Source organism: Salarias fasciatus, chromosome 22 (assembly GCF_902148845.1).
Source record: "Salarias fasciatus chromosome 22, fSalaFa1.1, whole genome shotgun sequence".
Classification (NCBI taxonomy): domain Eukaryota; kingdom Metazoa; phylum Chordata; class Actinopteri; order Blenniiformes; family Blenniidae; genus Salarias; species Salarias fasciatus.
Window position 1 is genome coordinate 21591911 of NC_043765.1, and position 123089 is coordinate 21714999.

The 123089-nt window shown below is 41.8% G+C and overlaps 3 protein-coding genes across 12 annotated transcripts; 1 reads left to right on the forward strand and 2 right to left on the reverse strand.

Moving 5' to 3' along the window:
• Positions 1-42926: 42926 nt before the first annotated feature.
• LOC115380925 (homocysteine-responsive endoplasmic reticulum-resident ubiquitin-like domain member 2 protein) lies at positions 42927-49317 on the forward strand. Of its 2 annotated transcripts, none has more exons than XM_030082232.1 (9): positions 42927-43007; positions 43431-43719; positions 45170-45247; positions 45473-45586; positions 45751-45875; positions 46695-46808; positions 46929-47216; positions 48047-48161; positions 48354-49317. In XM_030082232.1, exons 2-9 carry the CDS (start codon positions 43573-43575, stop codon positions 48519-48521), a joined length of 1149 nt encoding a protein of 382 aa, XP_029938092.1. In that variant the 5' UTR covers positions 42927-43007; positions 43431-43572; the 3' UTR covers positions 48522-49317. The 2 variants fall into 2 exon arrangements, with proteins under 2 accessions (XP_029938092.1, XP_029938094.1); XM_030082234.1 differs by having other exon boundaries at positions 45476-45586.
• A 1855-nt stretch (positions 49318-51172) lies between these two features.
• Positions 51173-84845, reverse strand: LOC115380924 (sodium bicarbonate cotransporter 3-like). 8 transcript variants are annotated; one of them, XM_030082226.1, is made up of 27 exons: positions 84711-84845; positions 72495-72576; positions 71396-71545; positions 69654-69792; positions 68810-68970; positions 68427-68615; positions 67028-67411; positions 62984-63060; positions 62066-62223; positions 61732-61819; positions 61050-61196; positions 60573-60679; positions 59264-59438; positions 58461-58594; positions 58132-58377; positions 57683-57788; positions 57339-57500; positions 56774-56887; positions 56509-56670; positions 56059-56310; positions 55823-55891; positions 55391-55564; positions 55076-55213; positions 54737-54840; positions 54366-54422; positions 53762-53878; positions 51173-52666 (listed from the first exon to the last, which is right to left on the reverse strand). In XM_030082226.1, the coding sequence occupies exons 1-27, from the start codon at positions 84750-84752 to the stop codon at positions 52585-52587; spliced, it is 3816 nt and encodes a 1271-aa protein (XP_029938086.1). In that variant the 5' UTR covers positions 84753-84845; the 3' UTR covers positions 51173-52584. The 8 variants fall into 8 exon arrangements, with proteins under 8 accessions (XP_029938086.1, XP_029938084.1, XP_029938085.1 ...); XM_030082224.1 differs by having other exon boundaries at positions 62948-63060; XM_030082225.1 differs by lacking the exon at positions 84711-84845 and adding an exon at positions 79952-80165 and having other exon boundaries at positions 62948-63060.
• Positions 84846-93393: 8548 nt separating this feature from the next.
• eomesa (eomesodermin homolog a) lies at positions 93394-97450 on the reverse strand. 2 transcript variants are annotated; one of them, XM_030120954.1, is made up of 7 exons: positions 96574-97450; positions 96055-96209; positions 95327-95448; positions 94950-95108; positions 94680-94741; positions 93845-94563; positions 93394-93720 (listed from the first exon to the last, which is right to left on the reverse strand). In XM_030120954.1, the coding sequence occupies exons 1-7, from the start codon at positions 97278-97280 to the stop codon at positions 93707-93709; spliced, it is 1938 nt and encodes a 645-aa protein (XP_029976814.1). In that variant the 5' UTR covers positions 97281-97450; the 3' UTR covers positions 93394-93706. The 2 variants fall into 2 exon arrangements, with proteins under 2 accessions (XP_029976814.1, XP_029976813.1); XM_030120953.1 differs by having other exon boundaries at positions 93394-94563.
• Positions 97451-123089: the final 25639 nt, after the last annotated feature.

Below are 123089 nucleotides of genomic sequence, written 5' to 3' on the forward strand. Positions count from 1 at the left end.
AGTAACTGCATCATATATTTAGGCTTAATGGAATAAATATGATGGACTTATTTTATTACAGACTGACGGGCGCCACACTTTTTGTGACTTTTTTGACAGAAACTTGAGGAAACTACTGAAGCCACTGTCTGAATTGTATTTCTATGACTAAACAGTGTAGATGTCCTGTAGTAACCTCACAGGCAGCACTTTCCTCCTCATCTGGCTCAGCGGCATCTCCAGCTCTCTTCCGCCCCTCTCAGGCTCAAATGAGAATAGCAGCACTTCCGGTTGTGGTCTTTTGTATTCCTCTTGTGCTGCAGACCTCCTCCCTTTCTCAGTTTTTCTGATTTATATTGAAGAGACATGTGTGAGCATGTGTGTGTGTGTGTGTGTGTGTGTGTGTGTGTGTGTGTGTGTGTGTGTGTGTGTGTGTGTGTGTGTGTGCGTGCACCGGAAAACAGCTATACTTTTTGTATTAGTTTACATTTTAAACACCTGGAGGATTCCTTTGGGAAACGTTCTTGCTTTCCAAGAGTGATCGTACGAGTGAAAGAAGATGACTGAAGGGGTGTTTGGTAACATCACTCCTTCAGGAGGAACTCTCCAGCTGGCAGATGAGAGAGGAAGTGAAAAGGTCAATGCTGGAGCTGCTCACACTCCGAGCGAGTGAATTAAAGTAATGTGATGTGAACTGCTGCTGCAGGATAAGTTAAAGAGGATTAACAGCGGCACCCGAACGAGAGCTATTCTCATTTAATGTGACAAATGGTCCAGTTTTATTACCTGGATTCAATACTGGAGATTTACATCAGTACAAATGAAAGAGACCCTAGAATGAAACGGCGTGAAGTGTCTCTGATTCAGGGCGTTGAAATGTGCTCCTGTTAACATGCAAATGTGCAGCTGTACAGTCAAACTGCAGATGTTTGATAACTGAGCCAGTCAAACACAAAGCGTGTAATGCACAGCCTCACATATGGCTCCATAGTGTTTCTCAATCATGCTCCTTCATACACTGCAGCTGCTCCCCATAATCTCCAAGTTGAGAATGTCCATGCAGGAAGTGTTGTACTTTTCGTCTGCACTAATTAACACTTGAAGCACACTGTCGTATTGTGGCTTGAAACTTGCGAAACAGAGTCTGGTGATAATCCATCTCTGCTCCTGGCTGCCACAGAGAGCTGAAGTAGTTTTCTTAGATTGAGTTTACTTTCATTCACATCCTCCCCTTAGTGCACTCAAAGATTCCAGACGAAACACAGCCACAGAGCAGCCTCCCTCCCTCCCTCCCTCCCTCACGGACTCTCCTGCTGCATTTCAAGCGGACTCCACCAGATACAATTGACACCGGAGCTCAGCACCTTGATGTGTTTGTGTTGAACAAGAAAACTTCTTCCTGCACCTGCCTGTGCTCCTGTCTGGTGTGCTGCTTACGTCTGTGCATCCCCGGGTGCCCACACTGTCACTCTTGCATCATTTCTACACCGATCAGCCAAAGAATTATGAGTACTGATAGCCATCATTTCACTGGGTAAAGGATGGGAAAAGTAGTGAACAACTGGCATGATCGAGGGTGACCAAGGCTCCCTGGTGCAAGGAGGAAACCAACAGACAAATTACTGTAGTTTAGACTTCTGCTGCAGGTAAGAAGGTTTCTGAATGCACAGAAATGTTTATGCCATTGCATAGCTGCAGATCAGTCACCATGTCACTGAAAGCCTCATCACTGGGCATGTGAGCAACAGAATCTTGTCACAGAATCTTAAAGGAAAATGCCATAGTCCAATCAATCACGTTTTGCTTTAAATCCTGTTGAATAAAAAGTGATTCATTCAGACACCTACAGTGGAAACATAAAGAACAAGGCTGCACCATGAGACAAATCCGAGCCTGCAGAGGCAGTTTTATACTGTCTATAATGTTCGGCTGGAAAAACTGTGATCCATAAAAATGTGACTCTGATATGACTCAGCTGCTTTCTTACATTCACACGTCTTGTGACGTTCACAACTTGGCAGGTCCGGGCAGGAAGGGGAGTCTACAAAATATGAGGCAGGCGGTCTTAATGTTATGGCTGTTTGTTGTGTCTGCAGGCGTCAGTGCTGTGTTTGGATGCCACAGCCAATTCGTTTGGTTTTTCTCTTACTCAGCTGCACGTGACTTTGCAGCACATGCTGAAGCAATTCGTGAGACGACAGCGTACTTCCGGATATTGCCTTTAATAGGTATACTTTATTTTTTCTGGACAGTGAGAAGGGTGAGAGTGGTGGGAGGAAGGTGTTGGCATCTTAGAGGGAAGAACAGCATGTGAAGTAGCATGGTAGCGAGACTCACAGAGACATAGGCATTTAACAGACATCATCAAATATGAAACACAGACACTGCTATAAACTCAGTTTAATTTTCAATGCTGATTCTTTTACATTGGATTTACTGTTTAAAAAGTCATATCTGAGGACATTACGTACATTACATTAAGGTGTAATTGATTGTCTTAATATGAAGGTAGTGGAAACTTTTCCAACTGATTGAAGGTTAAATCATTAACTGAAGCCATGAAAGCCTTATGTGTCATTACAATAGCAGAAAAAAACTCTATTTGAGAACAATTACATTTAAAATGACACACGAATTACCATTTAAAGTATGACAATACCGGATACATAATAATAACAATAATCGGATACATTTCTCATTGGATTGCTTGTTTTTTGAATTTCAGTCTAATTTTGAAGTTGCATGCATCGCTCGAGTGCAGCTGCTTGCAGGATGTTGGACTGGACCGAAAGTAAAGGGGTCAAACAAAACAGCAGCAGCTCGTCAGACAGTCAGCATGAATATTTAATCCTGTTTTCTTTGAATGTCAAGACATTAATACATGACTGAATAGGGAAGGCTATCAGTTTCCCTCTATCTTCCATGCTTTACTGTGGGAAGGGTTGCAGGGGTTTATAACAGCAAACACATTGAGAAAACAGATTGCCCGTCCATTACAGGACTAACACAGTCATTAAAGGCAGTTTAGAGTCACCAATTACTCTTGCAAGCATCCCCTTGAAGTCCCAACATGCCAACTCAACATACCTCCCTCAGAATAAATGATCTGTCCAGGCTTATGTTGAACTCTGATATGCAGATTCAGCTCAGAAAAATGTGGAAAAGGAACACAGTCGGTGTTTATCAGTAATCCTGAAAACCAATAAACGATATTAGCGGCAATTTCTGTTTGCAGGGAGGAAACTCTTCTCTAATTGCTTCTTTGATTAAGAGAAAATGATTGCATGTCAACATAACAGACATTCACAGGAAAAGTCAAAGGCAACAGCTGAGTGCAGGCTAAATAGGTGGCACGCCAAGAAATTATGTGCGTTTATGTTTTCCGCTTTTTTTCCTTTATCTCCTGTATTCATGCTTGACACAAAGACAACAAAACCTCAATAGACACTCCAGTCAAAATGTTTGTAATAAAAAGTCCGCGCCCTGCCGATTTGAGGGAAGGCTGTGTGAGGCGACGGCTTCTCTCGCTGCTGAGCAGAGATGGCTGAATTCACCACGGCGACAATGCTCCACGCTTTCACAGAGGAACAAAAAGAAGCAGAAATCTGAAGAAACAGCTGCCGAGTAATTCTTCTCAATGCTCCCTTCTTTTTTTTTGTGACTTACTGGCTTACCGGCTGCACACTCGATCCTCAGAGTAAATCCTGTCGTCGCTTCAAAGACGACATTTGTACCTTCTTTTTTTTCATTTGCCCTTGTTGATGAGCAGCCCTTTGGCTATGATGCACAAACAGCTTGTTATTGGTTTTAGTTGTATCCAATAAACAGGCAGTGAGTGGCGGTTTACTACAGACAGAAGATTAGACTTTATTTCCATGGTTGTCAAGAGACAAACATCACAGGCTGAACACCAAACGCTTCCGCTGAGTGGGTCATCGGAGAAAGAGGTCTCCCGTGATTGATAATTTCTCTAAATGATTTATGACTCAACAAAATTCTTCACACAAGAATGTCTTGGAAGATAAAATACTCTCGGACTGACGGGCTCTAAAAAATTAATCAGCTCGTCCTCGTGACTTATTTGTGCGTCATTCGGTTCATTTAAGTTTTATAAGCCGAATTATTCCCAAACACATTGTGAAAAGATTTGAATGATAATTGTCCTGTGATTGTCTTTTTTAACTGTGCTGACTGTCATCCGATAAAAAGGCCAACTCTCTGTCGCAGCATGTGTTTACAACAGATCCTGACTTCCATAACATCCTTCAGCTTCCTGCCCTCAGGATGAATCAGTTTCTCATCCCGAGCACTAAAAGCTGCAGACGCTGTGAGTCTGAAGCTTTTGTCTTTTCTACTTCTACGTACATTCTGCACAAAGGCATTTCTTTCCAAATTAAATTTGAAGTTGCAACAGCTTGGCAATTCTTGGTTTGAGTCTGTACGGCTTTCATCTGTTTCTCATTCATATCTAACTTTAGTGTTTAAAAAACACCAAACCAACAACAACAACAACAAAAAATAGTACTTCATTTTTCCGATAATAGCAGGTAAAGACTTCAGCTCTCTGAGACTCAGGCTTTGATAAAACAGGTGCGGAAAAAAAATATGGAATCTGAGTTTTCTTCATCTGTTTGTCAGTTGTGATTTGTATCAAGCAACTGACTCATTTATGGCTCCAGAAGCAACCACAAACCCAGATACTGAAAAGTACATGCTCAAACGTAACAGCAAATAGAGTAACGCTCTGCTTTAATGCCATTGCAAAGATGGCATACGGTATAAGGCTAATCTGTACAAGTTCACCGTTGATTTGCAAACCAGCAAAGTAGGATGAATACTCAAGAATATGGAGTGAATATGATTGGAAAATAGAACAGTGTTCATTGAGTGATGGACGATAGAGAACACAAATGTGGCAACTCCCTGAAGAAATCTCTCTGTCAGTACAAATAAGTACAGATACATTGTGAAAAACTTCACGTTTAAGAAAACAATCATTTTACAAAACCTGCACCACCTAAAAGTGAAGAGAAAGACCATAATTTCAGCCTCATTATAATCTTCTCCGCCGTCGTGTTTATCTCCTCATTAACGTGGGCGGAAGCCTGTCGCTTCTCAGGAGACATGGTTTATGCAGCATTAACCATGCATGTTTTTGAGAAATCCACTCTCACAGCTTTGAGGTTCACAGTAGATTGCTCGTAAGAGGGGAGATAGCATGCACTGCTACGTCAATGAACCCTCACCCACTGGCCATTGGGCCATCTGCTGCCCAGTTCCGGGTCTGAGTCTTGCGTCAAATCCACTGCTTTTAGTAACATTGTGAAAACGTTAATGAACAAACTTGCAAGAGGACTTCCATTTTTTAAAAACATTTCTTATAAATGTCTCCCTGCCGGCCGGATTAGCCCCATTTGGTGAGCCACTTTTAGCCTGAGGGCCATGCGTTTGGCACCAGAGGTCAATGACGCAGATGATGGCAGGAATGGATTTCATGGGTGGCTCGATGTCAGTGGCGGTGGAGCAGAGTGATGGCAGACAGCAGTGACAATGATACTGATTGTCAATTGATTTTAACTGTGTGGGAAAATAAGTGATGGTTAAAAAAAAGCAGTGCAAATATGCATATTTATAAGAATGCCTCTGTTTCGCTCAACGATATAAACGTCAAGTGGAGAAAAGGGCATTGCTGAAATGAGTATTTCTCTCTATGTGGCCAACAGTGAGAGGAGTTTTTGCCTAAATATATAGGTCAAGGGAACAAAGATGGTGCCTTTTTACTTACTTACTGAAAATAGATCGACGATTTTGCTGGCAACATGCTGTTAATGAAATTAATTGTATTCCCTGTACGCGTCTGCTAATGTGACTCCACATTAAAATGATGGCATGAGATGCTGCTTCCTCTGAGACTCAAATTTTTCCATCGGATGATAAATGTGTACACTTAATGTAATGCCGTCACCATTTTTTTCTAAAAAGCTCAGAAAATATGGGCCCATTCAGCATCTCTTCCTACATGGACAGCCGACATTTTAATACAAATAATGCATCTTGCTCCAGTCAGTGCCTGCTCTGGCAGTGCTTTTACTCCCAGCTCCAACAAACTAGCCAACATAAAAGATTCACAAGAGTCCAGAGACTCTGCTACATGAACGCAGCGCAGTGCAGAGTTATTACTTTGGATTCAGGGTGATATTTTCACCCCTCCGCTATACTGAAAAAGGCATAAGGCGTTCTTAGAATCACAGCAATGGCTGTAGATGCAGCATGACAACAGTCCTTCAGTCCCAGTCTGCTCTAACTCTGAATCGAGAACATCAGTATGCTGCAGCAATCAGTCAAGAAAAGATTACGACTGCCGGGTTTTATTCCACAGCTGTGAAGATGTTATGAAATGAGCGCCCTGTGAATGGCTGGGCTGTTCTGCTCCTCCGGTGAGGATACATTGCTGTCCCTGTGTGGGGAAAACCTGTAATTAGGGTCAACAGGTGCATTTTTTTCAGCTGAAACCATAATTCACTGCCTGATTAGGGTTATTGAGTTCTGTGGTTCGTCTGTTTCATGAGGGAGGTTCAGCTTATTTGGATGCTGCTGCCGTGTTCAAATCTTCTCTTTTTTTTTCTAACACTGATACCGTTAGCTTATAAACCTTAATTTGCTTCATTATGTTGGAGTTTTACTCAACTGGATTTCTCAGAATGACCGAGTTTCTCCCCTGTATTTGCGTATTGGTTTAACTGTAATAAAGAAAAAAAGGCGCTACTAAAAACAAAAACCCACGGTGTGTCATATATATTTACATTATTTATCCGTTTGCTGCAATGTTCCAGACTATAGAAGTTGTACTGTGAGGTGAGAAAAATGTTTTCGTAGGTATTGCGTGTGAGGCTGTCATTGATTTTCCATATTTCATTGTAACGACTGAAGCCGGGACGTGTTTGACGTCCCGTTTCATCCCGGGCGCCAGAGGAGCGTCATCGCCAGAATCTCATGGGACAAGAAGAGGATTGCAGTGAAAGTTAATGAGCTCAGAGGAGCTGTCATATGATTGGTGGAGGAGAAACAATTACAGAAAGTTATGTTGGGATGAGGCATCATTAGAACAGCATAAATACCAGAAATCGTTTAATTTTGAGTGTTTTTACATAATTATTTGGACTGTTGTCGTTTGCCGTTTTGATTCATTGCATGGCATTTTATACTGACCCATATATTTTTGTGCAACAGTGACGCTGCCTCACGAAAGAGGGAAAAAAAGGTGTTTTTGTCATATTTTTTACTACGCCGCAAAATAGATTACAGGTCAGGTCACTGTGTGTATTCCCCTGAGCCTGGACGCCATGGCAACAGCGTTTTGCTTCGCTCATCGAGGTGGTTTCAACAGATGATATCCCTCCAGCATTTTCCTCGGATGGTGACACTATCCCAAAATGAAGATCTGCTCAAGCTACGTCTGTAATATTATAATCTGATATATGACGTCCCTCTGACTGCAGACTGCTGGTTTATGGTGGATTCATTTCTGTTGTGCCGGTTTTGTAGTTAGTTCGTTGGGAACTTTCCCACCCCGATGCACCAATGATGACAGTGGCATCGAAGACCAATTGATGATCGCATCTGAATCAGATGTGTGTGTGTCTGGTTTAGTTGTCCCGAGGAGCCCGGGTGAGCGGAATGAGAAAAACCTGAATCAGATCAATATTGATGCGCTGAGAGAATCATCAACATCAAAACAGTCATTTCAGCTAAAGACTCAAGGTACAGGACTGAATGTAGAGAAAATCATTCTTGTCTGCTGCCGTCAGACTGGAAAATGCTGATATTTGTTTTATTAATGTGCGGCATTTCACACTCTCTTGCACATAAACACTTCAGCATGTACCACTTTTAGCTAATGATATTTATTTTCCAATTTTTTCTTTTTTCTTTTTTTGATTGTGTTCCACTTCCTTGTTTGTTTGTTCTGCTGCTGCAGCCAGTGAGATATCTATATATTATGTATCATCTATCAGTCTATCGTCTATCTTGCTTACATGACTCATTCATTGCAGATGCTTTGCTATTATCTTGAATCTGGCCTCTTTATTTTTCTTTCAGTCACGTACGTACCTTCCCCGTGTCGGCTAACTGTCCCTATGCCCCAATAAACATGGTCGTGTCTTCATAAAATAGGATGGGTCTCGGTAGGCTGTGGAGTTTTAGCAGAGCTGAGTGGAGCCTGTTACTAAACCTGAGCAACTCTCTGCTTTTTTATAAAGATATAACAATTATTGTAAGCTTATGTAATTTCAATTACGGCTCGGTTATCCAGAAAAATCTTAGTTTGGCCACTTGGGAAAAGTATTATCCCACGCTTGATCAAAATTCACTTAAGACACTGCTTCCTTAATACTCACATTGATGTGAGTTGGTTTAAAAGCATATTAATCCCATTAAAATAAAAACAAATAAAAAAAAAATACAGAAAATATTTGTGTCTGATGCTGGACTGTGAGCCGTTCTGTTATCTAATGCCAGCTTCTTTAATTTAGAGACAGCGTTCACAGAAAATGAATGGGTGTATTTTGTGTGCAGTGCTGTAAATTTAGGCCACAACTCCTCTCTTTTGCCATTGTTTCTGTGTATTGTGTTTTATTTAGACATATGAAGCTTGATAAACTTGGAACGAGATGAAGGCACTAACTTAATAATATCCCATCAGAGCCTACGTTCCCAGTTGTGACATCTTCATGTTTACTGCTGTCATCATGTCAGTCATCGAGACGGTGACACAATCCAGGATGTCTCCACTGAATGAACCGTGATTCACAGAACAGCTATTTAAAGACTGTGGAGGAGGAAATGCTCCCCTTGTCGCAATTCTGTGGGCTAAGGGAAGATTTTTATTAATGGATAGTTAACCAGTACTCTATTTATACAAAGTACAACGTGACTGAATGATTCACAACATTAAGTTCTACTTCAAAAAACTTTCCGTGTGACGTTTATTATGTTTCCAGAGTGTTGATCTGGAATTTTCTTGATGTGAACATGATGTGGCCTCATCAGGATTAAAGTAAAAATGAATGTGTGAATTGTTCTTTTTACAGCACGTCATTGTAAAACAGCATAACAACAATAACAACTCCTCATCCATGCAACTTGAAGGTATTCATTTAGGTTTGAAAAAAAGAGATTTGTAGTATAGCGCAGCAAGCATTGGACAAAAGAAGAGAGACACTCATGTTTACTAATACAATAACGCTAAAGGCTCAGTGTGTGAAGTGTGTCATCTCTCAATCTGATGGTTAGGGTGAGAAAGATTGTAAAAATAAATAAATAACTAAAACTTTTGCAATTATATTAGTGAGAAAGTGCTCCACAGATAACACTGCTAGGGGGAAAAATCATGCTAAAATGGTGGGGGCATAAAAGATATCTTCTGACTGTGCTGTGACTGAAATATGAATAATTGATTTTTAGCTAAAAAAAAAAAAGTCTCACTGTGTCACAAGTAGGTTAAATGACATTTGACTGGAAGGTTGCAAAGCGTTCGGACGCTTTCAAAGATGTTTTCTGAAAAAAGAAAAAAAAAAGAAAAAAGGAAGACTCGGCCTTCGGAACATAATGGAATCAACAGGGAGAAAATGATTCACTGGGCCAAAACAAAGGAGATACGTGACACGGGATAAAAAGCAAGCGAGATGACTGGAAGACATCAACAACCTCAAAGGCTGACACAGTCAACTACGTAATGTCCCAAAGATTGTATTTTTGAAGGTGGGGCGCCGAGTTTGGTCTGAGGTGCGGACCTGATTTGGGTTTAATTGTATGGATGAGAATAAACTCTATGGCTTTCAACTCAGCCGATCTCAATGCAAACAGGAAACAATATGATTTCTATACAAAATCAGAAAACTCAGGGGTCAAGACATTAGTCATGTTTGACAGTTTGCAAAATCAGTTTAACCTGCTTTCAAACGCAGGACGCTAATTAAACCAATTTTTTTATGATTGTGCATAATAGGAATACGCTCCCTAAACAGAATCCACCATCTTACACCCAAAACCCATTTAACAAAACGCTTTAAAAACTTCATAATGACAAGGACAGGATGTCCAAACACAGTTCCCTCGGTGTTTCATCTGCCCATTAAAACTGTCCAAACGCAGCCAGTGTGATCAGATTGTATTGTGTGTGTGTGTGTGTGTGTGTGTGTGTGAGTGTGTTGGATACATTTGCTACTGCCACTGTGAGAAATATGACGGTGAATTCTCTCTGAAACGCCACAGTCAACCTCAGCGCACGTCGTTCACAGCATCCAAACAGCTGTCAGACCGCCTCAGCCGGAGTGTTACTGATACGGCCTCACTGCTGCTACTTCACACTGCAGAAGTGTTATTGGGTTACTCTGCTCAGAGAGACCTTCACTGCAATTCCATGCATTTAAATGTCAGCTTTACTTCCTGCAGGATCTCTGCAAGCTTGTGCTTCCACAGTAACGCTGGTTACTTCTGTTGAGACTTTGGGAGTAGTTAACGGTTTGAATATACATTGTGTCAGAAACTGCTCCCTTCTGCCTGAACAAAATATTGTGCTGCTGTGTCTTATACGCCCCTGCCTATAAAGACGAAATCTGCTGAGTGGCAGTCAAGTCTGTCCTGTCAGAGTGAAGGCTCTGACATTATCCCGCAATCACACATTCACTTTTAACATAATTTGTTTTGCAGAGATGACTCCTCTTTTATGTCTTTGACGTATCCTTTGTGTTGAGCTTGACAGCTGCTCTCATCCTTGTCAAATATATTGATTTTAACATTATAAATAAAGTATTCAGGCGGTAAATGGCCTCTAGAATCTAGATGAACAATCATGACAGGTCGATTTCCTGAGCTTTCTCATTGAAATGGCAGCCGTGCTTCCCCCAGGTGAAGGCTGCACTGTGTAATTGTTCTCTCTTTCACTGGCAGCTTAACACTCACTCAGCTCCTCTATGTGAAAAATGAGCACTTTTACAATTATTTGTGCTTAATTTCTTGTCCTGTCACTGTGTCCTTAATCAAAATGTTTGAGTTCGTCCAGTTGTATGTGCTTCATGCGGTAATACGGAAAAACTTTTGAAACATGTTTGTCCGCATCAGAAAGCACAATAAACTTCTCGTGCGTTCAATTTCGAGCGACGCCTCTTGACAGCAACGATGAGGTGATTGTCATCTCTCTATCGTGCCTCTGATTCACTGTGAGTTATTCACGCTAGTAGAGGAAGTGACACATCAAATGACCTTAACACTCCTCCACAGACTTCTTCAGAAACCTCACTCGCTTTGTGGATGAACAAACATTCGACGACCAGATCTTCTTGAACCTTTACGTCCGCGAGACTTTGTAACTGTGACGGTGACGTAGCTGCAGCCGGGGAACAAATCCCTTCGATGAAAGCATCCCAGTGGCTCCACGCCTGCTTCACGTTGCGTCAAGCAGACCTGAAGCAAATTCCAGCTGAGGCTGAGCAGAGGGTGGAGAGCATACTGAACAGGTTATCCATCCATCACAGGAGTAGCACAGACACTATGTTCACACCGGAAGCAAATGTGGCCCAATGTTCATGCATATCGGTTTTTTAGGACACAGCACAGATCTGATTTTTCTTTTAGCAAATCTTTAATAATTTTCTGATGTGATGTTTTTAAAAGTGACTCAATTCCAAGCAGTCACGTTTCATCCGACAATCCCTCACCAGAGGAAATAAGCAGGAAGACTTTAGAAGGAAAGACAGTGAGATTTAGCACTTGAACAATGAATCCATGCTAATTAATGATCTGTTTGAGACACACTGGAGTGTTTATATCACTGAGACTGTATTTGAAAGCATCACTTCACAACTGGCCAAGCAGGGGAGCAGGCGAATGTGGCTACAGTGTGAGAGGAAATGTGCAAAAACCTCTGAGCAACGTCGTCAAGGTTGAGTCACCGGTTTTATGACATGCGTCAGAAATCTTTGTTGACAATCCACATTTGAAGTGGAGTTCAAAGTAAAGTACGGCTCCTCAGGTCACAATCCCGCCACACATACTGTACCTCCTGTACAGAGCCAGCGGCCGCCGCTCCACAAAAGGCACCATTGATATTTGTTCTGCAGTGTGAACATGGACTGACACACAAGAGTGAAGAGATAAATACAGGAAAAAAGTGTTTGGATTGCTGGATGAAGCTGAACATGTCAAAAAAAAAAAAAAAAAGAACAGGTATAAGTTATCAATCCGGACTCAGAAAACTGGTTGTCCAGTTTATCTGTTTCCATATTTCGACCTGCACAGCATTCATAGTCGATGCTTCTCACACTACATATGTCCTTTTCTAAAGCCTCTTCACTTCCTGTGCCTTCTATTGTAATTCTGTCCTGTTAGATCAACACAAATCTCCCCAGAAGCTTCAACTGATCTGGTATTCCCCTGCTGGCGTCTTCACCAAAACCCCTTCATTAAAGCTGTGTCCCTTCAGTCTGACAGCAGGTTTAAGTCAGGATCATACACTTGACATTGATTTTTTTTTTGTTATTATCATTATTATCTTTTTAATGCATTCATGGCCTTCCACAGTCTTTCATATTCTCTTCCTCTTTCACCTCACTGTGTCCTCAGCACCAGGGGAGGCCGAGAGGCTGAGAGCACCTTCCCTCCCACCGGACATCCGCAACTTCAACTCTCTTCTCCTGTTCAAATCCACACTCCAGACTGCTTTCTCTGTTATTACACTAATGATGAAGTAGTACATATGTGGGTTTTTGTTTTTTTTTTTTGAACCGTGAAAGTTGGTGAGCTGCAGAGAAACTTTGTGATCTTTTGCTCATTTTCCAGCCTGCCTCCGGTCTGATCTCACTGTTGTGCTGCTGGCTTCAATTTCTCAGCCTGTGACATTTAACTTAGTTTATTTCTTTTTCATTATGAAAGTGTTACTCTTGGCGTGGGTTCGGTAAATGTTTCAGGTTGACCCGCAGGCAGAGCGGTTAGAGATAAATGGATGGTGTCGTTCACAGGAAAGGCTCCGCGTAGGAAGAATCTCCTGACCCGAGTTTGTCCAAAGAGCAAAATCTCATCAGAGTGTTGTGAGATGCTAACTTCGCAGTTTGATTCAGTCTTTTCCAGGGGAACATTTCCCCCAGTTCATTCCACACTTATGATGTGAAGGACACACTGGATTTTTTTTTTTCTAACCTTGTGAAGAATGAAGATGTGCTGCAGGAAAATCCAGGATTAGAGTTGCTCGTGAGCATTTCCATATTTAGATAATCAAAGAGACGCACTTTAGAAGAGGAAATGAAAAAAAAAAAACACTTGGCTCGGCATGCCGTTTACGTATGCAATGATGCAAATGCATACATACTGAACAGTTCCACTATATTAACCACAAATGGCTCATGTGCCACTTGCTCGCCCACGCTGTGGAGCCTGGGTTTGAAAGCACAGAAAGAAAACCCCTTCCAAGAAGTCGGCCTCCCGACGCGCACGATTAAAACACCATTCGGCTAACACCTGCTCTCAGAGACAGATGGGCACCGACTTGCAGAGGGATATCTACGCACAGATATAAACACATTTTCCATCCTACGCCAGCATGAACTCACTGCTGTGCTGCAGGGTTCGGTTTCTCGGCGTGTGACGTACTCGCGGAGTGTTTCACTGGAGGCCGCCGGCACAGGAGCTTTCTCCTGTCGCAGAAGGAGATCAAGGGTGACCGTGAGTCACTGCCTTCCTCACTGGTTTGTCATTACTGGCCGCGGATTTGAAAGGAGTGGAGGGGAAGTGGATAATCACTTTTTATCCCCTAGCAACCATTAAGGTTAGATCAGTTAGGTTCATTTCCTCTCGCGACTCGCAGCGATTCCCCGAATGTCAGAAATACACTGAACTGACGTTTTTTCTTTTTTTTTTTTATTGCAAGTCTTATGAAATGTACAAACCTGCTTCAAGTGATGTCATGTTGGGTAGAGGAAAGATCAAATTAAGTGATTTCAAGCTATAAATACTCCCCTGAATTAAAGAGTCTGGGGAAATTCTTAAATGCCATCAACTCAATTTATTGAAGTGCCTTCAAAAAACATTTTCAATGTGGAAAAAAATCGACGGCTTCGCTCTGTATTTAATAAGCTGCGTCTCTCACTGTACACACACTATGCTTTTTGCTGTATGGCTGAAAAATAAAAGCCACAAGTTGGTATTTTTAGAGATGCTACCACTGATCTGATGTAAAAGATCTGAGGAGTAATCACATCCATCTCCACAGAGGAGGCGAGAAGGGAAAATAATCTAACGACGTAACATTTGCATAAGAATCAATCTGAGATGAAGGCAGAACTACACAGGCAACAGAAACAACAGGATTACACAAACACCATATTCGATCACGTGGAATTAAAAAACAAGCTCTATGTAGTAATTAAAAGATATTAACACGCTGTTAATGCTGTAGGCTAGAGGTAAACAAGGAGTGTCTATTAAGTAAAGTTCATGTGCAACATCCTTAATCATTTCTTTATTTAGCGATCTGGCTGACATTTGAGCGTTCTGGCAATGTATTTGGCTGAAAAACTTAGTAATTATATAAATTAAACTGGGGTTTTCAAAATATTTGTACCAAAAGCCCTTTTCCTTTCAAGAAAACACACTCTTTCTATTTTGTTGCGTATCTATATTACAGCTTTCTGTTTACAGCCTCACGCTCAGCTACGGTCATGAACCTTGGATCATGACCGGTAGAATGAGATCGTCGTTACAAGAGGCTGAAATAAATGAACAATAACAACAATGAAAGGGAGTCAATATGATGGATCAATCCCCCCACCCCACCATCCAGCCGAGTCACCACTTCAACCCATCCAACCTGGACTCAGCAGATTTTTTTGGATTGCATTTCAAATGAATTTCTGTTCAAATTCAATCACTGCTTCCAAGGAAATATTAGCCTTGGATAAATCTGCACTGACATGTCCGTGTGTAATCACAAATGTCAGAGCCACTGGAAAAAAAAGACAAATCCAGCAAACCATTACGTAGTGATGTTAAAATCATGTGACTGAATGTTCTTGGAATGGCTTCCGATTAGGTTCTCATGCTAAAATAGAAGTTTGGTTAAATATTGTTTGGATGATTTGTGTAGGATGATTTCGGCTTCCCTTTGACATCCCATATGCAACCAGTTCTTATGGCCTGTGCAATCTGACACATGTCAGATCCAGCATTCTTTTCTGCAGTAATTTACAGCACAGCAGCGTATCTGGTGAATCAGACCACATGAGTCACGAGTCACGCACCCACATGCATCAAGCGGGCCGATGAACCCCGTGCACTTTCGAATTCCTTTTTCTCCTCGAGCCGCTTCTGATCGACAGCGATCGCTGCAGATCAAGAAGATTCCACAAGAGCTGCTCTTAAGAGACATCCTGATCCAGCTGCCTCAAAGTGTTTCATCTCAAACTCATTTAATTCCTTAAGCTTGCCTCGAACACGTCCGTTTAAGGAAAATACGATAGGCATGTATGACTTCTCTATGATATGAATCGTGAAAAAAAACAAAGCAAATCAAATAATTCATCAAATGATTTATTCAGCTAAACCACTGAATGAGGTACTGTTTGAGCTTTTCATGCTTTATCATCAACATGAAGGTGTTCAGGTGTCTAACTTAACTCCTAAATTGCAGCGTCAATAGCTCCAGATGATATTTGAGAGCAGTGAGTTATTTATTTTATTTGCTAATTAGACGAAGAGATGATGGACTGGGTGGATCAAAAGGTTTAACAGTTTCAGAATCTTTTTTAAGACCTGAAGAATAAGTCTGAAAGAACCATAAAAGTTATTCTACAGCGTCTGCAGCCTTCACAATGCAATATTGCAGTTTTAGAAAGGAAAATTAGATGTAAACAAATCCAACTCGTTGGAAATTGATCCTGAGGGAAACTGCAAGGGCCGATCCGGGATGTCAATATCAAAACTTACTTTCAGGTCACATTAATAAAATGATTCCACGTGAGCTGTCTCGGTGAGTTGTTTTCAAAACAAAAAAGAAAGTTTGCCAACAAACACAATCATCCAGAAGCAATAAAATAAAATAAAAAGCTGTGCCCTTATCATTTTTCATAATGCTGGATCTGAATGAGCAAAAGTAGAAATTATTCAAATGTACTCAATATATTTTCCACGTTTCAAAAAAGAAGCTGTCTGGTAACTTTTGCTTGTAACATTAAACAAATTAAATGTCTCTCTTGATTAAAATACATTATGTAATATCAGGCTTTTCTACAGTTTACGCCACAGAGCTTGGAAGTGACTTCAAATAATGTCCAGATTGAGAATTCAAGCTGTTTTTCTAAAGATGTGATTTTGTCTTTGCCTAATGAGCAGCACAATTAACAGAATAATACAGCAATGTTTCTTAAACAAGCATTCACACCTTAACTGTTCTAAACCTGTATTAAAAAAAACAAAAAAAAAACAAGGAGCTGTCTTATGACTACACTGAAGAGAAGAGAGTTTGTTTCGCTGTAAGAGAAAATTAATTGTATTACAGCCAGAGACACACATGATCACAAACTGTACCCAGAACGCGAATCTGAATGATTGTTTTTCGGAAAAGGAGACTCTGTCTATAAAGATGCGCTGTGTGCTTATGTAAATTGCACAGTTTAAATCAATAACAAACACATTTAGCTAAATGTGACCTTTGAGGAATTCATCATATTTTAACTGGATGGTGATTGCTTTGGCAAAACAACCAAAGGTATACATATGCTGCTGCTGAAATGCCACAAACATCAGTTATCCAACAAATCTTGCGCCGCAGGATGTGGGGGTGATTATGGTTTCTGTACAGACATGCTAACAGTGAGTAACCCGCTGGTTTGTTCTTGCATGCACTCAAGGGAAGAAGGTTGCTGCTGCAGCCCACATCAGCTGAGGTGTGAGACTCTGCATACGTATGTGTTGTTTCATGCATCAAAAGCATCTCAACATCAATTCTGTAGCACACAGAAAGCATCACTACATTATTTTTGGATGCAGATAGTCTCTGTAAATAAATATTCTTGTTCTTTTTTGCTCAATACATCAAGATGTACACGGCAGTCTCTCAAACTGAATTGAGATTTTTGACAGTTTTTTTTTTTCACGATTTATAAAAAGATTGGTGACGCATTCAGAGGATTATAGCATGTCTTTTTCCTCATTATCTTCTTCAAACCGTCATGTTTTGTGACTTGGGGCTTCCCCCCCCTGCTGTTAAACCAATCAGAAATCAGCAGGACCCCCTGCTTGTGAGATGTCACGTCTCATGATTGCTCCAGTGAACTCATCAGTGGTGTTGGTGCTCCTGGACAGGTTATATTTCCATCGCTTAAAATGATGATCAGCAAATTGATTTAATTACCCTTTCAGCTCATTTCTCTAATTTGAATTCCAGCTGATTGGATAGAGTAAGAAGCTGGGATGTGTGTGAAGCTGTACAAATGAGGTGCTGCATAACTCCACTCTTCATGGTCATATGGATTATTTTGCAAGTCAGGGAGTCATTTTAGTCCGGCTTTGGCTCTAGATTAGCAAACCACGTTTATTTTGTAGAAAGTTAGGGGGGGACAAGCATAAATATATTATAGAGATAAAAAACTGGAATCTTCCAAAGACCCTAAAAAAGCAATAAAAGATGTATAAAATGATGCGTATGGTGGTGTGTAGGCCTCCTTGTCACACAGCAATAAAACCTGGTGCAGTTGGAACTGCCAAGTGGAGTTTCAACGTTCTCCCTGAACATGTTTTTTTTTTTTTTTTTTAATTCATAGACAGTGATTGACTCCAATTCCTATGGCTAATGCTGGATAAAGCCCCAATGGCTGGAACTTTAATCATTTAATTTTTCCATTGTGGCTTAATGCTACAAAGGAGAATCGACATCACAAGCTCTTTTTCTCCGTGCACCAACTGTAAACATTTAGCTAATGGTCGGTATGAGAAATAAAATAGGAACTGTATGGCAGTCTGACATTTCCGCTGCTTTTAACAAGGATGCAGAGATCACACAGCCATATCCTGCTAAATCATGAACATTGTCATACCCGCTAATGTCCTGTTCAGCAGTAAATTACAGTGGTGGCAGGAGAAATTGATGTAATTGTCTAGTCATTATTATTTCCCTTTGTTCATTATATAATCTATTACCAAGGTTTACCTCAGTCATTACTGGAATCAATTATGGTAATGCTGAGGTTTTATTTGCTGTTGCAACACGGAATCCTTTCCACAATGCTTCCATTGTTACACATTTTACCAACTTTCTTCAAAACTTTCCCTCAATATGTATTTTATCCTCTGCTAGAGCTTGATATTGCAAAGAGAAACATTCAGCATATTAGTCTTTTCAATTAAAATGCATATTTCAGGCACATCCAGTTTAATGGGCAATTTAAAAAAAACAAGTCTTCCATCAACACCGGATCCACATGTTGAAAGCACTTCTCGAACACTGAAGCAATTAGTGGAAGGTTTTGATGTCTAAAAGCCATTTTCTGTGTTTTATTAAAGAGGGCTTTCTATCTGTAGTCAAGCCTGTTTTCATTTGACACCAAGGGCGTTTAATGTACTTCAAGCATTAGGCTGGCAAATTGAACTTGGCCTGTCCCTAACACTGGTGCACAATGGGAGCTGTGTCAACCTGAGGTGCTCGACTACTAATATGTAGAGCCGGATGTTGGACCGGTGCTGTACTTCTACTCGATGTGACCTTAATTAATAACTGACAGCAGCTTCATTAAAGAAGCTCCACTGACATTTGGGGGGGGGGGGGGTTCAGGGATGCAGAGGGCTTCTGTGATGATCCACAAAACACTTTAATGTAAGTACAATGAACAATGAAGCCAGTGGCAAAGATGAGATGTGTGACTGCAGAGACTATAACTTACGTCAAGCAACCATAGTGGCAATAAATATCTGTACATTACTCATTTGTGTACAGGAAATTGCTCAATGTCTTTGTGAAGGACATGTCTACATTTATACAGGATAACTCCACAACATTTAACAAATAATTGGTTTACTTTTGATAACTTTTTCAAAATGACTGATATTTAACCACAATTGTGTTTGGCTCCTTGGTCATATTGTAGGTCGCATTAGTTTATGATGCTTAATCCTTAAATATGATGCTGTGGTGTCAGCAACATCACAAAAAGAGATTAAAAAAAATACAACAACAACAACGCAAACTTCCCACAATACCAATTTATCTGTAAGTCTAACATATGAAGGGACATTGAAAGAGGTAAACAGCTGCTCAAATTACAGGATTTTTTTAAATGTAGCTTTGGAATCTCATCATAAAAAAAACATTTTGGTGAATGTTGCAAAACCATTTTCCTGTAAACAACTTTTCATGATCCTAATTCTGATATTTAAATACAGTTTGTGGTTTGTTGGCGCCTTTGATCAGCTTCTTCTGGAGAGCAGTCATATTTTTCCAGGCAAAATATGAGTAGACAAAATGAGTAGTAATGAATTAATTTGAGAAAAATTACCTTGTTGCCACAGTGAGGCACTGACTAACCCTTCCTGTTAACAGTGAGCACCTCATTAGTGGACACATCCAGCGGAGCTCCCGAGCCTCACATGTCAACAGGATCAGCACCTTGGAGAGCTCCACGGCAAGCTCTACAATGTTCATATAATTAAATCAATCCCATCTTAATTCTTGTGTTTTTATTACCGATCTGGGGTGATTGCGTGTTACCTAAGATGTGTTTTGATATGCACAGGGTCTCTTTGCACCTCTGTGTGATTACACAGCAGTGTTTAAAGATTCCTGAATGACCTTCACTTCCTGTCGTTAAAAAGACTTTACAGAGTCTTGTGCAGTTAAGCTCATGTTGCATTTACTAACAACTGTTAATGTAAAGTGAGGATTGTAGAGCAAATCTACAACTCTGCATGCATTTTCCTGGGAATAGAATTTGTGAGACAGAACTGCTTTGAGAGCAGTTTTGTTGTCGCAGCCAGCAGCTGTAGCCAGCTGTTGCGGCTGTCCAGCGTGGAAGCCTTTCTGTGTCAGGTTTGCATGTTCTCCCTGTATGCGCATAAATAGGGCAACTGATGACACCAAATTACCTTAGCAGATGTGAATGTGAATGTGTATGTATGTATAGCTCACTGGGACAGGCTTCAGCCAGTAAAGACTTTGGATGTAGGTTTTACTCCCACTTCCAAATGACTAGAATCTTTTCAAAATGCAAGAATCTGCAATAATCACCATTTCCCTTCATTTGAGCGAGTGATTTTGTTGTTTCTGAGCTCTAAATGTGTTCCATAAACACCTGAAGAAATGAACACAGGGCATAATTTGGGTTTAAACTTAATGACTTGCACCGTATGAGACAGAGTGTCCTGTTCCATTTAACAGCAGTGAGCAGTGTTTCATCTCTAATTGATGTTTTTTTTCAAACTGTCAGAAAAACCGCCAGTGATGTAATTAGTTTTTTCCACTAGTACAGTCATCCACTTTCACTTGAAAAATTAGTCAGTATTCCCTGTTTTTGCGTAAAAAGCAGAGCTTTTGTGCGCGCAAGTGTGTGTGTGTGTGTGTGTTTGTGTGTGTGTAGGCAGCTATTGTAGAGCCATCAGGTGGGTGTGCTTGTGTCAGTGATTCAATCTGTACACAGCAAACAGTTGCAGCCTCACAGGTTCCCAATCTAACCCAAACAGAATGAGGAAGATAATGACGCACAGGCCTTCCCCAACACCGTCTCCTCCATATTCATTATGAAATCTAACGATGCATAATTATACTTGTAATGGATGCATGCAAGGAGATGGGGAGATACATATTACCATGCTAATATGAAACAATCACAAGAAAGAAATTATATTTCTTAGTCTCCTGAGAATTTTAAAGGAAACCTTGTTGAGAACCAACGTTATTTTTCACTGGGTTTCAAAAAAAAAACAAAAAAAAAAACCCACATATACATAAATATCTACACAACAATATATTTTCAGGAGTTCCTATTTTTCTAAATGAATTAAGATAGAATTGTTTGTCAGTTGTTGTTTTCTTCAGCGCTTAAGAGTCAGAGAGAAATTTAATAAGGGTGCTGACGTCAACATTCAAGATCAGACGGTAAGCTTTGAGTTGATCAATCAGGTCAGTTCAAAATTAATCAACACGATCTCTTTTCACTGTTCAGTGGAGTTAACTGGGCTGCCCTCAGGCTGTAAATCTGATGTCGAGTTTCTAAATGTATGATTTACATGCAGCAAGATGAGAGGCGAGTGTAAATTATTCCGGAGCTGATATCCTCATAACGTGATACTAATTCACGTTTTGGGGGTTAGCGCTTTACAAGAGATGTGCTGGCATTTATTGGACAGTTTGTGCAATCAAGCTTTAGCTGAAAGAATGACTGAACTTCATTGCAGTGTGACTCATTTGTCTTTTACTTGTCTTTGTTGCTTCCTGAGTCATTTGTCACAGCACAGCATCTGGTAGGATTGAGACATCTTGGTGCTTTCTGTTTCTTTTTTCAAGAAAAGAACAGAGTAGTTTACACCAGGTGACTGTTTTACCATTACACTCCATTCAAATGCTTTGTGCTGAAAACAAATGTGTCAAGGTAAGAAGGAATCTGAGAAAAGCTAGTTTGAATATTTACTTTCCTGTTGTTTTTATTTCTCTGTGAATATTATGGGATCATTGTTCAATCAATCTTTTCTTCTCTTATTTTTGTCAGTGGTAGAAAACAGAAATTCTCGCCTGAAGTTAGTTGTGATTGGCTGAAGTGCCCCGACACCCTGAATATTAACTGAATTTAATTTCAGGGTACAATCGTTAATTCAGCATAAATTAAACGTCTGAAGCTATTAGCTTGCACATGCTCTCTCATACTTGTACTCTGATTTTAATTCACATACAATCTTGTTTAACATTATCAGGTTTGCTGTGAATTTAAAGAGCCAGCGATTCAGTGCAACTGTCAAAGGGTGTAAAATATAACTAAAATGTTGAAATAATAATAATGAAACCAAGTACACACATACACATTCCTATCATTGTACAATCCCTGTACTTCAGACCTCTGGTCATCTTTGGCTGTTTTTATTGCAGTGATTGCATTTGAATAAAAACCGTTTTTACATCCATCAGTTCTTGCTTTGATGTCTCGGTAGCGTCTGTCAGATGGCAGTAGCTCAAACGAGAGCGACCGGTGTGAGATATATCCTGTGGTTTTTAGAGAGCAGGGCAGGAAGCTCACCGAGCGGCTCTGTCATCTGTTCAGACACAGGCCTCGGTGTTGAGTTACGTCCCCACCGTTGTTTGACGCCACTGTACAGGAGCAAAGAATGTTTCAACAGAGAATAAAACGAAAGTTACGAAGGTAATAACTACAGTTCGACGAATCCCGGATGACCGGCCAAAAGCGGTGCTGAAAGCACTGAATGTTCCCTTCATGCATTCGCAGTTCAAGTATGTATACCAGTGTCACTTGTGAAGCTGTCCCTGTGAGATGATTATAAATGCTTGAAATTCCACAGGGCTACACTAAATGCACCAACAAGCAGGTTAATTTTACAGTTTCTGTTTCAAAGGATGTCCTGTTTGGCTGATTTTCCAAACAACCCGCATCATTGTGCTGTCACCTGCTGTTTGTGTAATCGACAGGAAGCGGCCGATACAGCCCATATGAGCTCTATTCAGCCTGTAATGACCACTTCCGCTGCTCAAAGCCTCTGCATGACTATCTGCACGTCTCATCCATTTCACCCTGCAGGATTCCTCTGACATCTGTGTCTGAAATCTATTAACAACATTTATTACTTCAAAGGTTGAGACTCCAGGTAGATTACACAAGGGGGGTAACAAAAGAGCTGAAGTGGCTTTGCTCTGATTTTGATTATATATGTATATATATAAAAAAATCCTTAAACTTGGACACAGTTGTTTTCTTTCAAAAGAAGGCCAAGGTTTGTGCTGTTCAGCCACAGTAGAACATTTTAGAATCGCTCTGGAAATAATGAGTAATGACACATATTGTGAAGGACAAATTCAATTCAAGGAATAGCTCTGCTGATGTACAAACTCCAGATGCTGAACATGAATGTAATATTATCAAAGCAATGAGGGAAGAGCGTTCATCTCCGCATACAGCAGTCTTGCGCTGCCACAAAAAAAAAAAAATGAAGGTCCATTTGTGCAAAAATATCACAATACATCCTGTTTCCTGGGTTTTCAGCCTTCCTCTTTGTGTATCAAAATTATTTTTCATCTACATTTGCTTCTAATCTTATCATCAGATCTTGATTGGTGAAATTCCAAAATAATGTCAGCTTCTTAGATATCCCAGTAACAAAATAGAAAGTAAAATGGCAAAAGTGCATCGACCACGTCTTCATTTCATTTATTCTCATCACTCAAATCCTTATTTTGATATCATTAATTGTTGATATTCTTTAGTAATTATCATGTGGAAAGTGTGAGGATAATTTTTTTACTCCATCTTCTTTACTCCGCGAATACTGTTCTGCAATTCAGCAGTTTGAATAAAGGCAGATGCAACAACAAACCACAACATTTATTTTTTGCATGTTTATGAAAGGAGAGGTCTTTTTTCTGAACATTTAGAGGAGATTATGGGAACTGGAAAAAGAGTAGGAGATTTAAGATAATGCTCTCCAAGATACATACGGTACTATTTCTCAGCAGCAAGGTGAATAACTTGAAATACATTTATTCAATGTTTGCAATTAAATCTAATACAATTGTTATTAAGGATCACATTGCCATTCCAGGACATTTGTCCATTTCTTGACAAAATTTTGAGGGAAAAAAAAAATGGAAAAAAATGTGCATTAAATCCAAGAAAACATGCGATTTGGCACTATTAAACCTCATATTGCTGGAGAAATGGAAATTATCGCATTACTGTAAACTTTAACTTCCTAAAGCGAGTGTATTTTAGCACATTATTAAAGATGTTGGGAAGCACAGCAGTCAGACATGATAGTTGTGGTGAAAGTTTCAGGTGTGCATTTGAATTTGCATTATTTTGTGCTTGGAAACCTGGATTTATCTCTTTAGAATAGTCAACTGTATACACAGTTAGTGAGTAGTTCCCTCCTAACAACCTGACATCATCTGATATCATTGTGGGAGCCATTAAAGTGACTAATGTATGAGCACAAACCTCCATTTCTCTTTTAGCTGGCAGTTTTAAATTAACTCCATATACATGGTTTATTACGTTGTTATCTCTGACAAACTGACTGCATATATTTGGTAAATAGAGTGTGACTTGTGCGTCCAGCAGTGTCTTTTTCATTCTCTAACAGGATTGATTCACAAGCAGTTTCTTATTAAATACACTGGACCATAGCTAACATGTATAATCATGCTTTCAAACAGTTTGGAGCCACGAGCGTAACTGCCGGCTTTTAGACAGGAAATCCTTTCACTGAGGGTTAGTGTCACCAGACGTGTTGGTGTCCGGAAAAGCCTTCTGACAATTACACTAAATGAAAAGAATAAAAAAAAACAAAAAAAACAATCTGCAGGTCTGTTCTCAGTTCTTGACACTTCATTCTAATTGCTTTGCTAAGCTGGTACTCCCAAGTGATTGCTGTAGGTGTTAATTTTCTGTTGCCGTCTCCCTTAAAATGTCATTGACGTCATTGAATTTGAAAAAAAAAAAAAAAAAAAAATGGGTAAAAAGTGAAAAAGCCTCAACATTTTCTCCCAGACCCTTTTCATTTCTATTCAGACACAAATGAACCATGTACACATCCATAATCACACGTATACGTATGGCACACGGAGAGAAAGCAAAGCGAGTGGGCTGATTGCAGTCATTGAACACAATGACAATATGAATGGCAGCACTTCAAAGCCTGAGCAGAAACAGACGTCATTGAGCAGCGATGGTGAAAAGACACGGAGGGCGAAGGACAAAGACGGTGAAAGGGTGAAAATGAAAAACCTTAGTCAATGCTCCCCGGGAGGAGAGTGAGATCTTACATTAGACCATTAAATTTTCCATCCAAGAGCGAATCAACAGATCTTGACATATCAACATAAATGTCCCTGCCCATGGAGCAGCGAGTCAATGCATTTTCCACACACCTTTAATTCTGTTCTATTGTATTTTTTTTATTTGTGCTGCTAGAATTTAACCAGTGAAATGTATTACCGACTGTAAAGATGGATGTGCAATATGACCCCAGAGCGTGCAGCACTAAGAAATCTTTGAATTGTCATCCTGAATACAGTCACACAAAAGAAATGGGTCAGTGAAGGAACAATAGAAATTCTGAGTATAAACACTTTCTTTCTGCAAAGCTTTTGTTGGCACAACTTTGGGGCTGGTCCTCTTGGAAAATACTCAGAAAATGTAACTGTGTGCAGTGTTTCTGTTTCACAGCTTCACTGAGTTTCACTAGCTTTTAAAGATCAAACAAAAACAGCCAAAGAAATCCAGACAGAGTCTGGCCAAATGATGGAAAAAGTCTCCACGGGGCAGGGAGGTGTAGGGGCGCACGGGTTACGTAACGATCACATGCTTCAAGCCACGGATGGATTTTCAGTTTTCAGTTAATGACACCGTTCTTCTGCACCCTGAAACAACAGGCAGGTGAGAATCAAGCAACTCAATCATCTCGGCCTCATCATCGCAGCCATCCACTTGACTTCAAAGCAGGGGATTTACTTCTACTTCAACCTGCAGACGAGTTCTCATTATTCAACAAAACAGCACAGCTGCTCAGGCTGCATAAGACCAAGGAGACAGTTGTATATAATCTGGATAGAATGAAGCAGTAAAGTTAATAACTGTATTTGTGAAAGTTACTTCCAGGGAGTGGCTGACACGTGGATGACCATGGCCGCATACCGACGGGCCCGGGAGCTTCTTGGTCCTCTCGGATGAATGTAGGTCACACCACTGTTTTGCTCATTCCGGTGAAGCACTTTGAGTTTTACTTCATTGCCTGAGGGGTGCCACTTGAAGATGATTCCCAATTATTTTCCCCGTAATGAGTGTGAAAGGTTTGCAAGCTTACAAAAGAGCAGAGGTGGGCACTCCTGGTCCTGGAGGACCGCAGTCCTGCATAATTTCAATATATCCCCCAACGATTGTATAATCATGCAGCTCGACAGAGCGCACGATGATGTGCCACACATTAAGATTCTTTAACCACAGAGGAAACCATAAAGGACTGTGACAACGGTTTAAGAGTGACCGCCTCCAGCATGGACTGCTGATTCTGACTTGTTTGAATTCAGTAGTAATTCTTCAACTTCGTTCAAACATGTAATAGACACACAAACTTTGAAGTTCTTGACAGTCAGTACTGATTTTCTTCTCTCATTTTTGAGAAGCTTGATCTTCTCAGTGAGGAATTTCCTCTGTTTTTGATTAAATTTCGTAAAGGAGGGGATCATATCTTTCTTGATTAGAGTTGTATGTCTGACATTTCCCAATAAAGCAAAACTCGATTCAAATTTTTACCTGCTGAGTCGAAGATTATGATTACTCTTTAATTTTAACCCTGAAAACTACAAAAAGAGAACTGGGAAACTGATTGCCACCAGGTGTTAGATCACCACAGGCTCAACCATTGAGTCCCGTTTAATTAATTATCAGAGACACTTTTCATATTGGAGCGTACATCATCTTTAAATGGGAACAAAATTTACAACAAGCACTGAAATCTGAGCAGAGAACTGCACTTTAGCTGAACTTTAACTCAATTTAAAAAAAATGTAACCAATTAATCACAAATCTGACCACAGTTAATCGTGATTAACTGCATCATTTGTGAAGTTGTAACCGACACACAAAATCACCAATTTATGCAGGAAAATGGATTTATCTGAATCTTTTAACTTAAGTGGAGCAGTTTCACATCAGAAAACACTCACAAAAGTGGAATTTGAACCACCCAAAATTTTGAAGTTGAGATGCTCAAGGGAAGGCCAGTCCCATTCTCCCTTTTTGTGTTGGAACAGTGCAGAACATAGACAGCCACACTAGGATACTTGTAAGATTTTCAAGCTTCAAATGAAGAATCTAATTGTCATAATTCACCTGCACTGCACAGAGATGAAAAAAACACAATCTCAATGGCAGTAAAATGAGTTTTCTCTCCTGTTTATTTTCATTGAGCCAATTGCTAACCCTAACTCTAATTCTGCGATTAATCTCAACTAAAAAAAAAAAAAAAAACTTTGACAGCACTCTATGAATTAATTGCGAATAATGCAATTAAAACTGACAGCATTAATTGGAATATATTGTAATTATAAATATGTGTTGCAAAATAGCAAACAACCTGCAAAAAACTATGCATTTATCATCTTAAGATAGTGCGCTCTGTTCTTAGTTTTGTGCTTTGATCTGCTTTTATATTTTGTGATACTCATGTTTTCTGACATCTTGTTCAACCCTCCCTGTCAGTGTTGTGTGTTTTTGCTCCACCTGGAGTCCTCTGTGCTTCAGCCCCTCCCCATATTACCCCTGACTGCTGTCAGCTGTGTTTTGTTTCTGCGATTCCATAAAGACGTCTTCCGCAGGTTTATTCATTCTGTGCTGCTCCCTGGGCTGCTTTTGGGACCTCTGGCCAGACTATTTAAGTAATTTTATATGTAAAGCAACTCTGAACAAATCGTTTCAGAGGGGTTGATTCATTATAGACAAGATGTGGAAACATATTGATGCAGTTCTGGGGAAAGAAATAGGTTTGCAGTGTTTCTTGTAGACATACAATTTGGGGATGTTTGTGGAAATGAATAGATTAGGGAGTAAAAGCCATATTTTTTTTGGTTTTGATTGCTGTGAAATGCAGCAGCCCTCTCTCAGAGTATGTTTATGCTTTGAAGGGTCCACTTCAGCCATTGAAATGGATCTTTTGTGGTTGCTTTTCAAAGGATGTTGTCAAGCATGTGCGATGGCACAACTTAAGCATAAAGCACAAAAGCTTCTCACAACCCATAAAAAAATTTACATATAATCTCAGATCATTTTCCTTTCCATTCTTTGGAATTCACTTTCAGTCGGTCATGAGGACACTTCTCTCTCTTTCCTTGATTACAATTTGTGGATACGAGCAAAGGATCTTTAAATCAAAGCTTCAAGCTACTCTTATATGCAACTAGTATATCCTGTGAACCCGGTGACTCCACCTGACAGAGAGCTGAGATGAAGCTGCAGTGAGATTGGTCTCACACAGGTCTAATGACGCACATCAGCCGGAAAAGAAAAAAAAGAAAAGAAAAGGCAAGCTTGGTGAGGCAGAAACTCGGGTGAGCACAAGGAATGTGAAATTCACGCTCGATGTCTTGAGCTTTCTTCAGTTTTCATCCATACGGGAGGACAAAACCGTGCTCTGCATGCATTGTAGAAAGGACAGAAAGATTTTGAATTCCCTCCTTGCATTCTGCGACAATAATTCACTCCAGATGTGTTGAATTGCAAAGAGAAAAAAAATACCTGCAAAAGATAAAAAGCAAAACCAAAGCAACAAAAAGCTTGTTTATATGCACTAAGTGTCTCCTCAGAGGGACACAAATCCTTCATCATCCTCTGTTCAGGTCAGGGATAAACAAAAGCCGGCGTCGCGCTCCTGCGTCACCAAACAACTCTAATATTTTCAATGGCCGCACACGCCTCTGCAGACCCTCATGCATGTGCATATTAATGCACACTCTGCAGAGGGACACGTGTGCTGTGGTTGACACAGCAGATCAGTGCCGGAAGTTAACACCAAATTCGGAAAAGAAAAAGATTGTTTTTTTTGGCCAGACTGCCTTTTTTTCGATAAGAAATGTTTTTCATTGAGATGCAGGGAGCTCCTCTGTGCTGGAACTTCACAAAAAAAAAAAAAAAAAAGGTTGCCAAGGTAACCGAGGCTGGCATATGGAGAAACCCTGCGTCTGCGATAGCCTTGGTGCTGCTGTGATGTCTGCCCTGTGAATAAATTAATTTAATTTGGTGTGAGCAGTGTGAAAGCGGCAGGGTATTCAAATGAAAATCTATTAACACAGGGGATCATTTCCGGTCCAGCAATGCACGCGCTCGCTGTCACTCCACACAAAAGACGTGGTGCATGCATACATTACGACCTATATCATCGTGCAGCACTGGCCCTGCCAGTGCAGATTATTTGTGCTGTATCAGAGACGTGATGCCTGTGTTGGGGAAAAATAGGCACACATAGCCCAACTGCCTTTTGTGGTTTGTTTTCAAACCAAAAATTACGAATGATCTCTGTGACAAAGTCGGCAGGAGTCCATGCATGAAAAAGCACAATTAATGTCTGCATGTCGTCTCAAGGGAGAAGAGGGACAGGTGTGCCATCCTGACTCAAAAATTAGGATAAAATATTGAAAGAGATAGCATTATTTTGACAAAAAAAAAAAAAGCTGCATGGGTTTGAGAACCCAGACAAGCAGGACAGAGGGTCTCTGTGGTGTTGTAATTACAATGGCTTGCACTGGCCAGCGGTGCCTGGTGGAGACTCGGCTTCCGGAAGCTGCTCAATACGGCATACTAATGCTGCAATTAGTGTAACCCAGCAACAGGAAGTTGGCTGCCCTTGAGGGGAGACAAGAGAACGGAGCTGAATACATCGCTGTGATAGTGACAGGCTTCATTGGCTGCTGTCAGGTGGCCGTGCTCTCCGCCTCGCCCTGAGAGGAGGTCTGAGGGCGCGGTGCGCCGCAGACATCTGCCACAACTTACATGGCTGACGGGGACGGGGAGGTTGCAGGGATCATCCCAAGGTCAAGTGCTTCAGGATCAATACGGGTCGTCTTATCAACAATAAAGAGAAAAGGCGCTCCCTAATGCACCCTCTTCTGCAGAATGTTCTCCGAACAGTTTGATCTTGTCTTTTCATTCCGAACACTTGATCTGACAACAACTAAAGTTATGAAGATGAATCAAACTTTTGCAGACATCAGTCGTGGTGAGAGAATGACTTTCATGCACAAAACTATTGATCAGCTCCAGGCCAGCGTCTGTAGGTTTTTCTTTTTTTTTTGTAAGCCTTTCGCAATTAGCAGCTCCATCCAAGTTGACAGGTGGACGCAGCCGGTGCCTGCAAAGTGACTCTTGCAGCATGACAGAGTCAACAGATTTCCCCGTCGTAGGATGATTGCATATAACCTCCTGTTGAAAGTATGACGATGGATGACTCATTGCATAATTTTTTTTTCTTCAAAGTGCACAGATTGTCCGTACCAAGAAATTCCCTGTAGTGTAATCATTTTTACATAAAACATAATTTTTCTTTTTGCAAGGGATAATTTTTAATATGCATGTTTCAAACAAGTTGATTTAAAAAAAAGAAAAATGTTTCAAGCATTCAGAAGTGTGAAACCAGATCGCCTCTCAACTTTTGAACTACAAGCCTGTCTGCTAAAATGACATCTAGTTAACTTCCAATTAGAAAAAGGCATCCAGTGGTCCTCTATGGTGTGAAAGACCATTAGGAATAACTCTTCCCACATCATCCTGAACTTACTGCATGGATGCCTGCTGCATAATTGAACTTAATGGTACCATTTGTGACTCTGCAGAGTGCATCGCTTCAACCTGCCGGTCCCCTTTCTTACATTTCAAGCGAAGTTTTGCTATACGTGTCCTGCATTCTGATGAACCCGTAGCTATGGAAACTCATGCTCAAGTGCTAACTTGTTCAATACAACACACTTCTGGGCGCTGCACAGCACTTTCACTTAAGTGCAGTTTTCCGCTTGAATCGCTCGTTGCAGAGGCCTTGCACCCATTATCCCGCTGTTGATTGACAATAAAATGATAGACACCACGGCTGTTTTTTCAATACACAGCCGGGCTGTTTTTCCTGAATGAGTATTCAAGCCCATTGACTGCGCTGACATGTCTGAGTCTATACCTCCATTCAAGTTTTCTGTTCGCTTGTAGATTCGAGCCGCAGCGAGAAAAAAAAAATTCCCATCACTTGTCATGGTTTACTGATTATCAACACAATCAGAGCTTAAATCAAGATTTGTTTTTCTGTGTGACTGACAATAATAAATTATCAGCATATAATCAAATGCAACTGGGAGGACAATTGCATGAGTTACATTATTTAACCTAATGCAGCTAATGATTACTTCAAAACATGCACTATATGTCAAAATGTGCAATCACTAAAGATTTACTGTTTCTAAAACATGTAAATCCATTCCGAGCTTAGTTTTGATTTGAACATAAACAATAATAATATGATGACTCATGCAAGTTTCTCAGTGTCTGAATTTTTGCCACATTGTTTCTCATCACACATTCCCTGTGATCATGCATGTTGTTGCTCGCTGTCAAGACCACTGCATGAGCCTGAGGACAAAAGAAAATGGTAAGAAGAAATTATTTTTGGCCAACCATGCTAGCAGCCATGATTAAAGTCAAAGAGTCCGATTTGCCGAAATTGCATCACAAGAAGAAACATGTCTCCCTTCAAATCAGCCATGAAATAGTTGATTGACGCGGGCATGCAAATCAAACGAGAAATATCATTCCCAAAATAACCTGTACCACTCTGCTGCAAATGCTTTATTTGCTAGACTAACTCGCCCGCTGGAGCTTGTTAAGCAGGTGAATTTGCCCGAGGATAAATGAAAAATGCAGTGGCAGTCACTAAAGTGTGTCAATTTAGATACTTTATGAGATGCTCTGCATGAAAAGGTGAGCTCTTGTTATGTTCCATGCTCCTTTTCTTTTTTTTTACAGGAGAATTTCTCGTATTTTAGCTGGTTGAGCCATTGCGTATCTTAACACCACACCATCAGGAGGAAACCTAACTTTATTTAAATAGATACTACCTTTATTATGAGTCAATGAAACTCAATTTCCATATTGTGTTTCAAACCAAAACCTCAGTCGCAAGAAGTGAAGTTGGGATGATGAGCGTATGAATGGATATTCATGCGAAGGAGATGCAAAAGTTGTGACAGACTGAAGGACGTTTGTGTAAATCATTTCTGATCCTGAGGCAGGAAGCAAAGAGACTTTAGGCTTTAAATGGAGAATGTAGACCGTTCTTTCCACCGTGTTTCCTGTATTCGAGTACCGATATCTCCATTTTATTAACCACAACATTTCCCACTTTTATTTAAGACAAAAGCTCAACCAAAACAAATCATCAAATTCAAGACTTTGTCCTTTGATAATATGTTGACCTCAGAGCAGATTGATGAAACCCAACAATAAAGGTTAGACTTCCTCTAGGGATAAAAAAAAAAACTTTTTTTCCCTACCAGCAAGGCATCAGATGACGCTTGGTCAATGTGACCTATCTTCGCTTCTTCAGGTTTTATAAATAAGCAGCGATTATTCTTACTGGTTGCTAAATTAAAATTAGACACTGTGACTGTACTTTTCTGCTCACAAAACATCAAGTGCTGCAAGTAGTCCTTTTTTCGAATTGCTGATTTCCAAAAGCACAACTTCCAGCTGCAGCAGGATGCGTTTCAGATCACAGTGCCCTATAAATACGCGTCTAGAAAATGAGCCACTGGTTGCTCACTACCCGTGATTATCTTTAATGACTGGGAGTGAATCTTAGGAACTATTTTTAGTTGGTGCGGCTAATAATTTTCCCGCCTAGGGAACCATTTTTGTTCACAACGACTTTGGCAAGATGCTCTTAAGCGAACAGCGCCCGCCCTGTGTCTGCTGGGTAGGCTATTCATGGTTTGTATGGAACTATTAAGGGCTCGCCAAAAATATTCCAGACACAAGGTCCAATTGCACAGGCCCACAAGAGGAACACGCATCAATGATAAGCCATTTTTAAAGACATGACACAGGGTGGTCCTACCAATGATGCCACCTAACAACTCACCGCGGAGTCACTGGGTGGACAAATGCCTCCACTGTGGATGAAACTTCACGGGTAATTTACCCTCCCTCTTCTTCAGTTAGTTATCACAGTTGCTCTCAGCGCGAGTTGGCGGGATCCCTCCGGCCAAAAAGCACGCGCTTGGCCGTGTCTAATTTACGTCTACCCTTCCTGCAGGCAGAGAGCACCCTCACACTGAGGGAGACCTGAGTCATTTCTATTAGGGCTGCTTTCATCCCGTCTTCTGCATCTGGCTGGTGCACAAAGAAAACTTGAAACTAATGGCACGAACAGAAAATACCTGACTTGCGTCAGGTTAGCAGGTGAGTCACAAAGCATTTGCCGACACATGGCCAGGTGAAGTTAGAACAAAAGGCATCGCCTCTTGCTATGCATGAGATTTGCAGACTTTCTGGGTCTTCTCTCCCTTCTTTTTCCTCCTTTCACCGCCCCTCTCTGTCAGGAAATCTGTTTATGGAGCTCCTGCAGATAGGAAGCTTGTTTCCATGGGGACGGCTGTCTTTTAGACAGGATGGATGTGTGTGTGTGTGCGTAAGATACTCATGCAGCTCAAAAAGAAAAGTTTTCAGTTTGTTATACTCGGCTGTTGACGCAAGATGAATTGCTGAGCAATCTTTGAGTGCTTCTCCAATCAATCACAGCCCTACAACAGTGGAATACAGTAGCATCATTGCAGTGTTTGAACAATAAGACCAGTTTTGAAGGAAAAGGTCTCTGCAGACTAAGGCTGGGGCTTCAAGGTTAAATAACAGAGTTACGGTGCATGTAATAACTGCTACAGGGGTATTTATTCAAAACCAGTGTGCTTCCTTTGAAAAGAACAGTGGGTGCATTGACTATTAAAATGCTTCATGTCAGGTAAGACCTCATAAACTGTATAAATGAATGCAATTTTACTGCTGCTGCACAAATACATCCATGCATCCTCATATTTGCTTCAGTAGCTCTTTATCCAGATTTAGCTTCTTCGAGACCAGTCCCAGTTTAATGTTGGTGAATGCAGGGTACACAATGGTCAGGTCTCCAGACATAAATGCATTTGAGAACTGTGCACAATAGTAATAATAAAATAATAATATACTTTTGCTACTTCTGCAGCCAACTCAGTGAAAGTCACATTTTGTGCTGTTCTGTCCGTCAGTTCAGTTGGCATAAAAGTTGCAAGCTGTAAAACGCTGCTCACCGGAAATCATTTAACTTTGAATATACTGTGTTGATTTCCAAGGTTTAGGTGCAGGAAGCAGGTTGATTAGTATAAAAATGAATACACACTGCCACCCAGTGTAAGTGACAGGTTTGTGGAAAGGTGACATATTGGAAATGAGAACCAAACGTGAAACACTGGGTCCGGATCACAAATTGTTTGAGACATTTGGGGAATTTGATGGGATCGGAGGCTGCATTTTATCAGATTGTTTCTAAAGTTTCTAAATACTTCAACATGAAATCAGATGAGCTGTGTACAAGATGGATGGATATGTAAGAAAAATACCTGACTGCCACAGTGAATCACCAAGGATAAGCCCATTAATGGCCCCAAACAGTGAAGGAGTTGGAGTTATTAGTATGGGGCATAATTAACGGTTAAACGGACGTGACATGGTGTTTATCAAGTCGGAGCTCAGACATGCAGTTAAGTCCTCCAGCTCCCTCAGCCTCTGACTTTCCACATCAGTGAGTCACTAATTGCCGACGCCATGGTGAGTAACGCGGAGGGGGCACGAGGGCTCGAGGATCTATTCATCTCAATAAAATCAGAAACACAAACGGACAGCCATTGAGCAATAACTGCTTCCTTTCATTTCTTGTGACTGATGATATTCGAAAGGACAAATGTCAAGCAAAAAATAAGAAAGCTGAAGCGTTTGAGGGAAAACAGCACAAGTGAAATGTTTCATTGATTTCACTCTGGCTCCATTGTAGCTTTATAAAAGGTCAAAAGAAGATAAATGGCTAAACTATGTGAGATTAAATTAACTTTATGCCATAGCCTCACAGGATAATTGATCTCAGTCATTTGGATGAAATGCACATAATCAAATTAATTTAAACTCATCATCATCGGACACTCACACAGGTTACAGACGAGTTCAAGCTTCAGTGGCCAGTTTCATGGATATTATTACACTGTAATTGCATCATGAGTGTGACTCTGTGCATGGCTGCTTTCTAACCTGGAGCAGAGGTTAGATTTATAATGGAAGTCCCGCACAAGCAGATGTTGCTTTCAACTGAACCTGTGACGTAAATACGGAGAACCCAGAGCGTATCATTTCAGACTTTGTCAATATATAGATTTCTGTCATGCACTGGTAAGTGATACCTGTGTGTGAGGCTGGACTCACTCTGCAGGGATACATTTTAAGCAAACCTCCTGCGTAAGCAAACCTCACTTCTTTTCCTGTTGAATGTTTTATTACTTGACTGCAACGGCGTCAGAATAATTGAAGACGAGATGTTCTAGGACAAGTGGCGGGTTTTCCAACAATTTGGAGATTATTTTTTTGCAACGTGTACTATTCATAAGATAACATGCATGAGGTATCTTACCAATAGTAATTCTAGGTAAATTACCTCTAACCTTGACTGACTGTGACACACAGCGAAGTTATTTCTGTTCTTGAACATCAATCATTGCTTATTGCTGAATTTGAAGGGCCTGTTGCTTTTTTGTAATGGAACAGATGTGAAAATGGTTCTCCAACACAGATGTGATCAGCTATGCTCGCAGTTATTTGAGGATATGACCTGCTGTGGCCAGTTACGGCTCAGTTGGTGCAGTGAGTCATCTGCTGATTGGCAGTATGAGTTCCCATTTCAAGTCTCCTCAGGCCACAGTTATATTCCTCGTTCTCATTAGTTTATAGATCTGTTACTTTCAAAAACAGAGGTTATGTTTGCAGGACTGTAAAAGATTGAAGGAGTATGTGCAGTTGGGAATACTGAACATCAATAACAGTGGCCTCAAATAGACCACAATAATATGTGTGCACCAGCGTCTGGCTTCCAGCGAACTGATGGAACTTCAGTCGGACTTAATGAGCGAATCAGTGACCAGACTGACCCAAACAGAACTGAAAGCCCGGCCGATGTGTCACGGCAATATCACTAATATACAGCTGTGTGGCCATTAATAAGAATAAAATACAAATACATTATCAATCCCTCAGGGTAAATCCTAATTAAGCGAGACATTCTAAGATGAAACACATGTTAAGTTTCAAAATAACTATTTCAGAAAAGAAAATCAGCGCCACAACATTTTGAAGAATTAGTACTTGCAGTATCTTGAATTTCAAATAACTGCACAACACTACTCCGACCAATGATGGTTAAAAGACATTAATTTAAAACCAGGAAAAACTAAACCGTATTTATTCTTTTAAAAATGTACATTATTGACAATTTTTTTGTTTGATTTCATTAAAAGCCTCAAATCTCAGTGTCCATCAATACTAATTTTTCAGTGTAAGTAATAAATTAATTATAAACAGTTTTTCCAATAGAAATTAAATCTGTTTCTTTTTTTGTTCTCCAGAAACGCTCTGCAGTATACATGCAATCCAGTGCCGCCACTCCCTTCACACACATCACATCATGTACAATATCAAACAGCAAAAAGATTTAGTGGTACAGCAGCATTTATTTGGTTTTATAAAGACCTTTCTATTTCTCATCCCTACAATAAATCTGTTACAAATATTCAGTGATGTGTAGAATGTGCCCTGGCATATTCAGTGTAAGCACCGCTAACAGCGCTAAATTGTCACTTGAAAGTTGCAGTGCCAGTCCGGCAATTTGTATTTCTTGGGGAGAATCTGAGAGGATGTGACGTAATGCGCGCTCCCGCTGGCCTGATTTCCTTAGCTTTCATTTTGTCCACCATTACTCAGCCAGATGCTTAGCGAACAACAACTGAGCAGTATTGAGGATGGATCTTCCAGAAAGTAAGAAAAGACCGGCTTCTCGCACTGCCACAACTCCAGCACAGACCCCACCAGGCAGAAGAAACTTAAATTTTACTCGAGCGCTACTAAAAGAGCGAAGAAGGAGTTCCCCTCTTCCGTGCACGTACATGGACGCAAGCCACAGGAACGAGCGTTTCACTAACCTGCAGTTACGCCCAAGGCCTGCAGGGGGCGTTGTTTTGCATGAAACATGCAAACTTCTTAATGCACCTTCAAAGCACTGAATGTTCCCTTCACTCAAGCGCAAATCGAGTATGTATGCCAACATCACTTGTGACCCCTGGGTGACCCAAGGAAGGTAATATGTTTTGGTGTCAAACCATGTTTCAATTTCTCTTTTCTTCTTGAAGTTCGCATACAGCCCAGTCCAGCTGCGCTCAGCTGGGGGCAACTCGGAGATTACGGGACTAGCCTATCGGGCATCATACCGCGTCGCTGGTAGCCTTGCGACCATGTTGGTCAGAGCAGCGAAGGTTCGCCCTCCAAACGCTGCGATGGCACTTACCCGGAGCGGGTGGGGGTGTGCAAGGGCCGTCTTGTGTCTGTTTGCGTCCGTTCAGGGGGTGTGTGCACCCAGTGCATTGGAAACCATTTCACAGGCCAGATTGAACGCTTTAGCGGGTATTCGGCCCTCGGGACGCCATTTGACGATCACTGCTATAAACTTTTCAGCCCACCCTCATACACTACCTGCACTTTGATGGGGTTTTCTCCAGGAGCCCTAGTTTCCCCCACAACTATCAGACAATGTTTAATTTTTAAAATTTGTAAAGAAGTAAAAAATGGAAAGCTGCAACTGTAAGTAATCCTGTCCATTTGTCCAGCTGATTTCTGCAACCCCTCATCTGTCCCTGATGTCATGTCATATTATCTCATGATGATAAAATCATTAGTCTATCACTTACGTCAACATAGAAATCATTGGAAAATGTAAAGGTGGAAATGTGAACCACTTAACAATCAGACTTCCCCTTTGTGAAACTGTTGACGCTCGGGCTTTATTGAGACAGTCTGGAGGTGGATTGATTTATTTCCACAATAATTTGAGGGCACAGAGTGTAAAAACCATTACAGAGAAAGGTGTTTCGATAATACCATACCAACTGACATGTGAACAGAAAGGGCAGCTCAGCCCTTTTAATACAATGTCAGTGAGTGTACTGCCTCCCTCAGCGGCTTCCTTGTAATCCCAGAGAATGGGTATCCCAACAGTCATTAAAGCCTGTCTGATTGCTCCTGTTGCTGGGAGGGCTACGGCAGCATCTTTAAAAGAGCCAAGCTGGGAATCCATTTCAGCTGTTAGACGCAGTTGAGTGTGGTTGTTTGAATTAGAATGTGTTGTTGGATCTCGGAAATGTGCGTCAGAAGCTCCGACACATACCGTCATAGGCAGATTGGAGGAAGATAAGTGTAAAAAAAGAACAACAACAAAAAAACACTTGCGGTTATGAAGTACTTCATAGTCATGAGTTTTTCTTTCAAAATCATTCAAGAATATTTTGGCTTTTGAATTTTACTTATGTCTTATTGTCTTATTTATTAGTCCAACATATGAAACGTGAAGAATATTTCTTGTGAACCCATAAATTCATTAAATGGGCATCTGATACATCCTGAAACTGAAACATTCCAAGCCGCTCCTTTTTATTTCAGCACTATATTCACAAATGTGATCAAGCAAAATACAGGTTGTTTATCCTGATTGTTTTGATAATTTTTGATTTCTCCATGAAGCTTGAAATAGAAATAAGGACAACTACAGTGGGAAGCAGTTGTGCTCTGGGTGCCCAGATGACTTGCAGCAGCCCTGATGCAATCAAACATACAAAGAAATCCAAGCAGGACTTGGAACGCGTGGTTGCTACCTCCTAATTAAAACCTCCTTCAGCCAGTGACCTTTTCTCACACTGAGTCATAGATCCAAGCATTCATTATAGACAGAAGGGGGCACAGGAGCCGCTGCATCTGATTGGTTCAACAGAGAATGAAAACATGTCGGAAAAAAAACAACTGCGCTTTTTGTTTTCCAGAAGGGTTCGTGAAATGTTCAAATGTCTGAACACTGAGTCTGGGGAGGCACCTTTTCTTTTTCTTTTGTAATGATGAAGCTTTCGCTTCCATTGACAGCATCGAGTGTAGGGCTTGTTTGTGTTCTTAATGTCTTGATCAGCAACACTTCTGCTTGCATGTTTTGAAAAAATGTGAATTAAGTGAAAATATATCTAAAGTATTCCAATAAAAGTTGGCTATACATGTTTACGGCACAAACTGTCTCAATCTTATATAGTGGTTATACGAGTATTCGGTTTATTGAAACCTCATCAGTTTGGAAGATTACCAGCAAGTCTGGAATAGAATTTCTGCTACATTCCTAATTTTAACGACAGTGTGTTCCTCTCTCAAGTCAACCTGAAAAAACAGCCAAATGCAAAATGACAAGGATAATATACCTTTATATACCATTTATACTTCATTAAATGTTCACACTTGAAAAATATACCTGTAAAATTTTGGAATCATTCATTTTATTTGTATTTATTCTCAGAGTAAGGTTATTTTTCTCATTTTTTTTTTGTAATTTGTCAATGGAACCCACTTTGATTTGCATTGTTGGTGAAATGCGCTGCACAAACATGACTTCCTTTCATCACGATGTTTGACAGCTTCAGTGTAACTGAGGCTCCAAGTGCCTCCTGTCCCGAGCAAAGTTCAGTTTTCAGTGTGTGATTCAGTGATTACAGCTGGTTTACACAGTTGTTCATCCATTACCTCTTATTTACTACACCAGCCACAACACTTATCGCCTCTGCTGTTGAAACACATTTCAGAGGAGGCCGAGTCATAGCACCCCGCTGAGACCTTGGAGATTAATTAGAGTTTTAAGTTTTACTGGAGGAGTCAAAATTTTTCAGTTTTGACAAATAAATTCAAAGCACATTACAAACGTATAGCTAACCTGTGGTGTATTTTACATAGGCTGAGATCATTTATTTGAAGAATTGTCCATACGATATGAATCTGGGTCTCAGAAGTGGTTAAACCCTCATTGCAACAACATTCAAGTTACTTTAAAAAAACTATTTGCAGAACCTCTGTTGCTTTTATATGTGAAAATGTGGATGATCATTGATTACCTTCACCCATAGTCAGCTGGGATTAGTTGCAGCGATCTATAACTCTGAAGTGAACAAACAGAAACAAGGATTGATGACTACATGGATATTGATCACAAATATTTGTCAAAAAAAGGGCGTTGTCATTACGTCACTCAGAACAGACGACTCGGAAGCTAATCATTGATTCACAACAGAATTCATCACTTGATATCGATCAAAAGTGAGACATGAATGTCTGCTTCTTTAAGGTAATTCACAAACCAGTCAGATTTCATTAAAATGTGTTTGACGCACATCAGAAGCACTTTATGTTGAATGCAATAACAGTAACAGTAAAAACAACAGAAGAAAACAGTCATATTTAGAGAAACACCCCTGAAAAGACTCCGAACACCCACCAGTGTACCTAACAATGAAAGTTACCAAACTGAATATTTCAGACTACCATTGGGTGGAAAATAGATTAAAAAATTTAGGGATATTCTAATCTAATTCAGAAGCCTTTTAAATGAGAAAAAAAAATCATAAGAAGTGGCGACAGGTGTGTTGTGCCCCACATTACACCATCACGCAACGGCGAGCTGTGAAAAACAGGCTTTTGTGAAGCAGGTTGATAGGTCAGTTCAATCACAGGCGGTGAAACTGCCTGGAAGAATGACTCTCCCTAATTTGCTCCCATTAGCAGGGACTTGCAGTCTCCTGCTTTCTGCGCCTCATCTCGTCAACAAGTGAGCCTTAAAGGTGTGAGCTCGGTGAAACAAACATGACGGATGTCACAAGGAAGGCGCTTCATCTTTTTATCATTATTAAAGGAAGCCCTTGGTTGTGTAACTAATGAAGAAAGAGCTAACGGCACTCCAGCAGGAAGTGACTCATTCAGTGTTTACCTGGAAAATAATAGTTTTCTTTCAGAATTTTCCAAATAAAAATTCAAGAGACATTTAAATGAGGAGTTTTTATTTCTAAGATGAGCTAATTGTTTTCTATATTGTAATCCAAATCAAGAAAATCCTACCATCTGCTGCTCCAGACACAATCGCAGTGCATGATGGGTAAGGGCTGGTGCAAAAAGACAGATGACTGAAAACACATCTATACCTCGCCGGGATTTTTTCCAGGTCACCTACATATGAGTTGTTGTGCAAGAAGAAGAGGAAGAAAACTGGAGCAAGTGAGGTAGAACAAGTGAAGACGTCTTTAAAAAAGATACAGCAATTCCTTTGTTACAGATTAACTGTTGTTTGGCCCCAATGTGTTTGACATAAACTCAATCTCCCATTTCTGGTCAATACAAGACGCTGCGGTGGCAAGCAGCAGTCCTATTCGACTCTGGAAATAATTTAAACTTGTGCGCTGCAGGGGTGTGTGCAAGGTCTCCCGAGCTGAGTGACTCAATGGGAAGTAGGTTAGCACATTTCCAGAGTACATTTCTCCTCTGTCTGCAAACGAAGGTCACAGTCCGCCAGCTTAGGTTTTAAGGGTTTTAACACAAAGCTGTTTTCTGAGCACTTAAACCAGATTTTCATCTATATTTATTTTCTATTTCCGGTGACTCATCTCCCCAGATCTAGTGGCAGGTTTGTCAACATGGTCGATTTCTACATCCACGTGAACTTTGACCTGCTCTCACAGCAGCCACCCTTGCCCCTTTTTTTGGCCTGAAAGCCCATTTCTAAATAATCTCTGAATTATTCTATTTGAAGGGATAAGGTAATTTAAGCTATGTTTAATGCTGGTATCATTTGAAATGACTGGGGAATTATTGTTTTTTTTTTAATTATATCAATTAAAAAAATCATATTTGCATATAGGTTTATGTAATAAATCAAATAAATAAATTGTTAGTCACAAGTTAGTCCCCATATAATGAGGATGATTTTTTCTTTTTTTATGGCATCAAATCAATGAAATTTCCTTGTTGTATAGTTTAAAGGTTTGACATGCATAGTTGCAAAGTTGAAAAAAAAAATTAAAAACCCTTGATGCTTATGTTCATTTTGTGAAGCCAAAAAAGAAGCAGACAATAAGTGTGTTCTACTCTTCCATCAGCAGATGGCAGTCAAATTGAATCTCTTTGGCTGGCATAATAATTGCGCTGCTGATCGTTTGATCAATGAGTTTGGACAATTTACTGATTTCTGTGATTTCTAAGTAAGCCCTAAAGTTGAGTGTTCTTGATTTTCCTGTCTTGTTTCACACAGAAAGGACCGGATTGGACTCAAACTAGTGGTCTTCTTGCACTGGAATGAGAGTGCTTTATTCTAAATAGTCATATCCAGAATATTTTTTTTAAATTGGGCCCCAGCTGTAAAGCTAATCAAATTCATTTATATGGCACCATTCAGTTACAAGCCAATTCACAAGGAAATAGAGGAAATAGAAACAATTATAAATAAAGGGAAAAAAATTCATTAAAATAGGGTAATAAAATAAGTAACATTTATTGTTTAATGAAAACCCTGACCAGATGATAGACTTTCGAGGACCAATTTAAAGAAGTGGTTGTGTCAGCAGTCCTCAGGTGTTCAGGGAATTTGTTCCACAATTAAGTGTAGGAACACTAAACCTCTCCCTGGGGATCTCAGAGGTCTGAATGTTTTGTAATTTACAATCTGAGCTGTATTTAGCCCTGAGACCATACCAAGCTTTGTAGACAATAAATCCTTTGAACACACAGGCAGCCAGTGCAGACTGACTGACGCTCAGGTGTAACATGCTCCACTGCTCTGAGGACTCTGGATGAGCTGCGACTGTTTGACAGATTTACTGCGTTAATACACAGTTACAATAATCCAGCTTACTGAAAATAAATACTTGAATGCTCTCAATCTTGTTTGGTCAGAAATCCTTGAATTCTTGAAACATTCAGACTGCAGTTAAGCCGACTGTGGTGTTGTCTTAATGCGGTTGTAATGAACACATTTGTCCACTGGGTGGCGGTAATTAGCCGTGCTGTTTGTTGTCGACGGCCTGCTGTAAATCCAGCGAAGAACAGAGCAGCAGGTTAGCAGGGTTGGGAGTTTAGAGATAGACTCCGTCACTGTGGAGGGATAAGGTGGGTAAAACACTGCTTTCTTCGCTTAATTTAACACCGACACCTGTTCGTAGCGAGGTCGGTTTGGTTCTGCTTCCTAAACATGCGAGGCGACGCCTTGTTACGCGTGACTTGATCGTTATTGGGAGCAGAAAAGCCTCTGGAGCTAGCATTAGCCTAGCCAGTTAAATACCCCCGAGGACCAAGCCCAGTTTGTTTATAAGTGAATGTTATTTGATCTCTTGCGAGTCATTTAGCATCAGTTTTACCTGTCAGCAGGGATCGTTGTGATGTTATAACTGTGTAGTTATAATGAAAGCCCGAATACACACCGCATACGGATAGCAGTGTGTTGTTATAGTCTGTTTCCGTTGTGTGTCAGTGACAAGTTGACGTGTTCACTAAAAACCTCCTGTTTCCTCTTTTACGTCCTTTTTCTTCTAGCTGTGCTCAGCCTGGATGAACCTACAGGAAACTGTACAGAGTTCTCTAATGGCGACGATGGAAAAGTGTTAGGAGTGGAACCGGGACACCCGAGGCTGTCCGCATCTTTCTGTCTTCCAGTGAAGACAAATGGTTTTGGGTCATGGATCAGGCTGTTGTGGACGGTCCTGTCACCCTGGTCATCAGGGCTCCTAACCAGAAGTACGATGACCAGACAATCAACTGCTGCCAAAACTGGACTGTGGAGAAACTCAAAGCCCACCTGTCTGATGTGTATCCCAGTAAACCAGTGAGTATCTCACCCTGATCTGGCTAAAAACATATCTGAACACCTCTTTTGTATCCAAACCACCTTACCAGTAACGTTTAGTCACCAACAAGAGTTCCAGCTTGTTTTCGAACGAGCATTAAAGTGAGTTAGACAGTAAACACCATTTGAAATTGCAACTTAACTGTTCTATTAATGAAAAACTTTATTATAGGACAGTTATGATACTTTCATTGGTCCTAGCATCCTCCAGCCAAACAAATCCACATTTCAGAAAACAACTATTTCTACAGCAGCTGTCATTTATATTTATACACATAACTCTGTGTTTAGTAAAATACTTAGATCAACTAATTGAAAACTGTGTAGAATAGTAGTGTAGAATTTTCAAATTTTGGACATACAAAAGCATTTACATATGGGAGTAAATTATGAGGGAACAGTTTGCAACAGTAAAGTCCCTGAATACCAAAGTGATGGTAATAAGCCCATCTATTTAATACTCAGCTGAGCAGAATTACTCCCGAAGGTGATAATTTTAGATGTCGTTTGATTGGCTTCAAACTGAATAAATGAGGAATTTCGGCCTTGTTGGTTGTTGTCGTGTCAGATTCTCAGTTGCGCTCTCTACTAGTGGATAAGAAACGGATTTCACTGTGAACGCCACTGATGCATGAATATAATCAGACACAGCAAATGCGTTTCTGCCATAGTACTTCCTCTGTGAGGATTCTGCTGAATCCCCCTTGTGATGCGCATCGCTACTGAATGTCACGGACCATTAACCTTGATGTGCGCTGTGAAGTGAAAGAAGTGGAGTTCTCAGATTTGTTGTTGCTGAAAGGACCGTGAGGTCTGTAGATCTGACGTCACGGGGAAATGAAGGCATTAAGATTCTGGTTGTATTGTGTTGCTAATCTGACTTTCCTTTCTTCTCTCGTGCTCATTCTGATGCAATCTGTGTAAACACTGTGCATACTCGGGTACAAACCGCTCTCCCGTTAAGCTGTCACGCCACCTCGCTAAGATTGGCCGCTGCGGTGGTGAAACAGTGACACATTTACCAGAAAGGCAACTTGAGTTCAGCCAAAAAGGTTTTTGTGTTGCGGGCTAGTAGAGGTTTAAAAACAGTGCCTTAAAATCTTGAATGGCTGTACAGTGAATGTAAGAGGAGACACTCTGACCTTGTTTAGTTTAAGCTAAATCCACAGTTAAGACCTACTTATCCTGACTGAGGCTACTATGATCCCATCCTCATTACTTTCTCTTCTCACACAGGGAGTGTGCCTTTTGATGCAGTGCTCACATCCAACATTTACAGTTTAATGTTTTCATGGTTGGAAATATGGATACATTACTGTTCCAAATATTATAAACTTCAGTCCTAAAGTTAGAGACTGGCTTGTTGAATCAAGTATCCTACATTCTTGCCTTTGTTGACCTCATTATCATTATGCGATTATATTTTTAGAGCTCCAAAGACCAGAGGCTGGTATATTCTGGAAAGCTGCTTCTGGATCACTTCACCTTGAAAGACGTGCTCAGGAAGGTTTGTTTTCTCATCACTGATCTGAGTATTTATTGGATTGATTCTAAGTCTGATAGTAAACTTCATGTCCGCTGACATGCAGCATTTTAAAGCCTTTGAACGGTTTTAACAACGACATCCAGTAATTTAATTTGTTTTTATTATCATGAAAGTATTTTAAAGAGTTTCTGTGTTGGTCGTGTGGAACGTGCTGCATTTCCTAATGAGCTGTATCTTCTTCTACAGCAGGATGAGTACCATATGCTCCATCTGGTATGCGCCTCACGAACCCCTCCCAGCTCCCCAAAGCCCCCCCGCAGCCGCAGTAACAAGCCTCAGGAGAGCACAGCCAGTCCCACGGTGGGTCATCCGTGTCCTTTTCACACCTTGCTTTGTATTTCATCACCGCTGCATCTCTTTTCATCATCCGCCTGCTGTAATGTTCGCGTCCCGGAGGATGAAGCAGCATCACTTTGCTTCCTTTCTTCAGTCTTTCTCTTCACGACTTGTTTCTGTGATGACAGGCCGCTCAGAGCTCCAGCAGCCCCGGTCAGGACGGCCAGTCATCCAGAGTTGAGAGCGCTGATGGGCTTAGACAGCGAGCTGTTCCTTACCCGTACCACCAGATGTATCCACAAATGATCCACAGGTGAGCCGTTCCCGCAGCGAAGCTTTGAAAGAAAAAGTAAACCTTACCAAGTTTATATTGATCTTTTAGTTAATTTATGAAAATTGCCTGAAGCTCCCCAAAAAAACCGACGTCATTATGTTAATGTGGCAGCAGTGTAATACGTCAGTTTCCTGTTTGAGTCCGAGTCGAAGCTGTGATGGCAGTCAGGTTCAGACGTGCTCTCGCTTCCATCTCACCTTGTTACGCACGTACATGTGGAAACTGACGTCTGTCAGAGACCCACGGAGGCAGAGCGGGGCAAGATAAAACATGCTGACGAAGACATTTATCCTCTCTTTAAATTTAAAATCACCGTTTCACAATTCATATGATGAAAAGCCAGAGGGCTCCTGACGTTCTTTCCGCCGTTCAGTTTGACTTTACGCACATCTTGTAGGGAACAAGAGTTGCTGTGGCGTCATCTCAGGACGCTATTGCAGAAATGTCCTAACTTGCATGTCCTATAATAACTGTTTAGAGATCGTGATGATTCCAGGTGACATGTTGATATTTTAGGCAGGGCAGCTTTTATTTTGACAACACAGTTCAACAGCAGTGCAATTCAAAGTGCTTTACATCAACAAACATGTAGAGTAAAACTGGAAGATGAATGAAAGTGAACCCATCTAGGGTACATTTTAAATCTCTGTGGATGATATTGTTGCAGCCTTCAGGCAGACTCGGACTCAGACGGGGTATTTTTTTGCCGTGAGGCTATAGTGCTAACCTTTACACCTTCACTCGTGCGTCTGTTGCATCAGATGTCACAGTCTGGATAATGAAGTGTGTCTTTTCCAGCTGGAATCAATACTCTCCTCAGCCGACCCCCCCTGCAAACACGCCCGCATATTACAACCCCATGACGTTCATGTGGTGGCAGCAGCTGTACGCCAGGCAGTACTTCATGCATTAGTGAGTCAACCTGCGCCCTCCTCATCTCCACTGGCTGTGTTTGAAGTAGATCATGATCATGGCTGTCCCCCCCTCCCCCCCTCCCCCCCCCCCCTCCCCCCCCCCCCTCCCCCCCTCCAGTCAGCTACTGGCCGCCTCCGCTCAGCAGCTCCGGCCCGAACAGGCCTCGGCCCAGCCCGACCAGCCGGACCCCCTGAGCCAGCGGCCGCAGGTGGGTCGCCACGGCAACCCGGAGGTCCAGATGAACGCCCAGGGAGGGGAGATCCTGAACGAGGAGGAGCTGAACCGGGACTGGCTGGACTGGGTGTACACCTTCTCCCGCGCTGCTATCTTGCTCAGTATAGTCTACTTCTACTCGTCCTTCAGCCGCTTCGTCATGGTGATGATGGCCATGCTGGTGCTCTACCTGTGAGTCCTCCTCAGTCCCTTCCTGAGTCCAGTTCCTCCTCCACACACAGTACAGTCAAAGGTTTACACACAAGAGCAGGTTTCACTTAAATCTCCCACAATGAGAGTGACAACATTAAAAATGAAATTCTTATTTCCAGTGTTACTGAAGTCATGGTTCAAATCTCCATTGTAATTCTCCCCTGTCTGGATAGGTGTTTCACGTTTTCATCTTCAATGTTATTTCAGCTTCAATTTTCATCAACCAATATTAGAAATAGTCATATTTTATCTTAATGACTCTGCTGTAATGTAGTCGAGGCTTTAATGTCCGTCAGACAGATTTTTCCTTCAACAGGAGAGAATTGAGTTTTTATTATTAAAAACAAAATAATGCAGCCGAAGTTTCTTTCATTTCACATTTAAATTTTTAGCAATCGCCTCGAGAAACAATTTACTTCAGAAAATTGGATGCCATTAGAATCAATCATGTATTAAATGGAAGTCTCGCCGGTTGAATGCTTTTCTGATTGGGGGCTTTTTTTTTTTTTCTTTTCCACCGCTGGGGTTGTTCTGCACTGATGCAATCGTATAAACCAGTCAAAAGAAGATTATATACAGATATTTGCTCACTTGGTTTCTTCACTTCTTTTCTGAAAGAAATGGCTGAGTTTAGAGTGCATCACTGCCTCCTAGTGGCCAACATGGTGAAGTTCGTTTTAGTGTCACATCTCAGAAGAAATGACAAAACACGCATCATTACAGATAGTGAAAGTGGAGTAACGGGATTTGTTGTTGAAAGAGTGCAGACAGTTTTTAATGTGTGTGTTTTTTCGTCTCTGTGCATGCAGACACCAGGCCGGCTGGTTTCCCTTCAATCTGGAGAACGAGCTCCAGCTTCCAGGAGACAGAAACAATCAAGACGACCTGGAGGGAGAGCTGCCAAACCACGACTTACAAGAAATGGTAACTCTAAATATGCTGCCAGTGCGGCGGCGGCAAGGCGATCGCCGTCCACTCACTGGTTGTTCATGATATTTTCAAGAAAATAAACATTTCAGAAATTCTTAGAGCTGTGTCAAGATATAAAACGCACTTTAAGGTCATTTCGCAGTTGAGAGTTTAACCCTCTGCTCTCTCCGCGGCGTCGCCGTGCAGGAGGGAGCAATGGACGACGGCTCCGACGATGACGGGGAGAGCGGCGAGGAGGGAGCGGAGGATCCGAACAGCGGCCCCCACGCGGGCTTCCTGTCCTCCACCTGGTCCTTCATCATCACCTTCTTCATGTCGCTCATCCCGGAGGGGCCGCCCAACGCCGCCAACTGAGTCCCGCCCGCTCTGTTGCAATGCAGTGTTAATCGTTTCCTGGTTGTCGACTCCATTTAGCAAAAGTTTGAGCTGGAACACAAACGACTCATTTAAACCTGGAGAAAAAAAGAAATACAGGTTATTTTATATGGAGGCTTTTTTTTTTTCTTGAGAAAAATTCAGGCCATCATGTGATGAACCGCCATGTAAACACAGAGACGACAGTCAGATTTGACCCAAATTCATTATTTTCTCTGAAAGAGGCTGAAAGACTTGTTGAAATAGTTTTGCTTGAGTTGTAATTATTATTATTCTTATTTTTTAATTTGTATTTGTGGTTCATTTCAAAACAAAACACTTTTAAATGGCCACTTTAATCCAATTCAAAATAAGAAAATGCGAAACATGTAGCATTTAAATCAACTTGATGTGTGATTTTGCCCCTGAGAGCTGATCAAAAAGTGTAACGTGTGTACTGTGTTCAAGTGATGCTGGCTGCTGAGGTGTTTTTTGTTTTTCTTCTTCTTTCTTTTCAAAAGTGAATCGATGTACCACTAATCCTCGAGACAGTGTCTAAGAACTGACGGATGTAGAGTCACTGATCTTCGCCACCATTAACTGAATATTCCAGTCACTGGGACTGAAGCCGAGACATTAAGAGGTCAGAAAATAAATCTACTGTTCGATGAAGCGCTGAGATGCAGGGGTCAGGGAGGACCGACTGCACTCTGAAACCTCTGAAAAGGACTGCTGCTGTTACATCTAACATGTTGTGTACTAACAATGATGTTCAGATTAAAACCTTGTCCAGTTACACAGTTTGATGGTCACTTTTTCTCATTACCGAGTTTTACCGAATTGCTTTGCAATTTTGCCATTTGTGCAGAAAATGAAATCTGGATTGCACTCATGCAGGAACAAGTTTGACTAGTTTATAACTCATTCCACTTGCCCTCGCTCCTTGGTAAATAGCACCTCCACCATTTACAAGAACAAACATGTCAGGCACGAGTCAGTGCGAATTACTGCACTACTCAGTTTATTTTAGGACACTAAATTATTAAAACGACAGATTTTTTTCATGTGTTTTTTGCTTCATTTTTTTCATGAAAATGGTTTTAGTTTCCCGAAGTTCCCTGTGGTAGAAGTACTTGTAGATTCCCTCTGATATAGTTATTGATAATTCTTCAGTTGTTTTGGATGAAAAACTCCCCACTGGGTGAAATTTGGCAAATTGGGTGGATTTCTGTGTCCAGCCAGTATGAAACTGCTTCCTGTTGTGAATCAGAAATAAAAGAACCACACTGAGATCTCAGTGGGTCGCACAACTGTGGGTAAATCCTTTCATAAAGTGACGAGAAAGAAGAACTGCCTCATGCAAACAGTGAAACCTGCTACTCTACAGCTGCACGTCTGAGGCTGTTTTCTGCAGCAGACTGAGCCATAGATCTCTGCTGCCACCTCCAGGCTCTACTGTGTACTGCAACCACTGGCACAGAACATAATGTACACAAAATTTAGATCCTGACAGCAGAATTCTGCAGACAATCACCTGATTATCAAACTAGGGGAACGAAGAAAGCAGAGCTGAAAGCATCTGCAACAACTACAAGCAATTTGTAACATTTTAATAAAACTGCTCAATCTGTGTCAACGTGTTCAGTTACTTTCCCCGAACATCTTGTTTTTACAGAAGACAAACGCACAGGGGGAAAAAAAAAATGACAGCAGAAAATCACCATGTATTCACTTTTATTGCTTTGCAACAGTCGGTCATGACAGAGAAGTCATCGTTCAAAAAAAAAAAAAAAAACGACAGGATGCTGTGTGCTTCACTTTAAGTTATCTGTAGATCAGAATGAAGGCCGGAAACTGCTGATGAGTGGAGATGATAACAAGTCTTTTTTTTTTTAAAGACCAAAAATATCCCAATTATTTAATTTTTTTTGTGGGTGGTCGCTATAAAGAAATGATTTAAATCATAACTTAATGTCAATATTAATTGACCTCATGTGGGGAAAAATACAACTTTTTCTTGTTTTTTTTTTTAGAAGTTCTGGATGTTTACATCACAATGCTTCATTAAAAAAAATAAAAGAAACATCACCTCAATATTTCTTAGAGATTTCATGTTGAGGAGCAAATACTACAGCAGTGACAGCCACGCCCACGTATACACAACATCCAGGGTTAAACTGCAGATGGAAAATAAATTGTTCTGAGTGGGTGGCTCAGGCTACGACCGACACACACAGACGAGGGGTAACACTACGACAGAAATACGCCTCTGGAGGACAGAAACGAAACAATGATGGTCTGTCTTTGGCATTCGCGTGCCACCGTATGTGTGTGTGTGTGTGTGTGTGTGTGTGTGTGTGTGTGTGTGTGTGTACCTGTACATCTGGTCTGAACACATGAATCATCAGTACAAGACTTTTACACATGAAGAGCATCGACAAGGCACATTAAGCTATTGTTCCGTACAGTCACTGCAGCTACGCACAGACAGAACCCAAGAAACGAGACGCCCGGACGCCGTTACACTAATTACTCTTTGCCTGAATAATATTTAAGTTTCAGGTGTCCGTACCGTCGCACGGTGCAGGATACTTATTGCTAAAACAGGACTGCACTTAGCAAAATAAGAACAAAATCCTAGGATATAATAGTTTTTACATATACAGTAAAAATATTTTGCATAAAATGATTTGCAATGATATACACGGTAGATAAACATACCAAATTATCTTTTACAACACACACACACACACACACGCACGCACGCACGCGCACACACACACATACACGCTCTTATCAACAATAAACACACAGTATAAAATCCGGTGCAACTAACCAACAAATATTCTCTTTTCCATATTCTGCACCTTTTTTTTTTTTTTTTAACTATACTTTATGATTTACAGCATTTATTAAAATAGTTGTGATATCAGCGATGAGAGGAATACAGTGGACAGTTAATTATCGCTGCCTTGTGACAAAGTGACCACAGTCAGAAATCGTTTTAGACTCCTGAGATGTTAAACTTTCTTTTGAACAACAGCTCTCTAAATACTGTGGGAAGAGGGACGAAAAAAACAAACAAACAAAAAAAAAAACGACTTTATATTAACACACTATAATTTACTTTCAGTAAGAAACTATATCATGGCAAAGTGCTTACTGTACAGTACAGACTTCATATGGCCTCTAAAAGTAGGATTTCTGCTATATTGAAAATGGAAACAGCACGGTACACAGATGATGAATGCGTTTCCTCTACGACCACATTCACTACGAACAGTGACGTTTACAGTGAAAACAACTGACCAGCTTTCGAGCAGCAACATCAACACTGAGTGTTCTCCTGGAGGCGGGACAGACGGAGCAAATTCCACAAAGATGTCTGCAGCAGTAGTGTTGAAACGTACCTGTCTGTGTCGTTTTGCTGTGAGAGAGCCAATATAAAATATCTGACACCGGCGGTACCTGAATGGCTTTCATCAAATGAGTTTTGAAGCTGGTGTGTTTTAGTGAAAGGTCCTAATAGACCTGAAATACATGGAAAGAAAAGAAAAAAAACAAAACAAAACAATGCAGAAACACTCGAGAGTAAGAGTTAAAAAGCACAGTGGCCTGCAAAAATATCTATACTTTGAAACTGAAAACAAATCATACGAGGACATAAAGGAAACAATCCGCTCACGCAGTCTAAGATCCCCACCAGTGAGACCCCTTCCTTTGGCTTCCATGGTTCAAACAGGTAAGAAGAAATTGCCAGAATGAGAGAAGTCCTAAACTGAGTATCAGCGGGCAGTAAAAGCAGAATTCCGTCATTTCTTGGACATGTATGCTCTGAACTGTGCATCATTTGTACATGTGCTGCACACGTCGGACTTTCAAATCTTTTGAGTGATTGAGGACTTGCAGCGGCGGGAGGGAGGAGGTCGTCTGCCCCTGAAGGCGGGGACTGGCGTAGACGGGTTGTGCTGCTCCACTTCAGCGTCCTCGTTGTGAGGGAGGAGGAGGAGGAGGAGGAGGAGTCGGGGGGGGGAGGGAAGGAAGGCCTCCCGTCTCAGCGTGATCACAGGAAGGTCTCGGCGGTGGAGCTCTTTCCGGGCGTGTCCGGGCTGATGTCCACTCTAACGCACGCCACCTTCTCCTGGCTGTTGGGGGAAGAGGAGAGGAGAGACGAGGCGTGAGCGCTCGCTCCGGATCGCCACGGCGGTGAGGATGGAGAGTGAGTTTAAATGTGACGTGGAGAGATAGCGCTGCATTACTGCTACTGATAAACATGCTGGAGACAGAGCCGTGCTAAAAACCGTCAACAAACAGTACAGTGCAAAAGTTTCGTCATGTCTTTTTCCGTCCTTATCAAATAATCCCAGGAGGACGATTTAATCGGGGCTCTTTAGGAACCACGCAAACAATTCTCACACTTCTTGTTTTTCCCTCTATGTGTGTTGACTGTTGTGTTTTTTTTCCCTCCTAGTCTCGATGATCAGAGTGTAAGCAGGTGTGCTGATTCAGAGGCCGAGCATTCCAGCTGCTCCTCATTTGTCCAATCAAGCCATTGATCTGCCACAGCAGCCTGAACGCCCCGCAGCTCCTCCTGTTTCATCATCTTCCTGTGATTCCAATCAATTCCTCCCAGTTTTTGCTGGCACGCACCCGCCTGTGTGACTGCAGTTAAACTGTAGGCTATCTTTTTTTCCTTTAACTTTTCAGCTTTCATTTAGTGGTTATTTTTGTGGCAATCCTCCTAACTAACTAAAAAATAGGACTACGAAACAATAACTGTGGTTTGTCTTTTACATGTGATCTTAAGAATATATGAAAACCATAAACAAATGTTGTGTCATTTTCTGACAATTTCATTCAATTAAAAGGCTCTTTGCATGATGCAAGGTGGATTTTTGCACAGTACTGTGTGTTCAAAACTGAGTAGATTACAAACACCTCCCCCCCCAAAAAAATGATCCAATATTTTCAAATAAGGATGAACACTTCTCTCCTTTTTCCCCCCATCAACAATGAAGTGTGTATTATTCTCACTGGGCTTTTACAGAGCATTGTCCTGATTACAATTTAGTACTTCACGCCCTTGAAAGATGTTTCTCCCGAGCAGCTTGTTTACTACAGCATGGAAAGACTGTTGCAGAGTCATGAAACGGGCTCGGGATGCATCAAACATAAAATGGTATATTGTTGTGCGTTGGGATACGGGGGCTCTGGAGGACTCCAGGAGATGGCATAGCTACCTTCCACTACTCTTCACAGGTTGGACACAAGACTCTGCACTCGAGTTCACTGCTTTCCACACTGCGGTTTTGGCCATTTCATCAGAGATATTTACAACCAAGGGGTCAGACTCAGGACTACATGCCAAAATGCAAAACACACACGCACAAACATAAAGACAGAGAGAAGACAGGCATGTAGACGTCAAATCGTGGGAGAGGTTCGGTGCAGGACAGTTCAAACGAGCAGACACAAACATGCACATACATCAGAGATTAAAAAAAACAAATCAACAGCACGGAACAATTGACCAGACAGAAACAAAATATCCCGTGTTAATATGTGCTACGTTACTCTGGCGTTTTAGGCAAAAAGGCATTTGCTGAGTGGATTTGTGCTGACGTCGTTAGTTCGTAAAATGAGAACTCACTTATTTCAACAAGAACATCTCTATCACAGACTATTTAATATCCAGCATGAAGAAAACTTCATACAAAGCGGTGTGCTTTAGAAGCCAGTTATTTTAATGAGTTATTTTAATGGCCATGCGCTGACTGTGCGAGTGACAGTGAGTGGAGTTAATCTGCAGCCATGTGGGTCAGATGTTTGGCATCAGACACACACCCTGCTACCTCGTCTTCCACGGGGAGGCTGTGGGTCACTACTCCTATTCTGTATGATCTGTTCAAGACGGACATAATGACACAGAGCTGACCACCACTTCAAGTTGTACATGACAACAGGATGCATGAATATTTACTGTGAGGTGTGTCTACATTTGCTTTCAGCGCTCTGGACCTGCTGTCTGGAGCATTTCATCCACAGAAGCTTTAATAAGGGAAGTTTGGAATGTTTATATTTACATTCATGAGGGATTTTAGGGAGTCAAATTTTATTTTCTTCCACCAGACATAGACTTCACACCTCACTCAACGTTTAACATCAATTTCTGCATTTCATCACAGCGTTACTGCGAGACTGGCTGCACCACGTACCTCCCTGAGAGTGTTTTCACTGGGATGTCCAGACGGTTTGATGCTTCAAAGTCGACCTTCAGTCCCATTTCCTCCTCCTCCTCCTGAAGTCTGGACTCCTCCTCCTGGAGTGACGGAGGATTGAAATCATTCATCACGGAGCAGTTTGAACTGCACCGAGGACATTTGTGACTTATGGTTTTAGGAGAACTTTACTATATGAGATATTATAGTGGGTTAATTGTGACATTATGTTTATTGACGGTCATGATTCAAAATCATAGACACAGCTACTGCGAAATCTACAACAGTCAGAACAGGTTGAAATACAAAGTGTAAAAATTGAATGATTTCTTTTACCAGCTTTTCACGTGCTTTTATCTTGTTGTCGTCCTCCTTCTTCTTTTTGCTCTCTGGCATCAAGTCATCGAGCCAACTCAGCTCTCTCTTTGTAAAGATTAAGTCCAGAAGCTTTCGGACGAACACCAGCGCCAAGACCTGAAGACAGAGATAAACAAGTTGCTTCCACTTCACCACTGTGTGGCTTTTTCAGTCTTCATTTGACATATTATATACATACTTCTTTTTTTTTAAAACATTGTTACTCCTGCACCGTTTATTAACCCATTTTGCGTGGAAGCATTGAAACGATAAACCCAGTGAGAGAGTCATTACCATCATTGGGAACACGACGGCTGCGGCGGAGGCCTTGATGATCCAGAGCAGAACCAAGCAGGTGAGCTGCACCAAGGTGAAGATGTGAACCTTCCACAGCGGCACGTAGCGCAGGTAGATCAGGTCCGGCTGGTGCTTGGCAGGCATGCCAAACAGCTTGATTCTGTCAAAGAACTGAAGAGAAAAGGGAGAGTGAGAAATGCTTAAAAAAGTCCAGAGACATGAATAAAAAGCAGAGGCGGGATGAAGGGGGGGAAAGGAGAACATGTAATTCATTATTTAAAAAAGGAAAAGCTTGTAAAGATATTGAATTTCCATCAAAGGTCTGTAACGGCGGGAGGCAAACTGATCATCACTAACAGCTCATGGCCGCTGCTCTGCTTCGAATAAAAGGGATGATTATCTTCAAAGACGGGCAGACCAGAGACTTACTTGAATGCCTTTGAGGGATGAGACACCCATGTAGAGGAAGACTCCATACAGGACGGGCATGGGAATGAACTGTTGGGAGCAAATCAATTCAGGAAATAAGTGCACAAAAGCATTTGTTACAAGTTCCAGAATTATAAAACATCCAGACAGATATTGTCACTTCTTTTGTTTTCCTGGAATCAAAGTAATTGACTGCCTGGATATTTACATTACAGATTAACAATATGCCATCTCACCTTGAGCGCGGATGTCATGAAAACGGAACAACCCATGAGAACAAAGATCATGAATCCAGTGACGCGCTGCTCTCGGATGCCCAGAAACTTGGGCTGCTCTCCTGGCGCGGAGCAGCCGGACTCCACCTTCAGGCTGTTGACGTGGGAGATGGAGAGGACGGTAGCGGCCACGAACCACGGCAGGCCCATGATGGAGCACACCCCCAGCATGACGGACACGACCAGCAGGTCCAGGTGATAGCCGCAGCCTTTCTGTAAAGCAAGCAGGAAAACCAGTCCAGTCAGTCTGAACAGAAGCTCAAGTCTCTCTGGAGAAAATGTGGGGAAACAGTGTATAAAAAAAAAAACAAAAACAAAACAGAAATACCATGTTGAGGACCACAACAATCAAACAACACAATTATTCATAAGTTTTATCATCTTTGTCTAAAACAATAAGCGGGGTCTGACCTTAAGTTTGTGCTCTTTGCGGTTAATGATGACTGCAGTGATCTGCTGATCCATAAAGATCAGGATCGTGCAGAGCAGCGCAGGAAGTGCTGCCACCAGCAGCGTCCACCAGGGATTCTCCCCCAGCGGGTCGATCAGCCAGCCTCTGTGCTTTGAAGTCGGCTGCAAAATAACAGCTTTTGCACTTTACTGCGTAAAGCATCTGATGCATTGTTCCTTGAGATTTTCTTTCAATGTTAATGTAGTAAATGAACAAACACAGTACCTCGAAGCGATCAGGAACATTCAGTTTAGGGGAAGGGATCCCCATCAAGTAGTCAACCAACACCATGATCATGATGGTTATGAATACAGCAAAGTCACTGATAGTTGAGCGCACCTGGGCGACACACACACAAAACACACAGGGTCAAAGCAGGAAGCTGGACGTTGGTATTCGACAAGGGCAATCTGTTCCCACTTATAAATGTATTCCTACACCGGATCGCTCATAAAAGCTGCATCACCGCTACGACATTCTTACCGTTGGTCAAACAAGATACACCAAAGTCACATTACACTTTGGTCAACAGTACAATACAGCAACAATTTGCACAACACGAACACCTGCCTACACAAAGTGATAGCTGGCTAGCTGGTGCTGCGTGGGAGGATGCAAGAAGAGCTTTTCTTTCAGCAAATGGGTTCATTGCTGAATACTAATGACTGATGCAAGGTAAACATTTACACAGCATGACAAGCTTTTGGCTGGATCGCTCCACCACATCTGCAAGGTTTCGGGTGCCGTTTCTGCAGCCTTTTACCAGGAGGAGTAGCCGACGCAAACTTACCTTGGTGGGAAAATATCTTTCAGTCTTGAACTGCTTTAGGAATGAAGACAGAAAAAAGGTGGTGAAGAAGAGAATGATGGACCAGAAGAGAACGTCTGGGATGTAGGGCCCGTGATGACCGCAGGCTGAACCCACAAATTCCCCTTGGAGGACTTTACACATCTGTAGAATGAAGAGGATGTGGTTATATTTCAGTGATTTGGGTTTTATTTAGAAGAACTGTTGCTGCTGTCCCTGTTTGTCCAGCTGACTGGGTAATTTCACTGACCTGACATGTCCTGCAAATGTGACTGTGGCTGTAATTACTGTCTGCTACACTAGATGTCACTGTCTGCCAGCCTCACCGACACGTTGAGATCGCTCCATGGGATGGAGTCTTCGCTGTAGCCTGTTCGGTTCCAGTGCTGCAGGAGCTTCGTTGAAACGTTGGCTGGTGGGGAGCACTGACATCTGGGGACAAGAAAAACAAAGCAGCGTGCACAGAAAGGTTTGTTTTAGGTGAACTCAAAACACTGGTATGGTTGATCTTTTAGCACCGGTTTGCACTGCGGGGTATTGGAGCTGCTCGAAGGCAGAGGCAGGTTTTCAGTCCGTCGCAAAGCGAACGCACCAACATTCAGACTCGTTGGCAACTCAGAGTCGAAAATTAGGATCAAATGTAGGTTCCTGGACTGTGGGGGGGAAACTGGAGTCGGGTTAGTAGGTGGGTAACCCTAACCCTATTTCAAGCCTACGTGCAAACTATAAACAGAAAGGCACCCAAACCCTGTAACCCTGATGTGAGAGTACTCACGAATACAGGGTGAGGTTGTCCAAGTTGTTGTGCATATTGATGGGGTAGTGTTCTCCCAGGTGGAAGAGCTTCTCCAGGGCCTCGTAGATAAAGATGATACAGATGAGGGCTGCGAAGGCCTCCTCCGTGAAGCGGGTGATGTAGCAGACCAGCGAGCTGGCGTCTGTGGCCACCAGGACAAGACACAGGAAGGCCGTCCACAGACCGATGCTGGTCCGCAGAGACAGGTAGGAGAGGTGGTAGTCCCTGGGAAAGAAGAATCGAGGATCACATAGAGGAACAGGAGGAGTTAACACACGAATATCAGAGTCCATTTCAACTGAACTTACCTGCAAAACTTGAACAGGATCTTCTCAAACACTAATACAGGCCCCGTGCTGCCGAGTATAGTGAGGGGCTGGCCTGCAAAGAGTGAGTATGCCACTCCAGTCAGTGACGCTCCGAACAGAGACTCTATGGCACTCTATAGAGACAGAGGAGAGGGACGGAGAGAGGGAATAAAAACGGGTGGTCTGGGAAGGTGAAGCCACACAACGGAGGATAGAGAAGGAAAGGCTGAAGGAGGAACAGACAGAGGAGACCCTCGGCCAGGACACGGAGAGTTTTGATTAAACAGACATTCTGAGCTGCGGTTTGAGAGGCTAAATAAACATTCGAAATGTTTCCACTCAGCTAACTTTTCCCCGAGCATATCTGTGCGTAGCCTGTTGCCTGCTGAGTTTACTTAGTCACATCACACACACCAGGACACAGACTATGGCTGTGCCAACAGTTCCTGGCCTAGTAAGGACATCTGGATAGAAGGGAGAGAATACCAGAGAGAGAAAGGGAGCGATACAGAGAGATGCTACTGTGAACAGCCAGCAGTGGGCTCCATGTTAGCAATAAAGAGCGATGACACTAAAGAAATAATTTTGAAATGTTTTACATTGATCAGTTATAATCAAATGTATTTCTTCTTACAAAACACAGCATATTAAAAAAAAAAGGTTCTTCTCAATCCTTGTCATCAGTAACACAGAGTCAAAGTACAGCGACCGTCTTAATTTCTATTTGTTTTATCATAATACACAAAAAATACTGGAAGGCTGAGTTTTGCATTGAGTTTGAAGAGTTGAGCTTCAGGACTCACTATGTTGCCTTTTGTAGCTTCTCCCAGCAGACCTCCGAACGTGATGACAGGTGACATGCAGGCACAGTACAGGAAGAGGATCGAGGCGAGACACTGCAGACTGAGTGAGTCCCTAATGTCACTCCAGTAGAAGGGGGCCTTCCGCTTGATGTCCATGATCAGACCGCCAAAAATCCTGAAAGTAGAGAGAGGAAGATTCCATTATGCACAATGTGAAACTATTTACCAATCATGACTGAAATCATTTATTAAAGCCGATCTGCTGTTAAAACCCTAACCCCGAAAATTACCCTTTTTACATGTTATTTGTATGTGATTTTTTTGTTTGTTTTGTTTTTATGGTTGATATTATGGCCAAAAAACAAATTACTTTAAAGGAGGAAAAGCTGGTCCTCATTGAAATATCACTGAAAAATGGCGTTTGGCTCAGTCCGTCTCAGTGCGTCTGCGTCTCTCTCATTTCACTTTGCCTTTGAGGGATTCTATTTTTGAAATCCATTTCTCACCTAGTGTTTCTTTCCTCTTTTTACTGACACCTGCCTAACAGCAATGCTGGGAGAGCCGTTTCCTCTCCCCCCGCCTCAAGTGCTCACCTCCACTAGCCCTGCTGCATTTTTCATGGAGTCCATGTTCTTGGTGGCTTTCTTTACATTAGCTTTCCAAACTTCCACAGAACACAGGCCTTTCATGTTAGCTGTGAAAACGTGACTGAATCTGTAAATATTGCAGTGCCTTCTGATAGATGTGGTATGCGTGTGTGTGTGAGTGTGCGCGCGTCTGAGGTTTCAAATAAACACAGTCTCTTCAGTGTGTGGCCTGGGCTCCAGAGACACAGCATCACTTATCCATAAATGTCAACATCGAAGAGCAGAGCAGTGGTTAGCACTCAGAGCAAGACAGTTCCCAGTCTGATTCCAGGTTGAACTTAGCAAACCTGGGGCCTCTCTGTTTGCAATTTGCATGTTTTTCCTGTGCAATTCACTGTAGTTTTCAACGAAAATCCAAAACAAGGCAACCTGTTCAAGATGTACCCTGTCTTTACCCAGAGTCAGTCTGGGATGGGCTTCTGAATCTTGCAACTCAGGTTTATGTAATAGAGAAGATGGACGGTGAAGACAGACAGAAAGACATCCACTCAACCACGATTTCACCTTATGAAGTTTCGCAATTTAAAAATTTTCTCTCACTTTCTTTTTTGGTATGTGAAGCCCCTCAGAGAGATTGATTCAAAAGTCATGTCAATTACATCTAATATGTAATTTCCCCAAAAATATGCTGTAAAATGCCATAAAATGTTTTGAAACTCGACCTTCCAGTCCTCTGCAACTCGGGCCCAACATGATGGTCGTCCTCTTTTTCCAGCTCTCCAGCAGGAGATGTGGTGCCGTTGGGCTGGGATGGCCTCTTCCTCTTCATCTGCGGGTCAAGGGTATTCGGATGTGTTACTGCAGTGCAGTGTTCTGCATTTTAGTGTCTTTGTGGTCGTGAAGAATTAAATCCTTACAGATTTAAAGTGATTATAACTGCATAGATTAAAATGTATAATCAAGAATCTCACCCAGACAGAGGAAAGTCATGGAACTGGACCAGATTTCTATCCACCAAATAAACTCTGATAAAGTTACATTCTATAGTTTGTATTATCAGCTAATGTGACAGACAGACGTCTGCTTTAACTTACAGTATTTAATGGAACTCCATTACTTACTCAGCTTTAAACTCAAACTCAATGTCTTGCATACATTGTTGACTGTGGATTGTCTCCGAAAGGGGGACAAGCACTGACCTGTGAGGGGACATTCTTGGGGGGCTCAATCCGAATGGTAGGATCCCATTCCCCAGGGGGCAAGACAGTCACCTGATCCAGGAACTCGTCTATTCCAGAGAGTAGGTCGGTTCGATCTTTGGCCTTGTATGCCACATCATGGAAAATCTAGATCATAAATGGTGATAGGAGTTATTTCTTTAGCTATATACTAAGCTGTTCACTGCAATGTCCAAATTACTTTCACCTTCAAAAAGATGAGTCTGAATCAAAGAATTAATCATTCATTTTCAATTAACAACTGAAGAGCCTCTTTATATGGGCATGCAGTGCAGAAGTTAGCGCTCTTGCCTCGCGGCCAGAAAATCCCCAGTTTGGCGAAACGTGCATTGAATTTCTCTTGGTACTCCCACAGTCCCTAAAAACTTAATTACAATTTAATTGGTAATTCTAAATTGCTCGAAGGTATGAATGTTTGCTTTTGTTTGCCTTGTAATGAAAAAGACACCCTTAAAACATCACATCGAAAGAGACTTGCTACACTCCTGTCATTTGAAATAACTGTAATTGCTAAACTGTGAATGTGTAAACAGGTACTGATAAAGGTGAGGAACCCTGCATTTACCTATAGCCAATTGGAATTTACTCCAGCTTCTGCTCACGGTAAAATAAAGTTATAATAAGGTCAATTCGGTCATCTCACCTCATCCGTCATTAGCGTAGCCATGGATCGACCAATCTCATGGTACTGCGGCCCTTTACCATGAGGGCCCAGCAGCAGAAAAAGAAACCTTGGAAGATGACACACAATCAATAAATACACCAATGGCTTTTAGTTGGAAAATAAAGACAGACCTCCAGCATCACTGTAGATCCCCAAATAATATTAGTCTCACACAATTGATGCTTCTGCTCGTTACGTTCTCAGTTGCCTTTAAATTGCTACACGGGTGTAATAATTCGATCAAAGTGGGTAGCCTGTATTAAAAATGTAATTTCAGAAATGAATGTCTTAGTCAAGACATGATTGGTTGTACCTCGTGGGCACAGGCACCTCAGTGAGACCTGTGATGAGGACCGCAGGCGACAGTCGTACAAAAGCAATTATAGGCTTCTCCAGGAAGTCCACTTCTCCCACCAGCACATTGGAGGCCTCGGCACCGGGAGGAATCTTCTTCATGAAGTTCATGTCAACCTGAAATCAATAAAAAGGCCAAATCTCAAAATAGAACACTACTAATAGAGTAGACAAAGAGGATATGATTTTGTGGAAGTAAGACAGGACACGCAAGAAGACAGGAAGACGTGGAAATGCATGGCAGCAGGTCGTCAAGGAGTGGCAGGTGATAGCAGCATGAACAACTACAGAGTACTGAGCAAAGATTGTCTCTCGTTGTGCTCCATTTCTTAATTTATTTTCCTAAAATAGACACTGATCAGAGCAGAAAACCACTTTTCTTTATTCCACCAAAGAAAAGAGTGCTCCTCCAGTCCTCGTTTGTATGCTGTGACTCATATAAACACTGCACCTTGTTTTTTGGCATCCAGTAATGGATGGTTGTGTAATGGTAGCCACTTGTGGCGGCGTGCCATTTCATTTTAATGGATGAAGTCGAGTGGATGGAAGCCATGCAACAGAGGTTGATTTTAAAAACTAAACAGTTACATAATCATAAGTCTTTCTCTTTAATGATCGATTTTTGGTCCACAAATGGAGCAATGACTGAAGAATGTTTCTTACATGGGCCCCGAAGAAAGGGCTCATGTAGCACGTAATGTTTGCTCTCATTGTTTTCAGCACAAACCACTGAAATGTCTGCGACAGTCCAGAAACTGCAGAAAAGAACACTGAGAGACTTGGTCATGGGCGATTCCACCATGATGGACGTTTTCTGTGCTCAGTACTGTGATCGGGTTACCTTGCTGAAGTCGACACTGCTGCTTTCTCTACTGACCCCTACTTTGGACGGCCTCCTCTCTGCCTTGTTGCCATCCAGGTTGTTTGGGACAGAGTTTTGCGACACCAGTGGTCCTGGGAGAGAAAGGAGGAAGGAAGTAAGGGGGGAAAAAAAGCAGCGATGGGCAATATGGTAAGTACTTGAGAAGGCCTGACAGGCAAAGAACATACAAATGCATTTGTGAAGTGCCTCTATTTGTTTTTTCACTCTATTTGAAACTTTATCGAGAGAAGTGGGGCATATTCTAAACTACATCAAACTGTTTCAGCACTACTTAAAAATAAAACACACCTATATAATAGTGACACACTTGCAAGATGCATAGCTGAATACGAGGCTTGCAGTCATGAACATTTTGCAGAGTTTTCTCTGCCAACAGCGTTATTTGAGTATTAGTTTATTGAAGTCTTTAGAAAGGAGACTCTATATATATTTCATCTATAGATTTATGCAGTGTGATTGAATACTTTGGCTGGTATTTACTGTTGTAACAAATAAACTAGATACAAATGCTTAACATTCACTAGTAAACACATGCAGTTAAGATAATGACGATTTCACAAAGAGTTACCAATGCAAGCCGTGCAGAGATATTCTCTTTTCTTTGTGATTCCTTTGTCCCTGGTTATTTCTACAAAATTTAGATTTAGAGTAGAAAATCTATAGTAGAAATCATATCATATGTGTGTATACATTTGAAGCGTTTTCTCTCAAATTTGAACCAAATGAAAACTATCTTTGACTGAGGGTTGCTAGAAAACCTCTTTTCGGGATGTATCAAGGGCAAAATTATAATTATAAATAAATTATAAATAATATAATTCAACACAGTGATGACATTTCATTTTCAGCTGCAAGCGAAATGGCTTTTTCCACCAAAAAAAAAAAAAAAAAAACCTTACTTGCCAGATGATTTAATACAGAGCTGCAGTGCTGTGATAATACATTTCACACAGCACTGTTCCAGATCGCTCCCTGTCTGTCAAGCGTGTTGCTCGGCTGGTTAAATCAGTCCTGCTTAGCTTGAATTAATGTCAGCTTGAGCTAAAGGTGAGTGGATGTGTTTGGTATTCCTGACAGTTCACCGTTCTCAGACTTCAGCACCTTCAAGTGTTTAAAACTTCAGAGTTTCTGAGCAGAACTGGCTGCACGCTTCAACACCGTTTACGTGACTTGAGCCATACCAGATACAGGAAACGCTAGCACTCGCGCGGACATGAAAGGAGATGAAATGAGGGAGCAATGCGTTTGAATCAAAGGATAGCATTTGCACACTATCCTTGAAAATTCTGAAAGAACACTTCTTTTACCAGGTTTTTTTTCTCAATTTCTGATCAACCTACATTCACGTAATAAATAACAGACATATAAATAAATACTCAAAAGCATGGCGCTATTGGAAAACAACACCAAACCAAGCATGAGAATGCCACAGTTCTGCCAGAAAGAGAGTAGGCCACCGCTTCATACCCTTGAACTGCACCCCCGAGTGACCCCCAGTGAGCAGTGGGGAGCTGTGACTGCTGAACAGGAGCATGATTGCTCACATACCCGGAATATAGGAGGGATTATCTTAGGTCGTCTCTGCCAACACACTTCATTCAGGAAAGTTAAGCCCCGGAATGCTCCCCCATACCAGCCTTTCATACAGAGGCGTCACAGTACTACTGCATTCATATGCAAAAGAGTTGCATGAATAAATAAAATTAGACCTTTTTTTTTTGGCTCGTATGTAGGACTGATTCACCCAATAGAAAATGAGGCAGGATGACATGAATTTAACTGTGTTTAGATCATTGATAATATATGTGCATATAATTTTTTTATTGTCCTGTTCCCGTAATTAGTTACATAATGGGTTAACATGAATTTAAATGCAACTATTTTAAAAGAGCCTCAGTTTCACAAAACCAATCAATGACAGTCCTTATGATGGTAAATGATCCTCAAAGATAAACTATAATTCCTCAGCAACAGGTGAAACACTACTTTCATTTTCAGTCTACAACAATGATTGATGACACAGATCATTCAATTTTTTTATTTGGAAATAAACTCAGCAATGTGGAATAATTTGAACCAATATCTGATTGAAATATGCTTAAAATTATTTGAAAAGCAGTAACTCATTGATTCGCTCATGCTGGGGTCACATGTGGCCCCTGTCTGCTACAATTAAGAGTTTTTATACACAGTATTACAATCATGGCATGAATGAATGAAAAATAACTTATAAACTACTATGATCGTCATCACTATCATCTTTTTTATTATGTTCTTATGCGATTGCTTATTTGTGACACTAAATGCAGTTAAATACTACACTCCTGTATCCAGCTAGGTGATTAAATATTTTAGGCAACAGCAGAGGTTGGTTTAATTTTCTTCGAAACAAGCCTATGAGAACACCGATACCTGTAAAAAATCTGGTGTTTTAATCATTTAAAACCCTTCCCTGGAATTACACCATACATAACTCAGTATGCTTTCCTCTTTATGTTATGTATTTTCCTGGAAGAGGATGCAATTACAGAAGCTAAAATAAGACCACCCCAACCTTTCAACTTCAGCTCCCGCCAAGTGAGCTCTGATTCGAACAACCCCGGCTTTGAAATGGAGCCACTCCCCAAGTCAAACAAACGCAGACATACAGACACACGCGCACACACACACACACACACACACACACACACACACACACACACACACACACACACACACACACACACACACACACACACAGAGGGTCTAATAATAAACTCACATGGCTTGATTAGGAAGAACAAAAAGTCACTGTCGGGGGCAGTGTGACAGTACATATAGCACCGACACACCAAGCCCGGTCTCAGGATTATTTTTGGTCATGCTGCTGGTGCACATTGTCCTCACTACACTCTTAATCGGGTAAAAGAATGTTTTATTTTAAGAATTGATGATGGGGTAGAGAATGAGTGCCAAGTGATGCCATGGGAAAAGCACAAGTTGCATGACATTTACACAGGACGGTATCTGTGTGGGCTCCGAATGGAAGCGTCAGCTCGGGGCAAAATGTTATGCCTGAAAAAGGATAATGATTTACAGTACATCGTATGTCATACTGAAGATATTGATCGTAAGGAGTAGGGACGTCTCACAGGATTCTGGAAGATATGAATCTGACACCAGTAACTAAACTGAGCTCTAAATATACACATAAAAAAAGAAGTACCAAACACACCATGGCTGATTTGAATTACCAAGGGATAATAAACAGTAGACTAATGGGAAAAAAAATCCACAACAAGCTTTTGCATATAAAACTTTCCATATGAAAAATGACAAAATATAAACTACAGTTCAGGAGCATTAACAATATAGAGAGCACCACACTGAAATACTAAACTGAAAATCCTGTGATTCATGTTATGATTTGTCATTAAAGCTGTTAAACCCAAATTAATATGCTTTCATTTAAGATTGATGTAAAACAGTTACTCCATGTTGGGCAACTGCATTCAGTAACCATTGTATGTTGTTACCAAACTGGGGGGTTGATTCCAAAAGGTCAAATAAATACCTTAAGGACTTCAATTCTATCATGTTTTACATGATACAGCCGGGCAGATGTAAGCTGAATATCAAAATGAAACTTCTTCGGACAGGTGATACAGTGTGGAGGAAGAACGGAGCAGACGTGTTGGGAGTCGGCCATGCAACCACAGTGAAGTGTGCGAGGAAGGGGGAGGTGGCCAAGCAAGGCATTCGGGTTGAGAAATGGGTGGGGAGATGTGCGCAGAGGCTTTTGAGAGCTGAGAGAGTAACCAAAGCAAAGTCGGGGAACTCAGAAAGGAAAGAGGACAGAAGCAGCAATCATGAGGCGGAGAAGACAACAGCTTCAAAAACTGCATTTAAATACAGTGTCTTAGCGAGTGAGCCTTGCTGTGGGTTATTGATGAGATGGCTGCAGAGGTTGGGAGTTAACAGGGAGCAGAGATTTCATGCTAGTGCTAGTGTTCTCTGTTCAAGCTGTGACTCACACTGGCAGGCTACACAGATATTTGCCTTCTAAGGGCAGCAGCTCAATGTTCTGGGATGCCAAGGATGCTTGCTGGCCCCGCTGCGGTGATGCCGCCTCTTCTTCTGCAGAGTTGGATGGGTCGTCATCCTCGGGTGGCGAGACCACAACCTCGGGGATGCCTTGAGGGCCGGGGCCTGAGCCATGGCTTCGTGATGGGCTGTGTGAGGAACGGCGGAAAGACGACGGGGTGTTTTGAGGGGTGCTTAAAGGAGAGGAACCTGGGGCAAGCCCAGAGTTGGAGGAAGAGGAGGGTAGGAGCTGGTTGAGCAGGACGGAGACTCTGGATTCTTGTCTCTGGGGCAGGTTGGAGACAGTTGGGCCTGCCCCCGTCTTTTGGAGAGAGAGACGTGAAGAGGACAGCCCCTCTCCTAACAGTGGAGACAATAGCAAAAAAAAAAAAAAAAAGGAGAAGAAAAAAATAGAAAAGAGGGAAAGTAGGAGGAGGAAAAGGAATAAAAGATGGAGCAGAGAGGAAAAAACATATGAAGTAGAAGTACAGGAGTACATCACAGATGGCATTTGAAGGAGACATAAACGGAAAAGGTGAAAGAGTGGGCAGCCAGAGCGTGGCAGAGGTGTAGTTAGGGATTTGTGCGTGCATAAACAAGCGCAAAAAAAGCATGGGTGTATCCTAAAGACAACAAAAATGACTTGGTGCGGCTTGTAGAGAGGTCTGCCCAGGCCAAACCACATGGGACAGTCGAGTTCAAACAAACCAGTCACACTCTACGACTCGATATAGGTAGAACTGCGTTCAGAAGGCTTTGCATGCAGGACCATAGGAGTTAGTAGGAGGTGCGCTGTAAGCAAACGAGTGCTTCACTGCAAACAGACCATTCTTAAATCCTAATCATCAAGACACACATCTTTCACACTGCAATCTCACAACCATCAGCCTTCAGTGAGGCATATAACATTTTGACCCTTCACAAGAACCACAGGCAGAGAAGTGGAGAACGTGATATTTCATTCGTTACTGAAACCTCGGGCTGCACGCCCGAGATCGAGGAAATGCACGCCATATGCCAACACCACTGTGGCCATGCCCAGTCAAAAATAAAGAAGAAAATGCAATGCTGATACTAATTGCAGGTGAAGCAATATTTCCTGAATGTCATCCTGAGGAGTGAAAACGATCAATCATCAATTCAAACCCCAAAGCCAGGCCAGCCATACGGGTTAGCACATATATTCGCACCCAAATTTCTCTTTCAGTAAAGGGGACCGAGTGCTTCAACAGATCACTCACTAAATTTTACTCACTTTTACCATCCACCTTCTACGCTGGCATTGAGGGATTTGAACATCGGATTTTTAATAACAGTTCCCCAGTGGTGGATAATATGGAGGAAAAAGAAATGTGAGTGCACCAAAGGATCTCACCGTTTCTTTCAAGCAAGAGTGGGTCAGAATGTTTCTTGCCTATGTCAGCAATGGAGCGCACCAGAGGGATGCGATTGCTAAGCTTTCGCTCATTCTGATGGTGGTGTTTCTTCAGCATCGCTTCCCGAACCTTGTTACGCAGATCCTCCTTGAGCTGGCCTGACGCCACCATGCTGTCTATCACCATGTCTGAGCCACAGGGGGACAGAGGCACGCACAGAAACACACACGTTTAGAAATGACAATGAAAAAAAAAGACACATTTTGAATTCAATTCATACATTTTAGAAAAACTGACAAGATCACAGGAAACAGAGTAAAATGACATTAACATTGAAGGTATCTTACAAAATTGTTTCAGTAAAATTAATGAGAAGATTTACCTGCAATCTCTTCGATGCTATTGGCTCTCATATCCAGCATGACAGTGCCATTAAGTATGCAGCTACGCAGTTCGAACAAGCTGTGTAGTGACAGTGTGGCCACGTAGGGTTTACTCCACCTCTCCCCTCCATCCTCCACATCCTCTTCAAATTTCAGCCATCTGATAGGCAAGGCCGCACAAACACACAAACACACATGCGGACAAAAAAATGGATTTATTCGAACAATATAAAAAAACAAACAAAAAAACACACACACACACACACACACACACACACACACACACACACACACACACACACACACACACACTACAGAGCTGATGCAATTTATTTAGACGACTTGCATCCTCAGTTAATTTTAAATCATCTGTTTTTCGAGTGCGCGGTGTAACTGAAGATGAGTGAATCATGCTCCAAATGTGTCCCTTAATTGAACACGGGTTCTGCCAGTCAGAGAACGCTCTCCACCATGCCTGACGAGTTCAGTCACAGTCACAAGTTCAGAGCTGTCAGCCCTGAAACAGAATAATCTTGCTAAAGTTTTGTGACGTGCAGCTACATATGTGACACATCTCTGAGGAAGATGCTCTGTAGTGAGAGAATTATGCAAATGTGGGCAGACTATTCTGAAAGAAAGTACTTCAGTGACAAATAACTGTTTTAAAAGAGTGAAAAAACATAGCATCAGTAACTCTTATGATATCCAGAGAGACAAGATCTCTCTTCTGCTAACATACGATATCACACACTCACACACACAGATTCAAATATTGCACAAATATTGATAGAATAGTTGTAGAATGGACTAAAAGATCATTCACTAGAGTTTTTGCTCACTAACCTGGCAGTCTCTCTCCACTCAGTGGCGCTGCCGTCTCTGAAGGAAAGCTCGTCCAGCTCGGTGAAGAGGTCGTGAGGGACGTGCTCCAGGTCATCATCCTCAGTGCCCAGGATGAACTGGACCCTCTGGGATGGTGTGTCTGCACTCAGAGGACACATTCACAAAAATGATGATAACAGCAACAACAACAACAGTAACATTCTGCTTTTGTGTGTGATGTCTGCAATTCAAGGAAAACCATCTTAAACTGCTATGTGATCCAATTGAAAGATGGCAGTTTAGTGGTTAGAGAAAACATCATGCTGCCAGTGTATGTAGAGAAAGAGACAGGGAGGTCAAACTCATCTGCGATATTATACATTCTTCAAATTTCTGTTTCTGCAAAATAAATCTCCAAGTGACATGTTTGAGGGAGCAATACGTCTGTACATGCGTGGTTGTGAGTGTGTGGGAGTGGAACTACTTTAATCCCTTTTAAAGCCCGGGGAATCTTTTTTTTTTCGGAGCAGGGTACACAGGAACCGTCACAGAAGCGGATTTTCCTCCCACAACATAACGGCATACATTCATAGCCTGTATGTTGAGATATCTCTGCTGTGCAAGAGAGAATAGCTGAATCTGAGGTTTATCCACTCATTTTCCTCATCAGACTGGTTTTAGTACAAATACTGGAGACATCCAGAACCAGCGACAAACTGAAATAAATGTGGGGGATTAGAAGCAGAAACATTAGGCAGAAGTAGGAAAAAAAAATAATCTTTCAGCAGACTGCATTTCGGTGTATATTATTCATATATGAGTAAATGGTACGATGACCGAGTGCATCTTTGGCGCCGGTATAAAATGTGAATGTGCAGAGGAGAAAAGTGCTGTTTCGGATTATTTGGCTCATAAATCATGATCTCAAGTGCTAAGAATGATGAAACTGTGCTCCGCAGCCAACAGTATTAGTTGCTGGTGGTGTCACGAAGGAGAGCTTAATCATTTGAAACAGCTCCAAGTATTGTTTTGCTGCTTTTTACTTTTGCATTTGAGGTGATGCAGCAACTTTCACACAAAACACACACACACACACACACACACACACACACACACACACACACACACACACACACACACACACACACACACACACACACACACTCACGTCACTTAAAATGCCAAGGCCTTCAATCTGTCAAATGCTGGTTCACAGTGGCCTTTAATGCCTTTTAGAGACGAATGTTTTATTCACAACTGTGTGAAGGAAAGAGCGAGAGAGAGGGAGCTTAAGCGACTTGGCACTCTTAGACTGTAAATCTGTGCATTGCTAAAGGAGGTTAAGATACTAAAATCACCCCATAATATCACAAATGTCTTTCTGTGACAGCAGATAATTACTGAAGTCCACCTGGAAAAGGCATTCAGAAACCCTTAAAATATTGCTCTTTCTTTACAAGCTGTTTAAACAGTCTCAAACCGGAAGTGGCATTAGGGACATGAGTAGTTTGTATTATTCAAAATACTGCAATGCACCAAATTAAAGACAAACTGAGGACTCCATAAAGTCTCACAAAAAATGAAATGTTTTACTGCAAGAGCTTCTCGCAAAAGACTCAAACGTCTACCTAAACTGCAAACCGCCGTTTACTCTGGAACAGAATAGATAACTAAGCATAGAGATAAAACCATGGGCGGTTTGAAGAGCTGAAGATACTGCAGGCATGATGACATTTCCTTTAGAAAATGGAAAAATTCCTAACCATAAGTGGGGGATTCCCTGCCATCCTCTTTCCCCTCGTCAGAGTCCTTCTCTTTCTTCTTTCGGTGGTGTCTGTGTCCTCGGTGGCGATGCCTCCGCTTGCTTTCCCTTCCGAGAGGAACATGGACTCCTACATACACCGCTCTGTGGCCTGGGAGAAGAGAGATAACAGCTTTCCATGTATGATTTGTTCCACGACAACTGGAAAGAAAAACTGTCCTTTAAAAACAGCCAAATACATGAAAACAAGCAGAATCAATTCCATTAAAGACAGTTACTTGTATTATTAACTGTTTAGTGAGTGAATCAACATAATGATTAGCTTAAATGATCGGATCAATAGACACATTTTATAATAAACCCAATATAAATCTATTTTAAACTGGACAATATCATCACTGAAGTTTCTCCTCTATTTTGTTGGACTGCTACTTTATCTCTCTTGGCAGTGAAATGTTATCAAAGGTCCATTTTAACAGTGACGACTTAACACAGTGAAGACAATATCACAGCTCAGGGACCAGACGTTACAGTTACCGACACACCAACATCCACCGCAGGAGACCAAAAATTCTTTCCGTTTCTTGAGTGCGCTATGTTACCTACTTGAAAGAAACCAGAGCACAACATTTAACTTTTTCACCCCTTTGTTTTTCCTTTGGTGTTTTATCTGCTTCCCCTCATTATGTTGCTGCCACAAAGGAACCGTGCTCTGAAACGAAAACGCCCTATTTTCACCCTACATTCTCTGCCAATATCCATTTTTCACAAATGAGTCATCTCTCTTTGATTCGAGCGAGATCCTGGGAGGAATGAATCCATGAGGATGACATGAGGGCGAGAGTTTAACAGATGGAGCCAAGCGGTGACCGAGAGAAAAAAAAATAAGAAAAGACACAGAGGGAGAAAAGACACTGGATCTAAAAGGTAAAAGAAAAAAAAAAAAACCCAGAAAGCTGAGCAGGACGGAGGTGTCATGCAAGTTACAAAGCTGAAATGAGGCATAGTAGATCCATTGGAGGTCTGTGTTCCCTCTGATTATCGTTACTGAAAAAGCACATCATGACAGGAAAATCGTCCCCTAATGGCTTTCAGCTTACTTTCCAATTCGTCTCGTTCATAGTTTGAGTGCGTGGTGAAGCTGGTCTTTCCATGGTCAACTATTGCCTCCTCATCTAGACCCTGAGAAGACAGAAGAGAGAAAATACAACATATTGTTATTTCGTCTACACAAATCACTGTAATATATACACACACAGGTTGTAAAGCTGCCTTGATTTTCAAAGACGAGAAGTTCTGAAGTTCTTCAATTTGCTTTTAACACCATGAGACACCGTGCAGCTTTTGAGGTATAAAAATGAACATGTTACAACTCTGCACATGGTAGATTACAGCCCGTTTCCATACGACTCAACCACGCCTGCCAAGAAAATTAACTTCACTCATTATCTCAACAAAAAAGCAATTAGGTGCTCTGAATGATTAGCAGGTCACGGTGATTCATCTCCGTTAATGAAATATAAAAACATCAAACAGGTTTAGATTGAAGGGAGTATCGTGTTGTTCAGTAAGATATCACAGGGTATTTTATGAAGCTTATAAAAAGCTCATGTTGCACATATTAATTAGTATGTATTGGAAATAACTAATGTCCACGCAATAAAGGTTGAGTCTCATAACAGCATCAAGCAGCTGGACACACTTATTAAAATGAGAGGCTATGACCTTGCGAAAATAATTAGCATGACATTCGTGTCATGGAAACATCAAGCGATAGAAAGATCCAATTAGAGGAGACATAAAGCTGCCAGAACACACAGCGCCAAAGTGCATGTCATAAATATTCTTTGTCAAATTACCGTACCCTGAAATAAAGATTACAATCCTAGCTTACATACATGCACACGCGGTCATGTTTGTGTGAACACATATCTCAAGTCTGTAAAACAGCCCTAAAGCTTTAGCTTTAAACCAAACTAGACACTGAATGTGAAATGACAGGGTTGCAGATGTGTCATACAAGCTAAAGCCCAGTTTGATCCAGTGATACAGAACGATATCCTTGGTACAGCATCTGAAACTGCCATAAAAGCTCCGTCAGCACAAACTCATGTAAAAAGAAGCAGTGTTGAGAGAAGCCCCTGTGAGTCTAACCAACAGCACGTGTGTTCTGGTGTCACTCTGGGCTGTGACCACATGCACAATGAGAGAATCTTAATCCGTAGGTTTCATGTTTTATCATCACAGTATCTCCACCAGTTTAACAAAACAACAAACGCTGAAACCATACACCTGCAACGCCGTGCAAAAACTGTTTCATTAGTCCCAGCTTCTTTTGGGAGACCGCACAGAGAGAATCAATAGAAATAAACTCAGCCTGACTCCACTCTTTGGTATTTCAGCTACACACAACATGCTGTGAGCCGGAAGGAAGAGTTTATTTTAGACATACAACAGTATAGGGTGTATAAATACCGCAGTGGGACAGTGAGCTTATCCTGGCTCTGACTTCCAGGCTGATATAATCAGGCTCAATAAAAGCGGTACATGTGCAAGCCTGAGATACCGCACTGCTGATAATTGATATACATACAGAATGTTGTATTTTCTTGTATATCCAGATGGTGACAAATTGCAGAGCCACGCATCACATTCAACTTTAAAAGACTTTTCCATCTGAACGATGAGTCTCTCATCTATGATGTAGAATCATGTAAAATTAAACAATAAAAATCCTTTTTTGTCCCATCTCACGGACAAACGCTTTAGCGCTACAGAACAGAATCTCTTATTGGAAGATCAACTCAGTGAAGTCAACCAATCAGGCAGAGACGCTGCTGCCAAGCAGGAACGAGTGCAAACAAAGGGTGACGACGCTAACCACCTGCTGAAAGGACACATGGTACGAAAAGGATAGAATGGCTCCTACGTGTCCAAGCATTCACCTCACATGATCATGCTAGTGTTGTATTTAGTCTGTGATCTGTTGTCCCTGTTTGATTATTGACATTTTACCGTGACTACCACTTCAATGACATTCAGATTACCCCACGTATATTACCATAATCCCGCTCCTGTGAGCATCCCACCTATGATAAACGATGCCATCTGCGACTCTGTTTTCGTTTGCATTTGTTCGTGCGTGTGCATGTGGTAAGGAGGGATGGCTATTGGATTTACATGATAATGAGCCACACTGCTCTCTGACTCACCGGGTCTTGATCAGGAACAGAAACATTTAAGTGCAAGGAGAAGATGCGAGAAATTCCTTCTCCGCTCACTGACTTCGAGGCCATCTACTCCCACTCTCTCAGCAACCCCACATCCTAAAATAGGCCCACATGTCCATAGAAGGATAATTCCTTTAAAAAGTCATACATTTCCATCTGTCTTGATTTCCCAAATGTAAGACTTCAAAATGTGCAAATGGACAATATATTCACAATAAAAAAAACACACTCTAAAAGAGAAAATTATTACAAAAAACAGCTTTTTTGGGGTCTTTATTTTAGAAATTTTAATCCTTCAATGAAATAATAAATTAATATAACACATTTTGGAACAGACTCCAGTCAGTTCCTATGTTCCTATTCAGCAGGAGTCACATGAGCTAATGTTTACAAGGCAAGCAAAGCACGTAAAGCTGCTGGGAAACTATTCTCGCTCCGTGAGTATCGCCTTATTATTAAGCTTCTTAAAATGCCACTCAACAAAATCTTTTAATTTAAACACATTTTCCTACAAGAATCCATTATCATACCTTCTGTGCAGGTTGTGGCCATATCCCTTCACAGTGAAGCATGAGCACGTGTTAAAGTCTGCGGTGCCCTCAACCCTGCACTGCTTCAACACATGATGCAAACCGTCACATGGCATTATCAGAAATAAACCCCAGTTTGTCAACCACTGGGGCCAGTGGGTAGGGGAGGGGGGGGGTGTTTACTCCTGGAGCTCTACCACAGCTGTGTTTTGTGGGCATAATGGGAAGTGTCAGCAGGGAAGGCATTTAAGGCAGAAGATTAGCCAGCTGAGTCTGAAAAGCTGCCAAATATTACCATCCAAGAATGATGTTGAGACAGATCAGATGCGTCCCCCAACGCCTGGCAAGAAATGTGTGCAGGGTCATGGAACGGTCATGTAGAGGTTAGCAGGATGGCATCGTGGCAAGATTTCAGTGCTGGGCTAGGCCTTTCTGTTTTCTGTGTGGATGCATGAGTTCTCAAACTTCCTCCCACGACCCAAAAACATGCTTGTTAGGTTAAGTGGTGGCTCTAAATGCCCTGTCTGTGTCAGAATGGGGGACTATCTGTCTCTCCTTGTTGACAACTGTCTAGGACTGGTCCAGTGTCAGCTAGGATAGGCTTGGATAGGCTTCAGCTTCTGTAGATACCTTTGAGAAAGTGGATATAAAGGTTAGATGGATGACTAAATGCAAAGTTAAAAATGAGAGACGACTTGAGAGTTAGAGCGAATAAGATGTGCTACCACGGGATGGGAATCCATTCTAATAGAACACTCCAGATTGTTCTGTAACCACCACTGGCGAGAAGGAATGTCAACAACAGTGGAGTCAAAGCTCTCAGCGTCACCGGGATACAAACACTAAGATTCTTGAGAACAATAATTATAGTGGGTTCATTAGCACACCAGCAAAAGTCAAAAGGAGCTAATGGAGTTTCTATGAATTCAATATTTATCAGGCCTAACAAATACTGGTGAGAGCGCTCACTGGAGAGAAAGCCTTCATCAATAATTGATAAAGCTGCTATTAAAGACAGTCTGACATATTGTGTGCTACGTCAATGGCCGATCAATTAAAAATTGAAACTGATAGCAATTCACCATCTCTACTTTCCATACAGTATTTGTAAAGAGTAAAGGCCTAGCTTGCTTGTTATTCTAACTATGTCTGCCTATGTGGATTATCTCTGGCTTTTTCAGCAGCTTAGGTGGTAAAAGTATCAATGTTTGGGGGTTTATACATGGAAGAGGATTTAAAGTTCACACAGACCTTTAATGGCAAACACAAGGTTTGACTGTGTTCAAAGTTTGAGCATGTAACATGCGACATGAATGACCTTTGAAAAGATGAAGTTATGATACGAGTTGAGCCTAGTGGAAATTTCAGACCAGTGATCAGTCTCTTCATGTCAATGTATTTATGTTACAGATGAGAACATAGTACATAGACTTATACAGCATCACGTGTAACAAGTCATCTACATGATTCAATCCCTACTACACTGTTTGACCCCTGAAATATTAGCCTGTTAATGATTTGTTTGAGGCATTGCTGAACTGTCATGCAACCGCATGCCACTAGTCAGGGCTACAGAGCCCACAGAGCTGTCACCCGTCCCACGCCAGAGCTCAAACAGACTTCAGTTTTTAAGCAACACAGAAGGAGATTAGAAAAATATCATTAAAGGGTTACAGATGCTGCTATGAGCTGTGCTGGCTAGTCTGTTAAATCAACATTATTTATGCATTGCCGTGTATTTCAGCAGCATTTAAAATCCAATATGTTTACTGAGGCTTGTGATTAAAGGCTATAAAGGGCACCTCATACACAGTATTTTCAGAAGCAATGTTTGACACGTTTGACTGCTTTCTGTGCTTTTTCTAATTTAAAATTAACAACAACAAAAAAGTCTGAAGGAAAGTCTCTAGAAAAGTACAGCCTTCATATTACACTAGGAAAGATAAATTGGCACCTTCTACCAGGTTTGGAGAAAATAACTCCTAACACTTCTTACATTTCTGCTGTGGTAATATAATATATTACTGTCTAATAATGTGCTATTTTCAAAATTACAATACAAAAGAATTCCCAAAAAGAGTCTGACAAAGCTTCATGGGATGTTTTCAACTTCATATTTTTAAATTGATGGAAACTTAAGTCTCAGCACTTAGTAAAGCCTTGGCAATGTGTGTGTTTTTTTTAAATTTTGTTTTGTTTTGTCCTTTCATTTAATCTTCATCGAGGAACTCATGATAAAAGATTAATCCCATTTTCCAGTCATGCAAGTGCCTTTTATTATAACTCATAACTCAAAGATGTTTTATGTCTCACAAATAAAAACAGGAAATCTTTACAATGGAAAATATTTTTTTCTGCTGTTTTATCCAACAGATGACAAAAAGCAACACAAAAAGTGAAAGCAAAAACCTTGTTTATCCAGTAAGCAGATTCATTTCAGCTTTACATTTTCTGCCCATTAAAAAAAATGTTATTATTCATCCACAACATGTAGCTTGACCTCACTTCTGTTGATTCGCTTGCGTGGGAATAAAATAATACCACAGCTGCCAAACACCTCTTCAGCCAACCAGACATTGCATGAAACAGCCGAGCACTCAACACGCCAACAGGCCTGTTTCCATCTCATCTCGGTTCTGTGCCAGGCCTGTTGTGCTGGGACCTGGTCCAATCAATACGCAATGAGGTGAGGTGTTACACAGTGAGAAACCTGTCCCTCGAGATCACCCAATATCTATGTCTTACGCTGTGAAATGCACAAATGCACACTACAGATGAGAATATTAACACATTTTCATGTCTAATAATGTAACATTATCAAAGCAACCAAGTTGTGTTTTAAAATTATAAACAGAAATCAGGAAGTACACATGATGGGGATGTAAATTTTATATTACAAATATTGTGACATTTATATTGTTTGAAAATAGTTACATTGGATTATTCACCTTTTTTCGCCATACGTCATACATTTCTCTTGGAAATAATAAAAATAGCGACATGACATGGACAAATGTCAAATGCAATGTGACTGAGTGTGAATGAAATGCCAAAGGTTCTGTTTGAAATCAATACAGCAAACCGAAGGCAGCATCGTACCACAAGATGCTCCAAGTCTGACCTCTTGCACTTTCATGCAGAAGTCAAGGTAGTCATCTTCACTCAGGTTTCTTTAAACACAGTTCCATGTAAAAATTGGAAGAGTGAAAACTTTGCCTTCTACCATACCTTTCCAGAACCAAACAGGCCCACGTCTGTACCTTAACGGCAATGCTGCACATTCTGTTGATGCCTGACAGTTTTTACTGTGAGCTATGAGCGCGATAATTCACTGCAGTTGTAATGATGGTTTAAATTCGAAACTGTAACGTTGACTGCCTGAAATTTTGCCATCGTTTCACGAAACGCCTCGAACATTTTTGCCACTCAACAACTACTTCTAATCAAGAGATAGTTTATACACCGCGTGCTATCAAGCCAACACATCACAACTTAATAGGACTATGGAAGCATGAGAGTAGAGCTCCACCTGATATGATGTAGCTCATAGGAACCAAAATAGTCTCTACCCACCCTGGTTTGAACTCTGCAGCACCTCCGGTGGTGCTCTGTAGTATCCGGAGCCAAGACATTCATAGTAGATCTTAATTCATTAAGATGCATATAGAAGGCAGTGTAATCCACTTATCACCAGCAAATCGACCTCTGTCACTGTTTTTGGTTCTTTCCTTACAAATGACGATACTGCTGTTCTTTGCACGCTCATCAAAAGTATTGTGCAATCAGAGATGCTGAAAGAACCATGGCCTCAGGATAACCATCGAACTGTTGCAATATATTTCCAGTGGCTCTTTTTTTCATGCACTCAACAAGCTCTCCAGCAAAGGTTGACAATAAACCCAATACAGTAATTTAGAAAGTACTTTTACACTCACAATGAAAATATATTTGATGAGGCAGTTCTATGTTTCTGACTTTTGATGACTAACCAATACATCCTTTAGCTCTCCACAGAACATGCCATGAACTTGTGGCTGTACTGTACTCCATAATTCAAGAATTAGTAAGTTATTGATGGCTTTTAAAAGCTGAGATGATATTTTCCTCTGCAGAAATGCTATGAAAGCATATAAGTCCAACTGTAGATATCATCAATATTAAGCATGGCTTCGGTTTTCTTCGGGTGTCTCCGAGCTGATTGCTTTTGGACGTACAAATTCTTGCTTTTTGCGCTTTTCAGTAGGCTGAATGAAAACAAATATTTCAATTCATTCCACTTCAGTCAATACACATTCTCTCTTCTGCAACCATGCTCCATGTTTGCTTTCTACTACCTAAGTAGACCGATTCTGCCTCCTTTCTTTGACAGTCGTCTCCTCTGTCCTCCTTCCTATTCTGCTTGTCCTGCTTCCTTTGAGCAGCCATAACCATCTTTGACAATTTCCTCTGGTTCCCGCTGCTTGAGGCCACAAAAGATTAGAAAGAAAACCTTTCCATTACAAGAGGCATGTCCAATGAGGCTACAGCTCCATACCCCTCCCATTTTTTTTTTTTTTTTTGGGCTTTTTCCTCCACAACCCACCTCCATCATTCTGGCCAAATATATGGACCAGCTGCCCCATTCATTAGCAGAAACCACTACTTCGCTGCATTGTACAGTCGGGAACACAAGCGGGCATGAGAATATAAACACAAACACACACACGACTAAAGCTTCACACACACAGCCAGTGGATTCTGTTCAAGTGCAGACCCCCACAGTTAGACGGACAAAAACACGCACGAGACGAGACGTACCGAAAGCACATGTTCCCCTTCGCCCTGATCATCCATTTAGACTAAAACATCCACATAGAAAAGGCAGGAGGGATGTTTGCCAGTTCCTTCTGTCCGACGATTGTCCGTGTTGGAGGAGCTGTGTGTGTGTATGTGTGTGTGTGTGTGTGTGTGTGCGAGCTCTGCGCTAACAGTGACAGTGTCGCACTCGTCTGTTCCCTCTTCCTCGGCTCATCTCTTTATACAGAGGGAGAGAGAGCGAGAGAGCTACTTCAGAATACACGGTGCTCCGCGCTCCCCTGTCAGCCTGCTCTTTGCACAGCAGCCAATCCCACCATGCCACCATGAATATTTTATTCACACAGCCAAGAGAGCCTAAGAACACACGCGCATAAACACCACTGCACAGAGGACACACACACACACATTTGGAGGACATACAAATGCATACCCGCTGAGGTATTCAGGTCACAAATGAAGAGCCACCCCCAACACAGATAAATAGAAACAAGCACACGTGTGGGCTCGGCATTCTTCACAGGGTGTAATGAATTGAAAAGGGACAGATTGCCGAGCATTCGCTCAGATTCCAAATGTCTCTGTGCCTTTGACTTTGACATTCACAGCCCTTATGAGAGCTTCAAGGTTGTACATGTCTTTCAGCAACCGGTAATATTCAAGAAAAGCGCAGCTCATCTGTATCCTGTTGGCAACAGGGGCTCCGGTAGAAGTAGGGCAAAAGAATAAATTTCTGAAACCTGAGCAGTAATCAAAGGGTCTATTTTCTTAGGCAGCGTCCAGAAGGCTCCCTCCGGACACAGTTCCTATAACAGTCTTGGCCATTCCCAAGTGCACTGCAGACATGTAAAGGCAAAAGTGAAGCCAAACCTAAAATTAAGATGCACCTGAATAAGCGAAATGCAGGTTGCATGAACAGAGAGTGACATCTAATGGCTGAAACTGTGCTAAGTTTAGGCGTCAGGTTAAATTGAACTGAACACATTATTCGTCAAAATCTAAATATAGTTTTTAAAAAAGAAAAGCCTTTCAGTCATTTGGAAAAGAGTCAGGAAGTAACAGTTTCAATATGTATTAGATGCCAATCAAAATTACTATTGCACTTTCAGTCTCTTTAGTTCTTATTCAGTTCCCTTCATAAATATTTATCAGAATTGAAAAGTTGTAACATTGCCTTTAAAAATACGATCCTTTTTTTGTCTCATTAATCATCCATTTTTTTTCATGCCCTTCACTGAGGTCCAAATTTGGTTTTTTTAGAGTCATACTGGTTCAACACTGAGTTTTCAAGAAACTAAGGAGGACTGTGGTGTGGTTAGCTGTTCTTTCCCATGGTTTACAATTTATAATTTATAAGGTTTAGTAAGTTTTGCTATAAATGACATTGAAGAAGAAACAGGTGGAGTTTGAAACTTAAATCTTCTCCATCAAAATGCACATTTTTAGGAGTGACTGTTATGCAAATATATTAAAGATTAAAGTACATTAGAAAAACAGATGATACAGAGAACAACCATAAGGGTATCTTTAATTTCAATAGAAACATAATCTTTTAATTTTAAATTTCCAATGGAAGTCCAATAAAATAAAGGTTCAGGAAGACCGACTGAGTTTCTGAACTGAAATCCTTTAAGCTGAGGTTTTTTTTTCCGTACGGTTTATACCAAGCTCCCATTATGTGGAACCATAAAGACTCTGCCCACAATAATCAGTATAATGGGCTTGATGAGTTTTCTCAGTTCCCCTGCTGCTTGATAAGCTTTCAGGTCCTTTTCTCTGGACACGGGAGACGTTGGCAGTGTGATTTAGAGCAGCGTAATCTTGGCACATTTGATCAGATTTTCTGTACTTTTCCTTACTGTTCTGAACACCCACAGGCTTCAAAATGAAACGTAATATAATGTTACTGCTTTAAATCCCCTGGCAGAAATGCGGGTGGCTAAACTAAATTAAAAACACTCCTTTCCATTCAAAGATAATCATGATGGGCAGCTAATATTGGCTACTCCTGGGTCAAGGCTGTCGCGAGTCCCAAATATTAAATTACTGAGAGGTGTGAATGTTAAGTAAAGTGAGAAAGACAAAATATGTACAGTATGCAAAGGAAGGGTTAACGCACATAAACATTTAAATTTCAAACTTACTGAGCTGATGGTTCTTATTACATTCTCAAGGTCCTAAGTATCCTCTGACCTTTGGTATTATTTACTAGCACACTAATTTTTCAACTACATACCAGTCTTAGAAAGTCGATTGAGGTCAATATAAACAAAGACGTTTCTGTTGTGTATATGCCAAATATCCTATAGCTGAGAACTATGGGCATTAATTCCTGTTATCGGATTACTGTAATAGTATGGCAAATGAGAACAGACCCTGCTCATGTAGTTACTCATTCGAAACAGTATAAAGACCAAGTAATAGAGCCCACATGAAGTCGACTGAAACCAAGTAGTCTTTCCTCTAATGCAGGGGTGTTGAAGTTATCATAGTTCAGGTGCCAGATACATTCCTGTTTGACCTTCAGTGAGCCAGGAGAGAAAAATGATAGCATGAGAACTAAAAGCTTTAGTTCAGAGAAGCACCAGTGCATTCTGAAAATGACTTAATTTATTTCTTTAAATCTCTTCATCAACAAGCTGAAATTTACTTTAAGTTAAAAGTATGATCTGAAATGCTACCTACAACGGTGATTCATCAGAGTAATGTTGGCAAAAGCCTGTTGCTTCAAGGGATGCACCGCATTCTGTACAGCCTTCAGCGAGAATGTTTTCTCAAACTCACCCACACAGTATGGATTTAATGCTAAATTAGATTGGCAAGCAAAAAAAATAGTCAGTTTTTCCTGAAACGTCTTGCTGCAACTAGCTGTTCATTTCTAGGTCTGAGTGTTTATTACAAGAAGGGTGACCTGCACAATTTTTTGTTACAAATACTTCTGTTGAAAAACTGCACTTCTTGTCTTACTTAGTAATTCCATTCCCCCCAGGCTGACTCGGACCTCCTGGTGAGCCTATTTTGTCCCAGAGACTCAAAGTGACACCACTGCCCTCGTGGAACATTGCAGCGTCCGAACTCACCAAGATAGCAAGCACCTTATCTGAATTCAATATCTTCCAGCCACCTTAACGCAGCTGTAGGCCAAAGAAGGCTGTGTTCTTTTAACTCAATCCGAAGTTCAAAGCCAAAAGAACCGTGGGAGGGTGGACCAAAAACATAGAAAAATATCACATTGAGAGGACTTGCCAAAAGAAAAGATTTTCTTATGAAATGATGATCGACTCCCGGTTAACACAGAAGCTACAGAAGAACACTTACAAAATGAAGCAAAGTTCAATTGTAATGGAGCTCCAAATGCTCATGAGAGGCATAAAGGCAGCATGTTCAAAATGAATTTTCACTTGAAACGTTGACCTTAATGTTCGCATTCCTTGTGAGACAAGACAGGGTTTGGGTTGGAGTTATCCTGAACATAAGTGTTTCGTGTTATAACCATAATTATGTTTTCAAAACATGTGTACAGCAGCTGCTTGAAGATTAAGAATGGTATGTTCTTTTAGCTCCCAAATTAAACGGGTAAAGATGTTATCGGACCACTTCATTACGGATCAAACAGCTGAATTACAGCCTGAAGGATATGCGTCCCAGTAAAGACGCTCTGCCTTCCATGTCTGGTGGAAGAAGCACAGGGCTATCTGGCAAGCCTTCTTTATTGGGCAATTCAGGGTTGAGTTTCCTCACAAGCGTTCACGTGTTCGCGCATACCAGGGCACACAACACAAACATAGTAGTGGAAAACCCTACACCGGCACTGATGTCACACTGCATATGTTTTAAACTTAGCTCTGCCATCCAGTTTCTCTATTTGGGCTGCTGTGTTTGATGATGATGCTGCTGATCAGATCTGAGTCAAGTTGCACCCAAGAGACAGGATGTGGGGCCTCATCCCTCTATCTCTCACCCACAGCTCAGTTAAAACATCACATGGACTGTTAGGTCTGACATATAACAATGAGCAAAGTAGTGCTTCCAGTTGCAGATTTCTTTTGCTTTCCATCCTGCCATGGAAATATCACAGCTGCTCTATTTTCGGCGGGTTTGATGTGTAAATGAGCTTTTTGTTTCTGCAAAACGTAGCAGCAGATCGTCTCAGCTGACTGAGCTGACACACGATGAAGGAAAACGAATGAACCTGTTGAATGTGAAGGGAAATGCAGCAGCCGCAGTCCTCTTCACACTTACACTGGGAATAAATCACATGCGTTATAAAACTGCTCTGGGATGAAGGCAGTGCCAAAGACATCACGGATACATCTGAGTGTAATTAAGCACTCGGTCAAACAAAGACATCCAGCAAACAATCGAGCTTGAGCTCCATCATAAAGGCTGCGGTATTATCGTTAATAACGGAACCGGCTTGTCTCGTGCCCGGCTAATTCATTAGCAAATGCTACACACTTAAAACACTCAAACGTGAGAGATGTAACACAAACCGGGGACGGAAACACAGTACTTTTGCATTTGTATGATTACAAATCGTTTTCACCGACTTAACCCAGGGACTATAGAGTAAGTTGTCCCGGTGACACGTGTCAGAAGTAGAAAGCCGGCTAACAATAGCAGTCGCCGGATGGAGCCTCGCTGAATCTGACTCCCAAGCATCCCTTGTACTTGTACAGCTGCTTGGCAAAGAAGCTGCAAACAGGGACAAAGAGCCGTACAGTCGTGACGATGCGGAGCTTAAGGTCCACTGTGTACTCACTGTTCTCAGGAGGGGTCTCATTTGTTCCAGCGGTTCGTCCATTTTACTTGCCGACAGCCCCCCGTTAGCGCTCTTTTTTCCGCCGGTTAGTGTACAGTAGACACCGGGCCGGGTGACACTTGTGTTAACAGAAGAGGACTGTCTCTGCTTTTCCTGGCGACACAGCGAGGCCACGCCTCCAAGATGATTGACGGTGAGTCATAGCCAATTCGCATTCAGTACCGGTCCTCTCCACCAATCAAATTCAATGACGTAATGATTAAGGCGGGCAATAATTCACTGTCTCCCACCAACTTGCAAGCGGGCTTTTTGGGATACAGGAGGTGAGTCTAACCGTCACTAGAAAACAGGAAACACAAGGTTGTCTATTAATGGCAAACGAATCATTTATAATGTCTTAAACCATGGTAGTTTTTGGCGTAAAAAAGGACTTGTGTCTCATTCACTCCCAGTTGCAGTCTTATTATGTATAACGTGAACTAGAAGGAATTCCGATTCGATTACAATCTGTAGAAGTCAAAGTTTTGTATGATTGTAACAAATACGAAAATGTTCTTTAATTTCTTATAAAATAAATTATCTGCTGTCAAATTAACTTATGACACACACACACACACACACACACACACACACACACACACACACACACACACACAGGGTTGTAAAACACTTTTTCAGGAGTCACATACAGCTCAGTTTAATCTTCAGTTGGCTGAACCAGTACAATAGTGATAGAAGAACCTTTTGATTTAAACCTTAGTTGTGGCAAACAGATAAACGTGTCACAAAATCAAATAATTATGACCGCAAATTTCTTAAATGTCAGCATGAAGCCAATTTTTATGATGAATTCAGGTGGAAAAAGCACCATATTTAAACTTACAAAGCTTCTATAACTGTTGCATTGTGGTGCATGTTTTTTACAAACTCACCTGACAGCATGGCTTCCAGCTTTGAGGTTGCTAGCTTTTTGCCATTATACCACCGCTATCTCAGTTCAGGTGTCAGTGTTGTGTTGTGTCCACTACTCCGAAGAAATTTGCTTAAAAAAAAAAATCATTGTCTTCTTTGAAACTGAGAAAATTTGGTTGGTGGTTTTGCAGGCCAGATTAGAGCCTCTTAATTTTGGACCACCAGCCTTATGTTTGACACCCCTGCTTGAATCCTCTTTCTTTCTTGTCCCTTTAAACTATCATAGATGTCAAGTCAAGCTTAAGATTAAAATCTGTGTTGTGCATGTAGAAATAACATAATATGAATATTTTTTTAGTGGACGTACATTCATATGTATTTATAGTGATTTTTTTCATTACTGCAATATGAGACCTGTTCAACCTCCGATATTTCTCATTTCCATCTCACCTCTGAAATTAATAAGGCCAGTGCCAACATAAATTAAACGCTGAATGTTTCCTTCTGAGGCTACATATTTGGAAAAAGGCCAGCTGTCTCTATCAGTCAGCTTGACTGGAGCAATAAAACATGGCAAGATTTGCAAATGCAAGCAACATTATCACAGCAGCAGCTCATAATTTTTATTCCTGACATCACTCCTGAACTTCTCATTTCACTTCTCCCCTCTGTCACTTGATGAAATATATAGTTTACCTTTTATAGGTTTATAACTTTTACTGTAAAACTTAATCTAAATATGAATAATGAATTACATGAAAGAGAAACAAACATGTAAATGTGGCTGATTTGTTGTAGATTTTTTATACAATCTTACTGAAAAGTACCACTACTTCAGTGTGATTTCTCCTGTTAGCACAGATTTCAAAGAGATTTTATTTGTCAGTTACATCAGCACTTTACGTTTTTCCCACTGTTTCTTAAGAAGCTGTACTTACATCTATATGTTTGAACCTTCCCCGAAAGGTCAGTTTTTTTTTCTTCAAGCATGTGAATGAGATTTGAGCCTCAAAAGGTCAGTGTGAGGGCAAATGCAGCTTGAATACTCTTTTTGATGTATATATTTGGATGTCTAAATTATACAGTAAGACGAGTCACGTTGCCTGTAAGAAAGACATGTGATTCCACATCATGTAGCAAAATGCTGCAGTCGAAACACTTGCAGACTCATTTTGAAGCATGTGGTAGTCATATGCTGAGTAAAAACCTGAGACATATTAAATGCTAAAATGCTTTGTCATATATTGGCATAAACTGCATTATCAACATTGTCTGTAATGTAAAAGATAATCAGCTACTGTGCACATTTTCTTTCAGTATAAACACATTTGAATTGTGTCCCCTCAAAGAGCAGAACATAAGTAAAAAATTATTTGCACATGTACGCTGCCCCCATGAGTAAGCATGAGTGACAAAGGAGTGGAAAAAAAAAACCCTTTTAACAAGAAACTATTTAAGCTTAACATAGTGCAGACTCATGGTGTCAGAAGCTGATCAGAAACTCATAACTCCACAGTCAGAGTTGATGAAATGAAAGGACCTGGACAACAAGAGAGAGAGAGAAAGTTAGATGAAGTGTTAATACATGCACTGGATGAGGAAAAAGGCAGAGAAGCAACATTAAAGGAGTTCCCGCAGCAGCTTGAACCTACAGCAGTGTAATTAGTCAATGCTTCAGGATCCTTTCCATCAGTGCTGAATAAGCTTTATCAAATAAAAAAAGTTTGAAGCGTGACTGTGAATGTAGGAGCGGTGTTAGCCTCCCATCTAAAGCTGGGATTATGTTGCTTTAGAAGCCCGATTAGTAAGTAATGCCCAGTATTCTGCCAAGCTTGATTTCTAATCTTTCTTCCAATCCAGAAGCAACTTGACGCAAGCCCGTTCACCAGTGGTGGGAACTCCTACCTGCAGAGGGTCAACGTCCATCCGTCTTCTGTTCTGATTTATCGAAATGAGATTCGCAGCGCTGAGCTGACGATGGAGAAAGACAAGGTACACTCTGGACAGTTCATCAGTTCATCACATTGCATTCACAGTTCGGGGAATTTTCAGTAACTTTTTAATGTGACTCGAAGTTGCCTGATTTTGGGAAATCTTATACATGCAGTTTGCCTGTCTGTCGCAGGGCAGGATAAATGTCTAATATAAAACCAAAAATTGTTATTCTTGTATTTGTTGGGGAAACTGGAGAAAGTCCGCACATGCACAGGAAGAACACACAAACTCCACATAAATATGACCCAGCAAATCCAGCCTGGACTCAGAATATTCAGAATCAGAAGATGTTTTCACTGTGAGGTGTGAGTGTTAAACACTGCACCAGAGCAGCAGCTGCGGTGCTGCATGTTTTCTCTTTTGCAACACACCTGAATCCAATGAAAGTGTCATCATGAAGCTCTGCACAAAGCCTGATAACGAGCCACTCATTACAGTCAGGTGTGTGGAAGAAAGGGCATGTGGAAACCATGTAGAAGGGTGGCCTTCAGGGACCAAGAGTGCCCACCTCTGCTGTAAACAGGCCTGCATCGTGGGGAGTTCCTTTATTAAAGGCGGACGCACGAATTGTGTAATAATCGGATTTCGCCAGCAGATGGCAATGCTGTATCAAACACTGTCTGTAGTCCTGGAGGGCTGAAGGTGGGCTCCTTCTTCTTTTTAGAGGTAATACTTTTGCTCTTTTAAGTTTTATTTTGCTCCATGATTTATAATTATCGCATCACTTGTAATTGTTAAAATCCTTCATTTTAGACCTTTAAAAATATTTGGTAGACACAAGCTAAGATTAAGATGGAGGATATTGCTTCCATGTTTCACCCAACTAAATAATTTGACATTAGTATTTCCACCAGAGCTTCTAGGTTCAGCAGAGACCAAAAAAATAGACTACCTTATTTTCAATTGATAATGAACACCCTCTATCATGTGCAGTATTACATAATCATCTGTCAGTAACTTAATTGCTGTGGAATACAATCCATTTAGAAATTAAATCAGAGGTGCAAACGAGCTAAAGTACTGTGTGCTTTCAGAAGAGTTCCTGGCTGCCTTCCTTTAAATAGAGCCCGTTCCGCACCCGCACGTCAACCTCCAGCATAATCACGCGACAGCTCAGAAATAGAACTGTGAGGTGGGAGATCAAACTCTCACCTCTTAATTGTACCCTCAGTCTTAAAGATGCTGAGAGCCCATTAGCGCACAAAGAAGTGTGCTGTGTACTGCTCCTGAAGCATGCATTGGTATAATGCAGCTGGGAGATGAGTCAGAAGTTAGACAAGTGAAAGAAGCACCACACTGGTATCCACCGGGGACTCGTGCAAAGAGACTGTAAAGGTGTGGTGATGATGAGGAATAAAGTTTTGTCTTCTAAAGCTTTGGAAAAGAAAAAGGGGGAAAAAGTTAAGGTGCTCAAAACTTTACTGTAGTGGAAGAATTACAACATCAGATGAACTGAGCCAATTCTTTTTCTTCAGTTGCAAACCGTAAAAGTCAGGCTCAAGCCGCACAATTAATAAGTATCGACCCTGTCAGTTTGTCCCAGAAACCGTAGAAATGAAGAATCCTTCTGGGAACGAAGGATTAGTGGATGTTGTTTTTCTCCAGTGGTGAGGTCTTCTGAGGGTGCCAAGAGAGTAAGAAGAGAACGTGAAATTCCCAAATCTGTTGGAGCGCTCCATCAAAGTGCCAATGCATTGATTTTGACCACAGATCTTTTCCGCCCAGCTGCCTCTGCTCGCCCTACCCCAAACATTGCTCTCAAAACCAGGGTCTTGTGGGAGCATCCGTGCCCCTGAATCCTGTTCACCTCCTCTGGGACACTAGGAGGAATATGAGGGGGGGACGGGGGGGAGGTAGAGGCCAGTGACCAGCATGATGTATCCAAATCAACACAGGGATGGGTGGACAGTGGGAGGGGTAAGATGTGGACATGGTGAACGGTTGTGGTGATCAGAGGAAGAAGGTGGGAAGAAGGAAAAAGGAGGTGGAGGAGGGGGGTGGAGAGGAGTTCTGGCCTGTTGAGGTGTGTTCCACTGCCCTCCAGAGGGAACAAGGGGGTTTGAAATCAATGTGCTGTTAAGTGCAGCTTAGCCGCGGGATACTCTCCTCAACGTTATCCATGCACCAGTGAGTCCAGCCCCTGGCTGCGTGCAGCACAAGCCATCTGAGGGCACCGACGCCGGGCCCTTCTGCGCCTCCGGTCCCCCTCGCGTCTGCGCTCTCTTCCAACACTCAACGCCCTTCTCCAAACAGTTGTGGCCCCGCTAACTTGAGACTCATCTCACACCAGGTTCTCACTCCAGCAGACCTGTGAGCATTACACCCATACTGTAGCCATCCCACCCACTCACCCTTTATCCACTGCTGACGGACCACTTCCAACGGAGGCAGTGAACTAAATAAAGCGTTGTGTTGTGTACATAAACACCTGGGGTGAGCTAAAAGGAGAGCCTTTGTCAGCATCATTAAACAGCTGATCGCAATGACCTCCACTTAATAATGCAAAGACCATATGCTCATGATATATGACAGTGAAATGCGCGTGACGTTCACTGGTGCCAGAAAAGTTTTGTTTTTGCATCGTATCGAGCTGGATGCAGCTTTTCTGGTGGATCTTTGTGCAGATGCCTGCAAGAAAACCTCTTTTCAGATACAATTACAACAACTGGATCTGACTCAAGTCGACTAATGACATTAACCTCGAGATATATAAACCAAAATCCTTTTGCAAAAATAAAAGTGATTAAACAGATCAGGTTGAATACATCACATTACAAGGAAGTGGCCATATGCTCCCTGAGGAAGAGTTTCTCCATAATCCTAACTGGCTTGAGGATCGTTTAACAGAGGTGACATTTATCAACACATCAAAATAGAAAATATAGTGTGAAGAGGAAACGTAATTGCTTCTGTCTCAGTCATGCCTGTTACCTTTTATAAGGGTGGGGGGTGGGGTGGGGGGCAAAAAAATCTTGACCCAGACACATGTCTGCCTGTGGCTGCGTTTAGTCAGTGAGAGCAGTAATAGTGTGTGACTGAAGGTGAGGAAACAGCCTCAGGCCTTCATCTGTGTTTAGATGTCATCCCGTCTTGGGTACAATCTCTCCGTAGCCTCCTTGGCCTTCTTTACATGAACTCTCAACATAGTCACCAGAGGATGACCCGAGGGAAGAACACAAAGCCGTGGCCATTCAGGGACACATGTGAACCACACACAAACACACAAAAAAAGGACATCCAAAACTTCACCAGACAGACGTTATCTTTCCAGATGTGCTGTATTTTCTCAAAAACATCTGGTCCTCCAAGGTCTTGTAATACTGAGACGACGACAACACACAGTCAATTACTGACATTGTATCAAGCAGTGTCAACAACTGTAGAGCACAGTAGTCAATGCTTCAGGTCTCATCCCAATGCGCATATATCTTTTAAGTTAACATGGGCTGGATATCTGGAAGCATGCTGCAAAGGTGTCTATTGATTGCTCCGCTTCTTGCATGAATGGTTGAGAAAGACACCATTTATCGACTTGTTGCATGGGGTTTTTTGGAGTTGTCGGCTCTCCAGTCAGCTTTCCAGAATGACTTGTTATTAAACTGTGAAGCTATTATTTTATATCAAATTAATAATATTTACTGAGCTTCTGCTGAAACTGGGTGACTGTGTTTGTAGTTTAGATATGGTGTAGCTGACTCTGCGTTTGTTGCATTTGATATCAATGCCAACATACCTTTGAGACAAAGACAGCGGATGATGTTGAAAATTGACTTTATCGTGCAATTTACTGCTTTAACAGCTTCAACACACTTAATATGGGCAGTCACATTCATCCATTCACACACACACACACACACACTCACACAACAATGGTGATGGCTGCCAATGCAAGGTTCAGGTTCAGTGTCTTCTGCAAAGATAGTTCGAGTTTTGGTCAACACAGGGTGTGACAGCGCAAAACGGGGGCTCAAACAGCCAGCCAGTTTTGGCCTTTGAAGACAGCCAGCTTTACTCGCTGTGGTGCGGCAGCCTCCTTGCAAACATTAAACAAAAGATGCAGGGAATTAAAATGTTTGAATTCTCATGCAGCACACAATACTGTCGCCTTCGATCAAATAGCCATTAAATAGACAATAATATTTCTGTAGTAAACATAAGCTTGTTTCAGAGCATTCAAAAAGGGATTACAGGGTTTCCGGCTGGCTGAAAAACAGAAAATGTAACAGCCTATGTTTACTTTGCATTGCGGGTTTATTGTCTTTTCGTTCGATTGTCAGGGCACCAGCTCCTCGCACGTCTCTGCGGCTTTCCGCGAGGCTGTTGTGGTTCTCCGTATATAATCCTGCCAGCTATTCTCCTCCTGACAACAACTGAAGAACAGAGGTCAGGACAGCTTGAAAAGGAGAAGAAAAACATCATCAGATGCTCTGAAATACAATTTGCTGACGTGCACAAGTGCAAACATTTTTATTCTCCAGGCCCGAACCCCCCAAGAGCCTTTTTCTTACAGCTTTCCTGAGAGGCCGGGGCAATCAAGCACTCTACCTTGTTAGGAGGTGTTAATTGGAGTTAGTCAGACTCCTCACTTTGTCAAGGAGTCTGACAACAGAATTAATTAGAATTCGAGTATGTAAATCAATTCCAATTGGGGGCCTTATGGGGGTGGATATGAAGTATTTTCACTGAAGGAAAACAGGTGCTGAGGACATGAGCCAAGCGGTTTGTGTGAATATTATGACTTCTCTTTTTCGAGAATTTTATCTTCACTAATCCACTTTTGGAGAGGCCATAGACGAGCAGTATAAATAGAGGTGTTGAGCTGAATGTTGCCCCCTTGGATTGCTGATGGACCACTTTCCATTTAGCCTGCCTTCATTTTTTTTTTCTTCTAAGTATACATGTCTCACATGTATTTGCATTACTTAGGTAAATGATAAAATGTGTGAAAACACCATGGCAACAACAGAAGGAATAGTAGGACTATCTGCTTTTGTGTCCCTTTTTTTTTTTTTTTACCTAATTGGTTGTGTGTTGTGAATCATGTCATGTAAGACTTGTAAATCTCATATTTAAATCACACGCTGCTCACTTGAATATTGAGCTGCGTTGCTACCTTGTAACACTTATTTGAAGGATGAGAGAAATTGCTCAGCGCTTTTATGGAGATATGACACGGGTCGTCACCATTTCAAGGGTTTGCTATTTACAGGTGCAAATAACAAGAAAAAAAACACCTTCTTCTCAGTGACCTTAACATAACTGTAATCCATGTCCTTGTGTTTTATTTATGACAGCAATTATTATGGCATCATAGTTATGTTTATTGTAAAAAATAATGTACATATAGGCTATTGTCTTGCATTGAAGCAGGGATGGTTGAGATAAAAAGCAGCGATTAAAATGCTGGAAATCATCAGCATTCACGCTCAACTTGCTAACCATGGATATAGTTAATATACAGATATTAAAACCTTTTCATCTCACTGAGAGTGGTGGAAGTGAAACATTATACTACTATACTATATACTACTACTTAATAGAGTGACAATTTTGCTGAAATGAACTGCAATTTTATTCATTTAGGTTAGAAATGAAGTCCATATTGGCAATGTGTCAGATTTGATCCGGTTTAATTCCTGCAGCCAGTGTTGGATGTATTCAAAATAGACATCTGAATGTTTATCGCCAGATCAAAATGTAAGCGCTGCCACTGGCAACCTGTAATACCACCACGGTATATAAATGAAGCACACTCAGAAAAACATTCAGACGATGCTTTATGAAAAGCCGTTTTATTATCCATTTAATAACACCTCCATGAAGACAATTTGTACAAGATACATCACATCCTAAAGTGCACGAATACTGTACAACAGAAATGACTTAAATACGCAGGGGGGAAATAAAACAAAGTCACAGCTCTTACAAAATAAAATAAGTTTCAGAAATAAAGAAATTATGAGGGACATGCTTTTTTATTTATTTTATTTTTTTAAAGAAAAACAACAATCACTATGCATGTTTCTGCTCAGGTATGTGAGAGGGGCTGGCCTGGGAAAATAACCTTGTGCAGCTTGCTTGGGGGAACACTAAGCTTTGGCACCTTTAGAGAAAAGAGAAAAAAGACATTAACAAGGAATGGAGAGCACTCAATAATAAACCAAAGAATTATTAGCTGAAATAAATACAGTCTTAGGGGCTTGTGTAGAATGCATAATAACCCATGCCTTTTGGGTTGTCCTTGTTGTACTCCTCCGTGGTCAAGTCCTCACACTTGATGGTTGGGGAGTTCTCTGTGCTGGAGCCCCCGGGGGACATCCTGCGCCTCTTACACACCATGGAGTACACGCCAGAATCAGTAGAGTCCACTGATTTCAGTGAGTGAGACGTCTCGATCCAGGTGGACGGCGGCGGCGCGCTCTCCTCGGGCAGCTTTTCTTTAGTGGCCCCCAGCTGGTCCTCCGGGAAGGCCGGGGGGCTCGGGCGAGGGGACCAGGGCAGGCCCGTGGTCATTTTGCGCTGGTAGGAGCTTCTAGTGCTCCAGCCTGCAGCCATGGAAGCAAAGGCAGAGTCTGGGTAGTAGCTGAGGGCGTGGGACGTCTGCAGGGACAGGGGTTTGATTCCGTACGACAGCAGGCTGCTGGTGGAATAGTCATTCTCGTATGACAGGTCCAGCTTGTTGGAGCCCGGCTGCTGGACAGGGGGGACGAACCAGCGCTGGGCCGAGGCGGCTGCACTGGCGTCCTCACTCTGCGGAGAGAGGAGGCTGTTGGTCTGCGGAACGGCCCGTTCACCAGTGTAGAATCGGTTCTGAGGCAGGTTGTTGACAAACTGGTCCTGAAAGAAAGGTTGCATGGCGTAGCGGGCTCCGGGCACGATTTGGGTAGAACGAGGGGAGTCTGTAGGAGATGGAGTCAGCCGGTCACTCTCTGGCGCTGTGTACATCCTGATGAATTAAACAAAATACATGCTTATATAAAACGATTTGCAATAACATAGTGCGGTTCGACATGCAACGCTTTTTTCACCACAGGAAGTACAAACGGCTCATACGACACTTACGAGTCATAGTTATCCCGGAAGCCTTTTGCAAAGGGGTTGTGGTCTATCTTCAGCTGTGTAATCTGAAACAAGAAGAAATGCTGCGTCAATGATGTGCACCCTAAAAACAAATAAAACAAAACAAACAAAAAAAACTGTGATAGTAACATAAGGTAAGCATCAATTTAAAATGTCAGTTCCAATATACAAAAAAAAATCAGTAAAGTCATTTAAATTTTCCACATAAAGCAAAAATATGAAAACCAAACTAAACAATGATCAAACACTTACATCTGTGTTCTGATAAGCGGTGACAGCTATAAACTGGTTCTCTGGGAAGGTGAAGGTTTGAGTCCTGGCCTCGTTGCTCATGTCCTCCACTCCGTCTTCTGTCACCTCCACGATGTGCAACCGCGGCTGGTATTTATGAAGCGACTGCAAGACGATCATCTGAAAATGAGAAACGTTTGATGAGTGCACTATCAATTTCAAAAGGCCACAACCAATAGGAACATGTTGATAAATATATAAAAAAAATTAAAATCATTTTACAAAACCTTAATATTAAAGTAATTAATGAAACGAATAACGAATAAAAGTAGACATTATAAAAAGCAGCTGCTGTGTTTGAAGAATCAATTCAGTCTGGTCAGAAATCAATATCTAACCTGTGTGTTGTTGTTGTTTGCCCCTTTATTGTTGGTCAGCTTCAACTTGCCAAAAGAGATTTCTTGCCTCATCCAGTGAGCACCAGTGTTGGGAGATTCAGGATGAACATACATTTTGTTGCCTGCAATTAAAACAAATAACATCAATAACAAACTCAAGCAGTGAATTTAGACACAGTCCATATTCTGTTTTACAGGTCATATTGTCTAGAAAACAGTTTTTCCTGTAAGAATTAAAGAGCAAATGAAGCAGCGCAGAAAAACTGCAGTATGTAAATCTGTAAAGAAATTTGTTTTTCCATTATTTTTGATGTTTTCTCTCTCAATCAAATAATGTTCAAAAACATTTGTAAAGAAATCTGTAAAAATCCCTAAAATATATCTTCATATTCCATAATAATGATTTAATTTAATTTCCATTATTTGTCTGTAAAGTTATTTGAATTACTGGATATGTTAAGCCAATAAATGTTAACACTTAAGATGAGCTGAAACTTAAAAGAAAAGTGCGCTGGGAAATGAATTAAAACTGTCAGTAATTTTTAAAATTATAATTAACATTAACATAAAACTTTATTTTAATACAACATTTTACGCGGAGCTTCAAAGCAACATCTGTGTCATTTTTCAACACATTTTGTCTTTCGACTCTCGATTTGGAAAAAATAAATAAATACCATTGTCGGATCTATCATTAAAAAAAAAAGTATAGACGATCTTGTACTCGCCTTGCATATTATTGTCTGCTTTTCCACAAGTGACCCACTTCCCTCCCTGAAAGCGCCAGTGGTTCGGGTCAGCCAAAACAATTTCTACAAAGACATTGTAATGGGCCGTGAGGTTGAGTCCGGTGATGTTGAAACTGAGGAATGGAAACATCCGTCTGCAAGAAGAAAAATAAATTCACAACAAATTAGTGACACTCATAAAACAGGAAAGAAAAAAAATGTAACAGCAGAAATGATTTAAAAAAAACTGTAATACGCTTGAAAAAAATGTCATTATGTGGGTTCAATAATTGGCTCCTGTTTGTTCTCTGTTAGAGTGTTTGTGAAATACGAAACTGAAACAAACGAAAAGTTATTTTTCTGTCTCTTCAAGTTAAAATGATACATTTTCTGCGTGCGTAAAAAAAAATTTCGTGCGTAAAAATTGTCATCAGACGCATTTAAATCAAATAATTCGTTTTCAGCTTGTTTTATGAGAAAACTCGGGCCTTTGAATAAATCATCGGCGCATCAGCTTACCTGCCCTGCTTGGTGATGATCATTTCGGTCTGGTGTCGGTGGAACTTCAGCCATAGAGGTCGGTTGCACAGGTAGACCTGCGCCCTGGCGCCGGCGGCGGAGCCCGGCAGGGACATGGAGCCGATCCCGGTGCCCGTCCCGGGATAGGAGGGGTACAAACACCCGGGGCCCTGGCTGAACTGGTACCCTCCGCTGCTAAACTGGCTCCGACCGGTGCACACGGACGAGGAGGAGAAGCCCGTGGGCGGCAAGACGGATCCGTAATGTAGAGATGCCGGGTACCTGGAGCTGCTGGACCCGGTGTACACCGATCCGGTCTGGCCCGCGTAAGGGAAGAGGGAGCACGGGCTGGCCATGTCGGAGCTGGCTTGGGACGACGAGATGAAGTATCTATCGGAGCCAAGTTCGTCTATGTTGTAGCGCCGACCGCTCGTCAGCTCGTCCTCGCCCAGCACCGGGGAGCCTTTCCTCCCGTCCGGGCCGGCCTTGGTGAAAGTGTCCCCCTCTCCTTCGCCCAGCATCCCGTTGCCCACCCCGCTCAGGTACTTCTTCGGCGCGCTGGACTCTGACTCCGTCCGCTCCACCTCTTGGTATTCAAGCTGCGACGACGGCCTCGGGCTGTTGTTGGCACTGTCCGACGAGGACAGGTTGTAAAAGGTCTTGGGTAAACTGATGCTCGCGCTGGGAAGGATGTTCTCTAACTGCATTGTTTTCACGATCGCGCAGTAAGTAAAGAAACGCAACAGTCCAAGAAAGTGTGAGTCTCGGCCAAGGAGGTGCCACCGGCGCCTTGGATGTGTCTGCCTCTGAAGCCTCCCTCCCTGACAAATGATGGGAGGATGAACCCTCTCCTCACCTACAGACTTTCAGATCAGACAGTGGGCTGGACATGGGACGTTCAGCTCTTATAGCATGTAGTTCTCCACAAACCCCGGCGGACCGCGATGGGAGGAGTTTTAGGAGGGGCATGCGGGGGCACCAGCCCTCCCTGCAGCCAATGGCCGCGCCGCTCGAATTCAATTAGGCAGTCTGAGATCGGAATAATACCGAGAGAAAGTTTATTTCTTAATTCAAATCATCCCCATGCGGGTGTATTTTTCACTAAAATAATTAAAACATTCAGCCGCATCAGATCCGTCATCTATGTCGGTGTACAATTAAAAAAAAAAAGAAATCACGTCTGGAAATAACTTTCCCTGAAATGAAGTGCAACGTGAAACTAAGACGAGCAGGTTTTTCTTCTCAGTTCACCTCGCAGACTCACCGCGAAATTTACGGTCGCGCATTTTCGATGACACGCGCTGGATGAGCTCATTTTCGGTTCCGAGCTGTTAGAAATGCAAAATACGCGCAGAGATGTGTCATGCCAGTTTGCTTATTCTGTCTACCTGCATTTCCTCCTGCAGGCAGCTCGCAAAACAAGGAAAGCCTCCTCACTCGTCTTCGCATTTAAAAAAAATAAATAAAAATCAGCTGTCAAAACCGATTGAAAATACATTTAAATAATTTTTAAAAAATCCACATTATTTTAATGTCATGTTCCAAGGTATTTATTAGACCCACGCTTTTATTTCCTTTTTTTTATTTTTATCTTCACGAATAATATTTGGAGATTTGTATTTCTCTCCTAAAAGGAGAAAACAAACCAAAAGGCATATATATATGAAATCTCTTAAATAATTCTGGAGATTGTTTTCTTTCGTCATACAATTTAACATTTGAGTTTTAATTGTAATACAACATCGGTTGATTAGGTATTTTTGAGGGGATTTAATAATAAAAATGATTAAAAAAACAGCCGTCTCTCTTCAATATTAGGAAAATTAATAAAGCGTGATTCCAAGTTCAAATAAACCTCGCTTTTATGTATTTTACCTATTTTAGTGTAATCTCATATTGACAAACTGCTCAAGGGGAAGATTTTAAGAAAAAAAAATGGAGCTGTGAGTAAATTGTAGTAAATATAATTTCTCTGGGAATTTAAACTATTGCACGGGGTTTTGCTCACATCCGAGAAAAGATAACACCACAGAAGTCTCTGCAGTCACTAATATTAAGAATCTACTGGATCAGGCAAAACTAAAGGAGTTGAATAATTTTGGAAAAAAAAAAAAACCGAAGGGTTGTTACAAATTCTATATTATTTGTGTAGACAGGCACACAAGAGGAAAAGGAGAGAGTGAAAAAAACAGCGGAAGCGTCTGAGTGATGCTGAAGGAAAGCCGTCGCAGTGAAACTTCCTCGTCCAGGCCTGGCGGTGCGCGGTGACACGAGGACAGCGCTCTCTAGTGACCGATCAGCACGCTGGGTAACTTCCCCCGCTCACTGCTCTGCTCAGGACGAACTTAACACGACGAGAGATCAGCGTGCAGGCCGTTAACTCTCACTTTCCTTTTTCTTTTTCTTTTTTTTTTTCTTTCTTTTTTCCCCTCCGCTGGTTTCTCACTTTACATCATCCTCGTCTCAGCTCATCTGCACGCGCGCGGTGCGTGTGCGGCAGCGCTCACGTGCTAGTCTTAAAGAAAGGTGGGGGTGGGTGGGGTGTCGGTGAGATGAATTTGGGGAAAATGGGGATACAGATCTGTGAAAAGCTGAGGGAGGATCTCTGCTGGAGGCAGATTGGTTGGTGTCAGAAGCGGGACAGTAGCGCTGGCTATTGGGCCACCAGGGGATCCGAGCTCCAGCACACCGCCTGTCAATCAAAGATTGAGACCCTTCCTCAAGTATTGCTCATAATAACATCAACAGTTTGACAACTGAGATCAAGCTTCTTTTTTTTTTTTTTTTTAACTTTCCCCTTTTTTCCGAATGATTTGAAAACCGCATGTATTATTTATTTTGACCTGATCCCCAATGGAGTGTCACTTATCTGTAGCATAACTAAATCTTGATTTTCACAGATCACTTTCTTTTCTTTTTTCTGCGCTTTGCACAAACACAAATCCTCTGGGGGAACCTGTAAAATGATGCCAGTGGAGCTTTTGGGGGTTTATGAAATAGGATTACTGCAAGTCAGTGATCCCCTGTTCATTGGGATACCTTTGTGAGAGCTTGCTTTTCTTCAATCCCTAATGACTTATGTGTTTAAAGTTCTTCGCAAAAACAATGTTTTAAAAAAAAATGAAAATTGTGCATTATCTGAATTCTTGCACAATTGTTGCTCGATTCTTTCACAACACACTCGTCAGGGTGTCTGTTTGTATTGTCTTTCGCTGTCATGCACATAGCAGAAGTGCTGCTCTCTTGATTCACAGTTGCTACAGACTGGTTCAATAGTTCAAGAGTAAATCTATAGTTCAAAGGGAGCTGCTTTTTTATTTGAACCAAAGTTGAGCATTTCACACCTGAGCTGTCAGCACCTCATTAGTACAATCCTGCCAGGAGAATCTTTCCTGTTTAAGGAGTTCTGTATTCAGCAAATGACTAATTAATGATGAAATAAGTTTTGAAAAGTACATTTTATTCTCGAGGCACAGGATCTTTATAATTTACAGTCCATCAAGAAGTTCTGTAAAATTCCATTTGCATTATATATTTTTTTTAAAATAACAACTGATCATTTGACTTTACAGCTTTATTTCACAGATGATTAGAAGCCCATTGAGAGAAAATTCTGGTAAAACGCCGCAAAGTTATCGTTTTTAACGGCCGCGGTCTCAAAAGCAAGTTGGTTTTCCTGAACGACCCCAAAGACTCGGCTGCCATTTGAAAAGCAGAAAACAAAATAAACATGATTTATTGGCCGCCTATAAATAAACTAATTCCAAATGAGGTGGATGTGTAGGTCCCACTCATAAAGGAGCTCCCACTTGTGACCTGTCAGCATGTTTCTTGACCACCTATAAAAGTCCAAGTGTGTCTGAGATGACCCTGTTTGGCCCCAGGCCAGGGCCCGCGCGACAGGGGAAGGGAAGTCTCACCATATTGTTGTCAGAGTAGATCATCAACACAGCACATGAAAGGAATACATTCCAGGTTTTATGGGCCAAGGTGGCTGCTGAAGCCTTTGCTCGGGAGTGAATTCATGTACCCCATTGCAAGGATTAATAACGCAAGTCTCATTAGAGATCCCCGCCACCGAGACCCCTGGAGGGAGGGGTGCTGGGAAAAGAACCGAGTGCAACGTGCACCGTGCCAGCGCCGTGTTCCTCCGCAAATCATCATCCTCCAGAACATTTTTATTGGAAAGAATTTATTTCGCAAGTTTATCAAAGATGTCCCCCAGTATATTTTCCAGTGCCTGGGGATTGCTAACGTTTAATCAAAGCGGCAGGCTTTACATGAGGAGGCTTGTGTTACAGACATGCTGCTGTCTTCAAAGATACAAAGGTGACAGCTTCATGAATTTCCATTTGGCCGCATATTGTGTACATCAATTACTTTGTCTTTTGCCTTATTTCCTTGTCTCCACAGTTCTCCTCATGATTTAAACAGTACACCGTCTCCCCTTTCAGACGGCGAAGCCTCATTTTAAGACGCGTTTCTGTTCCAATGCCAGTTTTGCCTGTACTCAAACAACACCGGATTGAATATGTAAAGTATATTCATGTTGGGTATCATGTAGGTTATTTCATATGTCATTCCAACACAACAAATTATCATGAAATGGGATTTTTTTTTTCTTTTCCCGTCTGCAGCCAGTCAGTGAGTGAGTGAGACCCACGGGACTTCCTCTGTATATGCAGCATGTATGAATCCCTCAAAATACATTAAAGTAGATTGCGTTAAACCATCGTATGACGCTCTGCGTCATATCAATGGATAAGTCTCAATGTCAGCATGCCGTCGGATGCACGGTGCATGTTTTTTGCCTGCTTTGTGTGCCCGGCTTGGTTGGAGCGGTGGATTATTGCAGAAATGTATCTGGGGATATGTAAGCCCAATGCTTTTGTGATGCACGGGCTTTTCAGGAGGAAATGATAATCCACTGTGTTAAGACAAATCTTTGAAAAATAAGGTGGACCGGTTGCATTCAGGGAAATAGGATTGAAACTACTCTGCTATATTTGATTCCCAGAGGCAAGGTAACATGATTTTTGGATTACTGCATTATAGGAAGTGTCACCCAGAGCCTGTGGGAAAAAGAAAAAAAAAAAAAACTGCAGGTACAATTATGGAAGAAGGGTGAGTTTCGAGTATCTGTGCTCTCAGCATACCTGACTTTTTATCATCCCATACAAATGAATTTAAATATTACTGTCGACACTCTTCTGATTCGTTTAAGTTTGTTTTTATTATTTTGAAAGTTTTCAGAATACAATTAAAATCCAACATCCCTCAAGGGGGGGGGGGTTATGTGTTTGTAATGCCATCTTTGTAAATACATTCAACAGTGACTACAAATCACTGAACTGAATTTGACACATCCACCCTTTTACTTTCGCTCACTATCATCTTGGGCAGAAAAGTGGATGGCAGTCCACTGGCCCGAGTCTCACCCTCATCCCCATTTTAGCATCAACCTTTGTTGACCCACTTCTCGGAGCCCATCCTCCTGAAACGCCAGAGGAATTGACATAAGGGACCAGAGCAAAATAGCAGGTGCTAAAAGTTTGACAGCGTAGACTGGATATATGTGTTCTCTGGAACGTGAGGTGTAAGGGAGGGTGGCGGAGTTGTATCGACTCGGCATTAAGCCTTCACGATAACACACCCTCTCTAACAGGGGTACTCATCTGAGTTGGGAGGGGGGGGGGGGGCTCGGGCTCGTCAACCAATCAACCAGCCACGGCCACTAAGACGTAGCAGCAACCATACCCAGCTCACCCCTGGTTCTCTGTCCTTTCCCACAGCACTATTACTGCCAAACAAGCTGGGCTTTTATCACATTGCTAGCCCTGACTCAGAAACTGCATTTCAGGAGGACCCTGGGTTTTTTTTTTTCATGTCTTGCCTTTTTTTTTTTTTTTTTTTGGACAGGGAACACAAACAGATTTACACCACAGGAGTATTCTGCTGCTGCTCCTGCCTCAATGTGGTTAAATCAGTGAGTCAGAAGTGAGAATGTAGAGTTTTAACACTTCTCTCTATGAAAGCTTCTAGAGCGACACAGAGGAAAGCCCTAACTGACTTACTGTCTACCAACCAGAGGCATATGCTAGTGGGAGGGAGGTTATGTAGACATGAATAATGGTTTAAGGTTGACCCCCCTCCCCACCACCACCCCCGCCAGTGAAACAGGGATGTTGTCTCTGCATCTTCAAACTTGTCGACAGAGCCAGAGGGCCTTCAGATCCCGCTTTCCGTCAAACAAAAAATAATTTCTATCATGTGCTGTACAAATTTATTACACTACATATCGCATGTAAACCAGGTCTGTGATTTCTGAACAGTGCTCTTTTGTATAACTAACATTGAACAGATTGATAAAATGCCAAATTATTCGGTGAAAAGGCTCCTATTTTTGCTCTGGAGAAATGCATCCAGCAGCCATTAGATATAATTAGAGACCACAGAATGGTCATGTATTAAAACATTTGCAGCAATTTGGCAGCTGTATAATTTAGATGTACTGGATCATGCCATGCACATACATGAAAACACACAAACGTGCGCGTGCACGCTGACACACAATCATATACAGTTGCCGGCGTGTATGCACACACGCTCATATATGCACACACAGAGGGACCTCAGTGCTGCGGACACCTTCAATATTGAACCCAGACCCAGGCCTGGGCTCTGTATTTACATGTAAATGGTCTACAACAATCTGCGGCCCCTCTCGTCTGCTCCGTCCCTCCAGCCGTCTGGGCCTGGGGAAGAGAGCTGCTCGTCAGATGGGAGGGGGGGGGGGACCACATCAGATGGGCTCCCGTGGTTATGGAGCCAAGCGCTCCGGAGAGAGAGGGAAGAGGCTGCCTGCCTGGCAGCCACTGAAACAGCAGGGACTCCCACATAGCATGGACGTGGTCCATGGACTGGTCTCCGTCTCTGACTGGAAAGCAGGGGAGAGATGTAAAGGATGAAGGAAAAGGCTTTCCATGGCCGTGAACTAACGACCGAAGCAGACGTCTTTTCTGTTCCTTTTAATGGAAGGCCCACTCGTGTGTGTTTCATGGAGAAAAAACAAAACAAATATGAGGCTAGATTGGACAGTTCACCCAGGTTTTCCATAGATGGGGATTAAGAACCTGGTCTCTTCCTTGTGGGTAGAGGTGTCATATTTGACAAGTGTATATGTGGATGTGGAGGGGTGGGTGTCAATGATAAGAAATTACGAACAGCAGTGAGCATGCATATCCAAGTCACATGGTGGTGGGAAGGAGCCTGCCTGTATTTGTTCCTTATGATCGTCTGTCGAGTGTTTGTGTGTCCTTCTGTGCTGGCGGGTCAGATATGGTGGAGGTCTAGACACATGGACCAAACATTCTGTCTGACGGGGAGCGCTTGTTTCGAGGTTCATCTGATGGTTGTAGACCTTGATAGAACAGACCAGCCGAGACAGGCTGGACCCATACTCAGTGTTAACGGTCCAGACTTCATTTCAAAAAATCTGGTGTCTGTTAAGTGAATAAAGCCATTAGAAAAAAAAAAAAAAAATCCGACTTTTAACTGTTGTTTCTTTTTGTTTTGTGCATGCGTGCGCAGTCTGAAATAAATATCAGTGAAAGGTCTGAAGGAGCTGATTGACTGTCATCACGGAACAATTGTAAAACAAGGTGCTTTTGTAGTTGGTTTGCAAATATTAGATGATTCTACTTGGAGCGAGCACAAAGGGCCTGTTTTTATTTGCAGACACTGTGATTGCTTATTGCTTTTCAGAAATTAAAGAGAACACTGTGGAGTTAGTTTTTGAAAAATTGCTGGTTTGATATATTTTAGAATTTATTCAGTTGCTTTAGAACCATGTTTAAAAATAAGCTTCTGCAACAAAACTACCCCCCCCCCTCCCCCTCCAAAAAAACTCTTGGTTTAATGTTCCTGATTATTGCAAATTTAAAAAGTACAAACACTGTAAGAAAGATCAGATTTCTTCAATTTCTCAGTTTATTGTAAAAACCATGCATTCCAACCAACAAATCACCGAACTGATCTCCAAAGTGTCCATCCGGCCCGCAGGATAACAATGCAAGGTGCGTAATTTATAAGCAAGAGAACTGACCGGAAGTTTTTCCATGGAAAGTAACAGATGTATGTGATTCATTTATTTGAGAATGCAGCGTAAGGCTCACAGAAAAAAGACAACACTGAGATCCATGCCAAAAGATCAGTGATGCAGCACCAATGCTATCTGTCAACCTTATTAACAATACAGCATTAGCGTCAAAGCTATATTGGGGTGAATGAGTGAAAACATGCAGGACATGGTTTATATACATTTCACTGTGTAAACTGTGGTTTGCACATTACAATTGCACTTGTATTGCTTTCAGCTTTTTTTTTTTTAACTCTATAACGTTTTGTGGAGAAGATGAATTTGTTCCTCTTTTCATTTTAACAAAGGAAACAAATGATTTCAACAATTTTTATTGAAAGCTTGTTATGCTTTTACTAGTTTGACCCATTTGTGATCCAAACTGATTTTATGTGGCCTCTGCACTAAAATGAATTTCACATGCCTGTATTTTACAAATCAAATTGAGATCCATAATATGATTGAAATGCTTCCTTTCTGAACATTCAGGACACTGAGGAATAACTGCTTATCTTTTCCATTAGTCAGCACAGTGATGTAGTGGCAAGTTAAGCTGAGCTTGGAGGCCGTTCTGCACGGAATTTGCATGTGTTTGAGTATCTGGTTCTCTATGGGTACTTTGGTTTCCTCATCCAGTCCAAAAAAAAAGCATTTGAGACTTCTTGGTGATTCTGAATTGCCTGTGAAGTGAGTGTGTGTGTGACTGTCTCTCTCTCCAGTCTGGATGAACTATTGGGTTTCATAGAGTGGGGTTTCAGAGAGTTGCCACATTGATGCCCAGTTGTACCAAAGCTCTGCTGGTGGCAGTGATTTTAGGAACACACTTTAAGCTGCCCTGCTTTTTCTACATTTGCGTCTTTAGAAAATAGCCCGCATCTAGCCAGCCTGACTTAGAATAAGTGTCCTACTTTCTTGTTTGAATTCGAAATTAGAATGCAGCAAAGTAATCAACGAGACTGAAACTCGCAACGGAGCAGGGAACCAAGCGTGCCTGGTGAAACCCGAACAATAACTGTTCTTCACAGCGTGGATGGATGTTAAACCTCAGATCAGGCAGAGGAGAACCAGCCAGGCCTGACAGCCCCGGTTAAAGAATGTTCCCCACCTCCTCACTCACACCCTGAGCGCTCACACCTCTACTGCAGAGGCAGACAAAAGGGGAGCCCCAGACTGATGTGGTCTTCGTATATACGTGTGCGAGGGAGTGCATGTGTGGGTCCCTATGTGTTTCTTCTATGTGTGTATTTGTGTGTGTGTGTGTGTGTTTGTGTGTGTGTGTACGTACGTGAATAGCTGTGTGGGGGACAATGCAACACGTTAACCAATGTGGGAGGTGTGAAGACAGGGGATCTGCTGCAGTCAAAATGAACAAAGAAGAGAAATGGCTTTGCTTTGTTTTCATGCCTTGTGAAATTGCAATTAAGGATGTTTACTGTTAGACTTTTTAGTTGCATCTGTCTCGAGAGCTATTAATCGTCAAACATCAGAAAGATTCAGGGCCTGTTTGATGAGAGAACATTTGTCGCCACAAGTGCTTTCTGGCTTTCTGGATTTTAAGGGCTCTGTCAACAAACCTAACGACGAGAGTCTCTTTCTTTGGCAAGTGGAACATGGAAGGAGTAAGTACTGAAACCATGATAACTTTAATATCATAATTATATATATCATGAGCTGAACAATGGTATACTTCACCTGTGTGGTTGGCAGTGACTCACTCAGATCTTCCAAGCTCGTGGGAGGGCTGTAAAGCTACTTTCTGTTTCACTTTCTCTTGACTTGACAGAATCGCCATTATCATCAGGAAAAAAAAAACAACTTTTATAGCCCTAATTCTGACAGTAAATAACTAAAATAGCAGGTATAGTTTATTAATTACATAAGATAAAGAATTTAACAGGAGTTTCAGTGAAACCACTGTCCTGCTATATGATCAGCTGACAGATGTATGACGTGGCAACTTCAGAAACGCTGGAGTGAATTTGGTGGAGTAGCACAAAAGGCAATGAAACATTTAGCAGTCTCTCCCCAGAGTAAGATGTTCCCTGTTCAAATCCGGGGCATTTCTGTGAAGTTTCCATGTTTTCATTGAACATGCGAGAATTTTCTGGACGCCCAATTTTCCATTCACAGTCAAAAAACCCATATTTAAGCTTATTTGTTGACTATAAATTAACCAAAGGTGCAAATGTGAGTTTGCACCTAAAAGTGGCTTGCAACCTGACTGGCTTTTGTGGACAAAGGCTCCCTGTCCAAAACACATCTGTGCAAAACTTTGTCGGAATGTATGGATGTTCTGTACCACTACACCGCTGTGGGCAAAGGTGGTATTGCATTCTAAAAAAAATGCCACTCATTTTTTGCACTTTTTGCATTTTGAACTTCCTTTGTTGGATGAAGCTGGGTATAAAGTTATTGCAAACTGTAATGATAGAAAGACATATTTGAATAAATGTTAACATATCGCTGTGTCTGCATTCAGCCATCAGTACATCGCTGCCTTTGCTTTGATTTCAGTGCACCTGCATGAAGCATTTGAAAAAAAAAAAGAAAAAAAAAAACCCCACATACCACATATAACCAAAGAGAGCCCACACAGGCTCAAGGTGAAATTTCCCGAACCTGAATTGAACCTGAGCTATTTCTTGCCGTGAAAGTGAACACTTTGATCATTGAAGATGGTATCTTTCAGTTTGACAATAAACACACTTGTTATCGACCAGAATAGTGGCAGCAATATGCACGGTGTGTACAGACCAATGATGCAACGTAAGGAAAATATCGCTGCGATGGCTTTTTGTACCTTTTAGGTTGCTTCTGCCTTCATCTTGACCTGTAGAGGGGTGGATGACTGGAGTAGTCAGGCTCTGCACGTACGTCAAAAAGGCCACATCACTATTAGATGCCATCCCTGTGCAAAGTGTTTGAGTGGATATTTGCGATCTATTCAATTGATGTTGCTATTCAAAGAGGCAAACACAAGGGATTTTTTTTATTGTGTGAAGACAGAAATGACAAGTGATGACCTTGGTCAATGTTTTATGAGCTCTTACAGCAGTTAACTCGTATTTTTACTCAAATTCAAGAAACCTTATTGGATCCCAGCAGTTGACAACAAGAGCTGTTGTCAGTCCAGTCCCGTCCCTTATATGATGCTGTAATTTAAACAGTGTCAAGTGGGATGTGAAGCATTAAAATGTATATACATTTATTTTCCCAGACACAACATTTCAAGATAATCTGTCACATTGAATGAGTGGAAATATTCTGTCTTTATGAAAAGAGTATTTTATGCATTCCACACGATTGCAGCATTTTTGGGGACGGACAAAAAGAATCCCGCAGCAAGACGCAGACGTTTTGTTGCCAAATTGCTTACAGATTACAATTACGTTTCTTTTGTTTTCCTTGTCGTTTTATAATTTATACGATCAGATGGATATAAAGAAATGCATTATTTCGACAAGCCAATTCCTATTTGCATCGCCCGCTTGTGACATTCTGCCAGTCTTGGCAGGGCTTACAGGAGTCAGGGTTCAACACCAGGGTCTGCAGACGAGCATCAGCCTCGTGCCAATTAACACAGCCGTCATTCTTAACTCTGCGTAGCTTTGTGATTCCTCCCGTAAACCCGGTCAGCGGCTTCCACCTCCCACCTCTTACCCTGCCTGGCATGTGAAGTAGCGTAGCCGTGACTCCCACTGCAGGACGGAGTGTGCGTGCGTGCGTCGCGCATGTGTGCGACGCTGCAGTCTGCTGGCCTTCCTCCCTGCCGAGGCCAGAAGGCATGCTCCCTGAGTCCTGCCAGCTTCTCCACAGTTTGGGGGCACTGATGTCAGAATGGCAGGAGCTTGTGGGCGGCTGCTATTAGTGAGTCCTCTTCACGCCGGATTCTGGAGTTCCATCAGCTGGTTGTGTAACTTGTTTCTTGCGGGACTGGGGGAAGAGTTTCGTCGTCTGTGGCGCTCCGCGTGTCCAGGAGGAGGGGAGGCGCGAGGGAGTCGGGGGACTAACTTTTGGCTCCAGGCGGGGCGGTGTGAGTGCGCGGACACTCGTCGGCGCCCGTGACATGAGCGCCAGTGAGTAATCCAGTGACTTCCGAGTTCGGCGTTTGACTAAAATCGGAATCGCAGGCGATAACACAATGCTGATTTTGATGACAACACCTCTGAACAGCTGTCCTCCCCGTGTCTGTGTTTATGGTTCAGTCCTGTCTCCTGTATAGAGCAGCAGCAGGGGCGAACCATCACATTTGGTGCCCAGCGTGGGGGCGGTTGGTGAGCTGTCGAGCTCCAACTATCCCATGGAGCTTTTCTTCTGTCTTTTCAGTACAATTTTGACTAACCTCATTTGCATCTGCTAATTAGATCCTGTTAGCATAATTCATACACATGACACCCTTTTGAAGCTAATGAATAGATACATCTCCAGACAACTCACAAAGAGCATTTAATGAGGCTGAACTTACTCAAGAACGCCTGTTACTGTGAGGAAGAAAGTCAGGGAAGAAAATCTGAGGCATTACATCTCGTACGCCCAAGTCAGGTGGGAGTCGAATATTAAAACTTGATAATACAATACAGCATAATGCATTCAATGACCTGCTGTAAAGGGGTTCATATACAGACGTATTCAGTGTTGCCTGTGCACTTAATTATAATGTGTGCTTTTCTTTTCACGCTGAATAAAAAGTTTTTTAAAAAATGGTCCGTCTATAATGTGGAGGGACACTGCAGATGGTGGGCTATAGATCATAACTGTGATTTTTTTTGATATTCTCAGCCATCCATTTCTATTTAGATAAGCTATATGCAAGCATTAAACGATGAATATTCATGAGGGAAAATGGTAAATATGATTCATCCTATACAGCTGGGTATTATTCACAGAGGTAAAGAGTAGAATGGAACAGAGCCTTCCTGTCAGGTTGTCAGATCCAAAGGGAAAAAAAAGAAAAACTCACCATGTACTTACACATTTCAGCTGCTGATCTCTCCATTATCTCAGCGTATGGCTGATAAGAGTTCACAGCTTTCATGGCGATCCCCTTCAGAGCCGGGTCACTGCAGGATGTAAGATACTTAACACTTTATTTGAAGCTTCTTTTCTCAAAGCAAATTACATGAAGGTGTTGGACACTACACACATTATGACATTGTTAATTTCTCATTTTTTACAGTTTACAAGCAAAAAGAATGGATTTATTTAAGACAATAACATCAGCTGCATGACCACATTTCCATTTAGTTTACAGTTTGTGTAAGATGAGGATTTATGGACAAAGACGTCATCATTTTAAGCCCCTCAGCACGCTTTAGTTTTAGAAATTTCTCAATTTTATGTTGACTTCTACACATCTCTATCACAACTCCAGCCTGTAATATTTTTTTCTTCTGTGGTAAAAAAAATCTGATAGAAGGTGACTTTATGTAATTATTAGGTACGTTATAAACAGATACGTACACTTAGCTTCAGACATCATGCCAGTTCTTTTTGGAAAATTTAATATTTGTCTGCTTCACAGTTTCAGAGACAAATCTTGATATTTAAGAAAGAAGTCTGTTCTTTATCAAGCATCTTTATAAATCATCGGTGACTTCAGACAGCTTTATTCTGAGAATCCATTCATTCCAGCTGGATATTGAAACGATATGACTTTGTTGGTAAGACACTTTAAAAAAATACCACATTTGATATTATTGTTTCTCATATCGATCCAGAAAAAAAGGGAATTGTTAAAAGGTGACTTTCTCCACCATTAGCAGTTAGGAGCATTTCAATGTGCCTGTGTTAATTAATAATAATAATAATGCATTGGTTTTATATAGCGCTTTTCAGGACACTCAAAGACGCTTTACATTGCATTATTCATTCACACCATACTGGGTGGTGGTAAGCCACTACTGTAGCCACAGCTGCCCTGGGGCAGACTGACGGAAGTGAGGCTGCCAATCTGCGCCATCGGCCCCTCCGACCACCACCAACCATTCACTCTCACAACTTTCATACTAGGCAACGTGGGTGAAGTGTCTTGCCCAAGGACACAACGACAGTTTAGCGCCTGCGGGAGCGGGGATCGAACCGCCTACCGTCCGGTTATAAGACGACCTGCTCTACCATCTGAGCTACTGTTGCCCCAATAATTGTATAAATACGTCTTGGACTGAGTTAAAAATACATCTTTCTATAAAATTTTGTTGGCCGTGCTGCGTTTCCTCTCAGCTGAAGTAGTGGGATTGTTGGAGTTTTGCTGTCATTCTGCTGTGCGGCTCCACCTGGCTGATTGAGTGAGGACTCAGCGGGGAGTCTTGAATCATCTCAGCTGAGGCCTCATGGCTTGGCCTGGCTGGAGCCCTCGTGATGTGATACCACAGTGAGCCAGGCCTGAGTGTGTCTGTGAGTGTGGGAGCCGCCGTGTGCACGGATTCAGTCTTCCCGAGTGTGTCTGCGTGTCTCGGCGCAAGGCCGTGTGTACTCGTGCGCGTTTGCGCGCGCGTGCGCGTGTGTGCTCCCGTCTGCTCCCTCCAACCGGTTGATCTTTCACATTTTGCACGGGCAGGAGGGACAGGAGGCTGCCAGGCTGCGCCCGGAGCCTGGGTACAGTACAGTTAGCAATGCCCGGCATTCATTAGCACCTCCCAAGCTGTCTGCACTTTTACCAAACGCTCAAGCTAGCTAACATGCACTGGCTCCCTGCACCCTGCTCTTGTCACCCCAGCAAAGGCCTTCACCATGTGTTGGCTCCACTCAGCCACAGCTGAGGCCTCCAGTCTTGGCTTGGGCCACTTCAACTTTGTTACAGTTCAGCGCAGTGACACAATGGAAAGCCGGGAAGCTTCGTCAGAGTTCACAGAAGTTTATAGGAGGAGACATAAAACCACTACCTTGATTCAGAGCACAGCATACACTGGGAGATGTGTTTTACTCGTGCACATAGGTACGGAAATGTGTCACTCACCACCTTCAGGTGTGAAGTTTGATGGCTTTCGGTTGTGCTCCTGGCTTCGCTGTGCAACGCAAACTGGCAGTGTCTGACAGCAGGAAGGCACTGTGGGATGATGCCTTTGTTGCTGAAACTTGTATCCAAAAAAAAAATTCACAATTCAGTTTCACTACTTGTGAGAAAAGTGTCATCATAATTGCTGGTAATTTGAAAGCAATAATAACAATTTCACAAGTAATCACATGCAAGTGAAAACATCTTCTAAATATATTCATGCAGGAGGAAGAGGCCCTTTTGAGTGTCATGCAAAAACACACACAACATAGCTGACACCCTACTGGAGGGAGAGGTGGGGTTGGGGGGGGGGGGGGGGGGGGGGGGGGGGGGGTCGCGATCATATGACTTAATGACATTTCCCGGGGAAGGAGGAGCAGGAGAAGGTTGTTGCCAGGAAATACAACCTAAAAGCTGCAGCAAACACACAAGGTGTGTCCCACCTCGTCACTCGTCTCTTTGTTTTACACTTCCATTCCTCCCGTTTCTCTCCCTTCCCCGCTCTCGCTCACAGATCATATGTTCTCTCTCTCCACCTTCTCCTCTCGTTTGGTCCTCTCTCGCTCGCTCACAAGCTCAACAGGCTGGGAATACCTCTGAGAGCTGTGACCGGGGTGCAAAGAACACAGCAGGAGTGGTATTTGCCAGTCTTGGCACCTTCCCAGCCATTAAAGCCTGAATATACTCATTCTGAAGTGCCTCGGAAAAACCTCTCCGACCAAACTTCTTAAAGTCTTTCATGCTTCCTGAAAGGTGTAGATATTTTTATTATTATTATTATTAAAAGATGTTATCCATTTAAATATCTTTTAATGTTACTTTGATGAATTTAATAATTGTACCAACCATGGCTATTTTTTTCCAGATTTCATGAAATACTTGAAACAAGCATTTTAGTGTAAATGGAGCAAAATAAAGGTAATAAGTAGGAAATGTGGTGTAGAGTTGATTTAAAAAGTGTAACTTGCTTCAGGCAAAAACAAAGAAATCGATCCTTGGTCCCAATACTGTGATTTAACCATCAGTGGCATCTTTTTGTCTTTGTCTTTTTGACTGGAACACTCCTTCCATCCATCCTCGCACTGTTTTTATAATCCCGGGTCAAACGGTGGATAGAGGCGAGTCCAGCTTATGGGCGAAGGCTGAGAACAGTGAGACGGGCCACCACACACTCAACACGCATGTGACTGTGAGGACAAACCATGCACGCATTAGGAACGGAGGCAGTGGTGGACTACAGGTCAGACAAACATGCTCAGAATCAATGGTTCACCTGCTCAAATGCCCCTGTCGAGAGGTCGCCGCTGTGGCTCCCTGAGCAAGACCTTTGACCCCACCATCTCCACACTGTGCAGTTGAAATTAGCTGTGGGTTGAATTCAGAGAATGTCCTTGGGGATTGATAAAGCAGGTTGAGGATTACAGAAGTCATCATCAGACTGTGATTTCTTACTGTTGATACTGCTAGTATTTATTGACGTTTGATTTTACAGCTGTTTTTCTGCCATGGCTTTGGCCTCCAGTGCTCCTGGGAAAATACTCGGTTATGGTTTGTGTTTTGTCAAATGCGTGAGTCAGTTTTTAACGGGTATACCGGTTTCCTCCCACAGATCAAAAACCAGGCTTTTGAAGTTAAGTTGTGATACAAAAAAAAAAAAAAAAAAAATGCTTGTAGGTGTGAACGTGAGTGTGTGCATGACTGTTTCTGTTTCTTTGTGTTTGCCCTGTGATCGACTGGCGACCTGTCCCACGTGTATCCTGTCTCTAGCTATAGTCAGGACCTGTAGTCACACGAAACAGCATAGAAGATCGGTGGGTAAATATGTTCAGCCTTCAGCCTGTTGTTTTTCATTTTTTACTTTGAAAATGTTCTAATTGTTGGTGATCTTTTTTTCTTTTTTGGTTTATATGATCCATTTAAACAGTGTCTCCTTCCACCACCAGCCTGCTTCTGTTTGGAGTTTGTTTATGTTGCACAGCATTTTTTAAGGTCATTATGACTCAGCAGGGAAAATAGATGGCACAAAATGCAGTAATTGAGAGCGGCAAAGTCTATTATAGTTAAAACGTTTGTGACATCTAAGAGCATAAAGCCGTATTTTAATTACCATTATTATTTAACCTTGATTACACTGGATTTTAATTTGATTTCAATAAAATAATTAATTGGATGAGATAAAGCCATTGTGTTCATTATTGTTTTAGTCTAATACATTAATAATGACTTTTATCAGGAAGCAGATGAGTCATTCAGACTTGTTTAGAAGAGTTCAGAAAATGATTTGTAAAAAGGGCTTCTGAATGAAAAATTTGAATTATTTTACATTTGAAAGCAATGTTACATGACTCTTTCATCTCAGCAAGACTATATTGTGTGAATTTTTACTGTATTATTCTGTTTAGCTTAAACTGCCTGTTGTTTTTCCGTGGGCCACTGAAAAAGAATAAAACTTAAAAGACCTTTAAATGCTTCACTGGCTTTAGAGATGGTTTTAGTCTTTTATTACAGCATAAAACAAGCTTAACATGACTTTTTACAATCCACCAGCTTCGAAAAACGATCAAATGAGACATTTATAATGTCTTAAAGGTATCCAATCAATGTTTGCTCAACCATAAGCTTTCTAATTCACTCACACTGTTAGTCGTCACTCTCATTTCGCCCCGCTGCAGACATGGCACCATAATGCATGCCTGCAGGCCATCATAAATGCTGTTTTTTTTTTTTTTTTTCCTTCCTTTCTTTAAAGAGTACGGTAATGTGGGCTGAAGGTTCCCGCTCTGGTTTCCGGGTGCTCGTTTAAAGCACACCACGATCAGTCTGTTCATCCGAGAGCAAATCCATCTGTTACTCAGATTCACTGCAGCATGCTAGTCACCCTGACAAACACTTCTCAAATGTAGTTTCAGGCTAATCATCTCAAAGGAAGACAACCCGAGAAAAGCCGTTCCACCACATCCTGCAGTGGGAGGGGGGGCTAATGACATGCGATAAGGAATGTATTTAACTACTGAGCGCCGTCATTCTCAATATACTCAGGGTGAACGTGGATGGGGAGGGAGCAGAGGATCCGAAAACTAATTAACACTTAAGTGCATGACAAGGCTGTCGTGTCTGCCGTGCCGGAGAGTTTAACAGTTCGGTTCTGACGCCGTTTTAGAACTTTATCATTTGTATCTTTTGACATATACATGTACAATTTATATGGTAATTAACAGTTGCCGCATTATTTGTGCCTACAGTTTTGAGGGCTTGCACAATATTTCTTTATGTTTAATCACCAAAGGGAGAAAAAAAAAAAAAAACAAATCTGAAAACGTCGCTTGCCACAAATATGAAAATCAAGTGAGACAAGGGTGTTTTTTTGGATCTGCAAACATCCGCAGTGGCAAAGCTGCAAAAAGGCCACCGCTGACTTGAACTAATTTTAGGTGATGCCATGCGCACAGGACAACCTGCTGGGCCCAAAATGGGCCTTCGCCATGCCATGACAAACAAGTAGTGGGCGAAAAGAGAAAGGGAAAATTGATAAATGCAGCAGCCCACGCCAGTTTTCTTTTCCAAGTGAACAATACCAACATTGTTCAGCAGGGGCTCTGGCACGGCTTCCATGGTGGCGGTTGATTGTTTTGTAAAATCAACAACTTAGAAAATAGATTTATGAGATTTTCTGGCCCTGGCTTCCAATGTGGGTAGACTATATACATCTTTTTAAAACAATGTCACCTTACCACGCAGGCTGAGCGCAGTAAACAAAATATGGCTGAAGCAGAAAAGAAAAATTAAGCAATTATTAGCGTTGACATGAAGTGATTTTTTTTTTCTTTTGTGTGTGCATTTTTCTAAATAGCTACATATATTCTCCAGCGGTCCTGACGGGCCTTCGACAGCCTGTGTCTGTGCATCTGCAGGCTGCATCAAGTCAATTCCTTTTCTCTTTCAGCTCGCCATGAGCTCTTTAGGCAGATGCTAAATGCGAGCCGCGTCCCCTGTCCCCGCTCCCCAGATCCACCTCTCGCTTCACATTCAGCACACTCGCCTTTGTCTGCTTTATCTCAGCCCCCCTGCTCCATTTAATGGCCCGTTTAATACTTATTGAAACAGAGCTAGTGCTGGAGGTTAAATACATCTTAATGCAGCGCGTTAATCCTTTCATTAAAAGAAATGTAAGGCTGGTTGAGAGCTGCAAGATTGCCTCCATTAATTAGGGGGTCTCTCTGCCCCATAGCGATGCCCGCCAAGCCGTGTGTCACCGCTTTAAATGGTGGGAGAGGGCTGCAGAAATAGGGGCCGCCGGTCGTACAAACTGCTAATACAACTGGCAGAAATGGATAAAAGAGGAGCCAGAGTTTTATTTAGCGAGGCATCAAAAGAAGCCGTGCTTGTACAAGCTTTAGTGCTCTCTGCTCTTTTGTAAAATCTCACAGTTGTTGTTCGGAATGGGAATGAGGACAAGGTGTTTTTGGAGCTTAAAAAAAAAAATTAAGGAAAGCAGGATGATTTTTTTTTTTTTTTTTAAGGCAAGTGCTTTTTTATCACACCTTTTCTGTTCTTGTTTTAATACTTCACTTATTGCTGCTGAACTAAAATAACTGCACAATCTCCCGAGCAATTTTTCTGTGTTTTACACCTTTGAGACTCATTAATGCAAACGCTAGTCATAGGAATTTAACCAGCGAAGATAATTTGTTTGTTTTTCACAAGGTAGGGAGTTGGCACTGTGGCACGATCCCCACACTGCTGTTCCTGACTCCTGTACAGAAAGGCTCTCTCTCCATAGTGAGGAGGGCAGGCCCAGCGTACTTTTGTCTGGGCTCCACGCCATGCTCTACGGGTGAGGGCGTGTGGTCACAACACTCCTACCACCCCTCATCTCCACCCACTCCATTGGCTTTACCAACATCTAAACCCATCTCCGTCGGCCTCCCTCCTCTTCCCCTTCCGCTTTAGTTTAGACTGACTTTGTTCTTGCACTTTCCGCCTCTCCCAACTATCTCGGAGCAAGAGAGCGCTTCTTTTTCGCTCCCCATATGTTCGCGCACCGTGTCAGATGCACCGCACGTGGTCCTTCGGAGCCGAGGCGTTTATCGTTAAGTTAACCTGTAACCGGATAACGTGGCGTCGCCGATGCAGGAGTCGCTCAGGACAACTCCTTTCTGGAGTCAGAGAAGCAGATTGCAGTCATCTTGAGCACTGCTCTACCACCACCCACTGACAACCAAGCCCCCACCCTCGTCCCCCGCCCTGCTGCTGCACTCCGCTTTAATTTCCCGACACTTTGAAAGCTTTTCTCACTGTATATTTTATCACTTTTTCTTAAGACTTGCGCTCAGCTACGCCTCAGCTCCTTTTAAAATACAGAGCCAAAAAACAAGACAACTCGCTTCTTGGATTCTCTCTAGTTCTCTCTCTCTCTCTCTCTCTCTCTCTCTCTCTCTCTCTCTCTCTCTCTCCATCCTCTTCTCTCTCGTCCCATTGTGAGCAGGCTTATTGGAAAGAACGCACTTAACAGAAGAATTTCACACTGTATTAGAAAAATGCATCTTTTCACACCTGTAAATATCTTGTCTAATCTGCTTGGTAACCAGTCCCTCTGAAGGAGGGCCACATGCTGTAGAGCAGAGGGGCGATGGTGGAATTTGCTTCGCCTGCCAGGATGAGAAACAGACACTGTTATTGTTATGCTTAAATTATGGAAAAAGACATTCAAATGAACATATACCAAAAATGGTGTAGCCGCTTCTTTGTCCACCGATTGTACGCGTAACTGTATTCATTCATCATTTACTAAAAAAGAAAAAGTCAAATAAATAGCAGCAAACACCGTCTATTAATTCTGAACATGCGGTCGGGTAATGTTATGTGATTGAAGTGTGACAAAAAGTTGTGAGGTTTATTTTTTTTTTTTTGTTGCTGTTGCGATGGAGCTGGTAGATCTGTGGGCGTGTAATCGCACCGAGGTAGAAACACTCGAAGAGAGACACACATTACATCTCGCCGTGCCAACAAGTTCAGGAGTGAAATCCTGTGGATGCGAGCACATGTAAAGTCATCATAACATTGGAACAAGGTTATCTGAGAAATGGCAGTTTATGTGGCAGTTTATGTTTTACCTTCATGAATAGAAAATATGCTTACTGATGGGGATGATTTTGCACATGCGTACTTGCACACACATGTGGGCAAGCGAACACCACACACTTTCTTTTCAACACGCGCCTGCCAATACACTCTGACAAACCCCCGTGCACATCCCACTCCAGATGCCTTTGGAATCAATACAAATGTCCCACTATCACGCTGTATTACAAATGGCGAGCGGGGCCGAATTCACTTTTCTGGCATTGTCATCGAGCGGCGAGTTTCTCATTGCCGGTCCGCACAAGTACACTTATCGATCGGCTCATCTGCTACCACGCTGTGGCTGAACAGGTGAAATTTCAAGTGGACAAGTGTCAGCATGTCCCGGGCAGATCATTCAGGCGCCCCAGCTATCTCTTCGTTAACCCCCCTCCGATGCCGCTCAGATATCTCTAATTGCCTGCAGACTGCACACGACATCCACTGCCCCCTTCCCCCTCCACAACCTTCCGCCTTGCCCCCGGCCAGAGCGGGGCCAGAGTGGCGGTCGGTGGACCTTGGGAGAGAGTGGTCTCGGCTGGGGCCCCCCTCACTAACACTCAGCCCAACGTGTTAATAGATCCAATGCCATCTTATTTTCGCACTTCTGTAAGACGGCAAAGGGCGGCCAGGCAGGATCAGCAATCTGCCTCACTGAGAGAGCTGGAACAAGAGCAGGGGGGGAGGAGGACATGCAGGGAGGGGGCAGTGGTAGGTTCAAAGCACTCTGCCGAGGAGGTCAACAAGAAGGCAGGGGGGCACAAGTTCAACTGTGCAACAAGGAATGGTGGGATCAGGAAGAGAGGCGTGCAGATGTTTGAATGGATGTAAGAAATTGTGGAGGGATGGATTTATTTAAAAAAATGATGGAGATATGAATGAAAGGACGATTACATGGATAAATCACAATGACATAAATTCACTTCACAGTGGACAGTTTGTTCTATCCATCTAAAATTGAGAAGAATTTTAGGGTTTGAAATTATTAGAGAAAGAGATACCTTTCAATTACTTTGTATTCTGCCACAATGCTGAAAAAAATATTTTCTTTTAAAAAAGTTCTTCTAGAATAACAGCATAATCTGCTTCAAATTTCCCCCAATGTCATTCCATCAGTAAATTACAAAACTCCCCTGCAGCTACTGATGGATATGCCCTGTTTTGGAGAAAATGATAAATCATTATTCTACATTGAGTCTACCGAGGGAGGAGGCAGAGGTGGATGGCTGGGTCTACAAAACACCAAATCTTTCCTGAAACCAAGGCTGTTTATGTCTTCGTTCTGGCCAACAATCAGTGTCTCTTGTACCAATGAGTATAGAACCGGAAACGTGACACATCAGGATATACCGATGTGAGTCATGCTCAGAACAGATATCTGTATGTGTGTGTGTGTGTGTTTAACCCTCAAGTTAATTATGGAAATCAAATCACTGCAGCACAACAAGCTTTCTGGGGAAAGTCACAGATCGGAGTTTCATGGCTTCAGAAACTGAAATAAAAATGTACCCACAAAAACTTCAACATTCCAAGCATATTTTTTCTCTTCAGTTTTCTTTGCATATCATAAGGCTGTACAAGAGGCTCAACTTGAGGGCGTGTGTGTGATTCTGCTCCTCTCAGATATGTGAGAAAATCATCTGTCAAGGAAGCTCGTTTTTAAAATGTTTTTGGAGGGGTGATGCACTTGTAAGTGTGATCACTTCAGTGGTTTCACAAGAAAATCTCAACCAAAAAGCCCACAGAAATTTTCAGCAGATGTGCTTACTGGTTTCGCATGGTTTCTTGCAGGAAACATGGAATCCCTCATTCGTTTCGTAACACCCACACGGTATCAAAACATTAGTCACTGTTAATCCTGAGAGGTAACACAAAAGTTTTCTCTTTGATTTTTTTAACACTTTTGTGCAGTATGCTAGCCTTCAGCTTCTTCATGTGATTTCTGATAAGTCACGTGCTGCTGCGCTTGTCTTTTTTTTTTTTTTCTTTCATAAAGCGTTCTCTCATGCATGTGACTATACCCAAGTGAAAGTGAAAAGGTACTATTCTCCAAAGCTACCATGATCTGGCCCATTAGATATCTCATTTTAATAGTCTGCAATAGTCTGCAGTGTTCTGTAGAATATCCACGTGATGATCTGACTGAGTTGGTCAGTGCTGTGCAAGTTCCTCATTTAGAAACTTTGCTTATGCACAAATAGTGGCCTGAAAGATGCGTATGCCACCTCCCATGCAAACATTGTGATTTATAAAAATAAAGTTGGCGTAAGAATGTGCGCACCGGGACGTCAACCTTGATGCTTTTGTGGATCGGGGAAAATCGGGGAAACTGTTGGGGAAGAGGATGAGGTGGTGAACTGAAGTCAGATTCATCTCATACATTCAATGCCATCACAAATCAGACTAAAGCCCCCTTTTCGACCAAACTGGTTCCCGGGCCAAATTGGGAACGGGCCCCAACTTTCAACCGTTTTTTGGAGATCTACTTAGTAATAAACACCCAAGCCTGCAGTTGTATAGATGTGTTCCTTCAGTGAGTCACTCCGCCGAATGCTGAATTTGCAGCATTATGATCATACTGTAGGTCATACAAAGGTAGGGTCATGATGGACAGAGTTTTTAGAACTAAATAAATAAATAAATAAATAAATATAACTAAATAAGTAAATATTGACATATTACCATTATGCTTATTCACTGTTTTTACTTTTACCGACCAATGTAACATCTTGAAGCCCTCTGAGGCAACTGTTGTTGTGATACTGGGCTATACAAAAATAAATTGATTGATTGATTGATTGATAGAGACCACTGAGATTTCAACCGATTATGATGAATGGCTAATCAGCTGATTTAGATTCAGTACAGCAGTACTCTTGGATCTATCTGCTGAACTGGTTTCAATATATGATGTTATATGTTTTTCCAAAAGCTCCTTTTTGGTGCGATATGATGCAGTGAAATTGTGTCTTTTGGTCTGGGATAGAGCAGCCATCCCTGAGCACTGTGAAGCCAGCCGTTATGGATGGCACAGCCTCCTCCCAACATGAAGACTTTCAATCAGAGCTGGCAATTTCAGACGTGACATTACATAGTCTCCAGTGTGTGTTTTGTTTGAGACTTATTGGCGACTGTACATTACCTGTAGGTGTGAACGTGAATGTGCATGACTGTTGGTTTGTGATGGACTTGCAGATGGTCCAGGGTGCAACCGATCTTCAGCCAAAGTGAACCTGAGCGTGGCTACACACTGTGAATTGTTGGATATCTCAGATATCATGTTTGGTTGCGATCGCTGATGGTTTTTAATGATTTCCAAACAATTTAAAAAAAATTCAAGCTCACTGCTCAAAGACATTAAAAGAGTCTGTTTACGTGTTTACATGACAATGTTTCAAGTGAAAAGGAAAAGTTGCATGTTGTGGCCTTCTGATTGATAAAGTGCTGTAGAAGATCAATGAATGATTTCTTTTACTCTTTCTGAAACCTAAGGTGTTATTCCAACTAGTTTGTCTGTTGAAGAATGAAATTCACCTGAGTTAAGTTCCACTGGGTCCACTGACTGGATGAAGAGCTGAATGTTTCCCTCGACTTCTGGGCATATTCATTTTTGTTGGGGTTCATTATCTTGGTTCTTTTACTAACCTATATTTGCCCTTCCTTTGAAACAGACAAGGACAGCTGGCACACACAGGCCCCATTCTCTGAGCCAATTACCAAAAAAATAATGAAGTATGGCTTTACAGTAATTGTACAGCCTTTGCTTTTGCTGTTGTGTTGTGGCTCTTGTAGTTGCGTTGACCCTTCTGGGCCAACGGACTTAATTGCCACACAAATTGTGGAGGTTTGTATCTCAATTCAGATTGTGGAAGTACTCATCAGCAACTTTTGGTGGTGAAGTAGATTACATTACATTAAAGGTGCATTAAAGGAATACTCCACCCAAAAAACGATTTGGCCTCATTTTCTACTCACCCTCATGCTGAGAAACACTCTGGAGCACTTTTTTGACGTTTCAAATGCAGTTGGAGATGTTTGGGGATTTTCGTTGTCAACAAACAGGGACCGACAGAGCCCGACAGAAAAAATTGTCCATAAAATCCACAAAACGTTCCCATTTTCCTTCATACTGCTCGTCCGCTGTAATCCAAGTGTCCTGAGTGCGTAACGTCCATAATTAATTCTTAACGAGGTCATTTAGTACATTTTAAGAGCCCAAACAGGGCACTCTCATACAGCTCCATTGCATGTCTGCACGCGCACCCTGAACTACGGAAGCCGCGGCAGACCAAGCAACACGCTTGTGCCCTTTCAGCAGGACACCGAATTCAAAGCTTTAAAACAGTAGCCAATCACTTTTGTGATTGTCCACAGCTCGGTTACTCACAGCAGAATATATACAGCGGAACTTCTTCTTCTACGGTTGCAATTTAGAAAAGTAGTCGCTGAAAGCGCGTAAGCGTCTGGCTTGGTCTGCCGCGGCTTCCGTAGTTCAGGGTGCGCGCGCAGACATGCAATGGAGCTGTATGAAAGCGCCCTGTTTGGGCTCTTAAAATGTACTAAATGACCTCGTTAAGAATTAATTATGGACGTTACGCGCTCAGGACACTTGGATTACAGCGGACGAGCAGTATGAAGGAAAATGGGAACGTTTTGTGGATTTTATGGACCATTTTTTCTGTCGGGCTCTGTCGGTCCCTGTTTGTTGACAACGAAAATCCCCAAACATCTCCAACTGCATTTGAAACGTCAAAAAAGTGCTCCAGAGTGTTTCTCAGCATGAGGGTGAGTAGAAAATGAGGCCAAATCGTTTTTTGGGTGGAGTATTCCTTTAAGGAGTTTTACAACCTTAAAAATACTTATTTTCCACCATAAATATGTTCCACATTTTTAATGATGTGTACACTGTGCCCTGACATATTCATTACAAGTACCTCTAACAGCACTAAATTGTCACTTGAAAGTTGCAGTGCCGGTCCGGCACCAGAATTTTTTTGGGGAGAATTTGAAAGGAATGACATAATGCACGCTCCGGCTGGTGAGGTTTCATTTTGTCCGCCATTACTCCGCCAGATGCTTAGTGAGCAACAACTGAGCAGGAGCTTCCAGAAAGTAAGAAAAGACTGGCTTCCAGCACTGCCACAGCTCCAGCACAGACTCCACCAGGTAAAAGACACTTAAATCTTACTTGAGCGCTACTAAACAAGCGAGGAAGGAGTTCCCCTCTTCCGTGCACGCGAGCCACAGGGACGAGTTTTTCACTAA

What these genes read in the sequence shown, in the direction of transcription:
- LOC115380925 (XM_030082232.1), top strand. Translation starts at nt 43,573, where the DNA reads ATGGATCAGGCTGTTGTGGACGGTCCTGTCACCCTGGTCATCAGGGCT. An exon ending in TGAAAGACGTGCTCAGGAAG is followed by an intron (nt 45,248 to 45,472) that starts GTTTGTTTTCTC and finishes CTTCTTCTACAG; the next exon opens with CAGGATGAGTACCATATGCT. An exon ending in AGGCAGTACTTCATGCATTA is followed by an intron (nt 46,809 to 46,928) that starts GTGAGTCAACCT and finishes CCCCCCCTCCAG; the next exon opens with TCAGCTACTGGCCGCCTCCG.
- LOC115380924 (XM_030082224.1), bottom strand. Translation starts at nt 84,752, where the DNA reads ATGGACGAACCGCTGGAACAAATGAGACCCCTCCTGAGAACA. An exon ending in TGAGACCCCTCCTGAGAACA is followed by an intron (nt 72,577 to 84,710) that starts GTGAGTACACAG and finishes CTGTCTTCTCAG; the next exon opens with GGTCTAGATGAGGAGGCAAT. An exon ending in ACTCTTGCTTGAAAGAAACG is followed by an intron (nt 67,412 to 68,426) that starts GTGAGATCCTTT and finishes CTCCACTGTTAG; the next exon opens with GAGAGGGGCTGTCCTCTTCA.
- eomesa (XM_030120953.1), bottom strand. Translation starts at nt 97,280, where the DNA reads ATGCAGTTAGAGAACATCCTTCCCAGCGCGAGCATCAGTTTACCCAAG. An exon ending in ATCATCACCAAGCAGGGCAG is followed by an intron (nt 96,210 to 96,573) that starts GTAAGCTGATGC and finishes TTCTTCTTGCAG; the next exon opens with ACGGATGTTTCCATTCCTCA. An exon ending in CCGCTTATCAGAACACAGAT is followed by an intron (nt 94,742 to 94,949) that starts GTAAGTGTTTGA and finishes TTCTTGTTTCAG; the next exon opens with ATTACACAGCTGAAGATAGA.